Consider the following 144,179-nt stretch of genomic DNA (forward strand, 5'->3'; position numbering starts at 1 on the left):
TGAAGCATTTTGGGTAAGATGGATTGGGTAATTGGTTCAAAGGGAGGTATATCACCATATACCACCCCACTGTTCCAGAATAGTTTGATGCCTTTTTCACAACATAATAAATTTCTGAAAATGTGTTCCGATAAAGGAGTTAAACTCATTGAACAGGGTCAGTTAACGTCCTTTATTCAAATGAAGGATAAATATGGAATAACTAGAAGCATACTTTTTTGTTACTTTCAAATAAAGTGATTCTAAAGAGATAAATTTGAACCAAAAAGCTTGCTGCCCCATGTAGTGAAGTGGAAACTGTTGTTCGATGGGGAGCAGAACGGAAATTCACTTCTGCAGTGTATCTTTTATTACAGAGAGCAACCTATAAACTGGGACTTTATAAATCTAAATAGAAGTGGGACCAGGACTTGAGGATTACAATTGATGATTAAATATGGATAGATTTGTGTAGAGACTGTATGTCTAATACAATTAATGTGCAAAACAGATTGGTACAATATAATTTTTCACATCAATTATATATCACGGCATGTAAGTTGCATTAAAAAAATTGAACTTATCAAGTAAGTGTTTTATGTGTGGTATGGAAGAAAGTATCTCTGCATTCCTTGGGAATTGTTAAAACAAGTTACCAGTATCTCATATCCACAAAATCCCAATCTATTTTTATTCGGAAATGTTGAAGAAACCAATTCTAAATTGGAACTTTCACCAATTCAACAAAAGTATGTGAAAACAGTATTGGCAGTGGGGAAAAAAAATGCATTGCAGTCACCTGGAAATCGGATTCTTATCTGGGCGTAGATAAGCTGCCTGCAGAAATAAAAAGTCCATCCTGCTGGAAAAAATTACATATAAATTGAGAAATAGATACAACACATATTTGCAAATATGGAGCCCATATATACATAAGATGGGTATTGTGGATAAATTGTGTTTGTTTTTAATCGCTACTCTCTATGACCTTACCAGACGGAGCAGATAAATACTTGAATGATTAATGCCTCAGGTTTCCATGGCCCATCTTAGTACAATCCCAAAGTTTTCTTTTTCTTTTCTTTCTTTACAGTATGTTATTGCATAATATTAACATGTATAAGTAATGACTGATTTTATTTTGGATATTGGGGTTAGGGAGGGTTTTAGTTTTATGGGGAGGGCGTGCACATCTTCTTTATACTGGGTGTAAATCTTCTTTATACTGCATGTATGAAAACTTTAAAATAAAGTATTTGAAAATCAATAAATAAATAGATACAACAGATATTTTGGTGGTCTCAGTCTGATAGCTTTTGGATCACAGAAGAGAATTGCCCAAATGGCACCGCACAGAAAGATTTCACTCAGCTTTTTCATCCCACTGCCTGCTCCTTTGAAGAGTTTATCTGAGCCCCTTTCTCGCATCACAGCATCATTTTACTCTTCAAATACTTCCTCAAGCCCTTTGTAAATATTACGAATGAATCTGTTTTCCACTGTCCTGTTAATTGCATTAAAAGAGAACTGTCCAATTCTTTTCCAGTCACCTTAAATCTGGTTATCAACTTATTCCTACTTATTTGCCCTTTTTAACTTCAATATGTCAGCGTATAAGACGACCCCGCAGAATTTCCACTTAAAATATAGTTTTTGAGCTATACTCACTGTATAAGACTACCTCAAGCTCTGGCAATAACTGGGGTGGGGGGGAGGGGGGAGGGGGGGCATTGCCATGCAAAGGACTTAGATGCATTTTGATTGAGCTCTCCATGAAGAATATCAAAAAGACGGTTAAAATTTTTAAATTAATAATTTTTTTCACTAAAAATCGGACAAAATAATTACTAAGAAACCAAGGCAGCCGAGAACAAAAATTTAAGAAGTTTCTATTCAGCCAGTAACATCGAGCAAAAGCCCAAAAGGGAGCGGCACAAGAGGGGCCTCGGGACCGGTGGACCCCAGCAGAGCTGGGGAGTCGGGACAAGAACTAAATGGAGAAAATGGAAAACTTAAGCAACCAATTTGTTGGCATCAAAAATGTCATGAGAGGCATGACTGAAATTAAAGAGATAATTGAAGACTTAATGGAAAGAATGACCCAAGCAGAAGTAGATTTGGTGAAAACACAAGGTAAGCTAAAAAGCTTTGGAGAAAGGTGTGAAGCAACGGGAGTCAGACAGACAAGGTCTGCTTGACCACATGGAGAATTTTAGCAGTCAAAATAATTTCCAAATTATTGATCTGAAAGAAAGAATCGAGGGAAGAGATCCGGTGAAATTCTCCGAAACATGAGGGCTGGGAGAAGACAAATTCAGAGAACAATTGTATATTGAAAGGGGTCAACGGAACATCGGATCCAGGAGATCCAGCGATCAGTGACCATGACCGGTAAGACCTGGTGAGACTTTTGAGTAACTGGGAATTGGAGACAATTCTGGGAGCAGCATATGAATACTCTAAGCAAAATAATGGCCGACCCGAGGTTGACCATGAAAAAATGCTATTTTTCCAAGATTTTAGTCTTACTTTGATTAAGCAAAGGAGGGAGTTTGATGATGTAAAAAGACAATTGCATTCCAAAAACTAGAAATATTCAGTGATATACCCCATGACTCTGAGGGTCAAAGTAGCAGAAAGTAATCGGTGATTTTTCAAGACTAAGAACGAGGTGGAGACTTCCTGCGAGGTTTATGGAAAGGCTAAGGCTGCCAAAGAGGACGACTGTGAAGAACGTTTACAATGGGACTAAGTAAAAGTTGCATTTTCTTTTAACCGTCTTGTATTTATTGTTGAAAAGTAAATTTTATTGAATTGTTCACGGAGAGCTCAGAAAAGAGAGAAAGATGGAAAAAGTAGTAACAAGATGGAGACTCCATTCCGGGGGGGAATGGTACCCCAAGAGGAGTATCTATAAAAGATGGGGGTAAAGGGAGGGGTACATCTTCCTCGAGAGATTCCATGGGCTTTTCTCGCAGGCTTTTGGGGTTTCCTGTTTATGTCACTGCCAGGGCAGGAACATTGTATGTGTCTTTAAAGGGAAAAGATCACTGTATTATTCAAACAACTGAAAGGTTTTATTGTTAAACAATATTTGTTTAAAAAATCAATATTGATAGAGCATTAAAATGTATTAATGTTAATGAGATAAAGGGGCCGGTGAAAAGAAGGTGGGTCTTGGCACACCTAAAAAAATTAAAGGCACAGAAAATCTTTCCACAAGAAACACATATTACCAAATAGGAACATGTTAAATTAAAAAGAGGATGGGTGGGACAAGTAATATCGCCGTCATTTGGCTCAAGAGGACTTGCGATTCTAATTAACAAAAATAGACCAATAAATATAGAAGAGACACTGACTGACCAAGCCGGAAGATTTGCAATGGCACATTGTAAAATTTATGCACAATCATGGGCATTTATGCACCAAATTATGATGACAAAATCTTTATAAAGCATATCTTTTTAAAATCAGCAGTGGGAAGATAAAATATACTGGTTGGAGAAGATTTCAATTTCTGTCTAGATCTAATATTAGATAAATCAACCAGAACAGTAACAAGGGCAAAAGTCGCAAAAATGACACGATCATTTATGAAGGATTTAAATTTGATTGATATATGGAGGTGGCTTAACCCCGTAGAAAGAGACTATTCATTCTACTCAAGGGTAAATGATTCCCATACAAGAATTGATTTGTTTTTAATGTCTGCCCAGCTAAAAAGTAGAATGGTAGAAACAGAATATTTTGCAAGACTTTTATCAGACCTTTTGCCATTAACTTTAACTATTACAGTAATGGAAAAACGAGAAAAAGTGCATAGAGATGGTGTCTCAGTGCCACACTTTTGAAAAGGAAGGACTCTTGTGAATTTATAAAGAGACAAATAGAACTATTTTGTGAAACTAACCTTCCTTCTATTGATAATAGCTTTTTAATATCGGATACACTTAAACCTTATCTAAGAGGACAAATTATTTCTTATACAAAAAAATTATTGAGAGAATATGCTATAGAGCTGGATGGTCTAGAGAAAGATGTAACAAAATTTGAAAAAAAAATCAGAGAACAGGGTTACAAGAAAAATAGAGACAATTAAAGAATAAAATAATGAAATATAGACGTATAGAATGGAAAAAAACTATATTAAAAACAAAACAAAAATATGAATTTGGAGAACAGGCACGTAAAGTTTTATTTTGGCAGTTAAAGTCAGAGGAGTCATCTAGAATGTTAAATGCAATAAAAATAGAGGCCGATATTATAACTGATAATCAAAATAAAATAATTTGTGGTCAGTGCGCTGTGCAGCAAGCGAAAGAAAAACCACACAGAAGTTGTGAGTGAGTTGAACCAACCAACTGATTTTACTGGAACTCTCTGAGAGCTTATCAGCACCACTCCCACAACCCTTTTAGGCCACTCCCACTGTGACCATTGTGATGTCATCCCAGTGCAAGCCTGCACCTTTGTGACCTAGTTCATTTATGGATCAGTGCAGCTCGCTATGTGACCCCCCTCCCAACCCCCAACAGAACTAGTGTTTGGCGTGCCGAGTCCACATTTCATAAACTGTTTGTATGTTTGGGAAGCCGCCCTCTCCGCCACAGAGCTGGAACAGTTATTGGTTGGTCGAGGTCAAGGTCTTCCGGTTTGAGGCAGTTGACCATGAATATTTCCTGCCTACCCCAATGTCCAAAAGGCATGTAGTCCTGTTGTGTCATAACACCTTGTATGGACCCTTGTATGGGTGCTGAAGGGGCGTCCGGTGGGCGCCTTTCCTTATGAAGATGTATTAGGAGTCTTCGAGATCCTTCGGGATGTAGGATGGAGCTGGACTGTGGTATGAGGTTGGTACAGAGACCAAGGTCCCCACCTTCTCATGAAGTTGCAATAGCAGGGCCATAGGTGTTTCCTCCTGGCTGCAAGCCCCTGGCACAAACTCTCCCTGGACTGTCAGCAGGGCCCCATGGACAAGCTCAGCCGAAGAGGCAGCCAATCCTCCTTTGGTGCTGCGTGGATGATAGGCCAAGGAGCGCCCAAGGCAGCTCGACCACCCAATCCAGGCTTTGGAGCCATGCCGTAAGGGCTGCCTTAAAATCCCAATGAAACCTATCCACCAGGCCGTTAGACTTTGGGAGGTAGGCCATAGTGTGATGTAACTGGGTCCCTAGCAACAGTGCCAGTGCTGCCCATAGGCCGAACTTGAACTATGCCCTCTTGTCCAATGTGTTATTGGAATGAAGGCTGAATTGGGCTATCCAGTTGGCGATGAGGGCCCTGGCGTAGGATGTCGTGGGAGTGTCTGCCACATGAATATGTCTGCTACCAGGTGAGTTAACGCCCAAATGGATGGGTGGGCCAACCCATTTAAGGTGGCGGGAACGATGGGCCTAGGTCAGCCGATGGGCCTAGGTCAGCTGGTATCTCACCATCCTGCCACTGTGCCACTGAGAGCGCAGTATAGCCAATTCCATGGGACAGGGAATGTACAGACAAGATGGATGTATGGGACAGAGTGTCAGCCACGAGATTGTTCTTGCTGGAAATGTGCTTGAGGGCCATTGTGTACTCTGGGATATGAGAGAGTTGATGCTGCTGCCTTGCCAACTATGGGTCCGACTCCTGGGTGAAGGCAAAAGTGAGGGGCTTGTGATCAATGAAGTCTGTGAAATCCCGAACTTCGAGGAAATAGCAGAAATGGCGTATAGCAAGCTAGCAACTCCCTGTCGATCGCACTATACTTCTGCTGCAGGGGCCACAGATGTTTACTGAAGAAAGCAAGTGGTCTCCAATGTCCATCAATCAGCTGCTCCAGGACGCCTCCATTGGCTGTGTTGAATGTGTCAATTCTGAGGGCGGTGGGAACGTCAATGTGGGGATGCACTAGAAGGGTGCCGTTGGCCAGAGCGTCTTTGGCCTGGTCGAAAGCTGCCTAAGGCTCTGCATTCCAGCTGAGTTCTTTGGTCTGACCGGACAGCAGTCTGAAAAGAGGTCACATGATCCTGGCAGCTGATGGCAGGAACCAATGGTAGAAGTTGACCATTCCAACGAGCTCCTGCAAACCTTTGACCACAGTTGGCTTGGCGAACCTTTACTAGAAGAGGGTCCGCCTCGATGGCTGTCAGGCTGAACTGACATTTTGCACGGTTAATGGCTAGGCTGTAGTCACTCAGTTGCTGGCAGAGCAGCTGCAGGTGTGTTAGGTGCTCCTGTCATGAGGATGTTGTCTAGGTAGATAAAAACAAAATCCAGGCTGCACCCCACCGAGTCCATGAGTCTCTGAAAAGTCTGTGCTGCGTTTTGAGGTTGAATGGCATGCAGAGGAACTCAAAAAGGGTGATCGGAGTGATGAGGGCTGTCTTGGTGGACGTCGCTGGGGTGCACAGGGATCTGGTGGTACCCTTGGACTAGGTCAATTTTTGAGAAGATCCTTGCTCTGTGTAGATTGGCTGTAAATTCCTGGATGTGGGGAATTGGATACCGGTCAACTGTCATGGCATCATTAAGCCAGTGGTATTCCACACAAGGTCTCCATCCCCCAGAAGACTTCAGCACCATGTGTAGAGGAGAGGCCCATGGGCTGTCCAAGAGTTGAATGATTCCTGTCTCCTCCAACTTCCTGAATTCTTCTTTGGTGAGCCACAGCTTGTTGAGAGGAAGCCTGCATGCCCAAGGATGTAGCGCCGGTCTCTGCGTGGGGATATGGTGCTGGATGCCATGTTTCGGGACCGCAGTGGAGAACTGTGGTATTGTAATGGCCAGGAATCCTGCTAGGATCCTGGCAAACTTATTGCCCAATTAAGGTAACCAAGTCGAGGTGGGGGACCAGTAATTTGGTTTCTCGAAGGGTGAAGGTCTGGAAGGTCCTGTAATTGACTATATGGCACCCTTTTAGATCCACCAGGAGGCAGTGGGCTCAAAGGACGTCTGTGCCCAGAAGGGGCTGGGACACATCAGCCAAGGTGAAAGTCCAGGTAAAATGCCAGGAGCCGAACTCGAGCGGTATGGTCTGCACCCCATAAAAGCGTATGCTGCTATTGTTGGTGGCAGTGAGGGACAGACCCGACTTCCCAGCATGGGTGTCTCAGTTGAAGAGGGAAAGATGCTGACCTCCACCTGTATCCATGAGGAAACGCCACCCTGAGCACCGGTCCCATAGATAAAGAAGACTGTCTCGGCGGCCAACCATCGTAGCCATCAGCATGGCCAACCCTGGCATTTCTTGGATGGGAGCAAGGTGAACAGCAGTGGCAGACTCCAGAATCCCATTTCTGATCGTAGAAACACCACCACTCTGAATTTGAGTGTCTACCTTCTGAGGCTGTTACAGGCCTCCTCTGTGGAGCGGGAGAGAGATGAGTCGCTGGGCTTGACCCAGCAACAGAAGTCGTCGTCTGCAAGGAGTAGGCAGATATCTTCTGACATCTGTTCGAGAAATATCTGCTTGAACAGTAAGCAGGGCCTGTGATCATCCATTAACACCAGCATATCATTCATAAGGGTGGACGGCATGCAGTCATTGTGCCGCTCATTGGTGGTGTAAAAAGCCAAAGGTGCAAATAAGGAGCGCCTTGATTGCCTCATACCTGTAGGCAGCTGGCAGCTGATATAAGAAATTGATGATTTGTCTGGCAGCCTCCTGGTTGAGTGAACTGACTATGTAGTAATATCTTGTGGAATCTGCCTGACCTGAAACTGGACCTCAGCCTGTTCGAACTAGACTAGCAGCCATGAGGTCCAAAAGGTCAGCAGCTTCAGTGAGACTGCGTTCTGTGCACTTGTGTCATTCATCTCGAGGTCCAAAATGCCATTTTGGATCATTGGGGTCACCATTGTGGTCGGTGCGCTGTGCAGCGAATGAAAGAAAAAAACACACAGAAGCTGTGAGTGAGTTGAACCAACCAATTGCCTTTACTGGAACTCTCCAGGAGCTTATCAGCACCATTCCCATGATCCTTTGCAGCCCCTCCCACCAGGACCATTGAGATGTCAGCCCAGTGCAAGTCTGCACCTCCATGACCTGGTTCACTTGTGGATCAGTGCAGCTCGCTACAAAATAATATTTTTATACAATATTTTATGAAACTATATACATCAGAATTATTAGGAGATAACAATGAGATGGATGATTTTTTTTTAATTAGAAGATAAAGAACAAATTGATTCTTGTGAAATTGATTTCACAAGAGAAGAAATTGAAAAAACTTTAGGTACTTTACAAGCTAACAAATCTCTGAGTTCTACGGATAATTTAAATGTTTATTGATGCCTTTTATGATGGATGTATTGGACCGGGTGCTGGGAAGCCAGGCCCTCTGGAATCTTTCTCAACTGCTATAATTACAGAGCTACCAAAGAAAGGTAGAGACCCATTAAAACTTCATCGTATAGACCTATATCACTCTTAATGCTGATTATAAAATATTGGCAAAGACATTAGCTAATAGATTGGGACAATATCTACCAGAATTAATACATACAGATAAGGTGGGATTTGTCAAAGGAAGGCACTCTTCAAATAGTCTAAGTAGACTATTTAATATAATACATATGACGAAATAAAAGTTGAATCCAAGTATAATCATTTCCCTAGATGCAGAAAAAGCATACGATCGATTAGAATGGTCTTCCTTATTTAAACAAGGGAAAAATTTGGTGTAGGTAGAAAATGTATAAACTGGATAAGAACTCTATCATAAACCACAAGACAAAATTATAACTAATAATCAGATGTCAGCAATTTTTCCCTTGAGTAGATCAAGTAGTCAGGGGTGACCTCTGCCTCCAGCACTTTTTATCCTAGCTACTGAACCACTGGAGATTATAAGGAAAGATCTAGATAAAGATCTAGACCGGAAGAACATAAAATTAGCTTATTTGCTGATGATGTGCTGTTATACATGTCTGACCCAGCTGAATCCTTGATAATATTAGAAAACTATGGAAGAGTATCAGGTTATAAAATAAACATGGACAAGAGTGAGATAATGCCATTGAAAAATTTTGGTTATGAAAGGTATCAAAAAGGTAGTAGATTTAAATGGCAGATAGATGGAATCAAATATTTAGGAATAATGACAGATAATAATTTACAGAATTTATATAAATTTAATTACACTCCTCTTTTAGAAAAAAAAATAGAGAAAGATTTACAGAAATGGAAAAACTTGCAGATTACACAAATGGGAAGAGTAAATTGTATTAAAATGAAGGTGATGCCAAGATTACAGAATCTTTTTAAATCGTTGCCTATTGCACTACCTAAAAATATCTTTAAATTATTGAATAATTACATAAGGCAATTCCTACAGAATTTTTAAAAATGCCAAGAATTTCATTGGGAAAGTTATAAGCTGGGAGGACTTAGACTTCCGGGCTTTAAGGAATACTATTTATCAGCACAAGCAAGATTTTTATCACTTTTTTTGAAGAAGACAATCCCCCTTTTTGGATCCAAATCGGATTGAATTCAATAGAAGAAGAGACAGTGAACGACTTTATTTACAAGTGGAATGTTGTTAATAACAAAAAAGATGGATAACCCTATATACATAATCATGCATATGATTAGAATGTGGCAAGAAATAATGAGTGTATTGGAAAAAAAAGCAGGGATATTATTAAGAACGTGATTATGTAAAAATGTATTGCTGTTTATGAATCTGGGTAACAAAGTATTGAATTCATGGTATGATAAAGGAATAAGATATATTGATGATTGTTATATGGAGGGATCTCACATGTCCTTTGAACAATTAAATAAGTACAGAGTAACTAATGTGACTTTCTTTTGTTTTCTCCAGCCAAGATCATTCCGAAGAGAAAGATGGTGGGCAAATTTGCACCCACCTGAAATTAGTGAATGCAATAAACAATTTGCCTGGGGAATACAGGTGAATTTATAACTAAGATGTAGTATGCTCTCCAGAAAAGTGCAAAACCAGGTTTACAGAGATCGAGAGAGAGAGAGAGAGATAGGAGTCGGATCTAGGTGTAGCAATAATGGAAAGATGTTGGTCTGATCGGTATTTGGACAGCATGACATCAATTATAAACACAAGAGACAGGTTAGTGCAATATAATTTCCAAAATCAATTATTCATCACACCACAGAATTTGCATAAGTCAAAGTCTGAAATATCAGAAATATATTTTAGGTGTGGGACAGAAATAGGAATATTTTTACATGCTACGTAGTCATGTGTGAAGGTGAGATCTTTCTGGCAGGATATTACTGAAAGGATAACGGAGGTGGCCTTCACACGTGACCCTGAGCTTGATCTTTTGGGTGACTTAATTGAAATAAGCAATAAATTAACTAAATTCCAAATTGCATTCGTTAAAATATTATTGTCTAAGAAGAATATTGCAATTACTTGGAAATCCGACTCCCCTCTACATATAGCACGATGGATGGCTGAGATGAATAATTGCATACCTATGGAAAAAATTACATACAACTTAAAGAACAAATATGACATTTATTAAGGTATGGCAGCCAGATTTGGATCATATACTAATAAAAAGAACAGTAATAAATGCTCCTGATGTATAAATGCAAGTGACTTCCCCATATAGAATTTTTGATGAACAATATAAATGTGAGCCCTGATGGTGTGTGGATTTATACTGTCAAAGGGAGGGGGAGGGGTTGTTTTGTTTGTTTTTATAAGGAAAAAAATAAATTATACTTTTTTTACTGCTAAATGGTCCAATAGTCCTTTACCAGTCATCCGACTGACCAGTGGAGTGATGCTGTCTCCTCCTTTTTCTTTCCCCCACGTACCACTTCAAGTAATCCCTACGTCATCGGTGCTCTGTGATTAGTAAGGGATTGCTTAAGGTGGGACGTGAGTGGAAAGGGAAGGTTGAGAATCACTGCACGAGACCAAATTGTTACTGAGATATTTTGCTCGAGAAAAGTTGTCATTGGCCCATTTCCTTTGGAGTTAGGAAAACAGTGCACATAATGAGTCAATTAAGTATGATTGATCAGTGGTCTTCAAACTTTTTATTTCCACCCACATACCACCTTAAGCAATCCCTTACTAGTCACAGAGCACTGATGGCATAGGGAATACTTAGAGTGGTATGTGAGTGGAAAGAAAAAGGTGGAGAACCACTGGTAAGAAGACCCCTGGTTTTTGGTGACATTTTAAGGTTCAAATACCATCTTATAGACTGACATATATGATACTAATATCAAATCTACTCTTAATTTTCTATGCTTTTTAATTCCATTAATCCTACCACCTCAAACTAGTACCTTCTCAAAAGTCTTATGATCTGGTATTTCTGAGTATAACTGAGTATTTCCAACATATCCAACTGTATTTTCCACTTATTCTGCCTTCTTCGTTCTATGGAATAATTCAGGAAGTGCTGTCATCTGAAAATTTTAAAATTGTGATTAACCTCCCCTCCCACTCCCTACCAATGAATGTATCCTGATTTTTTTTGGAAATTCCACTGTCATTCATTATAATTCTCCAATTTATATTCCTAAACCAATGTTGCATTTGTTCTGTCACTGGGCACTTTTGATTAAACACCTTTTTGAAAATCCGCATCATCTGAAATGCTCCCAACCACTGTTCTTATTACCTCATTAACAAACTCAAGCAAGCTGGTCAAACTTGATTTACCCTCAATTTGCCTTATGCTGGATCCTCGTCAGTCCAAGTGGCTGTTCATTATATCTTAGATTTTTGTGTCCAAATACATCCCTGCCATCGATATTTAGCATTTAACTGACGGGACTGCACTTTGCAGGTTTATTAATCTTCCCATTTTTGTACAATATTGTACAATATTCTCATTCCTCATCTCCTTTGGCACCATACATGTGTCTACCGTATCATAGCAACAGAGGCAGAATCAATGTGATAAGAGTTCTGTGAACCTGTTTGCATTTCCTCTTACCCTATTTTTATCTTGTGTAGTGACCTGACCATTTCTTTCTTCATTATATCGTTGGTAATGTACTCATCCTTCAATACACCATCAATGCCTTAGATAGATTTCTATTTTTTTCCCTTGGCAGCTGCATATCATATTTAATCCCTATAGCGTTAATGTTCTTGTCAAAGTCATTTGGATTACATTCCATATTTGTTTTTCATTTACACTCAATCTGCCTTTTAAAGTTCTTCTCACTCATCCCTTCTTCATTTTCCATCCACTGGAGCAAAATAAAAACTGCAGATGCTGGAAACCCAAAAAAAAAGCAGAAAAATTTGGAAGCATTCAGCAGGTCAGGGGACATGGAACCTTTAGGTCAAGTGACGACCACAATCTTGCGCTCAACGTCAGCAAAGCCAAGGAGATGATTGTGGACTTCAAGAGGAAGTCAGGGGAGCATGACCCGGTCCTCATCGAGGGCTCTCAGTAGCAGAGAGGGATAACAACTTCAAATTCCTGGGTGTCAATATCTCCGAGCATTTGACCTGGAGCCTCCATGTTGATGCAATCACAAAGGCTTGCCAGCGGCTATATTTTGTGTGTGTCTCAGGAGATTTGGTATGTCATCAAAAACTCTCGATAACTTCTACAGGTGTATTGTGGAGAACATTCTGGCTGGTTGCATCACTGCCTGGCATGGAGGCACCAATCCTCAGGACAAGAATAAATTCCAGAGGGGTGTTAACTCTGCCTGCGACATCACAAGCACCAGACTTCACTCCATCGGAGACATCTACACGAGGTGGTGTCTTAAAAAAAGCAGCCTCTATCCTCAAAGACCCCCCACCACCCAAGCCATGCCCTCTTCACTCTGCTACCATCGGGGAAAAAGGTACAGGAGCCAAATGATGAGCACTCAATGGCACAAGGACAGCTTCTTCTCCGCTGCCATCAGATTCCTGAATAATCAATGAACCAAAGACACTGCCTTACTTTTTGTGCACTATTATTTTTATTGTTTTATCGTAATGTTATAAGATGGTTCTAATACGAATATTTGCACTATGACGCTGCCGCAAGACACCAAATTTCCTGACCTGTTCATGACAATAAATTTTGATTCTGATTCATCCAAGTTGGAAAACTGACCAAACAAATAAAGTAGGAGTATGGGAGAGAGCAGATTGAACATCTGTGATAGAGGCAGACTGAAATTATCATTAAAAATTAGTAGATGGAAACAGAAAAACAGAAGAGAAACTGAAACAGAAGGAAGAGAGGGTTAAAAAGAATGATTTGCTAAAATTGCTAAATCAATATTGAATCCCATGGGTTTCGATATCCTCAGGAGGAGGATAGGGTGCTGTTCCTCAAGCTTGATTTGTGCATCTTTCTAGAAATGTGGGTCCAGAACAGAGAGATTAATGTGACAGGTAACTAGAACCTTATGGTTCTTTATTATCAAACTACTTCTATATCTCCCCTCTCTGTTCTGCTGCGTAATTTCTTAATGCCTTAATGACTATCGACCAGTAGCACTTTACATCAACAGTGATGAAGTGTTTTGAAAGGTGGCTGATGAAGCCTATCAGTACCTGTCTGAGCGGTGACATGGATCCATTCCAGTTTACCTATTGTAGTAACAGGTCTACAGCAGATGCCATCTCACCGGCTCTACACAAACCCCTGGAACAGCTGAAGATGCAGACATCAGGATGCTCTTTATCAACTACAGTTTGGCATTTAACACCTCAAAACTGATCAGCGAACTCCAAAATCTGGGCCTCAATACCCCACTGTGCAATTGGATCATGGATTTCTTCACCTCCAGACCATAATCAGTGAAGCTTGGTAAGAACATGTCCTCCAGAATCTCCATCAGTACCAGAGCACCACAGGGCTGTGTTCTTAGCCCCCTGCTCTACTCACTTTACACCCAAGACTGTGGAGCTTGGTACAACAATAACACCATCTACAAATTTGCTGACGAAACCGTGGGAGTGGGTTGTATAAAGGAAGTTTGTATAATGTCAGCCTACAGGATGGAGATTGAAAACTTGGCTGAATGGTTTGATCACTCTCCCTTTCATCTTTAAAGGCCATCCATTATTGATCCAGGGGTTTGCGTACAACAACCACACTCAATGTCACCAAAACTAAGGAGCTGATTGTTGACATCAGGAAAGGAAAGCCAGAGGTGAACGATCCAGTGATCACTGGGGGATCAGAGGAGCAAATTTAAGTTCTTGGGAGTCACTATCTTGGAGAATCTTTCTGAGACCCAACGCACCAATGGAATCATGAAGAAAGCACGTCCGCGCCTCTACTTCCTCAGGAGTTTGCGGAGGTTTAGAATGTTTCCAGAAACCCTGGAAAATTTCGAATGAGGTGTGGTGCAAAATGTGCTGACTGGCTGCATCACGGTCTGGTATGGGAACACCAAAAGCCCTGAATATTAAGCCTTGCAAAAGGTAGTGAACACAGCCCAGGATATCACAGGCAAAACCCTCCCAACTATAGAGAATATCAACAGGGAATGCTGCCATCAAAGAGAGGCAGCAATGATCAAGGATCCTCACCACCCAGAATACGCTCTTCTTGCTGCTGCCATCAGGAAAGAGGTATAGATGCCACAAGACTCGCCCCACCAGATTCAAGAACAGCTGCTCCCCCTCCACCATCAGACTCCTCAACACCAAACTCAATCAGGGACTCGTTTAAGGACTCTTACTTGTCCACTTTATTGATTTTCTTTTTTATTCTCTCTGTGTTGCACAGTCTGTTTGTCTACATTTGTTGTCTGTTTGCAGTTTTTTGTTTGCTTAAGTTTATCCTATGTGCAGTTTCTTTTTTCAGTGCCAATTAGTCATAATTCTTGTGCTCCCACAGGAAAAAGAATCTGAAATCTGAAAATTATCCAGTAAATCCATTATCCAATAATGGCCATCCATTATTGATCCTGCCAACTTCAGAACTGTGCCTTGAGTAGCATGTGCGTGTGTGTATATGTATGTTTGTGTGTAACTTTTAGTGGACTGTTGAATGTGTGCTCTCAGGATGAAAATACCATTGATTAAGAACAATATATTGGAAGCAACATTGTGGCACAGCTGGAAAAGCCTCTGCCTCACAGTGCAGGACACCTTGGGTTCAATACTGTGGTGCATGTGTGGAGTCTGCACTTTCATTTTGGGTTACCTCTGGGTGCTCCCATTTCCTCCCAAATTCCAAAGATCCATGGGCTGGTGGGTTAATTGGCTGCTGCTTTTGTAAGTTGACCCATATGCTAAAATATGGAGGGAGTTGATGAGAATGAGGGGAGAATCGTAAAAAAAAATAGGACTAATGTTAATGGTGATTGTGGCTGGTGCAGACTCTGTTGTTCCCATTTTCCATCTCACTACGACATTATGTTTTTAATCTTTTGGAACAATTTATCCAAACCAGACGTCTTTTCAATCTATCCCTTATTAGTCTAGTAACCAGATAGCTTAATCAACAACCCATCACCACTGCAATCCTGGCTGCCCTGTCAGAGATGGTCTTTTTGTCAAAGCTCACCTAGTCCTAGAGTTCTGCTTAATCCTTCACCATATTCAGTGTGACATTAGAAGTCTATTTTCCTTCCTTTCTGACAGCAGGTACAATTTTCAACAGCTCTTGAATTCCAATGCTGCTCCAGAACTTTCTCCTTCTTCACTTTCCTCTGACCCCATGACCAGAGGGAAAATTAGGAGTTGGTCCTCCAATTTACGCATGGTTTTGATTTCCATGGCCTTCAGTAAGGTTTCACCGCACTCCCCTACCCTTTCAGCATTCCCTAGAGATGAATCCTTTCACTGGTCTTCTCTTCATAACAGGAATGCTGGAAGACCTCAGCTGGTCTTACAGCATCCATAGGAGGTAAAGATATATTACCGACATTTTAGGCCTGAGACCTTCCTCAAAGGCCTTCCTCACTCAAATCCTCATACCTTGAGGAAGGGTTTAGGCCAGAAACATCAGTAATATATCTTTATCTCCTGTGGATGCTGCGAGACCAGATGAGTTCCTAAAGCATTTCTTTGTTTTTAACTATAATCACAGCATCTGCATTCTTTCGTGTTCCACTGACTTCCATCTGCAACAGTCAGCCCCCTTCTTACGACATTGTCCCAAGAAAAGAAATATTTATTCTTATCACCATTCAGGGAAACAGAGCCCTTCAGATAAAGCATCAATTCACTTTGAGTTCTTGCAATACAGTGGGCTGTATTCAGTGTTCACAGTGTGGTCTTCTCAACAGTGGAGATTGAATGACTGCTTTGCAGAGCACCTTCATTCAGTCTTGAGGAAGAACATGAGCTTCCTAATGCTTGCCATTTCAAAATTCCATCCCACATTCACTTTGACCTATATGTTTATGCCCTCCTTCTCTGTTATAATGAGACCTAACTTGAATGCAAACTTGAGAAACAGCAAATCATCTTTCATCTCAACTTATTCAGCCTTCCAGATACAATACTGAATTCAACAACTTGAGGTCACTTGCTTTCTCTGTATAAAGAGTTTACCAGTTCTGCCGTGGGAAATCCATCTTTAATACAGTTAAATTAAAAAAACTCCAATGTCCAGCACCTATGAGGGTTGGTAGATGTTGGATAAATGAAGTTGCCAGTAGCTTGAGACTGCGTGTTGCGCGATTGGTTAACTAACTGCTGGGGTGGAGAGCCAATGTTAAACTATCGAATTTTTTTCACCTATTTATTTTCCACGATCTTTTAGTCAGTTGCTTGAGGCTGCCGGTTGCTTGAATTCTGGATAATGGGGACTTTACTTTAGCTAACGTGCTGCCTGATCCTCCAACTCTGACCTGCATTGCACAGTTTTAACATGTTCCTCAGCTTGTATTGTTTGTTTCTTTGAGTGCTCTCATAAATCCATCAACCAGCCCACTCCACCAGTAGGTTATCACCATGGCAACTGTGGTATCACTTTTTTTTAGAATTGTTAACTTTGTCCTTTTTATTCCCCTCACTTTAAAAGTAATCTTTTTTTTTATATATTTCCCTGTTCTGAGGGTGTCCAGCCTGGAGTATTAACAACATTTCTCTTTCCACAGTTGCTGCCTGAGAATGCTAATTCACCCTCTGCTTTTTAAGCCATGTTTTTATTTCAACTTTCCAGCATCTGCAATTTTTTTTTTAAATTTTCTCTTCTCAATTTTCTGAAATCAACCCTTCTTCAGTTAAATAATTTGATCCTGTCCTGATTAGTCTTCACTGTGACTAATTACAATTTTACTAATCCAGCATGCTCCTCCTCTGAGATCCACTTCAGTCCTCAGGCAGATTACCAGCAATGTTCCCTTCCCTACTGGGCAGTAAACATTCTAATTAAAAATGTAATAGAACTACTGAATGATAGAATTATTACAAAACAGGAAGAAGCCATTTGTTCCATCATGTTCACGCTAGCTTCCAATACAATGATAAAATCAGTTCTGATCTTGCACACTTATTTTCCATCAAGCACCTATCATTAAACGTACAACTGTTGTACTACGTATCAATTGATCCACAATCTTAACTGTTCATTCTGAGTGCAGGCGGTTCAGATTCCCGGACCAGAACTCTTATTTGCAGCAAAAATAATATTGTGCATAATTCATTCTTCAACTAAAAATACAACCATACAAAACTGAAGTGGACTGCAGAGAAAATGCTCCATCTGTTCCAGATGGCAAAATTTGAGCCCATTACGGCAATCATAATAGATGGAAATTTCACTCACTTTTACAGAGGTTCTCTTCCACAACTTTGGATGGGCATTCAATAATGTCACCACTATGTGACATTGTAAAGTAGTTAAATCAGGAACTAGAAATAAAGCAAAAGTAGAAAGAACAAAAGAACAGGTCTTGATTCATGGCCCAAAAGCACAGAACAAATTAAATGAATTGTAGGTGAATGTTCAAAGTAGAAGTTTGAACTTAAATAAGTGTTTGAGCTCTGTTGCTAAGCATGCTTAGGACAGTTGATATTTGATTTGTAGATTGCCCCAGATGAAGTAATGGGTGTCAACAGACACTGTACCTGAGAATGACTTGTGATCCCAAATTTGCTGTAAGAGTTTATCCTTGGCATTGTTTTTGAGAAGGACAATGGAGAATTTATAAGGTACTCAAGAAACAGGGTTGGGTTATGTATAGTCACTTGGAAGCAGCCATAAAATGTCACAAAAATTTGATATATGTAAAAAAAAATAGAAAAAATTGAAAAGAGGATTCTAACCTCCCTGAGATCGTAGGCATCCTCATGGTAGAAATGTAGCACTATTGTAGCGGTATGCTTGAAGGGAGTGGGCAGAACCAGCGCTAACAGTTCCCATCTTCTAACAGCTAGACACAATGGCCTCCTACCTATTGGCAACTAGCCACTACAGCCACGAGGCATAGTGACTCAGCAGCATCCGTAGGTCTACTGTAAAGCCCTGGTCTACTCAACGTAGCTACGTCATGAGGCCATTAGCACATCAGATGTCATGACGCCAGGTCACATGCTGTGTGTCTATATCAAGCCTGATAACACTGTAATAAACGCTCTTCTCTTCTCTGGCTGACAACTTCAGGTGTGGTCTCGTTATTTCAACATGATGCTGTAAGAGCACAAACATCATCCTCCACATTGGTGACCCCGATGGCTCTAGCCTGTAGCTAGACCCTACAATGAACACACTCAATGGCAACATGCCAATGAACCAGCCATAATTAACGGAAACACTCAACGACCAAGCTCAAATTAATTTGCTACAGCAACGAGCCAGCAATAAATAATGGATACGCTCAACTGACACTCTGCAAGCCCAAGCTCAAATCCCTTGCAACAACAAGCAGCTTACTTGCAGTAACCCTCCAAAGAGCCAGGAACAAATGACGGACTACCTGACCCAGCTGAACCTACTTCACACTGCTCCAGTCGACTATAGTTACGAATGACTGCAAATCAATCAGTGTCAGATCACAGGAGGCCAGTTGCCTTTCCCTTCACGGTCGACCAAATGAACAGCAAGGGGAGTCATAGAAGTTAACTGTTTGGACATTTGAAAGACTGCTTTACAACCTGCTCACTCACTTTGGTGACTTGGAGTAGGCCAAGCTGTTGTTTAGTGTGCCTCATGAACTGTGCAACAAGTATAGCCAACAAGTTGCAAGGTCAGAGGAAAGCTTATCAGCAACATTTTAAACTGTCTGCAGACATCAAAAGGCTGCATGTTTTTGCTCGACACAGCATAGCATTAGCGCCTCAGTTTTTCCAGAATGTTACCGCACCCCGCACTCCATTACACTGAGAAGTGGTCACTTATCAGCAATGTTGTCTGCAGCCAGCAGTACAGATATTTAAAACTTGCCTGTTCGAACTTTGGGAGGTTTGCATCTCAGCAGCTGTGACCCGAGAGAACATCCTCCATATTTCACCAGCCTCCTTCATAGACCACTCGACCTGGGAATGACCAGCAAACCTCTCCTCGAGAGAAGAAGCCCGCGATCTGGGGTACAACCACTTACTCCCCCATGGCAAGATCACATGAACTGATGGGGTAGCCAGCCACCCCCCGATGGAAGATTATTTGACCCAGGTATTAACTTGCGAACTAAAGCATAAAAAAATCCGCCTGTCGATGATGCCACTGAGATCTTTTCCTGTCGACAAGACAGATTGTAATAGGTCTTCAGTTATCTGCTCAGTACAACATTGCCTGTCGTTGATGTACTGTCTGCCTGCTGACCAGGCAGACAGTACAGGTTTTTCAGTCCCAGCACAGCACTGCTCAGCACAGTACAGCTTACCGCCTGACAGCCAGCCAGCAGACTTCCGGTAGCAATGGACAGTCGCTCAGCACAGCGCCACCTGTCAACTCCTGTATGACACTACAGACATTAAGCAGTAACGGACAGTCTCTCCGCAGAGCTCGACCTATCAGCTCCTGTGTGTCATTGCAGACTTTAGCTGCTACTTGACTTTCTACAGCTAAGACTTTCCCACCAGACTTTGAGATTAGTACTATAGACTCCTGCAATTACCAACAACCTGCTTATAGTATGGACTTGCAGTTTTGGTAATGTGTCTCAAATGTTTGATACTGTTCTGGATTTCTCATGTGCCGTAACTGTAATTATCTGTAATCATCTTTGACTTTTTGTAATTGTCTGTAATTACCTTTTGCATATGTTATGTATCTCATATGATTCCTACTATATTTATTTGTGTTGTCAACTACACTTTCTACGAGATTGCCACCTGTTAGGATGAGCGGTACATATCACTTTCTCCCCCGGCAGCCTTTATACAAGATGCTCTGGCATGGCGCCACAAATGGCAAGTCGGTTTCGCTCTCCCTGCTTGGTTCTATGGTGGAATGTCCGCACTAATTGGGAACCGCTGAGCCAGTTGGTCATTTACCACTCGTTCTGGGGGGACCCTTGTGGTGGTACGCTTGGAGGGAGTGGGCAGAATCAATGCTAAAAGCTCCCGTCTTGTGACAGCTAGACACAACAGCCTCCTATCTACTGGCAACTAGCCACTATAGCCATGAGGCATAGTGACTCAGTAGCACCCATAGGTCTACTGAGAAGCCCTGGCCTTCTCAACATAGCTATGTCATGAGGTCATTAGCTCTTCAGATGTCATGATGCCAGGTCACATGTTGTGTGTCTATATTAAACCTGATAACACCATAATAAACACTCTTCACTGGCTGACAACCAGGTATGGTCTCGTTATTTCAACATAATGGCATATGAGCACAAGCATCATCCGCCACAACATTTATTTTTTAAAATATTTTATTTTATGCATCAAAATTACATACAAAACTAAGAAATGTTAGTATATCAAAATCAATACATGTTTCCTTTATCATTTTCTCCCCCCCCCCCCACCCATACCCTCCCACACAGAAAAACCCTAAGAAAAATGAGAAAAGAAACAAAAAAGAAAAAGAATAATCAAAGGAAGAAAAAAAAGAAAAGAAATAGACTAGTTTTTATAATAATACTGGATATTATCTGATTAATAAATTTTATCTTAAATGTATCTCATAATTACAACTACTGATGTCTTTAAAATATATTAGACTAGTTTTATCACAATACTGAATATTATCTAATTAATAAATTGTAACTTAAGTATGTCTACTAACTACAACTATAGTTATATTTATAAAATATATAATACATAGTAAAACAAGGCACTACTATGTAATATATAACACTTATTTCAAAATTTGATGTATGTATATATCTTTCTTCTTTCTTTTTCTTTGGCTTGGCTTCGCGGACGAAGATTTATGGAGGGGTAATGTCCACGTCAGCTGCAGGCTCGTTTGTGGCTGACAAGTCTGATGCGGGACAGGCAGACACGGTTGCAGCGGTTGCAAGGGAAAATTGGTTGGTTGGGGTTGGATGTTGGGTTTTTCTTCCTTTGTCTTTTGTCAGTGAGGTGGGCTCTGCAGTCTTCTTCAAAGGAGGTTGCTGCCCGCCGAACTGTGAGGCGCCAAGATGCACGATTTGAGGCGATATCAGCCCACTGGCGGTGGTCAATGTGGCAGGCACCAAGAGATTTCTTTAGGCAGTCCTTGTACCTTTTCTTTGGTGCACCTCTGTCACGGTGGCCAGTGGAGAGCTCGCCATGTAACACGATCTTGGGAAGGCGATGGTCCTCTATTCTGGAGACGTGACCCACCCAGCGCAGCTGGATCTTCAGCAGCGTGGACTCGATGCTGTCGACCTCTGCCAACTCGAGTACTTCGACGTTAGGGATGAAAGCGCTCCAATGAATGTTGAGGATGGAGCGGAGACAACGCTGGTGGAAGTGTTCTAGGAGCCGTAGGTGATGCCGGTAGAGGACCCATGATTTGGAGCCGAACAGGAGTGTGGGTATGACAACGGCTCTGTATACGCTTGTCTTTGTGAGGTTTTTCAGTTGGTTGTTTTTCCAGACTCTTTTGTGTAGTCTTCCAAAGACGCTATTTGCCTTGGCGAGTCTGTTGTCTATCTCGTTGTCGATCCTTGCATCTGATGAAATGGTGCAGCCGAGATAGGTAAACTGGTTGACCGTTTTGAGTTTTGTGTGCCCGATGGAGATGTGGGGGGGCTGGTAGTCATGGTGGGGAGCTGGCTGATGGAGGACCTCAGTTTTCTTCAGGCTGACTTCCAGGCAAAACATTTTGGCAGTTTCCGCAAAACAGGACGTCAAGCACTGAAGAGCTGGCTCTGAATAGGCAACTAAAGCGGCATCATCTGCAAAGAATAGTTCACGGACAAGTTGCTCTTGTGTCTTGGTGTGAGCTTGCAGGTGCCTCAGATTGAAGAGATTGCCATCCGTGCGGTACCGGATGTAAACAACGTCTTCATTATTGAGGTCTTTCATGGCTTGATTCAGCATCATCCTGAAGAAGATTAAAAAGAGGGTTGGTGCGAGAACGCAGCCTTGCTTCACGCCATTGTTAATGGAGAAGGGTTTTGAGGGCTCATTGCTGTATCTGACCCGACCTTGTTGGTTTTCGTGCAGTTGGATAACCATGTTGAGGAACATTGGGGGGCATCCGAGGCACTCTCGTATTTGCCAAAGCCCTTTCCTGCTCACGGTGTCGAAGGCTTTGGTGAGGACAACAAAGGTGATGTAGAGTCCTTTGTTTTGTTCTCTGCACTTTTCTTGGAGCTGTCTGAGGGCAAAGACCATGTCAGTAGTTCCTCTGCGCGAAAGCCGCCTCATGTATATATATCTATATATATAGCTATATATATATATCTATATATATATATAGATATATATACACACAGGTACAAAGAACATCAAATAAATAATAATAAAGTACTTATCATATTTGAACCTATTGACATAAGTTATCTATAAAATTATAATACCAATTTTTTATATATATGAAAACCAAATTCTCAGAAATTTATCACATCTGTTCTTTAAATTACATGTTGTAGCAGCACGCTGCCACGGCAATCCGGCCGGCGCTCTGGGTGGCGAGCACAACCAGGGCCAAGCAGATCGCGCAGCGGCACTGGCCCCAGCAAGCAAACCAGCGGTCATATGGCTAAGGTAGCGTAGGGGCCAGCATCCCCAACGTGGCGCTTGGGGATAGTATGCGTGCAAGAAGGGGGAAACTTGCTATTGTTATGTGGGCGGTGACATCAGTTGATGGAGAAAACAGGCGGGAACGCCAACAGTATAAAAGCCGGGCCTCAACCCCAAGAAGGATGGGGACCCATTAAAAGTGGGATCTTATAGACCTATTTCTTTATTAAATATGGATTATAATATTGTTGCCAAGTTTCTAGCTAATAGATTAGTTAAATATTTACCAGATTTAATTCATGTAGATCAGGCAGGCTTTATTAAAAATAGGTATTCAGCAGCTAATATTGTGAAGTTGATTTCTTTAATTAATATTTCTCGAGGATAATCTGGCCAACCTATGGTAGTTGCTTTGGATGCCGAAAAGGCCTTTGATGGAGTGGAATGGGGTTTTCTTGTTTAAAGTGTTGGAAAATTTTAAATTTAGGCCTCTTTTTATTGGCTGGGTTAAGGCTTTATATAAAAATCCTTCAGCTAGAGTTATGATAAACGGACAGGTATCACCTTCGTTTCTATTTAGATTGACTAGTCAGGGCTGTCCTTTGAAACTAGCTCTATTTGTATTGGTTATTGAACCTTTGGCTCCGTTGATTAGAATAGATGGTAATATTAAGGGTATTAAAGTGAAAGCAGATGAGTATAAAATAAATTTATTTGCAGATGATGTTTTGATATATTTAACACAACCTATTCAATCTTTTGGGAGGTTTGCATGTAAAACTGGAACAATATGGTGAATTATCGGGTTATAAGGTTAATTGGGGTAAGGGTGAAATAATACCTTTGGCTGATGCGGACTATTCATTTTATAAACTTATTGCAAAATTTAAGTGTTCTGATTGAATTAAGTATTTAGGAATTATAAAAGATGATAATTATAATTTATATGAATTGAATTATTTACCTTTATTGTCTAAAATTAAATATGATTTAAATAGGTGGAAAAATTTACCAATAACATTGATAGGATGAGTTAATTGCGTGAAAATGAATGTCTTTCCCCATATTCAATACCTTTTTTCAGTCTATTCCATGCAGAGCTCCCCAAAATTTTTTTAAAGATTCGAATGCTTTGGTGAGGAAATTTTTATGGAAAGGAAAAATGGCAAGTGTGTCGTTGCAGAAATTGACCTAGAAATATGCAACTTCCTCATTTTCAGAATTATTATGATGAAATTTATTAATAGGATGTTTGAAGTGGATAAACCTTTGGTTGGGGCCAAGATTGAATTGTTTCAGATTTATGAGAAGAGGGTGGACTATTTTATTTATAAATGGAATTCTCAGCTTTTACAGAGTTCTAATTTACCAGAATTGAAGCATTTAATGGAGTTATGGACTAAGAAGAATGGAATCATACGGAAAGCAAAGTTAAAACTCCTTTATTTCAAAATAAGCTTTTCTTTTACATTAAATAATCAACTTTTGAAAATGTGGGAACAGAAACAGTTGGTAGAGGAATGTTACGAAGCTGGATATTTTATCTCGTTTCAAAGAATGAAGGAGAAATATGAAATTTCTTCAAATACCCTGTTCACTTATTATCAGGTTAGAGCCTTACTGCTGGATAACTTTGGGTGCACATTATGGTTGCCTAGGCAGTCTAAATTTGAAAGTTTACTTACTGAAGGGGGTAAGAGAGGATTTATATCTGAGATATATGCTTTATTACGGAATGTGATGCCTAAGCCGGAGATTTATAAATCTAAGTTAAAATGGGAAAAAGATTTATCTAGAACTATTTCTCTGGATGAATGGATGACTATACATGAGGATAGTATGACTAAAATTGTAAATGTAAGGTATAGATTGGTTCATTATAATTTTATACATCAGTTATACTTAACTCCTGAGAAGTTAAGGAAATAGAAGTTTATTTCTTCTGATTTATGTTTTAGGTGTCACAAGCAAGTTGGTTCTTTTTTGCATTCTACTTGGTTATGTGAAACAGTGAGACCTTTTTTGGAATAGAATTAAGGAACTTTTAGAAGTTTTATCTAAATTTAAAATTTTGCTTAATCCTATGGTATTTTTATTGGGTTATATTAAGAAATTGTTTTTGGAATTAAAATTAGATAAGTCTCAAATTGCTTTTTTGAGATTGGCACTAGCTGTGGCAAGAAAATGTTTGGCCAATGGACATGTGGGGGGGCAATGTTTGGCAATTACTTGGAAAAATGAGACTGATTTAAGTATTCAACGGTGGCATTTGGAAATGAGGTCTTGTATTTTCCATTGGAAAAGATAACGTATAATTTACATAATAATTATCCATTTTTTGATAAAGTTTGGAGCCCATATACGAGATATATGGGTTTGAATTTGTAATAGTTCTTTCTCCCACGGGTGTTGGGGTTGCACCAAACCATGGCAATAGTTGATGATTGTTATGTAAGTTGATCTTCTCTTCTATTTTCTATTCTTTCCTTTTTTTCTTTTAGGGTAGATTAAAGGGGGGGGGGGTTGAGAGGGGTGGGGGTTAGGGTTGGGGATGATAGGGGATAAATATTATGTATTTACTTGCATTTTGATTTTGATTGTATGACTTATTTTGATTAATAAATAAAAAAATTCAAAAAGTATACATTTACATAAATACTAATAATTTTAGATGGGAAAGATGCAAAATGGACTTTAATAAAGTTACCTGTCAAGTTATCCACTTTGGACCTAATCAAGAAAAGTGACAACATTTTCTTAATGGTGAAAGTTGCAGCAGTGGAAACCCAATTAGGTTTAGGGTCAATGTACATTGTTCAATAAAATGACATGGAAATGTACAGAAAATGCTAATGGCTTTTCTGTGAAGAGAATTGCAAGTCGGCAGATGGTTTGGTGTATCTATTCAAAGCCTTGATTAGATCACATCTGGAATACTCTGAGTGATTCTGGGAAGAATCACAGGAAATCCATTAGCATTTTCTGTACATTTCTTATGTGATTAGCTATGAAGAAGGTGCAGCATGGATTTATCAGTATTATCAACTCCAAGTTGTGAAATGTGATTACGTGAACTATGACTGTGTTCCACAGATGACTAGAATTGATGTTTTCAAGAGATAATGTTAAACCAAGAAGCTATCAATCAATATCTTAGCACTTGGGGCATTGTTTAAATATTAGTGCCAAACCTTAGTGTCAGAATAATGTCAACATATAATTAACTTTAGAAATTTGAACACTTTTCTAAAAATGGAAAGCAATCCAGTTATAGATGCTCATTTTAAATCTGACAGTCATAATTTTTCATTAACTAAAACGAGGAGAATATGGTGCAAAGTTAAGTACTATACACTAATTTAAAAAGTGACTATGCACTCATTGAAAACTGGCAGAAGTTGCCTAAGCTTGTCACAGGGTTATACATTTTAAACCAAATTAAACCAATGTTCTCAATTGAGAAGTTTTGTACCTGAACCTATACATCAAAAAGTATCTGTACTTTTTGTATCTGTATCTGTACATTTTTTCCCCCTAATGTTTCCATCCCGATTCTTGGACAAAAAAAGTCATAATTTGCAATGACTTTGATAGCTCACCAAGCACGTGAGGGAGCGCAATACACAGAAGTGCTGGAAAAACTCAGCAGGTCACGCAGCATCCTTAGGAAGTAAAGGGTAACCAACATTTCAGGCCTGGGCCCTTTGTCGGTTTAAGCAAAAACAGACAGGTTCCTGAATAAAAAGGTGGGAGGAGGAGGAGAGGGGAGGAGGGAGTGTAAAGATTAAAGCTTTGTGGTTTTTTTTATTCTTAGTTGATGTTGTGCCTGTCTCTTTAAGAGAACTATTGCTTGTAGTGTTACCACAGTGACTATGATGTAATATGTCATAATATCCACCCAGCCTCTAACGACTTCCTCATTATTCTACACGTCATGAAGGAAGCGTGAGCATGAGAAATTTTCCTTTGAACTTTTGTATCTCTTTAAATCCCATTGTGTATAGTTACAACCCCAGAGAACCCCAAAACCCAGCAGCAATAAATATTCACCAAGACAAATGGTTACTTAAACAAAAGTCACTTTTAATTATCTTTAAACATGAAAATAGAATCATACTTTAACTTCTCTCTATTGACTTACTTAACCTAACTTAACCCCCTTCTAATTCTAAGCGCATGTGTATGTAATGTGTGTGTAAGTTCAGAAAAGTACTTTGGTTCATAGTCCAATCTCACTTCTTACTCCTCCAAGTTCACTGGTTGCAGGCAATTCTTATACTGTGCCCAGAATTTAACATTTATAAAGATCACCAGGCTTTGGTGCTTGAAAGGTAAATGGTTACTGCTCAGGAAGGTTCTTGTCTAATTTCAGAGAGAGATTTGTTGATCCTTTTTAATCAGCCACTTCAGTGCCTTGCTGACGAAACTTGCCCCTTCAGGGTTCTCCAGAAGATAACCTCTTTCTTTCAGGTCACCACAGAGTTCCTTTTTGTTTCTCTTATTCCAAGTGAAACATTAGACAGCAGTCCTCTCTTCTTGCATGAACCACAAGGGCTTTGACCAGGTCGTCTTCCAAAATTGGGCTTTCCATAAGCTTGCCAGCTTGTCCTGTTCCAGGACTAGCTGCATCTGATGGCTGTAACACTGTACAAGTGATCTCTGTATGTCTCTCTCTCTGAGAGAAAGCTTTTTTCTCTTGCTCTGCTTGCAAAACCACATGACCCTCTTAGAACAACAAATTCTCTTCCAGACATTCTGCAACTCCAGCAAGCTATTTCACCTGCTGCCTTTTTGTAAACAACAATCCATTAGTGAAGTCTCTCGGGCACTCTCCGAAGCTCTTGCAAAAGCTGTGGAGCTGATATGTCTAGCATTAGCAGAGCTCCAGTATTTCAAATAAGATGTTTTAAAGTATTTGTATGTGACCTACTCTAACAAACCTTTCCCAATTTCTCTCCAAAATACATATCTATATACTCTATATATCCTGTCACAGTATCTCTTTAAAATCTTTTCATTATCTCTATTTATCTTTTATATCATCATTATACAGTAATTACATCGTTATTCATCATTATGAAAGTCTTAATATGAAACTGTGCAAAATGTTTATCAGTTTTATCCACATATTAAAACGACATAAAGTAACAGCCACAGAGTTTGATTTATTGGATTAAAGAGATGGAAATTTGGGATATCGCAGCTCACGCTTTGGAAGATGATACTTCGAAATTAGGATATATTAGAATAAGGAAAGTGTCATCCATAAGGAAGAGGTGGGAGGAGCAGCACAGGATGCAGGTGGGAGAGTAGAAGATAGGGGGAAGGGTCAGGGTAGCTCTCTGAGAAGGATTAGAAGGGGGTGGGAATATGTAAGAAAGGAGACAGGAGGATAGTGAATGAAATAGACACAGAGTAGGGTGGATAACAGAAATTGGAGAAGTCGCTTTCTCTTAAAAATACATTGTTGTATATTTGCAGCAAACATTTTGAGATGAGGTATTAACAGCAATCTCCAAAGTGCCTTTTAGTTGTGTTTCAAAGCCTCAGCACACCTAATTCAAAATCTACACCCAAATAGTGTAGCCTGAAGCTTAAGGAGTGATATCCCCAGTTATAAATTAGATTGTGTAGTACAGTCTGGAATGACACAAATCACATAAATGAAATACATTCGTGCAACTATCAAGGACCTTTTTATTATTTCGATTAAACTCGTGCTGGTAACTAATTTACAGCTCTTCATGAGTGATGTAAATACAGATTCTGCTATTGCTTGCAATAATTTTCAGCCTGATATCGTCGAGTTTCCTTGTCCTTCTGCAACACCGCTCTCGGCTCATTTCTGCACCAGGCCAAAGTCCGACGATCAATCTTCCAAAGCCTCTGTCCTTCGCGCTACTTGCTCAGGGGGCCCCCCTCCGCCAACTTCTTTCCCCCGTTATTTCGCTTCGGCTTTCCAGTTGAAACGTTGACTGACCACTTCTCCCCACGGATGCGGTCTGGCCTGCTGGGTTCCACCAAGCTATTCTTTCTTTGCTGTCCATCCTGCTCGTTTCCCGGTGGAAATAATTCATCTAAAACCACAGCACGTCCAAAGCCGTCAAAAAGTAGCCCAAAGAGGTTTTTGCCATACAAGTTAATCGTGCAAATGAACTTTTCCTAAATTCACGTCTGGGTGGCCGGTAAACGTCGTCTGTCTCTGTCACCATGTACTTTTTTTCCCCCCGCTCACATCCGTTCCTGCTCCTTCTAGTCACTGGCATCTTGCAGGTTTTGATCCTATTTTTCTTGATAATCACGTTCATTTTAAAAGCAAGGTTAAAATTGAAAATAATGATTATTATTCAATGGGCTGACAGGATAAGATTTTGGTGAACCGTGTAACTTTGGTTTGAACAAAATTGAACCTTGTTGCAATTCTCTTATATGGGGGTGGGGGGAATAAAGGGAATGGGAGGAAGTTTAGAATCGAGAGGTCTTACTTTACCAGGTTCCGAACTGATACCACAGACTCTGGAAACCCGATACTTTTTATGTTGAAACTCCTCTTTTACGGCCAGACACGAATTTCAGAATATTCCACCGGAGAAGGGATGAAGAGACTGTGTCAGAAACATTTCTGAGACGGGGCAAATCAACGTGAGACATTCAGGGAACGTGAACGTGTCAGAACTCGAGCGGTATAAATGTCCGGGACCATCGCCTGCCTGGCTCTCAAGCCCTCGTCCTGCATGCAAGTTGGTCGAACTGAGAAGGAACGGGTTGCCCCCCACCCCCCTACCCCGCCCGAGACGCATTTTGCTGCAGCTTTCTCGGGTTTGCCACCAGCCTTCGGTTCCTTCCCGATTCAAAGCGACTGAGTGGGTTTTGACCGGCGTGTGGGTCGGTCGCCCATTCATTACTGAAACCCCATGAGACCGATCTTCTTTTTATTAGACCCAGCGAAGGGTCTGGGTTGCCACTCTGTTGGATTGCCCATCTCTCTCCGACCGGATTGTGATCAGAGTGTGCTTGTTTTTCCACCCAGCAGCTTGCAAGTCATGAATGGGTCGGTGCTCTGATTGTGGTGAAGCTGAAGGCAAATAAATTGGTCTTTTGAAATGCTTCGCCAAGCCTGAGGCGATGGTTCGAAGAGAGGAAGGGTGAGAGCCACCGGCTCTCGGCGACGAAAGCTCAGGAGGAGCATCACGTTGCGGGGACCTCACTCCACCGCGAGGAAAAGTCTCGCAGCTGGAACAACAGGCTGCGCCCCGACGAAGCAGTCTGGAGCCGTGATTCTCCTTCCAAGGCGCTTCGCAGGTTACTCCTCGGTGTCAGGTGGGATTTTCCCGAGTGGAGCCCACGTGTCAAGACTGGGGAGAGCGGGGGGCGCAGAGCTCGCGGCTCTCCCCGCATCGCCCAGGAAATGGATGGAGTCTCGCCGCGAGTTCACTCGCAGATACGACGGCCACCCCATCCCTTGGCACCCGTGTGCGGGCTGATTCATTGGAAGTGACCGAGGGGGACGGTTCTCTCCAACTCGCCGTGCGAAGATCGTGAAGAACCTCTTGTGGTCCGAAGATCCAAGAATGCCTATGCATCCAGTGACCGCGACTTTAATGTATCGGGGCATCTACACCATCCCTGACATCCTCACCAACCAGGACCCCATAGACATACCTGAAGATGAGCTAGAAGGTGAGTGCCGTTCCTCTCTGGTCGTTTCGCATCTTCGCGGTGTTACCTGTGAGAGCAGTGACATGTTTGTTCTCTGCTCCATCGCCAAACTGCGGTAGCGGGGGCTGTCGCCACCCAAAAACTGTGCCCGGCATGAATGGGGTCTTTTTTCTGTAGTTAAAATAGGGGGGGGGGGGGGGGGCTCTGACTATAGTGGCGGGGTTTTTTTAGACAGGTGATAGCGGGGGTGGGGGGCATTCGATAGGAAAAAGATATGCAAAGCCTCCCCCCCCCCACACACACACACGGTAAACACGATCACAGACATGTATGGCTTAACGATGGAAGGAAGTGGACGGCGCAAGGAGCCGCGTATTTGACTTGAAACCTCAGCATTGTTATTCAGCGCGCGTCGGCCAGCACAGTTTCCATTTGCTATTTGTGGAAGGAAGACACTTATTTAAAAACAAAATCTCCCAGGTTGAATTAATTCCTGGGGACGATCTATTCAGAATGCACTTTGGGGCTGAATTGCCCACTTTTCACACACAAGGCTTGTCTTCAGTCCTGGTCATCATGTCCCTTCTCAATTCATGTTAGAACAACAACCTGGTCTGGGCCCACGAGCAGCTCTCGTACTCATGTTGGGTTTCTCTTTGCCGCCCTGTGCAGAACTTTGATCACTGATTGAAAGTGGTGGTGGACTTAAAGAGCAGTGTGGGATTTAAAGAGCAGTGTGGGTCGCTCGCCCGTTGCTAAATACCTGCAGCAGCGATTGCATTTATTCATGAAACCCGTCTTCTTTGAAAACGTTGTCGCGATTGCTTTCATGAATTAATTCCACCGATACATTTAATAATGCATCTTGCAAAGATTTTCCAAGTCCATCACGGGGTGGGGGGGTGGGGGTCGATTCAAAACGACGCGCGTTGTTGAACTTCAGTCTCTATTTCCCAGACATGGATATAACTTAGACATAACCAAAACATTATGTGTTAACTTATCACACATTGACTTCGGTATAACCTCGTTCCTTCCTACAGAGATCCGGGAGGCTTTTAAAGTCTTTGACCGTGACGGCAACGGGTTTATCTCGAAGCAGGAACTGGGTATGGCGATGCGGTCTCTGGGCTACATGCCGAATGAGGTGGAACTAGAGGTGATCATCCAGCGATTGGATATGGACGGTAGGGAGGCAGAGAGCACACTCTCACATTCAAATGATAACTTGCATAGAATATGTTGACCATGGCAAGGGTCTGAGCACAAGAATTTGCCCTTGGTCTACTTCGTACAGTTGCTTATCCAGTTTTAATTTAATTTGGACACACAGCACGGTAACAGCCCATTTCGGCCCACGGGTCCGTGCCACCCGATTTATACCCCTACGGGGAGGACGTAAACTCCTTACGGACAGCGCGGGATTCGAACCCGGGTCAGGTGTCCGGTCCCCATTGCCGCCCTGCTCCACTGCATCTCCAGCCCATCGAACCAGAAGCTAAGTGGATAATGGAGAGATTGCCATCCCCTATATTTAGGGGAAAAGCGCGAGATTAAAGCAACAGGTTTTACTTTAAAATGATCCAATTCTTAATTAATAACCATACCTAACTTTATTTACTTAAGTAAATGCACGTTTCAGACATGGGTCCTCCAATCAGTCTGAAGCACAGTCCACCTTTAGCAATCCCTATACCATAAGTGCTCTGTGATTAGTAAAGGATTGCTTACCGTGGTATGTGGGTGGAAAGGAAAAAGGTTGAAAACCACTGATTTTAATCATACTTAATTGACTAGTTATGTGTTTGGTTTCATAACTCCAAAGGAAATGGCCCAATGACGTTTTTTCCCAAGCAAAATATTTCAGTCACAATTGCATCTGGAGCAGTGATTCTCAACCTTCCCTTCCCACTCACATCCAACCTTAAGCAATCCCTGCAGCAGAGCATTTATGGCATGGGATTGTGCAATGCAGAATGTGAGTTTTTAAAAAAAAAGATTGTCCACCCCTGGAAGCCTTGGGGTCACTTTTGCACTCAAGAGCCCCCTTGTACAGAATACTACGGATTTGCAACGCTTCTGTCCTGACAAAGTGTTCATGATTCCATACTTTCCAACTCAAGGAAGGAGGTGGGTGTCAACTCAGGGCAGGATTGACATGAACTGCCTTTGAACAGGTGATCTAACACCACTTCCATAATAGCCTGCTTCAAGTTTGGTGTCAGATCAAGTCTAATCAGAAGGGGGGGGCATTGGGATTACCGTGGTGGGAAGCACAATCTGACATTCGAAAACTCGTTCAACAGGGGTTGTGGGGTGCCTACCTACCTACCATGAACCTCCTCCATGCACTGCCACCGTCACACTTCCCCCTCCCTCTGACATAACAGACAAATGCACTGCTTGCATCATGTGGAGACTAGTGACACTGCAATGCTAGTGCTGTGGGTCGGGGGGTGGTCACAATACCTCATTTCAGGGGGCCATTCCCGCAAATGCCTCCCCTTGGCAATTCCTCCCATGCCCCCGCTTGACCAGAATTCTAATGTCTCAAGAATACCGTTGCATAAAAGGGGGTCTTTGGACACCACAAACTCTCAGCCTAAGTGCATGGTTACAAGAGAAAGGAATGCTGGAGAGAAAGATTGTCACATAAATGTGAAGAAGCTTAACTGCTGATGTCATACATTATCCTCATTCTCCCTTATCAGAGGAACTGCAGGAACGATTGAATGCTCAAAGCATTTGTTCAGTTGGTTGTCCTTCCATTGTAGCTCGCCCACCAACCCCATTCGTAATCACAGACATAGAATTCTTGCCAGTACAGAAACAGGCCCTTTGGCCCCACTCATCCATGCCACTGGGATGCCCACCAGACTAATCCCATTTCCTACAATTGGCCCAAATCCCTTTATTCCTTGTCCACATATCAAGTATTTTTAAATGCCCTGATTGTATCTACCCCCATCATCTTCTATGGCAGCTTGATCAACATACTGACCACCCTCTGTGTGAAAAACTTCTCACCCTAATTTCCTTTAAATATTTCCCCTCTCTCCTTCAACCAACGAATTTGAGTTTTGGACTCCAAAACCCCTTGGAGAAAGATTCTGACAATCGATCCAATCAACGCAGTGAGAACAAACCCAATCCATCCAATCTCTCAGTATAACCAAGAGCATCCATTCCAAGAAACATTCTCCTTTCTGGCACACACAAATCCTTTCTATAGAAAGATGACCAGAACTGCAAACAGTATTCTAAATGCAACCAAACTGATATCATGTATAGAGGCAACACGATGCCTGGTCTTGTATACAATACACCTGCCTGTGAAAGTAAACTTTTTCACCTTTGTCACCATTTTCAGGGAGCTGTGAATTTACATTAATGTTATTTACTGTATTTGTCCAGCCTGTATTAGATGATTTACACACTTTTCTGAATTAAATTCCATTTTTAAAACTTTTAAATTTAGACGCATAGCACGGGTACAGGTCACTTCAGGCCACGAGCCAACGCTGCCCAATCACACCCATTTTACCTACATTCCCAGTACATTTTTTTGAACCATGTACCACTGCTCCATTCACCTTTCCAGCTGATCAATGTGGGTGCAACAAAAAAAAGATTCACAAGGATATTATCAGGACTGGATGGCTTGAATTAGATGGAGAGGTTGGATAGGCTTGGACATGTCTTTCCCTAAAGTGCAGAAGGTGAATTTATAGAGGTACACAATATCACAAGGGAGCATAGATAAGGTCAATAGTCTTTTCCCCAGGATAGGAGAGTCTAAAACTCAGAATCAGAATTTATTGTCATGAACAAGTCATGAAATTCAATGTTTTGCTGCAGCGTCATAGAGTAAATATTCATATTGTAACCATCTTACAACAATATATACAAAATAAAAATGTAGTGCATGAAAAGTAAGGCTATGTCTTTGGTTCATTGATTATTCAGGAATCTGATGGCAGCGGGGATGAAGCTGTCTTTGTGCCATTGAGTGCTTGTCTTAGTTTCCTGTACCTTTTTCCCCTATGGTAGCCATGTGAAAAGGGCATGGCCTAGGTGGAAGGGGTCTTTGAGGATAGAGGATGCTTTTTTTTTTAAAGACACCTCCTAATATAGATGCCCTTAGAGCAAAGTTTAAGGTTGGGGGGGAGATTTAAAAGGGACCCACGGGGCAATTTTTCACACAGAGGGTTCTGCAAGCTGCCCGAGGAAGTGGTAGAGGCAGAAACAACAATAACATATTAAAAAACTATGTACACCAGTGGTTTTCAAACTGCCCCCCTAAACTCACATTCCACCTTAAGAATTCCCTATGCCATATGTGCTCTGTGATTAGTAAGGGATTGCTTAAGGTGTTAAGTGAATGGGAAGAAAAAGTTAGAAAACACTGTTCAAATCGTACCTAATTGACTCGTTATGTGCATGGTTTCATAACTCCAAAGGAAATGGGCCAATGACCATTTTACTCAAGCAAAATATTTCAGTAACAATTCTCAACCTTCCCTTCCCACTCACATTCTACCTTAAGCAATCCCTTACTAATCACAGAGCACCTAAGACATGGGGATTGTTTAAGGTGGTATGTGAGTGGAAAGAAAAAGGTTGAAAACCACTGGGTTAGAGGAATAGGGGCAAAATGCAGATAAATGGGATTGGTTTAGAAGGTGGCATGATTGACATGGATGAGTTGGGTTGAAGGGCTTTTTTTTTAACTTGCAGTCTGACTCTACATATATCCAAATTCTTCGCTATCTACTGCTCCACCAATTTCTGTCTTCAAGAAACTTCTCTTTTGGAGCAGACAGACAAGTAACAGAGATCCCAATGCAGATCACCACTATTTAAGGATTTCCAGTCAGAAAAACAGCCATTCACCACTACCTCTTATTTCCAAGCTAGTTTTGGATCTAGTGTACAAAAACACCTTGGATCCCATGGTCTTAATTCTCTGGAGCAGCTTACCATGCAGCCTCTCAAAAGCCTTGCCAAGGCCATGTTCACCACATTTTCAACCTTTATCAATTTTCTGAGTAACCTCCTCAAAAAACCCTATCAGATTTGTGAGTCGGGATTTCCCATGCACAGAACCATGCTGAATCCCTCTCAGCATTCCCTGCTATCTTAAATCACGGGGTGGCCCGGTTAGCGTAGCAGCTTGCGCAACATGGTTACAGCGCCAGTGACTGGTACTTTGGTTCGAATCCCACACTGTCTGTAAGGAGACTTGTCTGTTCTCCCTGTGTCTCCGGGGGCTCCAGTTTTCTCCCACTGTTGAAAACGTACCTAGGGTTGTAGGTTAACTGGGTGTAATTGGGAGGCACGGGCTCGTGGGCTGAAACGGCCTGTTACCATGCTGTATGTCTAAATTTTTTTTTAACATTTAAATTTTAAAAATTTATAATTTAAAATAGGTTGCTTGCTATTTTTCCCCATAGTTTCCTTACTACTGACACAAGGCTCACCAGCCTTATCCCGACTGACCTTCACGATCATGCAAACAAAATTGACTGCCCTCTGGTACCTCACCCATGGCTGAAAATAATGCCAATAACACTGTCAAAGCTCGAGCAATCCCCTCCCTTGCTTCCACCGATAGATTTGGAATATTTTTTATCAGGCCCTGGAGAGTTTTGTGTGTCACTATCTCTAATATTTCCTCTTACAAGTCAAGTTTATTGTCATCTGATTGCACATAAACAACCCAACGAAACAGTGTTCTCTGATCCACGGTGCAAAACATGCAGACACACAACCAGACATAATGCACATAGAGACAAACAATGCACATTGCAGGACAAGTATTCATAGCCACAAAATAAATATTGTTTCATGAATAGAAGAGCGTGAACAGTTCCTTTGGTCATTCAGCATTCTCACTGCCCATGGGAAGAAGCTGTTCCCCAGCCTGATGGTGCTGGCTCTGACACTCCTGTATCCCTTCCCCAATTGGAGCAGCTGAAAGATGCTGTGTACGGGGTGGAAGGCATCCTCAATGAGTCACTGTTGTACCTTCCTGCCAAGTGAGGAGAAGTTGTGTGTCCACAATAAATCACCAATTAAGTGCTCTCCACTCTCTCCACTATGGAGTTGTCGATGTGTAATGGAGGGTGGTCATTCCTGGTCCTCTTGAAGCCCACCATCATCTCCCTCATCTTGTCCACGTTGAGACTCCGGTTGTTACTCTCGCACCACTTCACGAGATTTTCCAGATTATAGTGGATGCCTCCTTAAACTCTTCATCCTCCCCACCCTTCTCCTTAGTGAAAACTGATGCCAGGTCTTCATTCAGAACACCACACATATCCTCTGTCTCCACACACAGACTTCCCTTTTTGCCTCTGAGGGGCTCAACTATATCCAATAAATCTGTAATCTGGTGCTTTACAATTGTTACATTACAAATATTCCAGCCTCTAAATGACCGACAGATTGTACGTGATGTTAAAATGAATGATTAGATAACACCAGTCTAATGTGCATTGAGAGATGTGTTAGTCTGCCAGGCAATTGGTGACTGTGTAAATGACTGTGTAAAGCAGAACCTGAAAACATGAAAAATGGCAGTAACGTGGTAGAAAATATCCACCAAGCTCCTTAAAGTTCACAATGAACTTCAATAAATTAAAATCTCATCCAAGATGAAAGTTAGAATTGATATTGGTTAAACCACAGCAGTAAAATGATCATTCAATATAAACTTTAAAGTTAATTGGATTATAGATGCTGACAATGGGGTGGATTTGGGGATTCAATGGTGCCTCCAGTAGTAGAAGCATCAAGAAAGCAAACAAAACTCTGATGAGAAGAAAATTCAAAATAAGCTACATGACGGCACAACATGAGCCCCTTTGGCCCACATTGTTGTGCTGGCCTAAAAAAAATCTATTCCCCATCATTCTCATCCTTCCCAATCTCACAGCCCATAACCCTCTATTTTTCTTACATCCATGTGCCCATCTAAGAATCTTTTAAGTGTTCCTAATGGACCAGCCTACAGCACCATTTCATGGCGGTGCATTCCAGGCACCCACCACTCTATGTGGAAAAAACAAAATTACCTTTGACATCTCCCCTAAACATTCCTCCCCTTGCCTAAAACAAATGTCCTCTGGTATTTGCTATTGTTGCCCTGGGAAAAGGGTCCATCTGATCTATGCCTCTCATAATCTTCTGCACCTCCAATAAGTCACCTGTCCTCCTGATTTAGATGGTTTCTTCAGGAATTTTGAATTGTTAATAATGTAATGGAGTACTACAGCACTGAAACAGGTCCTTTAGCCTAACGTCCACCCACGCTGACTAAGCTAGTCCATTGGCCTGCCTTCAACCCATATCCCTCTAATCAGTTCCTATCCATGTCTAAATGTCTTATAAAGGTACAATTGTCCGCATCTTTACCATTTTCTCTAAAAGCTCATCCCATACACCCATTACCTTCTGCTTAACAAAGGTGCCTCCAGGCTTTGAAATCTTTCCTCTCTCACCTTAAATCTGTGCTCTACAATCCCCTTCACTGAGAAAAAGACAGTGCCTATTTACCTCATCTATGCTTTCATGATACTTTCAACTTTAATGACTTCCACCCCTAGCCTCTAATGTTCAATGGGGAAGAGTCTCAGTCAATCCAGCTTCTCCATGTAGTTCAAGCTCTACAGTCCCAGTAACTTTCTCAGAACAATGCCAACAGGGCAGAATAATAAAAGTACAAACACATTGCAGGTCAAACAACAGACCTTATACAGCACAACCAACGTTTCCAGCTTGAGCTCTACATCAAGGCATGACCAAAATGTAGACAGGTGCTTGAATAATATGGTGGGGTGGGAGGAGGGGGGGAGGATGAGCACAGGTCAACAGGCAGGAGGTAATAAGTGGATATGGGAGGGAGGGTGCACCAGCAAGTGGGGGGGGGGGGTGGTGGGTCTGTGAAAGGAGAAGGAAGGGGGGAGAGGTGGAGGAAAGTAGAAAGAGGGATAGGGAAGAAAGGGAGAACTGGGAGTGTTCTAGCAGAAACTGAAGTCGATGTTAATGCCATCTGGTCAGAGAGTATCCAGGCGGAATGTAATAGCAGGAAATGTTGTGCTTTGGCATATCTGCCCTCTAATTAGTAAGCTACAAAATCCTTAAAATAGCAAAAAGGATAAATGAACAGTTAAGATATTTTTCCTCATGTTGGTTTAGAAATGAATATCAATTTTTAACTTTGCTTTCTTTTAATAATTCCACTTTTACACACAAAATAGCAGAGAGCACCACTGATCTAATGATTTGTTCTAATGCACCACAGTGGACAACATACTGCGTGGAAGAGTATGTTCCAAATGCTGGCAAAGGCGAAGAGCTCTGGTGGACAACTTGGCTGGCATGGACAAGTTGGGCCGAAGGGTCTGTTTCCATGCTGTATGATTCTAAGTATGCTCAAGTCTTGCAGTGAGATCTGAATCTAAGCTATTCAGGAACAAGAATTCATGCTGTGTTGTCATTGTAACTCGTTGGGAAAACCTTATCTCCATGAATTCTGCTCATAGCATTTCTAAGTATTTGCAAAGAAAGGATATTAAACACAGATTTCAGCCCACAAAGATTCTATTATCAAATCACCTTTAACATTAGCTCATTCCCCTTCCAAGATTCTAAGACGCCGTACAGTACCATTGATTTCACCATTCAGGATTAGTACTTCAACCATCGCATCTAATGGTGATATCATGTAATTTATTGAGTGTCCAAAGTTAATTGCATGCATAACACCTGTCCTGAATAATTGCTTGAAAGACTAACTTCAGTGTAAAACTGACATTGGAATTTATTAAATGGCATTAACATCACTGAAATTGTGTTGAACATCTGGGCTGATATTTGCTCTAGGTTGTTAAGTTAATGAAAAAATTTACCACGCTACCCATTGCAACTAATCTCCTAGATTGTCTCACACTGAATGAATTAGACTCCTATTTATTTTAAGCATAATGTGAATGTAATGACAGTAATCTAAAAGTTAAATGACCTTTTAAAATATAAACTATACATTGATTTGTACTATCTGAATTTTCAGGTCAAGGCAATAAATACTGTTTGTGTCAGGAGTGCCCACATCCCATGAACATTTTAAAAAATAATTGATAAAGCAATTCAAAATTGTTGGGTCAGAGCATCCAATCAATTAACCAATTAGGCTTGAGTAATGAATGTTTACCTTCCCAGACCCCCAAAAATATAAAGATAGAATAGAAAAGTGGTAATGTTACAGGTTATATTTTATATCATATTATAAATAATTTGTCGATGAAAGAGATAGATGGTGGGGGTTCAATGTAAGTCACTTCACAAACAGATACTTACACTTCACATCTCATTTAAAATGCAAGAGCTTTGCTGAAGCTACACATTTGGGCTCTGTGACTTTACCAAGACAATGGAACTGCTTTGGAAAGAAAGCAGATGCAAATGAAAAATTTTTGCTCAAGTGCTGAGAATGATCTTTCAAGGAATGGGTTTGGAGTCTTGGAAGAAGGTTTGTTCTTTTTTAATAAGCAGAGAGAGAGGTCGGTTCTGGAGTAGCTTTTGAGGCTGCAACATGGCAAGCAGGAAGCTTGTTGAAACCCTCGTTTTGAAGATGGGTTGTAGGTTCTTGAGTTCAGCCTGTTGAAAACCCTTGTAGTCCTTACAAGAGGAAATGGCTGGTGAGAGTGTTTCTCCTGAAATAAGGGAAACAAGAGGAACTCTGGTGACCTGGAAGAAGAGGTTATCATTTGGAAAACCCATGATGGTGAAGTTTCTTTGGCAAGGTACAAAAGTGACTGATAGGAGGAAATCAGTTTGTGTGTGTCCAACGAGCAACGATTCTCTCTCTGAAACCAACAAGGACCTTCCTGAGTGGTTACCATTTACCTTTCAGCATCAGAGCCTGGTGAAAATTCTGTTCACAGTAGAAGAATTGCCTGATACCAGTGAACTTGGAGAAGTGAGAAGTGAATGATTGGACTATTAAAGCAAAGTACTTTCCTGAACGTATACACATTACATTCACGTGAGCTTAGAATTAAAAAGGGGTTAAGTTAATAGTAATAAGTTAAAGTTTGATCCTGTTTCATGTTTAAAGAAAATTAAAAGCAATTTTTGTTTAAGTAATCATTTGTCTTGGTGAATTTCTATTGCTGCTGGGTTTTGGGGTCCTCTAGGCCCATAACAGCACATATGATTTTTGTTCCATTCATATGTAAGCATGGACAAATTATAAATCTTTTGTTCTCACATTAACCCATTCTTGCATTATTGCTTCTTTGAAATTCAGGTGTAGGAAGTCATTTCTGGGATGGTATTACTGACTTGCATAGAAAAATAGACATGTACGTAGTTAAAAGGTGTTAAGGGAATGTTGTGTCTGCTTAATGCCAATTTGAGGATTTCTACTTCCTCAAAATTGAATTATGGAACATCAGCAAAATTGTTAAAGTTTTGTTGAGCCTCCACTTGTCAAAGGTAATTTGTTTGAAACCCATAAAATTGTCTCAGTTATTTAGCCAAATCAAAACAAAAGTATTTTTTAATCAGTCATACCAAGCATGAATAAGTTAGGAATGTTTTGAAGTATCTAACAACTTCTTGCAATTACATGGCTAGATGCAACATGATATTTCACAGATCCTTAATCAAACTAAGCCTCATCAGATGATATCAGGACATGTAAATAAACAATGAATTTTAAAAAATGAAGGCTTTAAGAAATGACTTAAGGAAGACTGGTGGCAAGATACGAAGGAGAAATTATTTTTACCAGTGAAGGAACAGGAATAATCACAAGGCCATAAATCACTAAAAAAAAATTCAATGGGTTGACAGACTCTTGGAGATTATAAAGACCAAGTGAGGTTTAAGAATGGGTATAAATTTTAACGTTGAGAGTTTGTTCATTTGGGAACCAAGATGTGTCAACAGGCATGAGGATGATCGATGAACAGAGCTTGATGTGAGATTGCACTGATTTGTGATCATCTCAACTATTAGAGAAATAAATTTACACAGAGATGAATTTTATCCGTGAACTCAGATATAGCACGTGACACAGAAGACTTTAGTGTTGAGTATGTGCAATACAGAAACTTCGAGGGCATCATAATGTAGCCCACTTAGCAGGAAGTGGACAGGATTGAGGCACCTGTCCATGTTTACACCAGGCTCAATTTCACCAAATATTATATTCATGCTCAGTAACTAAAATAGAAATACTCAGCAGGTCTGCAAGTATCTGTGGAGAGAAATTAGGAATTCTCATTGTTCTCTCCACCCTTCCCTTCTCTGCAACTTGTATCATGTATGATCATTAAGCATCTCAGCCTGGTGAAAGGTCATTGATCTGAAGCCTGTACTTCTCTCCAGCGGTGTTGTCTGTTAGTCAAGATATTTTCAGACTTGTAATATCTGCAGTATCTTGCTTATTGAAGACAGTAAAGTCAGGAGAAATGTAAAATGATCCTAATCCTGTTAGTTTTCTGGTGGGCAAATTAAATTAAAAATGTCCTCAAAGAATCCATCAACATGGAAATCTTAATGTGAGTAATATCCAAGTTATACTGGGAGAGCACAGTATTGCAGTGTATGGGGAGGTTCAGAGTTTGTAGAAAGAGTATGAGACAGTGTCTTCTTTTTTTTTAAATTTTTTATTTTTCACACCATAAATCACATTAGCCATGATGTACACTTTTTCTTTTTCACACATATACAGTGACTTTTTCTCCCCCCCCCACTCCCTCCTCCCAAGCCACCCCCCCACCCCCCCCCCCCTCATCCATTTTAGGTATACAATCTAGGTTGCATTAAACCCGTCAGACAATGTTGTCATTCAACAAAAATACACCAGAAATTCTACTGAGAGACAGAGTGTCTTCTGATGCATGAAGATCTGCAGAGGCAGTCAGCCATCTGCGATTCATTACCAATGACAATGAAGTCTACCACTGCCCTCAATTGTCATTCTGCAGGGATCCACTCAGAATCCATGGAAGACAGCTCAGCAGTTAGGATAATGTGAATTTTTATTTTTGTCTGACACAATAACCAGAGATCGAGTTTGCATCCTAAGTTATGCCAGGGATTGGCGTTATGAATATGAAGTATATTTCTGAAATAGCGTGGAATCTGGCCATTTATCCTGACCCAAATCCTGACGTCACTGATGCTTTCTTCCACATAATCAGTATGTCTAACTCTATGTGACCTCTTGTTCTTGAATCCCTTTATTGCTCTTTTCCTCAGTCATGTATCTTCTTGAATGCTGACCTCTGCTTGTTAAATGTTAACCATTTCTTCGATCATCATTTTGAATCTTGCATTCCTGAGCCCCACATAAAAGAATTTTCTTCTTTGTCTCAGTTCTCTCACATTTAAATTTGTTGGCCTCTCTTAGAAAACAAATTTAGTGAGCACAGTTCAATTAAAGTTTTCCCATTCCATACCCTAATAATTTTAACCATTCCTGTTGAATCATTCCCTTCATGTCTTCTCTTTTCACTGAAGCATTTCTAGTTGTTTTCTTATAGCTGGCTGCATCCAAGCGAATCTCTGCTGTGAGTTGTTCAATGCCACAGAATCCACTTTACAGAATGGAACTTAAGCAATATGCAGTGTTCCAACAGTGGGCATTATGATTTTATTTGGATTCATCATGTAAGCATTTACAATCCACACACCTGCCCTATAACCCAGTATTCTATTACCTAGTTTATGGCCTTATTTACTAGAAGTGAGCTTTTAACGACTAGGAAATTTAAACCACAAATCATTCTATCCAGCTTTCCCACCTCCAAGGTGTAATTGTGACTTTTATTCTTTTAACCAAACAGCATTTTCACTCAAGGTACATTTCATTTGCAGCCACCAAAATGATGGGTAAAAATACAGGAAGAATGTAGCCAAGGCATTTTCTGTAGAAAGTCGTTATGACCTGGAGCCCACTGGCCATAGGAGTGGTTGAGAAACAGTTTTCGAAGGGAATTGTACAGTGACTTGGGGGGGTGGGGGTGAAATAATTTTTAAAGCTATGGGGTTGCTCTAGAAAGCTGGTGTGGATTTAAAAACCAAATGGCCTCTATAACTCAGTATTCTACAATCTGATAAAAATCCCTTGGAGCTTTCATTTTGTCCTCAGAATTAGTAAATTTGGTCTCTAAATTTAGACATTGCTTGGCCCTTATGGGCTCATGAGAGATGACTTACAATTCCCACTGACTGTCTCCTTCATTGTGACTAGCTTTTAATCAAATTTAATTTCCAAGTTCTAAACCATTTAATCTTCTCTAAAGTCTCCTCAATGGTGTATTATTAAGGTTTTCTGAAAGTCAAAATGTTTTACATCCCTGTCTAACATACTTATATCCATGATGATTTATATGAACAGATATTTGTGAAGAGATACAATGTGGTGACTGTTGCAGGAGCATAGATCATGTGGAGGAATCACTTGCTCCCTTGTGCATGAAGGTAGCTAGGCAACCTTGAGTTAATTACACATAAACATGTGCAAAAGCAAATCAAATTGATTAAGTGCATCCAGTGTCTTCAGTGGTAACCTGACATTCATCCATCACCTGCCAAGTCAAGTCACTTTTATTTATCATTCATGCTTACATGGTAAAGACGAGATAGTGTTTCTCCAGGACCACGGAGCATATTTACATAAATATAAGTTAAACACATTGAAATATTAAAATCTTAAGACGTATGTAGTAGAAGTCCACGGTACACTATCCGCATATGTTCTTGGAATTCAGGAGCTTGATGGCTTGGGGGGAAAAACTGATTCCCAATCTGGACCTAAGAGCCCAAGTGCTACGGTACCTCCTACCAGTTGGAATAAGGGAAAAAGTGAAAGGTGTGAAGAGTCCTTCACAATGTTTATTGCCTTTTGCCTGCATGAAGTGTTGTAGATGTCCTTCATGGTGGGAAGAGAGCCCCCAGTGATCATTTCCGCTGACTTCACTATCCTCTGCAGGGTCTTGCGGTCCGAGGAGGTACAGCTTCCAAACCAGGCATTGATGCATTTGCACAGGATGGTCTCGATACATCCTCTGTAGAATGTAGTGAGGATGGAGGGTGGGAGATGAGCTTTCCTCAGCCTGTGCAGGAAATAGAGGTGTTGCTGAGGTTTCTTGGCTATGGAGCTGGTGTTAAGGGACCAAGTGAGATTCTCTGCCAAATACACTCTAAGGAATTTGATACTCTTGACGACCTCAATGATGGAGACGTCAATGGTCATCGGAGCATGGTCCCCCGGCCCTCCTGAAGTCTACAACAATCTCTTTTGTTTTATTAACATTCAGATGCAGGTGTTTTATAAACATTCAGATACAGATTGTTGTCTCTGCACCAGCCTATTAGCAACTGCACCTCATCTCTGTTTGCTGCCTCGTCTTTCTTACTGATCAGGGCCATCGTGGTCGCGTCATCAGCAAACTTGATGATGTGGTTCGAGCTGTGTTTAGCTGCACAGTCATGGGAGAGCAGAATGAACAGCAGTGGACTAAGCACGCAGCCCTGGGGGTGGGGGCAGTCCCTGTGCTCAGTTTGAAGGTCTTGGAGGTGCTGTTACCGATCTGAATTGCCTGAGCTCCTGTGCATTAACGCCATCTAATTCCAAGGTGTGTGTTAAATGCAGAGATGTTTAAATGCCTGTTGGAAAAGCTTTATTATTTGGAATCCATGTAACTGTCACAGCCAAATTTAACTTCTTTGTAAGCCAACACGTAAAAGGGATTCTTAGATCACACTTCCCCCAGTTGCCCCAAGCTCAGACAATGAAAGAAAGTCCTCGAGCAGATTTAGAGTCAGTGTGTGCAGTCAGGGTATGCTCATGTCAGCAACCCTTCTATACATACCGTCATGCAAGGCTTCAAAATTAATCATTGAATTTGCTTCTGGAAGCAGACTCAATTCCAGAGAGGTCGATCCTGGTACTGATGTCAGACCCACAAGGAGTAAACACAATGGCCAAACAGCTCTTGACTAATGAAATTATTTTCAAAACCAGCAAAAACATCATTTATAAAAATCAAATTCCTTCTGTTGCTAAATGATGCAGGTTTCCAATTAACCATCATTACCATTGCTTATCTGCCTGCTGGGTCACTCTGTATTTCCTCATGCTTAACAAGTATCTGATTCAAGTGTAACTAACTTCACTTATATTGAGGGTCCTCTGTGTGGTAAACCACTGTTTGTACATTTATCTGTTTGGACATGCCCATTGGCCAACTGTACCTGAATAAAGGTGATTGTTCCACAGCCCCTTCCCAGTTCAGGACAGTCGACCATGCTATTGTGAGTAAACGTCTATCAGTTTTACATAACTTCCAGTCTTATGGAGTTATTGAGGGTTCATCAATTTTATTCGCAGTAAATTTTGACAATGGAGCAGATCCTGAAGCCGGAGAAGTTGGAAATCAACCCTCAATCCCCTGAAACCTCCACCATCTTTGAACTCTGGCTGCGTTGCTTCGAAGTGTTCCTCCAGGCATCATCTGCCATTGTCCGATCAGAGAACAACAAGCTGCAGGTACTACACTGCTGGGTTGAGCCCCTGGTATACAGAATGGACATTCTATTGGACCAGTACCTGAAGAATGTAAGCGAGGCCTACGCGAGACACTTCCTGGCCACACCAAAACAGCAACCCAGGGAATCTAGCACTGAGTACCTCTGGGCCTTATGAACTCTCAGACAAGCCTGCGATTGCAAGGCCATGACGGCCGCAGAGAACTCGGAGGACCTGATTAGAGACACGTATGTCATAGGCATCCCGTCAAAGACTGTTGGAGCAAGGTGAGCTCAATTTGTGGAGGGCAGTCAAACTGGCAGGCATGCTAGAGGTGGCCCACCAGAAGATGGAAGCCTATTCGGCCAACAACGTGGCTACCTCGTGGCAGCCTAGTGACATCTTGGAATGTCACCCACTGCCACACAGCACCAGTGATCTGACCACAGCAGCTGTACTCTGCGATCATACAACACCGCCATCACCACATCCTACCAATCACCTCCTTGAGCACCCAAAGTGCTACTTCTGTGGCCTGAGAAAGAGCCTGAGGAATCGCTGCCCGGCAAAAGAAGCGGTTTACTACAGCTGCAAGAAGAAAGGGCACTACTCAAAATTGTGTAAGCCCATGTCACCTCAACCCAGCAGAGCCACGTGCGGACCAAGGGGGCTGCCATCTTGAATATTGCCTCTTGCAGCTGAATACATGAACTCTCTATCGCAGCAAAAGGCAGCAACCCGACACTAGACTCCATCATGCTGGATCAAGGTAGTCCTCACCAGATGGACATACAGGTAAATGGTCACATGACAAGCTGTTCAATAGTGGGAGCATGGAGAGCTTCATTCATCTGGACACAGTGCAGTGCTACTCCCTCATGGTTAAGCCAGTGAGTCACAAAGTCTCCTAGGCCTCGAAGTCCAGAACGGCTCATCTCCACGGCTACTGCGTAGTGACCCTGACTGTTCGGGGCACAGACTACAAAGAATTTAATGTCAGCCAGGTGCTGCCATGCTACTGGGACAGGACTTCCAATGCCACATTGAAAGTGTGACAATTGTGTATGATGGCACCCCCCCCCACCCCTTTCACTGTCTGTAACCAGCAGTTCTTAAATCACCCACTGTGCTCTACCAGCGAAAACCCCTCGACTTCTTACCCACCGTTCCCAACTAAGATGGCCCAAGGTGCTCGACCTGCGGACTCTCAACTCTCAAGATCACCCCTCCACCACTGTTTGCTAACCTCACTGCTGACTCTAAACCTATTGTCACCAAAGGTAGGCGGTACAGTGCCGAGGACATGGCCTTCTTTTTATTTAGTTGGAGGTGCAGTGGCTACTCAATGAGGGGATGATTGAAGCCAGCACTAGCCCCTGGAGAGCCCAAGTGGTGGTGGTGAGGAATGGGGAGAAAAATAGGATGGTCATTGAGTACAGTCAGACCCTTAACAGATTTATGCAACTGGATGCGTACCCTCTTCCCCGCAGATCCAATATGGTAACCATATCGCTCAATATTGGGTATTCTCCACCAGCTCCCCATCCACCTGGAGGACCGCCTGTATACTGGTTTTGAGACGGTTGGCTGCCTCTACCATTTCCTGAGGGTTCCCTTCAGCTTCACCAACAAGGTCTCGGACTTCCAGCTGGAGATGGACCGAATGGTAGACCAGTATGAGCTGCAGGCCACATTTCCGTATCTGGACAATGTCACCATTTGTGGCCATGACCTGCAGGATCATGACGCCAACCTCCAAAAATTCCTCCAGTCCACCAAAATCCTTAAACTCACAGACAATAAGGCTAAATGTGTATTTCACACATCCCATCTTGCCATCTTTGGCTGCATCATGGAGAACAGTCATTGGCCCCGATCCCAATCGCATGCATCCACTTTTGGAACTCCCCCTTCCCTATAGCCTCAAAGCCCTGAAAAGGTGTCTGGGCTTCTTTTCCTAATATGCCCAGTGGATCCCCAATTATGTGGACAAGTCCCAACCCCTCATTAAATCTACCGCCATTCCCCTGGCACCAGAGGCCCGTGCAGCTTTCAGCCACATCAAGGCAGACATTGCCAAAGGTATGATGCATGCCATGGATGAATCCACCCTGTTCCAGGTGGAGAGTGATGCATTTGACTTCGCTTCGGCTGCCACACTTAACCAGGCGGGCAGACCTGTCGCCTTCTTTTCTCCCACCCTCCTGGGCCCAGAAATTCAACACTCCTCCAATGAGGAAGAGGCCCAAGCCATTGTTGAGGCAGTATGGCACTGGAGACACTACCTGGCTGGCAAACGATTTACCTTGCTGACTGACCAACGGGCGGTGGGTTTCATGTTCAACACCAGCAGTGAGGTAAAATAATAAAACAACAAGATATTGAGGTGAAGAATCTAACTTTCCTCCAACAATTACGATATATTGTACCAGTCTGTGAAACTCAATTAACCGTCAGATGTTCCATCTCCCGCGGAACATGTGCCTGCACACAAATAGACTGATTGCAAACCCTCCACAATGACAGCTGCTCCCCGGGGTCACCAGGTTCTTCCATTCTATCAAAGCCTACAAACTGCTAACTCCAACAAGGAGATCAGGTCTGTGACCAGAAACTGAATGCCACACTTCTATTGACCAGACAGAGCACAGCTCATAAAGGCCACTTCCTCCTTTGAACACCTGATCATCGATTTTAAAGGATCCCTCTTCTCCTCTTACCACAACATGTACTTCCTCAACATCATCGACGAGTACTCACGTTTTCCATTCACTATCCAGCCTGGACATGACAGCTGCCACAGTCATCTATGCAGTCTCTTCACTATGTATGGATTACCTTGCTATATCCATAGTAACCGGGGGCCCTCCTTTATGAGTGATGAGCTGCGCCAGTACTTGCTGGCCAGAGGCATCGCCATGAGCAGAACCACAAGCTACAACCCCCGAGGGAACAAGCAGGTGAAAAAGCGAGAACGCTACTGTCTAGAAGACCATCCTCCTAGCCCTGTGGACTAGAGTCCTTCCAGTCTCCCACTGGCAAGATGTCCTCCCCTCAGGCACTCCACTCCATCAGACACTCTCATGTACCATCACCAGTGCCACTCTACATGAAAGAATATTTTCGTTCCCCAAGAAGTCTGCAACAGGGACCACACTGCCAGCCTGGCTGATGTCCCAGGGGCTGGTCCTACTCAGGAAGCATGTGAGGAGCCGTAAGTCCAACCCACTGGTCGAAAGTGTCCACCTTCTCCATGCCAACTCCAAATATGCCTATGTGGCAAAACCTAAAGGGCACGAGGACCCAGTCTCTGTTAGGGAATTGGCGCCCTCAAAGGTTCCAGAGACCATTACCACTTGCCCCGCACCCACCTCACCTATCATCACCCATGATGCACTATAGCCATGGCATCTTACCCCGCCCCAACAGATGACATGCCAGACACATCACCACACATCCATCCATTTAACGCTGACGACTGCATGCAGGCACCCCAGACTGTCCAGGACCCCATTGCTGCAACGTAGCCACAGCCGGCATTACAATAGTCACGGCGGCAGTTCAACCTGCCCAAAAGTCTTAATTTATAACACCAGATGCACTGCACCCTGGTGAACTCTTTTAAAAACCAAGGGTGAATAGGGTATATATATGTATATATATATATATATATTTAACTGTCTGGGTATGGCCATTGGCCGACTGTACCTGTGGCCCCTCCCACAGACTCCTGAAGAACGATGACTGTTCCACAGCCCCCTCCCCAGTTCAGAATAGTCAGCTAGAATGGACATGACTCCATGCTATTGCGAATAAAAGCCTGTCAGTTTTACACAACTTTCAGTCTTTTGAAGTTATTGATGGAGCATCACTTTGATTCCTTGCAAAGCCACATTGGCACTTTCTTCCTGTTCAGTGCTGCTACTGATGTGAGTTCAAACATAACAAAAAATGCAGTGATTACACAAGAAAACCAGACAATGTGTTTAAAAAAATCTATAATATGGACAGAAAACAAGTAATCTCAGCTGGTTTTTTTTGTTAATGTGTGTCCATCTGATTTGTCTAAAAAAGGTGAAATTATTGGCTAATAAGGTTTAATCTTTTTAGGTGTTGAATTCCTGGGGCTTTGTGTTCTGTCTGAATTGGAAAAGCTTTGAAAAACTTTGGAAAGTAACTGCAATATTTTCTATTCAAGAAGTAACATGGAAAATGAATCCAACCAGTGAGGTGTATGAAGACGGATATGTTGGCAAATTTCAAGAAAAACAGGGCATAAGACTGCAGATCTCCAGGAAAGTTATCACAGATCTGTGAGTGTGAACCTGACTTTCAACCCACTGGAACAGACACAATCATGTTGTCTGACACCTTGGTAAAGGCAGCAACAAGCCTCACTTATCTTGGTTTCCAAACTGCAACATGAAATATCATTTACATCACTCAGCTTGCAGCTCTCGTTTAAGGTTACATTAAGCCAAGGACTAATGCCATGTTTGCAGAAACAAATTATGTTACCATATTCCTTAAGGACAACTGGAAATAACAGGTAGGCCAACATTTCAGAAGTTTCAGTTGAGGAAAATAGCTGAAAGGCAAATAATAACTTTTTAAATTTATTTAGAGGATGCAATAATTTGCTGACAAGATCAGCAATTATTTCCCATTCCCCAGGAAAGACAGTGACTCCTTGAATCGCCGCTGTCTGAGACCCTTTGTCAGAACTGGTTATTTGCATCAAAGGGTCTCAGGCCTGAAACTAAACTTGCTTCTCTCTACACAGATGGTGTCTGACCTGCTGAATGTTTTTTATTTTAATTTCAGATTTCCAGTATCTGCAGATTTAAAAAAAAATAATTCAGTCCTATTAGTCGTGAGCTCATCCACATCTCCTGTAGTTATACCACCAAACGGGAGAGAAACAGTTCACTTCAGCCCAATTTGACAAAGTCAATTAGGATTGGCCCATGTCCCGCTAACCATTTCCCTATTTATGTAACCATCAAATGTCTTTGCACACAAAACTCAAAACGGTCAACCAGTTTACCTATCTCGGCTGCACCATTTCATCAGATGCAAGGATCGACAATGAGATAGACAACAGACTCGCCAAGGCAAATAGCGCCTTTGGAAGACTACACAAAAGAGTCTGGAAAAACAACCAACTGAAAAACCTCACAAAGATAAGCGTATACAGAGCCGTTGTCATACCCACACTCCTGTTCGGCTCCAAATCATGGGTCCTCTACCGGCACCACCTACGGCTCCTAGAACGCTTCCACCAGCGTTGTCTCCGCTCCATCCTCAACATCCATTGGAGCGCTCACACCCCTAACGTCGAGGTACTCGAGATGGCAGAGGTCGACAGCATCGAGTCCACGCTGCTGAAGATCCAGCTGCGCTGGATGGGTCACGTCTCCAGAATGGAGGACCATCGCCTTCCCAAGATCGTATTATATGGCGAGCTCTCCACTGGCCACCGTGACAGAGGTGCACCAAAGAAAAGGTACAAGGACTGCCTAAAGAAATCTCTTGGTGCCTGCCACATTGACCACCGCCAGTGGGCTGATAACGCCTCAAACCGTGCATCTTGGCGCCTCACAGTTTGGCGGGCAGCAGCCTCCTTTGAAGAAGACCGCAGAGCCCACCTCACTGACAAAAGGCAAAGGAGGAAAAACCCAACACCCAACCCCAACCAACCAATTTTCCCTTGCAACCGCTGCAATCGTGTCTGCCTGTCCCGCATCGGACTGGTCAGCCACAAACGAGCCTGCAGCTGACGTGGACTTTTTACCCCCTCCATAAATCTTCGTCCGCGAAGCCAAGCCAAAGAAATGTCTTTTAGATGTCATAATTGTATGTGCCTCCACAACTTCTTCTGGCAGTTTCATTCCAAATACACATCATATTCTGTAAGGAAAAAGTTGCAGATCACTCTCACTTAAACTTATGCTCTACAGTTTAAGATTCTCCTGCCCTGGGAAATTTGGTGTCAGTGCTGCGCAACTGCTCAGCTCAAGGATGTGTAAGACTCCCCTTTCATCCAATAGCCTTACCCGTGGGGAAGGTGTAGTTGTAGATAACACTTTCCAGGTTCTGGCAGTTCCTAATTTCAAAACATGTCATCTTCAAGGGAACGTGGGGACAATATTCTGAATTACTATATTATTAATCCAATAAACCAAACTTTGTAGATGGAGCTTTATGTAGCTATAATTCATTGATAAAACAGATAAATATTTAGCAAAACTTTGCATTAAACTTTTCATAATTATGAATAAACAAAGCATATACTGTACTTAAAGATATAATGATATTCAACTTTAAAGAGATATACAAGAAGAAATAAGAAGAAAATTATCTCAAGCTCACATTCCCTTCATAGTTCGTTGAAGTATGAAATGCAAGCTCCTAGTTTGCACAGATATTACAAAATATTATGTCATTGTTACGATGGTAACACTATAAACAATACTTTTTCTTAAAGAGTAAATATGGTAAGTATAAGATTGGAAATCAAAACTTTCTGCTCTTTAAAAGACAGATGTTAGTAATATGTCAATTTAAGTAACCAGTCTTGGTTTTAATCCACACTGGCCAAATGAAACCATTCTTGCCCAGAACCATAACCATGATTTTCCCCAGCAACCAAGAATTTCTTGGTGCAGAATCGTCCATGATAATTTTATTGTTTCCACATACAAAATTGCATTTCGCTTTAGACCATTTTTGTCTCTCGTAATAATGAAAGATCTTCTTTAATCCACCTTTTCCAAAATAAATCCGCAATAAACTGCACTTGTCTCCATCCATGTCTTTAGTAAATATCTTCTTTCTGAAATTGACCCAGAGGCATTAAAGGTTTCCCATTATAAATCCACTGTATTCGCTCTTGGTTATTTCGCAGTACTAAATAACTGACAGTACCATAACCACCTTCACTTGCATCAGCAAAATGGTGTAACTGAGCAAATGTGGCAATTCCAAAGTCTGTTGGTTTAAAACATCTGTTGATTTCAAAACTTTCTAACCTTTTAAGATGCTGGATCCAATTCATTCAACCTTGTGCGATGGAATCTGGTATAGTTTCTTCCCATCCAAATTTCCTTCTCCACAATTCTTGCAGAATTTCCTTGGCTATTAATACTACTGGTGCCAATATCCAAAGGATTGTATATTGAGCTTATGATAGAAAGAATTCCTCTTCTTGTCATTACAGTTTTGTACTTGAAAACATCAGATTAAATGTACCACGATACCCCTAGAATTATTTTGAAAGGTAGAACGTTACAACCCAAGTCCTTTGCTCTTTCTGCCTCGGGAATAACAGCCAATACATCTCGACTGTTGCTAATCCATTTAGTAAGGAAGAAACCTCCTCTCAGAAAGAGTGCGTATGAAATTTCTGCTATATTAGTGCAGCAACGAGGTTCAGATGGTTTACCTAAGAAGGAAACTCCAGTTTTTAATGGAGATCCATTACAATATCTGACGTTCATGAAATTGTTTGAACATCACATTGAAAGTAATACTAAAAATGCTAAAGATCATCTGTATTACCTGGAACAGTAAACTGGAGGACAGGTGAAGGAGTTAGTCAAAAGTTGCCAATATATGATTTTATGTTCATCACCATCATAATTATGTCATAATTCTTTAAAACCTTGTTATGGATTCATTTATTGGCAATGGTTGAGTATGATCAACTCGCATGGTTGAACTTTATTGAAATACTCTCCTTTCGGTAAGATTCATATAGCGTGTGCTCTGGAGAGATTGAACGTCACCAGGTCTTTCCACAGGGTTGGTCATTGTCATTGGAGCACTAGCAGTGACACCTGTGGCTCCTTGCTCGAGTCGACTCATTTCTTGTGTCTGCGGTACCCATTGCTCTGCTGGAATGTTAGATAGATCTTCCAGAAGCCTGAGCCAATGCTTTGACTTTGGCCATATTCATAGCATGTTGTTCCTCAAGCTCTAGTTTGTTTTTCTTTTTTTTCTTCAATAATCTATTTTGTTCTTCATTAGCCATTTTTAACTTTTAATCTTCTCTTCTTGCTCCAGTTGTTGTTTCTTGATTTCAGATTCCATATCCTCTAAAACACGTCTTTCTTCGATGACTGTTTTTGTGCACAGGCAGTAGCCAAGTCTGCTTGAAGCACACGAAGCTGTACTTGCTCTAGATGCCTTTAAGATCCTCCTGCACTCATAATCTTGGAAATACTATCATACATTCATCTGTTCCAGTTCCACTAACCTTTAAGTCTTCTTCTTGCTTGGTAGTTGAAGCCGCTTCTTCTGTGGTGACTGACTCCAACCTCCTGCCAAGCGTTGTTGGTCTGCCTTGCTGGCTCAACTCACAACCAAACAGTTCTTTGAGAGGAATTGTTTGCTTGAGGTTTTGAGCATGACGAGATTTCCTCTTAACCATTTTGGGTTCTTCACGCTGCAACCTGGCTTCTCCTGGTTACTGGGAACTGTAAACAAATTTGTATCATGTGGTCCCTTTAAAAGAATTTCTCTGAATTGTCTTGAATCTGTGAATATGCACACAAGCTTTCTTTATCTCTGGTTGTTTATAACTTTTAAGAACATATTCTTCTGGGCTTCTTGCCAGATTTTGCAAACCAGAGCTGTATCTTATCTTCCAATTCTTTCGCTCAATTTTAAACTGTGCAATTCATAGACATGTTCTATTTTTACTGGTTTGGAATAGTCTATTGTTACAGTGAAATGTCTCTTCTTTTAACAAGTTGAGTTATTTCAAACAAATTTTACAAGTCTTTCTTCCAAACAAAGCTCACGATTGAAATTTTCTTTGAATCAAAATATAGACAACACTTTCCAGGTTCTAGTATTTCCTAATTTCAAAGCGTTATCTTCAAGGAAACATGGGGATGATATTCTGAATTACTATCTTAATCCAATAAACCAAACTTTGTAGATGCAACTTTATGTAGCTTTAATTCATTGATTAAAATGGATAAACATTTTGCATAACTTTGCATAAAGATTTTCATAATGATGAATAAACAAAGCATATACTGTATTTAAAGATATAACAATATTCAATTTTAAAGAGATATACAAGAAGAAAAAAGACGAATTCAAAGAAAATTATATAGAGCTCACATTCCCTTCAGAGTTCAAAGAATGAGATGCAAGCTCCTAGTCTGCACAGATATTACAACATATTACATCATAGTCACTATGGTAACGCTATAAAACTATAGTCTTTCTTAAAGAGACAAGCACAAATGAACTAAGAATCAAAAACACAAGGTTTTAACCTTTACAATAGCACCTGTTTAACCTCCCAATCAGGCTCATGTGAAGCCATGGATTGCAGATGGTGGATGGTTTTTACAAATTGGAATTTATGGTTGTAAAACTAAAAATGCTGGGTAGATGAATCTGCGGATCAATAGCTAGGGTTATCCGCCTGGTATGGACACTGACTGGAGGCGGGAACAGGAAACCACTTCAGTATTTTTCCCTTGTATAATCGTGAACTCAACATCGACTACGGTCTCAGCTCAAAGATGGAACCTTTGCTGAAGTAGAACGGGGCAGGCAACAACTACAATTCAGAGGGTCAGAAATCGTGACAGATAGAGAGAGATGATTGCCCACGCTGAAGGAATGCCCTGAGGGAAAAAGACTCATTGTTCACCTTACCTCTGATGGCAGGATTTTATCAACCTCTACAAGGTCACCTCAATCTCCTGCACTCCAGTAAAAAGTACCAAGCCATTAAGCCCTACAGTCCCGGTTACATGTTTATGAGTCTTTTTATTTTTGCTCCCTTTCCATTTTAATAACTTTCTTCCCAGAGCTGAGTGTCCAGCCAGCACACAGTATTCCGAATGTGATCTTATCAATATAATCTCCATTGGTTACACGAGGTCACAACTCTTGTACGCAGTTTTCTGACCAATGGGTGCAAGCGTGCCAAGCACCTTCTTCACCATACTGTCTACCTGTCAGCGAACTAGGTATTTGTATCCCTGGTTCTCCCAGTTCTATCACACTCTACAGGCCCCTACTATTTTCTGTGTAAGTCCTAATCTGGTTTGACATACCAAAATGCAGGACCTCCAAATTAAACTCCATCTGCCACTCGTAAGCCCACTGACTCAGTTGATCAAGATCCCCCTGAAATATTAGGTCCACTATTCCAGCAATTTGGGCATCATTAGCACATGTACTAACCACGCCACCTACATTCTCAACCCATTCCCCTCATTCATTCAGGTGCCTTGCCGTTCGGCGTGGGCAATCATGTCTCTCCATCTGTCGCGATCTCTGACCCTTTGAATTGTAGTTGTCACCTCTTCTCCTTCGGTGAAGGCTCCATCTTTGAGCTGAGACCATAGTTGATGCCAAGTTCGTGATTATACAAGGGAAAAATATTGAAGTGGTTTCCCATTGCCTTTTTTGTTGAAGTGTCCATACTGGACAGGTAACCCTGGCCACTGATTAGCAGATTCATCTGCCCAGCATTTTAACTTTTACAACCATAAATTCCAATTTGTAGCAATCATCCACCATCTGCCATCCATGGCTTCACGTGACCCTGATTGAGAGGCGAAACAGGTACTTCACCTTTCCCAATGGTGACCTGTAGGTTACTGGATGGAAGGAGTGCCTTATATTTCCTTTTGCTGAGCAATTGTGCAGCATCGATACTAGCAATTTCCCTTACTTCCCAACAATCTCTCAGACATACCATTAATATAAATGGTGAACAAAAATGGACACACTACTGATCCCTCAGTGCACCATTGTCCAGTCTGAAAAACTATCCTCCAAGTCCTCCAACAACCATCCTCTGTCCTCTTCTTCCAAGTCTATTTTGGGATCCAATCGGCTAGCTTGCAGGAAAGCAAGAAGGAAAAGTACAAAGAACAAGCAGGAAACACTTTTAGAGTTTGGACCTCTAAAGTCATGAATATCTCTTCTACAAAAGAGACAGGCCCAGAGTTTGGTGCACACAATAAACCAAAGTAATTGTATTGATCGTGTTTGTGTGTAGATGCCTATATTTGTGCGGCTTTCCAGCTCAAATATGCTGCATGATGGTACTGCATAAAACAGACATTTCATGTGAATATGTCTGTACTGATAATATCATTAGTCAATGATATAATTTCAGATGCTTCCTACAATCTGCCAGTCATGGATGTTTTAATAACGCTGGAAAATAAATTCTTCAATATCCTCCCTTCTTTGATATAAATGTAGAATTTTATCCCAACACAACTCAGTTCAAGTTAAATTTCACTCATCGCTTTAATTTCAGCTGGTGAGTTGTTTCTTTCAACAACAAAGAAAAACAGGAGAAAAAGGTGTTTTTAGGATGAAAGTCACAGAGTTGTTACGTAGAGAAGTATCCAGTATTGGCCTTGTAAGTCTATGCCAGCATCTAATGGAGCAATCGAGCTTAGTTTATTCCCTGTCAATGTCGACTACAGTATACCAGGAATAATGTTCCAATAATATTCAGAAAATTATTGATTGAAATATTTACAGTACAACTCCAATAACCCAATACTTTGGGTGCCATACAGTCAGATTTTCCAGATGACTGGGCATTATTTGGATTAACACATCAACACACTTTTGATTCACCTTCTTTTACACGCGCAGTAGTATAATATAGCTTCTAGTGACCCAGGAGAGACTAAAGGAGAACAGGCTCTAATGTGTTAAAAGGATCAAAGCATGGGGTGTCCCATGAGTTCAAAGGGAGGGACAGAAATAAGTCCTGGTGTGTTTAAAGGGAAATGCAGGAAACTGAACCTGCTGATGCCAAACAATGAGATAGCAGATTAAAATGATTTCACCGTACTTCTGAATAACTCTTTACATCTTATTAGTTCATGCTTTGAGAAGTGTTAGCCCAGCTAATAAAAATGATGAATGCATTCAAATATTCCCTTTAATTATGCTGTTTGAACTTTACCAGCACTTTATGAGATAATATTCTATATAAATCAATTGAAGTTAATCTACTGAAAACATTGATTTTCTAGAGCTTTATGTTTAAGAAATTGGGTTCAATCTACAATACTATGGAGCAATTGTTAGGTGTTTTTCTGCTTAAATTGATATTTTCCCACCTCCATTCCTGGAAGCGTGAAACAATGTTTTATGGTACTTTGAACGACTGTAATGAGAGCTCTTGATAGAGTGGATAGGATTTTTATGTTTTTACTTGGCATAAAAATTTAGAACTATAAACTTAACGAAGTCAGGAAGGGAGTTGAGGAACAGAGGATAAGAGAGGCAGAGATAAGGTTTGTGGTCAGCAAATCACTGTTGTGACATAAGTAAGGATGTTCATGGGGCAGTATCTGATAATGAGTTTATTGTCATGCACATAGGCACTAAAATTCTTACTTGCTGTCGCCAAACAGGTGCTTATAAAGAAAAACTATTAGAGTATATTAAACAAATTTAATTAAAAGAGACAATAACTATTTAAGACAATAAAATTAAATTAGGAGACAATAAATATTCATACTAATCCTGATGCAATAGTCCTTTTTGAGCTCTCGCAGCAGCCTATGATTAGAATGATGAACAAGTGGCCAGAAGCGGCAAAGTTGTGGTATCCATCTGGGGCATCAGAGGACTAGGTGTTTTCAGGAGATTGAATGGTGGGGGGCTGGGGGGGGGGGGGAGAGATATTGCCTTGAAGATAAGGAGCTGATTCATCAGGAGCACCAACCCCCCCCCCCACCCCCCAAGAGATCAAAGATAAACAAGGGACCTGCTTTACTCAAGTCTCTGCCAAATTCTGGGTTACTAAAGCATGATGCCCGAGTGGAAATGGTTTTTTTCCTGGGACAAGTTCCCCCAGAATGCTCAAAGAGTGGTTTTGTGTGTGACTGGCATAAAGTTTGTATCAACTGTGCAAGGAAATACCTAGGGTGATATCAAGTGATGATAGTATTTTTCACTCCAGTAAATTAGATAGATTTTCAATTATACATCACAGGAAAAGTAGCATTATGCAATGAGTCTGATTTTTTTAAAATATATTTTATTTTTGAAGTTTTCATAAATATAGTACATACAGTCCATATACATCCATCATTTTAATACAGATTAATACTGACTACAAAATAAATATTAAATCCCCCTCCCCTTAAAACTAAAACCCTCCCTAACTCCAACCTCAAGAAAATCAATCATTATTATACATGTTCATAGCATACAGTAATATATTTAAAGGAAAAGAGAAAAATAAAAGTATTGGATTGTACTGTGGCAGGCCAGGGAACACTGAGGACATAACTATCAATATTATCTGCTCTATCTGGTGAGGTAGTGGGGAATAGTGATTAGAAAAGGATAAGACTAACCCACAATACCCATCTTATGATTGTATGGGCTCCATATTTGTAACTATGTGTTATATTTATTTCTAAAAGTATATGTGATTTTTTTCCCCAATGCAATCTGTCTATGCCCAGATACGAATCAGACTTCCAGGTGATTGCAATATATTTTCTGCCCACTGCCAATATTATTTTCACAAACTTTCATTTAGTTGGTGAAAGGACCACTTTAAGCTTGGTTGCCTCAACATTACCCAACAAAAATAAATTGGAATTTTGTGGATATGAAATATTAGTAATTTGCTCCAACAAATTCCCTACTTTTACCCAAAATAGTCTTACTTTTGGACAAGTCCATATTGAAAGCAGGAAGGTACCATCTTCGGTACCACACCTAAAACACTTATTTTATTTTATGCAATTTAAACAGTGTGATATATAATTGGTGTAAAAAAATTATACTGTACTAATCTGTATCATTAATGTATTAGTCATGCAGTCTCTACACAAATCCATCCATAATTGCACATCAATTGTACTGTTCAGATCCTGTTCCCATTTATGTTTACATATTGTTCTCTGTAATAAAAGGTGCATTGCAGAAGTAAATTTCCGTACTGGCCTGAGTTTGAATTCTTAAATAACATGCTGTGCATGTTTACCCTTCAAAATTGTTTTTATTCTAAACACTACTTTGCACTTATACTGGTATTCTCATCAGTTTTGTATTCAAATAGTACTCCAAATTGCTACTAAAAATCACCATCAATAACTCCTTCATGCTAACGATACCTTTGGAATGAAACCAAGGGGTGTCCTCGATCTATTGTGGCAGATGCTGTGTCATGAGGAGTTTGATTAATTAAAGAGGGGACGAGGCTACAAGGAGTGACGATTTCCATTTGACTGGAAGGGAGTTCGTGTTCAGGAAAATATACCTCTTCACCGAGGTCCATCAATAAGAAAGTGGATGAGGTTGCTCAAAACAAATACTATTGCTATATTTATCATATCCCCCCATTTGACTGCATTTGTGTCTTTCTCTGACACATGAAGTTAAGGTTCTCGATGCCATCCTAAAATGTGCCTTGTGAGTGGTCACAGGCCAGGAATACCCTGGAATTGATGGGAATTATGCAGTTATTCAAGGAGAGTAGTGTTCGAAGACCAAGAATCAAGTATAACACATAATTCACAGGCTTCCAAACAGATAGGCCTCCCATGGAGCTCTGAGATGTGGATTACTGACATTGGGCACAACGTGTCCTCTTTCCATATTGGAGGAAGACGCCCAGAGAGAAATCTTTGATACATGGGCTGACAGCTGCTGAATGCTGATGCCTGGGAGCAGGGAATGAGAACACACTAATCTGTCTGGGGCTCAATGCCAAATAGGATCTGGCTGCAGAAAAAAGGCAAGTTATTGCTGCTGAAGCTTTGCACTTCCAAGTGATAGATGGATCACTCAGTTAGATGCTGATTGAGAAGGTGTCAGAATCAGAATTTTATTGTCATGAACAAGTCATGAAATTCAGTGTTTTGCGGCAGCGTCATAGAGCAAACATACATATTATAACCATCTTATGACATTACTATAAAAAACAAAATAATATTAGTCCACAAAAAGTGAGGCAGTGTCCTTGGTTCATTGATTATTCAGGGATCTGATGGCAGTGGGGAAGAAGCTGTCCTTGTGCCGCTGGGTGCTCGTCTTTAGGCTCCTTAATCAGTAACGGCAAAAGGCTGAAGTGAACGAATTGATAGGCTTTTATTAGCTTTAGAACAAAATCACAGCCATGCTGCTCAACTGTTCTGCACTAGGCAGGGACCTGTGGAACATTCTGGAGCCTGTGGGAAGAGCCATATTTACAGTTAGCCATTGGGTGTGCCCAAATAGACAAACATATACATACAGTCGTTTACCACATTCTCCCCTTTTGTTTTTAAAAGAGTCCAGCGGGCTGAAGTGGTGAAGATACAGTTACAAATTAAGTCTATCAGGTGTTCTGGTTTTTCGATGTGAACATCATAATTAAGGTTGTGGTTGTGGCACACTGGCGGGGACCTGGGCAGTCTGGGGTGCCTGCCTTGGGCTGGGGTATGCGGCGACATGTCTGGCGTGTCCTCTGCTAGGGGCGAGGTAATATGCCATGGTGCATCGTGGGTGGCTAAGGGTGAGGGGGATGTGGGGTGATCAGTGAAGGTCTCCAGGGCCCCTGAAGGCGCTAAATCCCTAATGGAAACAGTGTCCTTGTGCCCATCAGGGTACACCATGTAGAAATATTGGGGGTTGGTGTGGAGGGGTAGACACTTTCAATCAGATTTATTGCTCCTCAGGTTTTCAGAGCAGGACTGGCTCTGGGTGTGATAGTACAGGATACGATCACCAATGTATCTATTTGTATGTCAGCCTGCAGCTGACGTGGACTTTTTACTCCCTCCATAAATCTTTGTCCGCGAAGCCAAGCCAAAGAAGAAGAAGACATATAGTAGTAGTGATTGGCTGAGAGCCGTAGCCACGCCTACTGACAGGTCATAAAAGGCTGCTCCTAACCAGACCCAGGTCAGTCTGGACGGGTCGACCTCGATGTAATACACTCCAGTCTTTTGCTAATAAAAGCCTTGGTTTGAGTCAACAAGTATTTGAGTCATTCGACGCACTGGGTGATCCCAGTCTCAGATTTCCTGGGAAAGAAAAACATACGTTCATGCGGTGTGGCATTTGGGGCAGTACATAGGAGAGACCTGTTGGAGTGGAGCAACTCTGGGAGGACCTCTTGCCAGTGAGAGAAGGAAGGCCCCTAGACCATTGGGCTAGGAGGATGGCCTTCCAGACTGCGGCATTCTCCCTTTCCACTTGCCCATTTCCCCAGGGGTCGTAGCTGGTGGTCCTGTTCTTGGTGATGCCCCTGAGCAGCAGGTACTGGCGCAGGTCATCGCTCATGAAAGAGGACTCCTAGTCGCTACGAATATAGCTGGGGAAACCGAATAGAGTGAAGAGTCTGTGTAGGGCATTGATGCCTGTGGCAGGTGTCATGTCAGAGCAGGGGATGGCAAACGGAAAACATGAATACTCCTCATTGTGGTCTGTGGAGGGCAGAGATCCTTTGAAGTCAACACTCATGTGTTCAAAGGGGTGGGTGGCCTTTATCAACTCTGCTCTGTCTGGCCGGTAGAAGTGTGGTTTGCACTCCATGGGGACCTGGCAGTTTTGGTCATTGACATCTTTTCGATGGAGTAAGGCAGGTTGCGGGCTTTGATGAAGTGGAAGAACCTGGTAACTCTGGGATGGCAGATATCATTATGAAGGGCTTGTAAGTGGTCAGTCTGTGCACCGGCACAGGTCCCATGTGATAGAGCATCAGAAGGCTCATTGAGTTTCCGATTATTGATCATGAACTCAACAGCCCGTTGATCAGTTAGCAGGGTGAATTGTTTACCAGCCAGGTAGTGTCTCCATTGCCGCACTGCCTCAACAATGGCTTGGGCTTCCTTCTCGGCAGAGGAGAGTCGAATTTCAGAGCTCTGGAGGGTATGGGAAAAGAAAGCAACAGGTCTGCCCACCTGGTTAAGGGTAGCAGTCTAAGTGAAGTCTGATGCATCACTTTCCACCTGAATCATGGAGAATGCATCCACCACATGCATTGTGGCCTTAGCAATATCTGCCTTGATGTGGCTGAAGTCTGCATGGGCCTCTGGCATTAGAGGGAAAGAGGTGGATTTAATGAGGGGTCGGGCCTTGTCTGCATAGTTAGGGACCCACTGGGTATAATAAGAGAAAAAGCCCAGGCACCTTTTCAGGGCCTTAAGGCTGTGGGGAGGGGAAGTTCCAGGAGAAGGTGCATGCAGTCAGGGTCTAGACCAATGACTTCTTTCTCAATGACACAGCCAAGGATGGCAAGGCGGGTTGTGTGAAATACTCACTTGGCCTTATTGTATGTGAGCTTGGTGGTTGAGGAATTTTTGAAGGTTGGCGTCATGGTCCTGCAGGTCATGGCCACACATGGTGATGCTGTGAAGATACAGCAATGTGTCCTGCAGCTCGTACTGATCTACCATGCAGTCCATCTCCTGCAGGAAGACTGAGACTCCAGTCTCCTAAGGGGATCTGCAAGAAGTGGTAGAGACGGCCATCCACCTTGAACCCGGTGTATTGGAGGTCTACTGGGCGGATAGGGAGCTGATGATGTGCGGATTTCAGATGATAGAAAAGACCTGATACTGTGCAATTTGGTTCACCACATCGGATATTTGGGGAAGGGGGGTACACGTCTAGTTGTGGGTACCTATTAATGGCCTGATTGTACTCAATGACCATCCTGTTCTTCTCCCCATTCCTCACTACCACTACTTGTGCTCTCCAAGGACTGGTGTTGGATTCAATGATCCCCTCATTAAGTAACCGCTGCAACTCTGCCTGAATAAAGGCCCCGCCTCCGGCACCGTATCTCCTACTTTTGGTAGTGACGGTTTTACAGTCTGGGTTGAGATTGGTGAACAACAGTGGAGGGGTGATCTTGAGCGAGGAGAGTCCACAGATCGTACACGATGAGTGACTGGGATGCTGGCTGTGTCCGATGGGGAGGGTGGGGGGGTATAGGGTAGGTGGAGCGCAGTGGGCGATTTGAGAACTGTTGGTTACAGACAGTAAGTGGTGAATGGGGTGCATTGAACTCCATTGTCACACTTTCAAAGTGAAATTGAATATAAAGTCTCAGTACCATGGCAGCGCAGAGCTGTGGTATCACCAAATGTTTAAGGTCTGTACCCTGCATGGTCATAGTCACTACACAGTAGCCATAGACATCCAAAAGGTCACCTTGAGACCAATGAGACCTTTAGTTTACTGGCCGTACCACGAGGGAGTAGCGCTGCACCATGTCATGATGAATGAAGCTCTCCGTCCTCACACTATCAAATAGGCAACTTGTCACGTGGCTGTTTACCCAAATGTCCATCACTGACCTAGCGAGCTGATGCGGGCTGTCCTGCTTGAGCGTGATGGAGGCCAGTGTCAGTGAGTTGCTTGTTGCTATGGCGGAGAGATCACGTGCTGATTCGGAAGATGGTGGTGTCCAGGATGGCGGCCCCCACGCACTGCTGCTGAATCCCAAGGATGGTGCCCAAGATGGCAGTCCCCGCGACTCGCACATGGCACTGCTAGTTCCCGGCGATGGCGGCATCCAGGATGGCGGCCCCCATGATCTGCAAGCAGAGCTGCTGGGAAGGGATCTAGATCTACACGCCTTAGCATAGTGTCCCTTCTTCCCTCAGCTGGAGTAGACCATAACGCTGGGCAGCGTTTCCTTGCTGCTCGCCCAGCCTGCAGAAATAGCACTTCGGCTGCTCCCGGAGTACAGCGGTGGTGGTTGGGTTGGTGACTGCACCTGGCAGTGGTGATCGAAGGTGTTTGCGAGGTACCGCTGCCGTGGTCAGATCGTTAGTGGGGCGAGGGGGTGGTGGCACATCCCAAGGTGGCAGTGTGCAGGGCAACCACATTGTCAGTTGAGTTGGCCTCCATATTCTGGAGGGATACCTACAGCATACCTACCACCTCAACTGCTCTCTGCAGACTGAGCTCCTCTTGCTCCAATAATCTTTGGCGGATGTACTTCTACCTGATCCTTGCAACATAGGCATCCTAGATCAGGTCCCCCATAGTTGTCATATTCACAGGCCCTTCCGAGGGTTCGTAGGGCCCGAAGGAACTTGCCGTTTGACTCCCCGGGTTTCTGCTCTCGGGTCACCGGGAGATTCCTGGCATAGACTTCATTAATTTTTATAGGTACTGGCACTTAAGAATGTCCATGGCCTCCTGATATGTTACAGTGTCCCTGATAATTGAGTACATCAGGGTGCCAACTCGGGAAAGCAGTGCCTGTAATTTGTCAGTCTTTGATCTCATGGGGGCTGAAGATGCCTGCAAGAATGCCTCGAAATAGTGTAGCCAGGAGAGTTCGAAGTTGGTAGATACCTCAGGTGATTGAGGGTCAATCCCCAGCTTCTCTGGCTTCAGGATCTGCTGCATTACAAAACTAAAAGTAATGCACCATCAATAACTCCAAAAGACTGAAGTTGAATGAATTGATAGGCTTTTATTAGCTTTAGAACAAAAGCACATCCATGCTGTTCTGCACTGGGCAGGGAGGTGTGGAATATTCTGGAGCCTTTGGGAGGAGCCATAGCCACAGTTGGCCAATGAGTGTGCCCAAACAGACAAACATATATATACACACACACAGTGGTTTACCACACTCTTGTTCCTTTCTCCCCCGATGGTGGAGGGGATGTTTGAGGATAGAGGCTGCTTTTTTTTTAAAGACACCACCTCATGTAGATGTCCTCGATGGAGTGGAGTCTGGTGCCCGTGATGTCGCAGGCTGAGTTAACCACCCTCTGGAGTTGATTCTTGTCCTGAGAGTTGGCGCCTCCATACCAGGCAGTGATGCAACCAGCCAGAATGCTCTCCACTATTACATGTTTATGGATGCCACACTGAAGTGAGTTACTACATGCTCATGACATCTGCTGTAAAAAGTACAAGGACTAAATTAATTTGCCAAATGGAAGATATGGGTGTTATTTGTTTTCACCATGTTGTCCAAACACATATTTGTCACATTCATCAAAAGAGCTCTGCCTTTACTTGTCTCAGCTACTTTAATGAGTCAAAAACAATTTACCTGGTGGGTTCTGACCAACTTCTATGTCATGTTGGTTTGAGTTTTCCTCGGTGTGATTTGCAATCATTTACTATGTCAAAGCAAAGACCAGAGTACCTGTACAGGTATCTGATGTCAATGTAGAGATGCCTCAGTATAATTAGAGCTTGAAATGTTAAGGATTTTGGCCTGGGAAAAGTCATGGATGTTGTTTCACTTACCCTGTGTCTGGATTATACAGCAATTATGCAGAAAAAGCATTGGTGGTTCTAATGCTTTGAGGTATCTGCTCCATGTGATTCATGGACAAGAAGCATAGAGGAGGGCCGGGATCTCTGCTGCCTGGTCTTCGTATTAAAACAGCATTTTCCTCCTTGGAAAAAGTGCATAATTTTAATTGATTCCTGGAAACTTTGACTCAAACTCTCAAAGTGGTGAAGGGGCATTTGGAATGGCACTGAGATGTTCAAATCCACATTGGTGATCATTCAGGATTTCACTACTAACTGGGAGCGCACTATCTCCCAAACTACAGTCAGCGCAACACTATTGCCACAGTGGGTACGAATCCAGTGCTGCCTTTTTATATATCATAATTTAGTTTCATTTTTAAATACATTTAACAATTATACAGAACACAACACACTTCCTTGCCCTTTCTATGTAAACCCAAGAAAAAATGAAAAAGAAAGAAGAAAAAAAAGTCCATGCATACAGTGAAACACATAGAGACTCCGTATTAATACTGTGTTATATCCTTTAAGGAGGTCTTCTGGCTAACCACATCCCTATGGTAGCGTCAGTGAAGTGCCTATATATTCTAGGTAAGGCTGCCAAATTTTTAGAAAGGTTTTGTATTCTTTTCTAAGATTATATGGGATCTTTTCAAGAGGAATACAGCTGCTCATTTCCAACTATCAATGAGGAGAGGGGGATCAGTTTCCCACGTCACTGTTATACATTTCCTGGCCACATATAAAACAATTTCTATCAATTTAATTTGGGAATTGGTTAAATATTTACTGACACTCGTGAAATTCCCCAATAAGTAGATCTAATGGGAAGGTGACTCCTGTGATCTTAGTCAAGGTGTCACAGAGATCATGCCAAAAGGGCCTCACCTTTGTACAAAGCCAGTTAGAGTGCAAGAAGGTGCCGACCTCTATAACACATCTGAAGCACATTCAGGGTTATATTTATGTAGTTTCTGTGGGGTGAGGTACAGTTGATGGAGAAAATTATAGTGAACCAATCTGTATCAATCGTTGCTAGCAGACTTCTTTGACAGAAATCTGACCAGAGCTGTTCAGCAATAATTATGTTCAAATCTGATTCCCATCTTGGCTTTGGGCCCTCATTTTAGCAATAAGGAATACATTTTGGAAATAAATTTGCATACATTTCTGGCGCTATCTTTAAGGAGTTTGTACATCCTCCTGTTGTCTGCATGGGTTTCCTCCAAGCGGTCTGGTTTCCTCCAAGCAGTCTGGTTTCCTCCAAAACATACAGGGGTTTGCAGGTTAATTGGGGTTTTTGGGTGGCACGGGCTTGTGCGCCAGAAGGGCCTGTTACCGTGCTGTATGTACATGTAAATCTACCCATGTCTGCCCTGTCAAATATCTCCTGGGTGCACCAGTCACCTCTTCTCTCAGAGCAGGTGCAAAAACAAGGGTGGCATGATTAGCATAGTGGTCAGTGCAGCATTGCTACAGCGCCGGCAACCCATGTTCGAATCTGGGACTGTCTGTAAGGTATTTGTACATTTTCCCCTTGTCTGCGTGGGTTTCCTTAGAGCGCTCTGGTTTCACAACTTCCAAAATGTACATGGTTTGTAGGTTAATCAGTGGGTTTGGGTGGCACAGGCTCATGGGCTAGAAGGGCCTGTTACCATGGTGGTTTTCTAAAGTGTAAAAATGTTTTAAAAAGGCTCCTTTAGTCTCAAGGGACTTAAAGAGGAAGCTGAGAGTTGGCCAGTGGTTCTTAACCTTCTTCTTTCCACTCACATACCATTTTATGTAATCCCTCGGTGCTGTGCGATTAGTAAGGAATTGCTCAAGGTGGTATGTGAGTGGAAAGAAAAGGTTTGAAAACCACTGTTTTAATCACACCTAATTGATTCGTTATGTGCACAGTTTCATAACTCCAAAGGAAATGGACCAATGACAATTTTTCTCAAGCAAAATATTTCAGTAACAATTGGGTCTAAAGCAGCGATTTTCAACCTTCCCTTCCCACTCGCATACCACCTTAAGCAATCTCTTACTTATCACAGAACATTTATGGCATAGGGATTACTTAAAGTGGTACGTGAGCAGAAAGAAAAATGTTGAGAACCACTGGTTTAGATAGTCTTCAACAAAAAAGAAACTCAATAATGCTGCCCAAATTTAACAGGCAGCTAAACATAAGCTTCTAATATGTCAGGGGTGGCCAAACTGCGGCTCACAAGCCACATGCAGCTCTTTGACATGTAATGTGCGGCTCATGGGGAGGGGAGGTATCCGCAGCAGGGAGGGTGGCTGTCACCCGGTCGCCAGCTGACTGTCAACAGCCTGCCCACTGCTAGGCACCTGGAAGCTGCCTTGCTGCTTTCAGGTGCCTAGGGAGAACATTTGGTGTGTAGACTTGATTAGAAAAAAAAATCTTTTGCAAAATTGCTCCCTTTGAAACCGTGCTTCTTCACGATCTGCAGTGTATCAGCATTTTGCAAATGGATGATTTACAAGGATTGGAAAGTACTTTTCCCAACAGGGGTGTACCAGGGGTGGGCAACCTCCCGTGCCGGTCGCCCCAGCCCTGATTGTCCCGTGCCGTGTGAGGTGTGAGGAGTTGGGTCGCCGGCTGCTAGCCCATTTCAGGCTTTCAGATGTCTAGGGGGAGCACTCGAAAGCAGAGAATATACTTCCCCGAGGAGGATTGAGTAAGTACGCCTTGGGGACGGGTTCTCCGCTTTCAGGTGGCCTCCTGACAGCCGCATTCGGGTATTTTTGGCAGCTTTACATTCGGGTATTATGGCCACCTGGAAGGGGCTAACGATAATGTTAGTGGGTGTGGCTTGTGATCGCGGGATTGCTACGGCTCTCAAACATCTGAAGTTTATGGTATGCGGCTCTTATGTTAAGCAAGTTTGGCCATCCCTGCAATACGTCAAACGGGAAATTCACACTTGTGAGCTGGATAGATGTAGAATTTATATTGGTCTAAGTTGGCAAAAATAATTGTTGGTCAATAGTCAAACCAGGCACAAGGTTACCTGCATCTTCCAGTAGAGGGCCTATAAAATTTGGTGTTCCTGAAAGCAGGCAGTACTTTCTAAAGGTAAGTGTGCAGGCAGAGGGTTTCCTAATGATTGAACCTTGAAATATATACATAGGCTGCTGCTAATCACCACTCTCATCTCTCCCATAATCCCTCTGCTCTACTCCCATCCCCCAATCACAAATGACAAGAACTTTATTTAAAAACAGTAAAAAGGAATGAATTCAAATGTATTAGCAAATTCGAAGTTTGCAAACATTCAAAGACATTAAAACCTCGACAAAGACATTTAAACACTTACCTGGATTGGAAAGGTTTAGCAGGATTAAGGACTAAACATGCATTGCCCTCCATAATATTTGGGAACAAGACATTTTTTTTTCCTTTATTTGCCCCTGTTCTCCAGTTTTAAATTTGAAATCAAACAATTCACAGGTGATTAAAGTGCACGACACAGATTTTATTCAAGATTATTTGTATACATTTTGATTTGACCATGTAGAAATTACAACATTTTCCATATACTGTTCCTCATACCACCGCACTATAATGTTTGGGACATTTGGCTTCTCAGGTGCTTGTGAGTACTCAGATGTACTTAATTGCTTCATTGGTGCAGGTATGAGAGAGCTAGGTTTGCTTCTAAGCTTTTGATCACCTTTACTAGTTGCCATTTTTCAACACGAGGACTAGAGCTATGCCAATTAAATTTAAAGAAGCTGATATGAGGCTGGCAAACAATAGAGACGTTGCCCAAACTTTAGGATGACCAAAATCAACTGTTTGGAACATTATTAAGAATGAGTGTACCGGTGAGCTCAGTTATCACAAAGCCACTGGTAGGCCAAGGAAGATGGTGATGACAGAAGAATTCTCATCATAATGAAAAAAAATTCCCAAATGCCTGTCAAACAGATCAGAAACACTTCTCAAGAGGCAGGTGTGGATGGGTCAATGACCACTGTCTGCAGAAGACTTTGTGACCAGAGATACAGAGGCGACACTGCAAAGGTGCAAACCACGAGTTAGCCACGGAAACAGGATGGGCAGATTACATTTTCCCAAAAAGTGTTGAAAAGAGCCTGCAAAATTCTGGAAAATGGTCTTGTGGACAAATGAGACCAAGATTAACCTGTATCGGAGTTATGGCAACAGTAAAGTGTGCAGGTGTGGAGAAACTGCCCAAGATCCAAAGCATACCACCTCATCTGTGAAACATGGTGTTATGCCCTGGGAATGTGTGGGTGCTCTTATCCTCAATGATGAGGTAATTGCTGATGACAAAGCAAAGTGAATTCTGAACATCTTATTTGTTCAAGTTCGAGCAAATGCCTCCAAACACATTGGGCAGCTCTTCATCCCACAGCAAGACAATGATCCCAAACAAACTGCTAAAGCAACAAAAGAGGTTTTCAAAACTTAAAAACTGGAAAATTCTTGAATGGCCAAGCCAGTTGCCCAATCTAAATCCAATTGAGCATGCCTTGCATGTTGAAGAGAAAACCTAAGGGGACAAGCCCCCGAAACAAGCTGGAGCTGAAGATGGCTGCAGAACAGGCCTGGCAGAGCATCACCAGGGAAGATACTCTGCATCTGGTGATGTCTATGCAGACTTCAAGCAGTCATTACATGCAAGGGATTTGCAACAAAGTATTAAACATGACTACTTTAATATAAATACCATTGCTATGTCCCAAATATTACGGTGCCTTGAAATCAGGGGACTGTATAAAAAGTGCTGCAATTTCCACATGGTCAGACCAAAATGTACATAAACACCTTTTAATAAAATCTGGGCCATGCACTTTAATCACATTAAATTTGATGACAAAGTTAAAACTGTGGAACGCTGGGCAAATAAAGGAAAAAAAATGTCTTGGTCCAAACATTATGGAGAACACTGTAGGCAAATGAGATTGGCATGCATATGTATCTTGGTTGGCATGGATGAGTTGCACTGAAGGGAGTTTCCATGTTGCATAACTATGAATAATGTATCAATTGGGATACAGAATTTAAAAGAATGATTTTACATCTATTCCCAGTAAGGTCTTTGTGAAATAAGCAAACTGTGATATATTGGTCATAAAGAGAGGGAGTAAATTAAGATTGCTGTTTGAATGGTTGATGTCCATGTGTTTATTGCTGAGCATTGTCATTTGGAACTTTATTCCTTTTCCTCATTTAGGCAGTTTTGATCACTTACAACATGTTCATGTTAAACTGCAAGTAATAGTTTGAAGGGACATTCTCCACAAATCAATGTCCTTTCACAATTAGCTGTAGGGAGCCTCTGTTTCATGGGATACGTGAATTATGCCTTTTTTTAAAAAAAACTAATTCCACTCAAGGTGGGAATGCCATTCTCTCTTAAACTTCCACCTTGCAACTCAATTGAGAAGGCACAGCTTGCTTTGCGTATTCAGCTTGTGTGCTATGGTGAAACAAGTAAATATCTTATCCTACTTGCTGGGTCATAAATTAAGTGGTTTACAGAGAATCCACATAATGGATTACATTTGAAAAATGAGTATAAATCGAGGACAAGATACAGCAACAGGATAAAAAGAGTCTTGAAAATACACTCATTGTATTTAACAAATGCTCAGAACTTAAACAAGAATTTGCTGGCAATGTGAACGCATATTTAAACCACACTGTATAAATCATCCAGGAGTCTTTCTTCTCTCCCCTCCTCCGCTCCCTCCTCCGCTCCCTCCTCCCCTCTCCCCCCTCCCCTCCCCCCTCCTCCCCTCTCCCCTCCTCCCCTCTCCCCTCCTCCGCTCCCCCCTCCTCCCCTCTCCTCTCCTCTGCTCCCTCCTCCCCTCTCCCCTCCTCTGCTCCCTCCTCCCCTCTCCCCTCCTCTGCTCCCTCCTCCCCTCTTCCCTGCTCCGCTCCCTCCTGCCCTCTCCCCGCTCCCCTCTCCCCTCCTCTCCTCTCCCCTCCTCCCCTCTCCCCTCCTCCGCTCCCCCCTCCTCCCCTCTCCCCTCCTCTGCTCCCTCCTCCCCTCTTCCCTCCTCTGCTCCCTCCTCCCCTCTCCCCTCCTCTGCTCCCTCCTCCCCTCTCCCCTCCTCCGCTCCCTCCTCTGCTCCCTCCTCCGCTCCCTCCTCCGCTCCCTCCTCCGCTCCCTCCTCCCCTCTTCCCTCCTCTGCTCCCTCCTCCCCTCTTCCCTCCTCTGCTCCCTCCTCCCCTTTCCCCTCCTCTGCTCCCTCCTCCCCTCTCCCCTCCTCTGCTCCCTCCTCCCCTCTTCCCTCCTCTGCTCCCTCCTCCCCTCTTCCCTCCTCTGCTCCCTCCTCCCCTCTTCCCTCCTCTGCTCCCTCCTCCCCTTTCCCCTCCTCTGCTCCCTCCTCCCCTCTCCCCTCCTCTGCTCCCTCCTCCCCTCTTCCCTCCTCTGCTCCCTCCTCCCCTCTCCCCTCCTCCGCTCCCTCCTCCGCTCCCTCCTCCACTCCCTCCTCCGCTCCCTCCTCCGCTCCCTCCTCCCCTCTTCCCTCCTCTGCTCCCTCCTCCCCTCTCCCCTCCTCTGCTCCCTCCCCTCTCCCCTCCTCTGCTCCCTCCTCTGCTCCCTCCTCCACTCCCTCCTCCCCTCTCCCCTCCTCTGCTCCCTCCTCCCCTCTCCCCTCCTCCCCTCTCCCCTCCTCTGCTCCCTCCTCCCCTCTGCTCCTTCTTCCCCTCTTTTCCCACCCCCTCCCCTGCTCCCTCCTCCCCTCTCCCCTACTCTGCTCCTTCTTTCCCTCTTTCCCCACCCCTCCCCTCTCCCCTTTTCTCCTCCCCTCTCTTTCTCTCCCTGTCTCCCCACTCTCTATCCTCCTCCCCTCTCCCCACCCTTCCCTCTTCACCACACCTCGCCCCTCACTTGAATTTCATGAAATGAAATGTACTTGCCCCATTAGTCACCAATTAATCTGAACACAGAATGTTAGCTCTGGTGCTTAACTTTAAATGATGAGAGTTGTATTTTTGCAAATGTCAATCAACCTTTCTGGTCCAGAAAAGGAAATAATTAAAGACCATGTAAATTCATTCCTGTGGGTAACAAGTTGTTCTTGGAGTTTGTTGGTACTTTGGCCTCAATAATCTGGTGAAACGTTTATGTGCATTACATAATACATACACTAAAATAAACCTTTTGCTGAAGAAAATCAGGACTTACCACGTGGATTGTGAAATCCACACTTCTAATCACTGCGTGCTTCTGATGTTGCAGTACACATCATGCACACACGTTGATGAGTTTCAATCGAGTATGCATTACCTTTCCTCTGAAACAGCTCTGTGAGACGGTGTTCTCCATGAAATTCTAAACCTTTTTTGTACTTACATTTTTAGTTTCATTCATTTTTCTGCTTGATAATCATTCATCTGCCACTGGTCGTGAAATCACTCAATTTTTATTCCACACCTCAATGGTATTAACAAAATGATTTCAAGATCAGAATCGGCAAGAGTCCTTGGTACTGCAAATAATCTAAACCGGTTCATACAATGTGATTAAAGTTGTTCAAATGCACAGTAACAGCAATCAAAATTTAAATTGTGAATTCTTGAGACAATTCTTTCCTTTTCAATATTTTTATTGAATTTTATGTAATAGTACATATATACGTAAAGGAATGACGCATAAGACTAAACTGTATTGCAGACAAGGGCATTCATATGCATGGATGTTCCCACCCGCTATTGTTATTCATCTATGGATGACAGTCAATCAACAAAAAACGGAGGAACTTGAACAATATAAAAGCAGCCTTTCCAAGGAGTGAGCTTAAACTGCCACACTATGTGTGTGTGTTTCTTTGTAGCGGTCGGCTACAATTGGTGACCCCGACGGTTTAGAAGGGATCTAAACCTAGCGATGGAGAATGAAGCAGCAGTCAGCGCAGTCGTCCTGAAGCTCCCGACCTTCTGGATCATTCGACCTGGCGTGTGGTTCGACCAGGCAGAGGCTCAGTTCCAGATTCGTGGCATCGCAGCAGAAACCACTTGGTACTACCATGTGGTCAGTGCCCTGGATTCACAGACTGCAGACAGAGTGGCCAACTTTATCCACAGGCCACCATAGGAAGGCGCTTACACTGCCTTCAAAGATCTATTAACCGAGACATTCGGGCTCGCGCTCCACCTGGATGGGCGTGGAGACAGATCCCGGTCAGCACTCATCCTGGGATATGAGCAGCCCGGCATCACGTTCGAGCAGACGTTCCTGGAACAGATGCCTGAAGACATCCACCTGCTCCTGGCAGATGCGGATTTCACTGACCCCCAGAAAGTCACAGCACGGACAGACATTCTGTGGAAACAGAAGTGCACAGCTACCGTGGGGCTCGTAAAGAAGTCCTGCAATTAGATCAGAGCAGTCCCAAGCAAAGAACAGCAGACGAGGGGCAGGAACAAGTCCAGCGACAGATGGTGCTTCTACCACCAGAGATGCCACCGGGGCCCGCCGATGTCAGTCCTCCAGCAAGTTCAAGGGAAATGACAAGGCCAGCCATCTCGGATGGCCACAATGGCTGGCCACCAAGAGGGCCTCCTAAACATCTGGGACCACCTGTCCGACAGAAGCTTCCTGGTGGATACAGGAGCAGAGGTCAGCATGATATCCCTGACAGGGTTGGACACTAGGCTCAGGCTAGCGGGACCCACGTTGAGGGCTGCCAACAACAGCAGTATACGGACCTATGCCACTCGTTAGACCGAGCTGCAGTTCGGGGACAGTAATTTCTTGTGGGCGTTCACGCTGGCCGCAGTGGAACAACCACTTGGAGCGGATTTCCTGTGAGCTCACAGCCTCCTATTGGACCTTAAGGGTAAGCAACTCGTCCACACCGAGACCTACCAGCCCATTGCACTGAGGGGTGTTAGGTTTCCAGCAATGCACCTGGACTCTGTCCACAGCTTGGAGAATGAGTTCTCCAAGGTGCTAGTGGGATTCCCGGCAATCCTTTCCCCTCAGTTTACAGTGGAGATGCTTCAACACGGCGTCAGACATCACATCCTGACCAAGGGCCATCTCTCCACATAAGGACGAGACTACTTCCCCCAGAGAAGCTCCAACTGGCCAAGAAGGAGTTCCACAAGCTCGAGGAGTTGGGTGTTGTTCGACGGTCAGACAGCCCATGGGCCTCACCCCTGCACATGGTGCCTAAAGTAACTGGGGGCTGGAGACCATGTGGCGACTATCGCCGGCTCAACGAAGCCACCACCCCAGACCTTTACCCCGTGCCACACATCCAGGATTTTGTAGCAAACCTGCACAGGGAAACAATATTCTCAAAAGTGGACCTCGTGCGAGGATATCACCAGATCGTGGTGCATCTTGATGACATCTCTAAGACAGCCATCATCACTCTATTTGGGCTGTTCAAGTTCCTGAGGATGCCATTTGGGCTCAAAAATGCAGCACAGACATTCCAACGACTGATAAACACTGTTGGCCGAGTCCTGGATGGCACTTTCGTCTACCTTGACGATATCCTCGTGGCAAGTAGGATCCGATAGGGATACCTTCAGCACCTCCGAAATCTCTGTAGTCGTCTGCCGGAGTTCGGGCTCACCATCAATCTGGCCAAATGCCAGTTTGGCCTAAACACCATCGACTTCTTGGGCCACAGGATTACAAAAGACGGGGCCACACCATTGCCCGACAAGGTAGAGGCCATCTATAGCTTCCCGAAGCCCAGTACAACCAGGTCTGTAGGAGTTCGTGGGGATGATAAACTTTTATCACAAGTCTATCCCAGCAGCTGCCCGAGTGATGCGCCCTCTGTTCATCCTGATGTCCGGCAAGGAGAAGGACCTGACCTGGGATGACAAATCTGCACATGGGTTTGTGGAAACCAAAGCAGCCCTGGCCAAAGCTGCAATCCTGACCCACCCCAGACCAGATGCACCCACAGCCCTCAGGAACAGCGATTGGTGGAGTCCTGGAGCAGCAGGTAGAAGGAAGTTGGTACCCACTAGCTTTCTTCCGCAAACATCTGCGGCCCCCTGAACTAAAGTACAGTGCTTTTGATAGAGAGCTGCTGGCACTCTACTTAGCCATCCACCACTTACGGTACTTTCTTGAGGGAAGGGCTTTCATGGACCACAAACCACGGACTTTCACCCTGGCTAAAATCTCTGATCCCTGGTCAGCCCACCAATAGAGACACTTGTCTTACATCTCGGAGTACACCACTGACATCAAGCACATCTCGGGCAAAGACAACATGGTCGCAGATGCCTTGTCAAGACACAGCATCCACTCCCTGGTCAACGGTCTGGACTTCACAGCACTGGCAGAGGCAGAGCAGCAGGACGATGAGATCCACAGTACAAGACCGCTGTCACAGGCTTTCAGCTTCAGGACGTTCCAGTCGGCACAGGCACTACCACCCTCCTGTGCGACGTGGCCACCGGGCAAGTTCAACCTATTGTCCCAACGGCATGGAGGCGACAAGTTTTTGACTCCATCCACAGGCTGGCACACCCATCCATCAGGACTACAGTCCGGCTGGTGGCCAGCAAGTACATGTGGCATGGATTACAGAAACAAGTCCGGGGATGGGACAAGGCGTGTACGCAGTGCCAAACAGCCAAAGTGCAGCAACACACCAAGGTCCCCCAAAGCCTTTCAAGCCAACCGAACGCAGGTTTGACCACATTCTTGTGGATATAGTGGGACCCTTGCCAGTCTCTCAGGGTTTCCGCTACCTGTTCACAGTGGTCGGCCGCTTCACCCGGTGGCCAGAAGCAATCGCCCTGGCCAACACATCTACCAGGTCCTGTGCCAAAGCACTCCTCTCATCCTGGATTGCAAGATTCAGACTGCCATAGCACATCACTTCTGTCTGAGGCACACAGCTCACCTCCAGTTTGTGGACCGACATTGCCAACCTGTGGGGTACTCAGCTACACCATACGACAACATACCACCCGCAAGCCAACAGCATGGTGGAGCGTTTCCACAGGCACCTCAAGACCGCCTTCATGACCAGACTCAAGGGCCCCAACTGGATGGATGAGCTACCATGGGCACTACTGGGCATCCGAACAATGCCAAAAGAAGACCTCCACGCATCCTCCGCTGAACTCATTCACGGAGCCCCACTCACGGTTCCCAGTAATTTCGTTCCACAGGCCAGAGGACAGCAGGAGGAGACAACCACTTTCCTGGACAGGCTGCACGAAAAGGTTGGTAACCTGGCTCCAAACCCACCCTCCAGACACAGACAAGCCAAGTCCAACATCCCCAAAGAACTCAAGGACTGTAAGTGTTTGTATGCAGAGGACCCCAATGTTCGCCACTGCAGAAGCCATTTGAAGGTCCCTTTCAAGTCATCCAGAACAAAGGAGCCACCCTCAAGCTGTACATCGGTAATAAACCAAAGGTCTTCACTACAGATAGACTCAACCCTGCCCACACAGACCTATCAGAACCCATGGAGACACCAACACCTCGACGCAGAGGCAGACCACAAAAGACTTTGGGGACTATAGACTATAGACTTTGGGGACACGGACACTATAGACTGTAACGCTGTTTTGTGGGGGGGGGGGGGTCATGTGATGGCCCGCAATTGCGGAGATTGGGCTGGCACATCTCACAGCAGCAAACGCGGACAGAGATCGCTAAAGCAACTCCCAGGACAACAAACCGGTGGGGGTAGAAGCTGGGGAGTGTCAGACCTTTTGGTCAAGCTGCCCAGCTAACTCAGCAGAAACAGGCTGGGTAAGAAGGGCATTCACATGCATGGACGTTCCTGTCCGCTATTGTTATTCACATGGATGACTCAGTCAATCAGCGAAAAAAAAACAGCGGGAACTTGAACAGTATAAAAGCAGCCTTCCCAGTCCCAATAAAGGAGTGATCTTAACCTGCCACAGTGTGTGGTGTGTTTCTTTGTAGCGGTCGGCTACAATAATTAACTAATCTAAACCCAAACTATTCCTAATTGTATGGCAATATAGAGAAAAAGCTGTCAGTAAAAATAAAAAGAAACACAAGAATCACAAAGAACCTGATTAAGATATCCATTAGAGGCTGTGAAAATAACTCAAAGAACCCCAAAGATTGGGAAAGTTTAAATTCGAGCCAGTTGTGGAACATCTTATTTTCTCCAAGATTAAATATCATATGACCATCTCAGAAAAGGTTAATAGCTATTGTATAATGATGTTCTGAAATCAAGGCAACCTTTAGTGGATATAATTAAAAAGGCCTGGGAGCAGGGCCTCCATAGTTCTATTTCCAATGATTCTTGGAACTCTTTTTTCAAAAAAGTTGTTTAATATATCTTCTCTTTGTGCCTGTCACTCACTGTTACAATTCAGAGTTGTGCATAGAGCTTATATGTCTAAAGTTAAATTAGCTAGTATTTATCCCAATTTTAGCTCTTTCTGTGACAGATGCAAGAATGAGGAATTAATTCATACATTTTACTCTTGTTCGACCCTTGCCAAGTACTGGGAAGAGGTTTTTCATACTTCATCAATAATTATTAATGTTAACCCAGCACCAAACCCGCTTGGGATGGTTGAACAGAAGGTAGTGAAATTGTTTTCATTTCAATGTCTTGTATTAGCCTTTGTCTCTATTATTACAAGGCGAGTTATTTTGATCAGATGCTGTTCCACCCATTCATAATCAATGGTTATATGATATGATGCCATAAGTACTTGAAATAATGGGCAGCTATTGAGGGGTAGCCAGTGTGCCTAATGTAGGAGTGGAGCTTTAAGGCCTTGGTGAGCAGAGGTTGAGGATGAATTTGCTTCCAGTGAGGTGATGCCAGGTGAGGTAGTTGTAATGTGCATCGAAAGAACCAAAGATTTGTTGATCCAAACCAAGGCTTTTATTAACTAAAAGACTGGAGCATATCACAAGTAGGTTGAACAGTCCAGAATGACCTGGTCTGGCTAGGAGCAATCCTTTAAGACCTGCCAGTAGGTGTGGCTATACTCTCAGCCAATCACAGTCATCCTACACTACCATCTGTACATATACACATTGGTGAGAGAATCTGTACTATCACAGTAGTTGAATTAGAAGTTAACAGATTCAGCTAGGGCAGAGGATTGCTCGGATTGTGGGAAATCTGAGACAGCATAATTGTCCCTGATGACTACACCTGCAAAAGGTGTATCCATCTGCAGGTTCTGACGAACTGAGTTAGGGAAATGGAGCTAGGTGAACTGTGGATCATTCGAGAGGCAGAGAGGGCAATTGAGAGAAGTTTCAAGGAGACAGTCACCCCCAAATTTCAGGAGGCAGGTAGCTGGGTGACTGTCAGGAGTGGGAAGGGGAATAGACAAAGAGCAGAGCATCCCTGTGGCTGTTTCCATTAATAATAAGTATATAGTTTCGGATACTTTTGGTGGGGATGATTTACCAGGGACGAGATGTAGTGGTCACATCTCTGGCCTCAGCTCAGAAAGGAAGGAGGGTAAGGAGGAGAGCAGTAGTGATAGGAGATTTGATAGTTAGGGGGACAGATAAGAGATTCTGTGGGAGAGATCAAGAATCCCGGATGGTCTGTTGCCTCCCTACTGCCAGGGTACACGATATCTCAGATCAAGTTCTCAGTAATCTTAAGAAAGAGGGTGAGCAGACAGATGTCGTGGCCCATAAAGGGACCAATGATGTGGGTAGGAAGGATGAGGTGGTCCTACAGAGAGTTTAGGGAGTTAGGTGGAAAATTGAAGGACAGGACCTCCGGGGTTGCAATCTCAGGAATGCTACACGTGCCACATGCTAGTGAGGTGAGAAAAAATAAATTAAAGCAGCTAAATATGTGGCTAATGAGATGGTGCAGGAAGGAGGGTTTCATGTTTCTGGACAATTGGGCCTGTTCCAAGGAAGGTGGAACCTGTTCCAACAGAACAGTTTACACCTGAACTGATTGGGCACTAACACCCTTGCAGGTAGGTTTGCTAGTGCTGCTCTGGTGGAGTGGGGTAGGGGTATAAACTAGATTGGCAGTGGGAGGGGAACCAGAGTGTTAGAACAGATAGTGAGGTGGAAGAGAATAAAGGTCATGCGAGGACTGCATGTATTGACAGAAATCAAAGGTTTGTGCGTGATATAAATGTTCTCAGGTGTATTTATTTCAATGCAAGGAGTATTATCGGGAAGACAGACGAGTTTAGGGCATGGATTAGCACGTGAGATTACAACATTATTACTATTAGTCAGACTTGGTTGAATGAGGGACAGGACTGGCAGCTCAATATTCCGAGATTCTGTTGTTTCAGATGTGATAGAGGGGGGTGGGATGAAAGAGCTAGTCAGGGAAAATATCACAGCTGTGCTTAGACAGGAAGAGGGCTCATCTACAGAGGCCATAGAGGTGGAGCTGAGGAACAGGAAAGGTGTGACCACACTGATAGGGTTGTATTATAGACCGCCCAATGGTCAGAGAGAATTAGAGGAACAAATCTGTAAAGAGATAGCAAACCGATGTAAGAAATAGATTTTAACTTTTCACATAGTGACTGGGACTCGCATGCTATAAAAGGGCTGAATGGCTTGGAGTTGGTTAAATGTGTTCAGAAAAGTTTTCTAAATCAATATATCGAGAGAGGATGCAATACTCGATCTCCTACTAGGGAGCCACACAGGTCAGGTGACAGAAGTATGTGTAGGCGAACATTTTGGATCCAGTGATCATTCTAAATTGGAGAAAGGCCAATTTTGTGGAAATGAGAAAGGATCTAGGAAGAGTGGATTGGAATAAGTTGTTTTCTGGCAAGGATGTGTTCAGTAAGTGGAAGGCCGTCAAAGGCAAATTTTTGAGAATGCAGGGTTTGCATGTTCCTGTCAGGATTAAAGTCAAAGCTAACAGGCACAGGAACCTTGGTTTTCAAAGGATATTAGCAATCTGGTTAAGAAAGAGGTCCAGATACCAAATTCAGTTCATGAAGGTCACCTTGTCAGTAGCCAGGGAGTGTATAGTGGTCACGTAGAAGTCCAACTCCCAGCTAAACACTACATGGTGGTGTACGGAGATACAGAGTTGTATTCCCTTGGAGAAAAATCAATTGAAGGAGAAAATATGACACATTCGTTAGGGTATGGCAGCCTTATCTGCAACATATAGGTACGCAGAGATAGTTACACCCCTTCTAAATAGAAGAAAAGTAAAAATCTGTAGTAATGGTGGAATGATTGAAATAAATGAAGTGGGTCGTGGCACAGATGACGAGCTGTTGTTTTGTATCTTTTCCATTTTACTTTGGGTTCCCTTAAGGGTTGATGATTCTCTAGATTTTTGGTTCTTTATATTTCTTTAATTTACATAATCTTTTCCTTCTAGTATTAGGGTATGGGAGGGAAGGGAGAGGGGTGGGGTGAACTGAACTCTGAATGTAATTCATCATTGTTGAGAAAATTTGCATTGTTGTTTTGGATTTGAGAGTCTTCAAAAATCAAAATTAAAATAAAATACTCAAGATGGAAGGTAAAAAGAAGTCATGAGGTGGCTTTGGCAGGTAAAGTGAAGGGTTTCTACAAGTATGTTAAGAGTAAAAGGATAGCAAAGGGCAAAATTAGTCCCCTAGATGATCAGAGTGGTCATCTATGTGTGGATCCTAATGAGATGGGGGAGATCTTAAACAGTTTTTTTCTGCATCAGTATTTACTCAGGAAACTGGCATGGTGCATAAGGAAACAAGCAGTAGTGGCATGGAACATATAGAGATTAAAGAGGAGGAGGTGCTTGCTGCCTTACAGTGAATAAAAGTGGATAAATCCCCTGGGCCTGACATGATATTCCCTCTGACCTTGAGGGAGATGAGTGTAGGAATTGCAGGACCTCTGGCAGAAATATTTAAAATATCTTTATCCACGGGTAAGGTGCTGGAGGATTGGAGGGCAGCTCAGGTCATTCCATTGTTTATAAAAAGGCTCCAAAGTAAACCAGGAAATTATAGGCCAGTGATCCTGATGTCAGTAGTAGGTAAATGATTAGAGGGTGTTCTGCGAGATCGAATATACAGGTATTTGGACAGACAAGAGCTGATCAAGGATAGTCAGCATGGCTTTGTGCATGGTAGATCAGGTTTAACAAATCTTGTAGAGTTTTTTCGAGGAGGTTACCAAGAAAGTAGATGAAGGAAAGACTATAGATGTTGTCTACATGGACTTTAGTAAAGCCTTTGACAAGGTTTCACGCAGAAGGCTAGTTCAGAAGGTTCAGACACTAGATATCCAAGGAGGTTGTAAACTGGATTCAAAATTGGCTGAATGGGAGAAGACAGAGAGTGGTTGTGAATTATTGCTTCTCAGACTAGAGGTCTGTGACTAGTGATGTGCCTCAGAGATTGGTGCTGAGACCTTTGTTGTTTGTTGTCTATATCAATGATCTGGATGATAATGTGGTGAATTGGATCAGCAGGTTTGCTGATGACACTAAGATTGGACGTGTTGTGGACAGCGAGGAAGGCTTTCAAAGCTTGCAGAGGGATCTGGACCAACTGGCCAAATGGGCCACAAAGTGGCAGATGGAACTTAATGCAGAAAAATGTGAAGTGTTGCATTTTGGAAGGACAAACCAAGGTAGGTAAATGTTAGGGCACTGAGGAGTACAGAGGAACAAAGGGATCTTGGAATAAACATTCATAATTCCCTGAAAGTGGCATCACAGGTAGACAAGGTTGTAAAGAAAGCTTTTGCATCTTGGCCTTCATAAATCAAAGTATTGAGTACAGGAGTTGGGATGTTATGATGAGATTGTACAAGACATTGGCGAGGCCAAATTTGGAGTATTATGTGCAGTTCTGGTTACCAAACTACAGGAAGGATATCAGTAAAATTGAAAGAATGCAGAGAAGATTTACTAGGATTTTGCCAGGTCTTCAGGAGCTGAGTTACTGGGAAAGATTAAACAGGTTAGGACTATTACTTGGAGCGTAGAAGAATGAGAAGAGATTTGATAGAGGTTCACAAAATTATGAGAGGTATAAACAGAGTAAATGAGAGTAGGCTCTTTTCACTTAGATTAGGAGAGATAAATACAAGAGGTCATGGCTTTAGGGTGAAAGGGAAAAGGTTTAGGGGGAAACTTTTTCACTCAGAGAGGTGGGAGTGTGAAACAAGTTGCCATCTGATGTGATAAATGCAGACTCACTCTGAAGTTTTAAAAATAAACAGGATTGGAGATGGCTGGAGGGTTATGGAATTGGTGCAGGTCAGTGGGACTTGCGGTATGATGTTTTTGGCACAAACTAAAAGGGCCAAATGGCCTGTTTTCTATGCTGTAGTGTTCTATGGTTCTATAGAATTTGATTGCACCCTTAAAATAAGGATTCCTCTGAAATGTATTGATATTTAATAAGTGAAAAAATCTGCTGATAAATGACTACAAAGTTATGAAAGGGATAGCATTGTTTAACTAATAGCTGTAAAAACACAGCAAAATGCTGGAGGAACTCAGCTGGTCTTTTCAGCGTCCATAAAGAGCAAAGATATATTGTCAACATTTCAAGCCTGAGCCCCTATTAAAGGAATAAGCAGAATGCTCGAAACATTGGCAATATATCTTTGCTTTTTATGGACGCTGAAAAGACCATCTGAGCTCCTCCAGCATTTTGTTGTGTTTTACTACAATCTCAGTTTCTGCAGACTTTTGCGCTTCACTCTAAGAGGACAATGGAAATCCAGTTGGAATCCAATTTGTTTCATGTTTGTTTTATGACATTCAGACTTCTTAAAACTCAAAATGGGTTTCTTTAAGCATTCTTGGGGAAACCTGAATGATCACATTTATCTAAGAGAGGGAGACAGAGTGGTTGAATTATTTACCAAGCTTTGGCAAAAAAACTGAGATTGACAAAGGACTTGTCGGAATATCGATCGAGATGAAAGAAAAGATAAGGAGATCCTAGAAAGGCTGGCAGTGTTCGAAAAAGATAAATCAAGTGGACTAAATGGAATGATGCTGCAACATTGAGCGGTGAAAATCATAGCAGTTCACCCCACAATCCTCATCAAACCTTGGTTCCAAAGTGTCAGTATCTTTACATTGCTGTATGCACAAAGCAGATGTTTTAGCTCAATAAATAGTTTTTTTTTTAAATCCTGAGCAGAGATTTAATTCCATTTTTTTTCCTCACATTGATGTTTTTTTCTTCACAATTTTACATTGAAAATCATTTGTTGCTTGCAGAAAAACATTACTACTAAATGCTGAGAATAAAATATGCACATATCTGAGTGCTGTTGGCAGCCAATCAACCTTGAATCATACAATGGACCCTTTGCTTGTTCTACCTTGTGTTCTTGTGAAAGAAACCGAATAAAATCCCCGTTATCTGGAATTCAAGCCACATGCAGTCTCAGGAAAATTCTTCCCCCCCACCCCCAGCATCTACCAGTCCCCAAAGGTGCCAGATACCAGGGGGTTTACCGTACTTCAAATAAAACTACAAGTGCAGCAGAACATGGCAAAATAAGACAGGAATTTATAAAGTCGTTATCTTGAAAAAAATTACTTTAAAATGGACTCCATTTATACTTCATACAATCCCTTGATTTCTTTGGTGCAGATTTTATTAATTAATAATAATAATCTAATGCAGCTGCATTAAACACTTTAAATTAACTTTAATTCCTTCATGAGTATAACCCAATAAATTGCAGCTTAAAGGTTATTTTAAAAGTATTTATTAATGTGCAGATTGTTTAAGTGTGATCTTTTTCTTCTTAAATTGCAAAAAATAATCTTCAAAGTGACGAAAATGGATCGATTAGAATCCTTAGATCCAAAAGAGCCATTAAAGGCTTGAAAATAGGCAGATTGAGCTGAAATTTGCCACGGTGATTAAGTTCATCAAAATTTTACAGGCAGAGCAAACTTTCAGTGCAAATTTTGGGCATAACACATCAAACAAAAATCGAAGCCCCCCCCCCACCTCCCCAGATGATAAAAGCTATCCATCCATCCAAGTATTTAGCAGAATTATTGAAAGTAAATCATAAAATGTTGGATACAGAGGAGGTTAAACGAAAATGGCCAGCAGTGAAGGAATGATGCCTGGTGCTGATATTGAAAGGAAATACCAGTCTGTGCAATGATGACCTTGCCTGATCAGTGAAGGGATTCCTGACACCCAAAAGCTATACCAACATAAAGGTATTTCCTATTTACTATACACAGGAGAGCAAAACTATAATCTTCCATTTTAAATAATACAATTAAAATACGAGCCAAGAAATAATAATTAAACCTTTAAAATATGTTTTAAATATAAACTTACATTTTGAAATATTTATTAGAAAGAATTCTAAAAACCCAATACTACATTTAGTTTAGTTTGGTGAACAGTAAATTATTATTTTTTTTATTTTAAGTACATCAATAAAAATACACTTGGGCTTGGTGCATTTCATGATATCTTATTGTATTCATTAGTTTGAATTAACATCACTTCAATTGAATCGAGTGCACTGGACAGCAAACGGCACAGCTTGTAGAGCAGTGCTGAATCACTGTCAGTAATTTTGGGACTAATATACTAAACAATGCATGCGTGGATATCCTTCAGTTGCAGAGAATATAATGGAGCAATGCAGTGAATGTTTACTCCTGCAAACATCTAAGCCATTGGCATAAGACTTTTTAAACTGGGAAAGGACAGTTAAGAACCCGATGGGTTCAGGAAGGGAGCTCCAGAAAGTGGGAAGCTGAAGGCTGAACTCAATGGTCATAAGATCTTAGAATATAGATGCAGTGGGCCATTCAGGCCTTTGAGTCTGCGCAACCATTCAACACAATCATGTCACCTCAGTAGTCTCTGTAGCTATAAGGATCAGATCCAGCTCCTTTTTGAATCTATCTGACGTAGAAAATGTGTAAACGAAGGACCAGCCAAATGAACAGAAGAAGCTGATAAGGTCAGAAATGGATGTGCAGATGAGAATTTTGAAATGCAATGGAAAGCCATTGCAGAGTTTTTTTGTTTTTTTTTAAAATAAGAAATGGTTTGGAATAATATTAGTTGCGTATTGGGCAATCTTAAGTTAATGAAGGCTTTACAATAAATCATGTGTATTAACCTGCATTTTACCTCATTCAGTTAATTTTACATTTCAAATAGTTATCGTTGATTATTTGCAAAGATTCTGGTGCTCAGTCTGAACTCTAAACCAGATAAGTTAGCCAGGTTTATCTCCCAAGATCAAGATGTGGTATTTTCTGTCCAAGGATAAGTTTTCTGTTTCTCAGAGCCCTTCAAGGCCACCATTTTGAGAAGAGGCAATAAATGCCAGTAATTTTTTTTTTAATGGCAAATTATGAAAATCTGAAATAAACACATGAATTATTGGTAATACTTGTTGAGTAGCAACTGTAGCTTTTTGATTTTGTAAAAGCTTAGATTGTTTGATGCTCATAGAACAAACTGCTGTATAGTCAGTAAGTAACACTACTATGTTATAATATTCCTTGGTTTAGTTTAATTCTGATCCTCATCTTTCCTAGTAAACCCTGTTTCCCAATGATTAATATAATTACTTTCATATTGTCCTTTCCATAATGTTTCGGGACAGAAATTACATTCTGCACTTGATACCTTCCACTAACCATTTATTTTGTTCCCTCATCAACTGGGCACATTTGCTTCTATCTACCTTAAATAAATACCTTTGAAGTGATAGTTAATAGTCAAACTAATTCTTCTCTAAGTGTCATCCATTGACATGGTAGCACTTTTCCCTACAATCTCCTTTGCAAATCTAGCTATAATTTGAACTTTCTTGAATCACTAAAATTAGATTTCCCCCACTTGAGCATTTTCACCTTTAATATTATTGAAGTTTTAATGATACAGCACAGCGAAGCCCATGTCACCAGTGGCGGATTAACCATTTGACTGTGAAGGTCTGTCATGGTGTTCATATCCTGTATATCCAGGATACTGGGGTTCCGGGGGATTCTTTCTGCTGGCGCATTCCAGTGGTCACGCTCTGTGACTTTGCATCCTCCATGTTTACAGTTGATAAACTAGGTTTGAAGTTAATCCACTTGGTTTCACATATCAAATTCGCCACATGGTGTCAGAAGTGGGATGCCCCTGACTTTTCAAGGTTAATGCTTCTCGCCCGGGATTTGTTTTTTTTACTAAGCCAGCCATGACAGCGCAGCCAAACGGTGAATATGGCGGATGGATTCCGGAGGCCCGACCCACTTGTCTTTGATAGTAACATCGCTGAAAACTGGCAGATCTTTGAACAAGAATATGATATTTTCATTGTGGTGGCCCTCTGACAAGCCAGCCCATACTCGAGTGCACATTCTCCTCAATCTAGCAGGACCAGAGGCCATTGAACGGTCTTTCGTGTACGCGGGAAAACTGAGATCTCAGCAAGAGAGGACCAATCCTTGTTCTCACAGAATCCAAAGAGGATCCTGAATGTCTCAAGAGAAAATTTAGAGATGTGCAGCTCTCAAACCAACATTACTATGGAAAGACACAAGTTCAACACATGAAATCAGAAAGCTGGTGAGACAATGGACTCGTATGTCAGTGATTTAAGAATCAAGGTGAAAAGCTGCAGTATTTGGAATTCTCTGTGAGGAGCTTATTAAAGATAGACTAGTCTGTGGTATTAATAATGATAATAAGAGAAAGGTGCCACTGTGTGATAGTGATTCGACATTAACTAAGGCTATCTCCATCTGTCCAATTCATGAGATGACCAAAGAGCTCAAAAAAAACCTGATGAGGAAGACAACTTTGACATGAGGAGCTGGAGGAGTTAAAGAAACACTCAGCGGACCCTGCAGACACACAGCACTATTATCAGACATGATTTGCCCAGCAAACAGCATAGTCTTCTACATGCTGTTCATCCTCATTTTCCTTTCAGAGATGATCTAACTATTGAAGATGGGATCATCATGAAAGGCCAGAAAGCCTGGTTCACTTCAAAAGGAGAACATCAGTATTATGCACCGAGGGCATCTTCGTAGAGAAGCTATTAAATGGAGAGAAAAAGGCATAGTTTACTGGCCTACAATGGACAGATGACATCAGCAGTCATTTTCGGACTGTAACAGCACAAAACCACACCAGCAAAAGGAATCACTTCTCCTTCATCCAGTTCCAGACCTGCCTTGGTCGACTGTGGCCACAGATATCTTTGAATGGCACTGTTAGCAGTATTTGGTGCTAGTGGACTCATATTCAGGTTGGTATGAAATTGACCTGCTTCATGATATTATCTCAGCAATGGTCATCACAAAACTCGAGGCACTTTTCAGTTCCTGGAGCACCACACGTCCTCATCTCAGACAAAGCAAGTGATTCGAGGACATTGCCATACAGGGGGATTTGACTTACGTCACCAGCAGCCCAAAGTAACCCCAATCTAATGGGTTGGCTGAAAGAGTTGTCTGCAGCACCAAGCAACTCACAAAGAAATCTCACAGAGATAGAACTGATGTTTTCCTCAACCTCCTAAATCTCAGAAACGTGCCACGAGACACAACGCTAGGGTCACCTGCACAAAGACTAATGTCAAGGCAAACATGCACTACTCTCCGCATTTCCAGGAAGCGACTTGAACCTCATATGAGCAAGCCACAAGATGCAAAATCCCAGCTTCTCAATAAGAGACTGTCAAAAAAGTTGCGCTATGACAGATCAAGCCAACCACTTCAACCTTTAATGGAAGGACAGGTTGTCAGGGTGCCGACCCCACAAGGTTACAACTGGACAGGCACAGTAGAGTTCCAAGAAGCCAAGATCTTATATTTTTCACTCTGAAGGAAAGCTATACAGAAGGAATCGCTGCCACATTCTACCTGTGCCAGCCCAGCCCAGTCTAAGTGACACTGACTATCAGGATCCTGGTCCCGGGTCAAAAGGCTACAACACTCCCACGAAAGTAGGATGGGAAAGGACAGACACCAAGCAGTTTCAGGTTGAGGTGCTTCCAGCTGAGCCACCCTCAAACACAACAGAAAATCTGTATAAAACATGCTTGGGCCATGTTAGTAGCCAAATCCCAAATTCAGAGATTGAATCATGTTTACAGCGTATATATTTGTTTGGCTATAGTCATCAATATTCGTATTGTTTACGTATAGCAGAGTGATTTCTTGTGTTTCTCACCTAATATTGTTGTCAGCTACTAAATGTATCTGCCAAATATTGGTCTTTCTGTGACACTTTGTAAGCACTGAAGTTTAACAAAGTAATTTTGTTCTGGTTGTGGAGCATGAGCTAAGGACAGGGGTTGTAGATCAGTAACTGTGTTCATATCCGGGTTTTTGGGGTTCCGGGGGACTCTTTATGCTGGTGCACTCCAGTGGCCACGCTCTGTTTCTTTGCATCGTCGATGTATATAGTTAATAAACTAGGGTTGAAGTTAATCCACTTGTTTTCATTTATCTAAACTTGTAACAGGCTGCATAGGCTGAAGCCTCATGGCCTGGAAGGTAAGGGGGCCCATCACAACCACTTGTCAATATGGGTTCACATTGGTCCTGGATTCATCAGTCACAGGCGTGCAGTCCTGCCAGTGCAGATTTCTTAATATGGGGCACAAGAGAGATGTCAGTGTTTTTACCCTCAATGCAAAGCGGTGCGATGCTAATATTTTAGGTGCCAGGCAAGGAGTGCTGGAACCGCCTAGAGCGATTCCATGAGGGGCCAGAGCTACCGCCTGAGGTCCCAGAGTAGCGCTTCAGTGAGCTCCCTAAGCACTGCAACCCTCATGCAGAAATCATTCCATCACGCCCACCTTAAAAAGAATACACGAACTGCAACTAAACTCGTGATCTCCTGTAATTACATCATCATGCACAACGCCCACCCATTCATTCCCCGCTCGCAATCTTCCACCAATACTCTACTTCGGAAACCTGCCACACTCTCGGACCCAACCCCAAGCCAATTGCCATCACATGTCCCATTCACTCCATTGATCCGGCAATGAAAACTATCAATCCTGCTTCCTCACACCTGCGCGCTGGGCACCCTGAGGGGATGGGTACTGCGCTTCTTTGGCAAAGTAAAATCACAGAAATGCTCAATGAACTCTGTCCACAGGAGGTAAAGACTCTTAACTATCATTATATTTCTGTGGAGCTGAGGTTCACTTTTTTTTTAAAAAGTCTCCCTTCTGTGTTATTTCGTATCGAGACTTTTTTTTAAAGAACTGATTTTATTTATCCTTTAGTAACTAACAGGCTTTACAAATTATTCGGGGCGAGCAGGCGGCTTCTGTAAGGTAAAGTTTTGTTTGATTTTAATGAAGTTTCCCCCCCCCCCCAACCAAACACCAGCTGGTGTATTCCCAGCACAAAATTGGCAGATAAATTTAGAATACGAGAATACGTGAGGGCATCACACCCAAAGGCTAATAAATGGAACAAATTTACTTTATTCTATTCAATGAAGGGGCAGAGAGGCAAGTTCAGGTGGGGGGGGGGGCTTTTACTGAAGCTCAGCCTAAAGCTCAGTAGTTAATCTGCTACTGCATGTCACCCAATTAGCCTAGCAATCTCTGTACATTTTAGAGGGTAGGAGAAATTGGAGAAAGTTCCACAGGACAGTGCCAGATTAGAACCCAGGTCACTGGCACTGTAACAGCGCTGCACTAACCATGCTGTCTGATCTCTGAGTACTTTAAAATGAATAATGTTTTGGCACTTTTAGATCAATGATCACTTATCGATCCCAATTAACCATTTAGTCAGATCATTTCATTGGAACTGAATTTCTCATTGTTTCAGGTTTTCCGTTTTGATTTTGAATTCACAGCATCTGCAGTTTTTTCATTATCAAAGCATCCTGTTAAAACGTAATCCAGTAACAAATGTGGAGCACTGCTTGATTTTTCTGGTTCATTATTTTTTTTTAGGAGTGCAAATATGACTACCTTTCATATTCAAATTCTCCTCACGTATATACCATAAGAACAGAGTCCATTCATTTGAAACCCAGCTCAAAAAAAAAGTCAGATTTACAGTTGGCAAAATTCAGATTCTCCAAAAAGAATTAATTTAGCATATCCCAAGAGCAAATTTCTCCTAAAAGTTTTCAGGTTTGGAAAATGGGCTGCTCCTTTCCAATGCAAAGTGACTAAAATATAGTAAATGTTCCATTGTGCACCACAGGTATCCCTCAATTTATTGACCAGAAATATTCACAAAAATATACCAACTGGAATGATATACCGTCTGCAAGAGAAGGACATTTTTTTGGCAAGTTTTTTTTTCTCCCCGTAAATCAAGGACTACAGAGCTGTGGTGGACGACAAAAAAACACCTGGAAACATGAATAACATTTGTGGTGTTCACATCAATTTCTTTTTCATGAGGTCATTGAGTTCCTCGAATCCAAGTTCAAGTACATTCAGGAACCTTGATCAGGAATTTTAATATCACACTCCAACTGTAAGCAGAGAGAGAATCGATGAGACCATTAGAGGTTCTCTCTCGAGACTGCCAAGGATTTTGATGTAAAATCACGTGCACTGTCAAAACACTGCCACTTTTAAAATGGTCCACACAAAAAGGGCCATTTAGTTCTTACACCATCCGTGCAGTTTTCTTTAAAAAGGAAAAAAAAGGGTGTGCAAAGCAAAGGCAAAATTCAGATTTTTCCCCCCCAAAGAGAACGACCAACTTGAATTACAATTTTTGATTTATTGTTCTCTTCTGATACATGCAGAAATGTCAACATTACTTTCTCCTATCGAAATGAATTTCCAGCTATTACTCGATTTATCAAGAATTCTTTAAAATAATAATGGATGTGGCAAACAGATTTGATTACATGCCTTCTATTCAACAACAACATGTGCTCTTGTGCTGTAATTCTAAAAGATACTAGCAATTTTGCCCACTTGCTTGCCCTGTCATTTCTGTAAAATTACATATTAGGCAATAAATCTATATCAACTGGCTAGCTGATTATATTTTGCAAATTAAATTTATAATGAAGTGAATAAAATCCTTTCATAATGGTCAACATATTTTGCACAGATTCTAGTAGACCTAATGAGCATTTAATAATCAATTCAGCAGGAGATAAGCAAATCAGATCTGGCCTCTTCTTCAAGGTTAATCATCCAGATAGTTGTTTCTTGAGTGTTTCACTCAAATATTGATGATTTAATAGTTTTAAATGTGAATTGGTATGTGCTGGTTGATACAATATCATGCAGTTAGAGGCTAATTATTAGAATATAATTTTCCCACAATTAAGTTAATATTTCCTCTTAAATTCCACTAGAATGGGAATTGATGTGTAACTCATTTACATAACCTTAACAGGCACTACAAAGTTTTCCTCTTTCATTGAATTACATTTTGAAGTGTGGTCCCTATTGCAAAGTAGGTAAATACTGCACAACATTTGTACAAAATAAGGTCCAATGAACAGCAAATAAGATGGTGGGCTGTTTTAAAGTTTGTGGATTAAAGAAAAGCTGTGTGCTGGAAGCACAGTTGTTTATTTAACATTTTGTTAACTGCAAGGAGTTTAATTTGGCATGTAATTATTCAGCCCGAACTACTATCACAGCATCTAATTCAGTAAAAGTCAGAATAAAACTAAATAGTTGGACTTCAAGCAACCACCAGTTTTCACTCAGGAATGAGTTTGATATCATCTAATCCAAGATGACACCATTGATACCGAGGAAGATTTCACTAAGTCAAATTTAGAAAAAAAAAATCACAATCTGATTGAAACTTATAACACAGAGGGAGACCATTCAGTCTGCCTTGATTCCATGAGAGAGATGTTATTTTTTTGCCCAACCATCCTGCCTTTCCCACTCCAGCCCCCTCCTGCCAACAAAGCCAAGTAAATGCTCCAATAGTAATGGAAAACAAAAAACTGCTGATCAAAATCTGAAACATTGGAAGAACCCAGCCAGTCGAGCAGTATCTGTGGAAGGAGAAATCCAGTTTAGGTTTCAGGTCAAAGACTCATCATCAGAACTGAGGGTCTTCTCATGCTCTAGAACAGGGATGGACAACCTTTTTTTTTAAATACAAACTTACATATCAGGAAGGATGTGGAAGCTCTAGAGACGTGGCAGAGGCGATTTATCAGGATATTAGCTAGATTGGAGCATGTGTATTATAAGGTTTGCAGAGCAAGGAGACTAATCTCTTTGGAATAAAGAAAGTTGAGAGTGATTTAATAGAAGACTACATGAGAAGGAAGAACTAAAATATTTGCGAGGCGACAATTTCAAATACCAGATAACAGTGGTGGCAGAATGGAATGATCTTCCAAATGAGATAGTTGCGTCAGGGTCCCTTCTGTCATTTAAGAGAAAGTTGGATGTGTACATGGAGGTGAGGGGGTTGGAGGGTTATTGGCAGAGAGCAGGAGGTTTGAGCTAGTGGAGTTGTTCTAGTGAAATGGTGCAGACTCGTAGGGGCGACATGGCCTGTTTCTGCTCCGTAAATGGTGATATGGTTAAGAATTCCCTATGCCACAAGTGCTCTGTGATTAGTAAGGGATTGCTGAAGGTGGATGTGGGTGGAAAGAAAAAGTTTGAAAACCACTATTTTAATTGTACCTAATTGACTCGTTATGTACAGTGTTTCTTAACACCAAAGGAAATGGGCCAATGACAATTTTTCTCAAGCAAAATATTTCAGTAACAATTGAGTCTAAAGCCATGGTTCTCGACCTTCCCTTCCCACTCACATACCACCTTCAGCAATCCCTTACTAATCATAAAGCACAGATGGCATAGGGAATACTGAAGGTGGAATGCAAGTTTAAAACAAAAGGTTGCCTACCCCTGCTTCAGAACCTTTTAAAATTATTTGTGGAATCAACCTCCAACACTTTTTCAGATTCTGTGATACAGAAATTGTAAAGCCTCAATGGAAAGAAATCAATCCCCTTAAGCCCCTGCTGGATCTTTATCAATAATGTTGAATCTGTCAGGTTTTATTAAATTTAGACATACAGCACTGTAACAGGGCAATTCAGCCTACGAGCCTGTGCCGCCCAATTTATACCCCATACCTACACCCCCGGTATGTTTTTAAAGGATGGGAGGAAACAGGAGCCCCTGGAGAAAACCCTCACAGACACAGGGAGAATGAACAAACTCCTTACAGACACCGTGGGATTTGTCATCAACCCTTCTGAGAAAATATTATTTCTCTATCTACTCTACGTATTGAAAATGTTTGTCAGACATCTTGCAGCCTGATCTGCTCTAACAAAAAACAGTCCTGATCCTACCTCATGACGGAAGCCCCTCATCCCTGGTAACTTCCTGGAAACCCTTCTCCATTCCCTTATAAAAGTCTTTGCATCTTGGTTGATGTTTAAAAATGATTTGAGTAAAGCAGCTGAAGCTTGACCTGTCATACATAATATTCTACATATGTGTCTTGAATAATGACAGGACATCAGAAACTCCCTGACCCACAGGATCCTTTCCTGATCTACATATTATAATTGCATCTAATCCTTTCAAGTAATCCTTCTCTGCCATTGATATTAATTTGGTCCCTTTACCTCCTTTCCATAATACTCCTGGATTGAAACTAATCTTTTCATCAGTTTAAAAATCGCCTAAGGGAAATACTAGGAATTATGGAATCCTGGATTAAAAAGGAATTTATTAATTTTCACACAGTAGATATTTTTATTAAACTCAATAAAGATATTTTTAAAAGGATACTTTAACTAGATGCAATTGCTCCCAGTCGTTCAAAAGCCGGGCAATTTCAAATCAATGGCAACTCAATGGAACTGGGTGGCACTATAGCCAGTATGTACAGAAAACATTTCTTAAATATTAATAAAACAAAGGCCAGATCATCTGCTTAAATTATTGTCCACCAATAATATTAATGTCTCAATGGCAGAAAGAACTCACTCACCTTTGGCTGAAACAGTGCCAAGGGATTTTCAAAATCCAATCAATAGAACACACGTCAAACTCTGGCCCGCGGGCCAAATTATTATATTTGGCCCGCAAGATCATTTCAAAAATGTATTAGAGGTGGCCCACCCTGCAGCGAGAGCCGATGCTGTTTTTTGGTAATGTCACCCTCACCATCCTCCCCCTTCATTGCACATCCTTCCCCATTGTAACACGAGAAATTGTAACACAAGAAGTCTGTCGATGTCATCAGCCGGCAAACCAGTTAGAAGGCTCCCCGGACATCCAGTCACTTCTCCCACCTGTCGAGCGGTGCGGCGGATGGGCGAGCACATGTGATTGCCTATCGGCGCGACGGACATGGCAGGCTGCGCACAGTCCCCGGGCAGCGCGAGCCCCGCGCGACTGGCACCGGACAGCCCTTCCACAGCGCGAGTGCACTTCTCCTGGTCACCACAGCCTTCAGCGCTTGCACCCGCGCGGACCCCAGGGATGGCTGGTTCGGCCCTGCACGTGAAGAGAGAGATGGTGGCTGTCTGCAAAGGCTGATTGGCAGCGCGCTGGGCCTGAGTGGGTGGGTAAGCAGGGGTGGGCAGAGGGTGTAGGTGAGGAATAATTGGCAGGGGAAGTTATGGTGGTGCGAGGGGCAGTTAGAGGGAGGGATGAGTAGAAGGAGGGGTGGATAGGGAAGAGGTAAAAGGGGAGGGGCAGGGTGAGTAGGGGAGGGGTGATTAGAGGGTGAGAGACGGGTAATGGGAGGAACAGGTTGAGCGGAGAGGCAGTAGAGGGGCGTGTATAGGATGGGGTAGGTAGAGGCAGAGCGAGTGGAGTGAGGGGTGAGTAGAGGTTGGGTAAAGGACTGGTCAGGTAGAGGGATGGTGGGTCGAGGGTGAATAGAGGCCTAGAGCCTGAGGAGTGAGCAGGAAATGCTGAGTCCTGATGCAGGCCAAAATGGACACAGCCTGTGAATGCTGACTACATCTCCACAGGGACCAAGTATGTTTCCCTCAGGTCAAGCAAAGGGTGAACTTGAGCTACCTACTCCTGACTTGTAACATTATCCTCCTAAAGTTATATCCTAAAGTTTAACATTACATATGTTGAAAGAAGAGAAAACATGCAGATGTTGTTGAAAATTTTCAATAAATATTTAGTTCGGCCCTCGACTTAGTCCAAGTTTTTAATTTTGGCCCTCCGTGAATTTGAGTTTGACACCCCTGCAATAGAGCAAAGCTCACAAGAGTGTCCATCTAGATTTTGTGTTCAGATGTCTGCAGTAGCAACCTTCTGAGTGTTATCTACTGAATCGTGGCTCAGTTTTCATTACACCATAATCCGTTAAAAGTATTAGTCTTAAAAGTACATTTTCTCAAGATGCTTCTGTCATTGGTTGAACTGTTCAAAGAACCACTTACAAATCTAGTGTATAATTCTATACCCTGTGATTCCCTCTGTCACCTGTGTGAAAGGAACTTTCTAGCCCAGCTAGGTCTAATAATGCACTCTCATACACATTGCAACACCAAAGACGGAATACCACGGTCATACTCGAGAACTAGAGATGAACATCAGCAAACACTTTACCCTGTGATATCATCTTCATTAAAGTACCTGTGATAAATAAGACCCTTTCTGTGTTAATGCAATTAATGCAATTTCTCCTTTGATATTTTTTCATCTCTTTCCGTATACAGTAGAAGCCCAAAAATACAGAAGCCAGAAATCCAGACCAGCCAAGAATCCGGGTTCTTCGAAAACTCAAACATTTTAAATATAGGGGGGCTTTTGTGCGTGAGTGTGAATTTTATAACTACGACCCAAGAATACACAAAAATCTGAAAATGTGGACCAACCCAATCACCGAGCAGTCTGGACTTTCAGACTACTACTGAACTTTAAGCTGAATGATAATTTGGCTGCAGTTAGATAAATTATCTCGTGCATCACGCTACCATTTGAGCAACAGTAGTTCCAAATATCAACAACACTTGAATTCTTGGTTGGCTGAAGAAATTGTCTCAGCACAAATTAAAACTTTTTTTTCTTCTTTGCTGTGCTACATATTTTCTAAGCTATATTAGGGCAAAAAAAACTTTCCTACGATTGTTACTCTTTTGTTTGCATTTGGAACATAGAACACTACAGCACAATACAGGCCATTTGGCCCTCAATGTTGTGGTGACCTACATATTCCCACCAAAAATATCACCCAACTACCTTCCTACCTTTTCTTTCATCCATGTGCCTGTTTAAGAGTCTCTTAAATCCTCCTGTTTCAGCCTCCATCACCATCCCTGGCAAGGCATTCCAGGCACCCACAACTCTGTGGGTTAAAAAAACCCCTGATGTTTCCTCTAAACTTTCCTCCTTTCATTGAAATCAAATATTCTATCTATCTCCTTTCTGCAGCTCCATTAGAAAATCTTCCAACAACAAAGTAGGTCTCCCTCAAGATGAATGATTCAGACCCAAATCCTCTCTTTAGAACAAGGAAATCATCCTTAATCAATATTGCCACCTTCTCCTTTTAATATTATTTACGAAGGTCCCTGGAGTATTAAGAAATTCATCTATCAAAAAAAAAGCATAAGATTGAATTCTGGAAATCCAAAATCAAAATGAAAATACAAGATGTACTTAGCAAGTCGGGTCCATCTGTGTACCTTGAGGCAAAGTTCAAGTGATCACTTAATTATAATTGGGAAAGTTGATTAAGTTTGAAGATGTAAGAAAGGGGCGAGTGAGGCAGATCTCATAGAAAGCAGAAGAGATTAATTTTAAATTTAGACATACAGCACAGTAACAGCCCTTCTGGCCACTGAGCCCATGCCACCCAAATATCCCATTAACCTACAAGCCCCGTGCGATTTTGAAAGGTGGGAGGACACTGCTGTGCCCGGAGGAAACCCACACAGACATGGGGAGAACCTACAGACAAAGCCAGATTCGAACCTCAGAAGCTGGCAGGGTCATAGCATTGTATTAACCGCTATGTTAACCACGCTGCCTGGGACATGGAATTTGCTTGTACCTATTACCATCACCTTGCAAAGTGAGATTGGATGGTAATAGGTACAAGAAAATTATCCCGAGGTTAGCCTGGAGGAATATCTGTAACTAGGAAGAGCAGAATCATTATCTTAAAATGTCAGAATCTTAATTGCTGAAATCTTACACACTAGTGCAGGAAACACTGACAATCTGAATTTTTTCTTTTGAACATTTTATTTAAGAATTTAAAAAAACCACATCCATTAACACATATTCAATAAAACTAAAGAAAAAATTGTGAGAGTGTGAGTGTGTGTATTAAAAAAAAAATAACCCCCCCATCCCCACCTCCCTTCCTTCCCACCCACCCACCCCTAAAATATCACAGAAAATAAAAAAGTTAGGAGAATGTCAAAAAGAAATACAAATCTCATTGATGGGCTTTCAGGGAGTCCTTCAAATTTTCAAATCAACGCACTGTAAATATAGGCTCCATATTTTTTTTAAAATTGATACTTATTACGTAAATAAGTTATTTTCTTAAGTGGAAAACAAGAATGCAATTCAGCACGCCACCTCTCTATCCCCAAGTCGGTATCTGATTTCCAAGTAATGGCTATGAACTGCCTAAAAACAGATAAAGCTAATCGTAAAAATTCAATTGATACATCGTTAACAATGTACAATCTGATATTGTTGAAATCAGCGTTGAGTGCAGAAGGCTGAATTGTGTACAGTACGGTGATTAAGTGGTGTTCATTGAACTTGCATTTTGTAAGAGGTTGAGAAACGGGAGCAAAGGGTGTGATGGAGAATTAAAATAACCAACAACTAGAAACCTGTTGAATTTGTGTTTGATCTCTCCCAATATAGATGGAACCACAGTGAGCAGTAAATACAATTTACCAAACCGAAGGAGTTAAAAAATATATTATTACCTCACTATTTCTTCAGGAAGGAATATTTGTTTTCCTTAAGGAAGGGAAGAGTTCAAAGGACAGGAAGTCCATCTTTGTACTTCTTGGAAGATGGTGAGGGAAGTGGGCTGTGATGGAGATGAAGCAGCAGGTCCTGAAGGGAATGATCTCTTTCAGAATTCTGAAAGAGGAGGATGGGAAAATACGGCAGGTTCATATTGAAAGTGTCAGGAACTGCAGAGAATATTCCACTGAATATGAAAAATGACGAAGTAGACAGCGAAAAGATACTGGGAGGGAAGGGAAGAGATGTGAACAGAAGTTCAGAAAATGGAACAGACAGGATTAAGGCCCAGAGGACAGCTGGCAGTAGAGAAAAGGGGAAAGCATGTCAAAAGCACTGGTGTGGAGAGCAGCTTCTCTGTTCCATTACTACAAACACAGCATCTGCAGACTTCCACATTTTGCTGGTGGAAAGTAATACTCTGGGAAGGTGGCTGCGGGAGACTGTTCACCAGGCTTTTCTCTTGAATTGGGATGAAGTGAAAGAAAGAATTAGAAATTGCCTAGGAGTAAATCAGTACCAGTGATGATGGTTAATTAACATTAGGAATCCAATCCTTTGAGCCATGTCTCAGCTGCAACCACATTATAATTCCTTGCAGCAATTTGTGGTTGCAGCTCACAAACCTGGTTTGTTCCACCACAGATTTTGGTGATCAGAAAATTTAATATGTTATCACTTTTGCTATTTGCCTCCATTGCGATGGTTTAATCGTCGGAATATTTCTAGTTTTATTTTTGCGAATTATTGCCTTTCTTTCTTGATATTCTCTTTTCTAATTACCCTTGTCCTCCACGTAAGGCACTACTTACTACATGCAATTTGCTGAAACATATTTTTCAGAAATGTGGGGAGATGCCTTTTTAAACCATCAAAACCTGATGTTTGCACGAGTTACCAATATTGTAACAGCAAAAATATAGCATTAACTCATAAGTTTTCAGTTTGTCAACAAAATACAATTTCAACCTCTCATTGTTGCATATTCAGTCAAGATGGAAATAGGTTTGGTGATTATTTCAATTGGAAATTAATTTTACAATTGATTAGGTTCCATTCCATTCCTTTTCCTATTTCCAAAGGTTTTCTAAGACAGGACTGTTTTATAATGATTGTTAATGAAGCAATAACAAACTCATTTTATTATTCTCCATTCAGATCCCTGACCTGACAAGAATTTTTTTTTCATTCAGAAATGTGATTACACTATGCCTATTTTCCAAACAAAAAAAAGTGCTGCAAGATCAATGTGCATGTGCCTCCCTGCCTTGCAGTGGAAGTGCGGTTCCTGCCATATGGGAGTGAGCTGCTCCATTGGTTGTTAGGAAACGTCCCACCGCTGCTGTCAAGTTCAATGTCACTGATGCTGGTTCCATCTGTGAAAGCGCCCAGTCTGCAGACCTCTCTCGCTTGGTGAGGTGCTAATCTTCATGCAAGAGCTAGCTTGTATCTACTTCTGTAAGGGGCTGAATATACTCAGTGTTCCAAGAGATGCTAGATCCCCTCCAATATCCTGCATTAAGCATGACCACCGCAGCAGGAGGAGAAAGTATTCAGCCATCCCCTAAAAGCCCATCTGACAGCTTTTTTTTGCATAACCCAGGGCAAGAAGAACACAACCAGAATACCCTTTTCTGTTGTGGCCTTCACATTATTTATTGATCATGTTCAGTGAAACTTAGTATCAACCTGTATCACTGGCCATTGCTTAACAGGGTAGTTGCTCACCCATTTCAGTCAACATTTTACTGTGGTTCTGGAGTCACATCCAAATCAGACTTCTCCCTCTTTTGAACCCAGGATTTGGTTTGTTGAGCTATTAGTTCAGTAGTTTAAATACTTCACCGTTACAGTTTTCTGAGTGGAATATGAACATGCTGCTTATTTCCATGCCCTGCCAATGGTTAATGCTAATGTTAACTTTGCAATGTGATCAGGATTGTAAGCTACTATTCTGACCAGAACCAACAAGGTGTATCATTCTTTCAGGTGACGGACAGGTGGACTTTGAAGAGTTTGTTACACTGCTGGGGCCCAAGCTGTCATCAGCTGCAATACCAGAAAAATTTCATGGAACTGAGTTTGACAATGTTTTTTGGAAGGTAAGACATTTGGGGCAGTCTTCAGCCTGTACTGTTTTACCGTTTCTAACTAAAATAGTTCCAACAAACGGCTTTAATGTCGATGTTGTTTCAAACTTCGATTAGACGCAGGGGTGCTCTTTCAAATTGTTCTCAAAAATTGCCACATACCAAATGTTACTTTCTTGAGGACATGGAAACACCCAAATGTTGGCGACATCATGCATCATGTAGGAATCTGTAGTTAATCTGACAATTTGCTGAGATCAAACAGTAAAGCCATTCCAAAATGGTCCAGAGAGTGTCATTCTTTTCTTAAGAAAGTAAATGTTTTTTTGTGTGTGTGCCATTTGTAGGACTTTTTATTTTTGTGTCACTTGTGTCAGGACCCGTTTCCCAGAAAACCAATATTGAATCCTGTAAATTCATCCACCACCACCCCACCCCCCCGCCCACCCCCCACACACACACACACTTCTCCTTTGCCCTCAAACCCCAGATTCTATCAAAACAAAATGGGCATCTAAGAATTCTAACATTCAGAATGCAATATTCTCCTCAGATGACAAAAATGGATGCTATTTCCCCACAGATGTGAATAACAATATTAGCTCAATCAATGCTCTCTTGTACTGAAGGAATATTCCTTCTACATTGAAATTTTGATTGCATGTCAGGGTGAAATCAATGAATGACAATATGTAGCATAGAAGACATCTGTTTACTCGGTAACTTTGCAGTGAATTATGCCCCACCTTATCTGAGTGATGACTTCTGTTAGTACTTCGAAATCTCAGCAGATTAAAAGCATGCTTAGACAGATCAGAAATCAATTCTTGTCAAGGTGCAGTCACCTTACAAATGTCCCTCACTCTACTTTGCTAAACATTGGGTGATACTGCAGAATTTTTTCTCATCCCAAGTCCTGAGATAGGTTTCATCTGACTTTCCACCTCCATAATATTCAGGAACTGAAGAGTTTACAAATTTCCCAAACTGCAATCCTCTGAATTTTATTTCCTTTGGGTAATATACTGTATATTTAAATAGAAAAATATGCATTGCATATATATTCAGGGAATTAAATCAATTATTATTAACTTTACATTCTCCACATTAATTGCTGCCGAACAAGTATAAACCCTTGGATTATGGATCAATATCATTAGAAATATGTGCTCCCAGGATTAATGTTGGATGTATAAGAACAGATTAGTTTCCCTTCCATTAAAATAAATTACAGAGAGTGACTACAACTTAACCAGTGGTTCACCTTTGCCAAGAGAATTTGAAACCCGAAGTGTTAAACTCAATCCTAAAGTATCCAGTTCAAAGTTACTGAATCATCAGATCTGGCCCAGAGGCTCACATCGCTCCATGCTTTTAAATAATGTTGCTCTCTGTGCATTGCCCCTGTAACATTGCTTACCGCACTTATTTATTTCAAGTTTCAGACAGGCAGCAAACAACAGGAGACCCTTCTACAAATATGCAAAATAGAAAAACATTTGATTGGTTTTAATTTAATGTGTGTTTGTGGTATAAAAATCAGCATCTATTTTCAAGCAATGGACACTTTCAATCTGATTAAATTACTGTACATGTACATGTACAAGCTTCTGTATATGATCAATGTTGACAATTAAACACATTTATCTAATGTCTCTAAAAGAAAAAGGAGGGGAAAAACACCCATATAATCAAACCCCTCCCTCTAAACAAGGTTAACTTCTATAAATAACGTACATATGAATTGAATGACGACATCCAGAAACCAGACAACCCATCTTCAAAGTACCCAAACACCTTAATTCTTTAAATTATGACAGCAATCCGTGAATGGGCCCCACATCTCATGAAAATTAAACTTTAGATTTTTATTATATCTGATGTTTTTCCTAAACTTAAGACATATCGTGTAACCATTGAGTACGAGTAGGTGGAGAACTGTCTTTCCATTTCATCAGAAATGTCTTGCTCTCAAAGAGGTACAAGCTAAAATTCAGTAAAAGTTATTATATGAGAAGTATAAATTCCCTTTCTTTTTATAACTTACTTTAAAAGAAGGAATATTTTTGTCTCAGGTTATTAAATTGTTTTATTTTACTCTCCCCTTTACTGGGGAATTATCTTCTTTTCTTTCCAATTTCAGTATTATCTTCGATATATTACAAAAAATGTGTCAAATGTTCATTCAATCCAATCCTAGATTTAATGTTTTTCGACAAGATTAAGTAAGAAATGAATTATGGCTATGTTTTCAATTTAAAATTTATGCACATTATGTATATGATGTACTAGATTATTATGTGTATTGTTATTTTTTTTATTGAACTCAATAAAAATATTTTTAAAAGGATACTTTAACTAGATGCAATTGCTCCCAGTCGTTCAAAAGCCAGGCAATTTCAAATCAATGGCAACTGAATGGAACTGGGTGGCACAATAGCAGGTATGTACAGAAAACATTTCTTAAATATTAATAAAACAAAGGCCAGATCATTGCTCAAATTATTGTTCCACCAATAATATTAATGTCTCAGTGGCAGAAAGAACTCACTCACCTTTGGCTGAAACAGTGCCATGGGATTTTCAAAATCCAATCAATAGAGCAAAGCTCACAAGAGTGTCCATCTAGATTGCGTGTTCAGATGTCTGCAGTAGCAACTTTCTGAGTGTTATCTACTGAATCGAGGCTCAGTTTTCATTACACCATAATCAGTTAAAAGTATTAGTCTTAAAAGTACATTTTCTCAAGATGCTTCTGTCATTGGTTGAACTGTTCAAAGAACCACTTACAAATCTAGTGTATAATTCTATACCCAAGGTTGTTACATGGTACAAATAATATTCCTCACTGATATTCCAAGACACAGTACACCTCTTAATAGAATTAATCTCTTCTCATAACATTAATCAAGTGACTCAAAAACTAAATTATGACATTATATTTACATAGGAACAGAATATCACTCAAGCCATCTTGAATAAGGTACTTTTTAAAAATTAATTTGTATCTGATAAGAGTGTTGCTGGTTCATCCCTAAATGCCCCAGATAGTGCATCATTTTCTTGAACTGCTGCATTTCTACTGATAAAGTTACTTTTACAATACTGGAAATGAATTCCTGGACTTTGATCCAAGATGGAGCAGCAAAATATTTCTGTGAGGGCCTCCAACAAACACCCATCTCCCTTTGTGCAAGGTACAAGTCCAACCATTGGAATGTTTTCCCATGATTTCTATTGACTACAATTTTTACTGGGGCACATTGAGAACATGTTGATCAAATGTTGCCTTGATATCAAGAACAGTCAGTCTCAGTGCACCTCTGCAACTAATTTATTTGGTCCCTGTTTGGACCGAAGCTGTGATGAGGTTCAGACCTGAAAGATCCTTATGAAACCCAAACTGCGCAACAGTGAGCAGGTTATCAGAAGGTAAGCTCCACTTGCTACCAATGACAATTAGACTTTTCATCACTTAATAATAGACTGATTGGATGGTAATTAGCCAGGTTGGGCATGTTGTGCTTCATGTGAACAGGACAAAACCGGACAATCTGCCAAGTTGTCATGTTGATGCTGGTATTGCATTGCAATGTTCTGAAGCATAGACCAGGTCCCATACACTTGGCTGTGTCTGTCCTCTCAGTCATTTCTTTATATTGTACAGGGTGAATTGAGTTGGGTGCAGGCTGGCTTCTCTGATGGTAAGGATATTAGCAGGAACCTGTATAAAGGAAGGGGATGAGTCAGGATGGAGATTGAAAACTTGGCTGAATAGTGCACCAACAACAACCTTGCACTCAGTGTCACCAAAACTAAGGAACTGATTGTTGACTTCAGGAAAGGAAAGCCAAAGGTTTACGATCCAGTGATAATTGGGGGAATCAGAGGTGGAGAGGATGAGCAAATTTAAGTTCTTGGGAGTCACCATTTCGGCGGATCTTTCCTGGACCTAACACACCAATGGCATCATGAAGAGAGCACGTCAGTGCCTCTACTTCCTCAGAGGTTTGCAGAAGTTTGATATAACATCAGACTCTGGCAACTTTCTACAGAGGAGTGGTGGAGAGTGTATTGACCAGCTGCATCACAGTCTGGTATGGAACCACCAATATCCCTGAGCGTAAAACCCTCCAAAAGGTAGTGGACACGGCCCAGGACTTCAAAGGCAAAACCCTCCCCACTTTTGCTGCCATTGGAGCGCAGCAGCAATCATCAAGGACTCACACTGCCCAGCACATGCTCTGTTCTCACTGCTGCCATCAGGAAAGAGGTACAGGTGCCACAAGACTCGCACCACCTGGTTCAGGAACAGCTGCTACCCCTCAGACTCCTCAATAGCAAACTCAGAGGTTCATTTGAGGACTCTTGTTGATTTTCTTTTTGTTCTCTCTGTATTGTTTACATTCATTATCTGTTTCCAGTGCTTTGTTTGTTTACATTTACACTATTTTTTTTTGCACAACCAATTAGTGGTAATTCTGCCACACTGGCAGGATAAAGGAATCTCAGGGTTGTATGTAACATCACGTATGTAAACTGATAATAAATCTGAAGTCACAATGAATCATCCACTCAGCAATTCTGCCTGAACATGGTCACTACTGAATTAACCTTAAATATGCCTCTGCCTTCACCGAGGATGGAAATGTGCTTGGAGCTTTCACACTCTGTTTATTAACCAACCCCCATTCTCCTCTGGATCCAGCATGGCTGCTGAACTTCGATCTGTTTACTGGACATCAGCTGCTACATTGTGATTAGGCCAACAAGCATATTGATGGAGTTGGTCACCACTCACAAACCGGAAAAAGGTGGGCTTCAAATTCTATGTAAAATCTTGACCCAAGGTTTTTTGTTAAATCTGGGCTTCTCCCTGCTCCTTGAATCTAGCTTTTGTGGCAACTTCGGGTGCCAAGCACTTCGTTGCACACATTTTACATCTTCTCATAGCTTGCCCAAAGTTTTCTTCCAATTCCCCGTCAGCAGAATTTATGTTAATTTCAAATTTCAGGGAATTTGCACCTTGCTTGGCTTCAAATTCCTGAAGTCCATTATCTCACCATTTGTAGGTCCCATATCCATTGCATGCTGGTGGCATACTGGAGCTGGTGACTGTAGGTATTACACAGAATGAGAGTGTTTGCTTTCGTCTTCCTCTTCTCCTTGTTATTCCCAATGTAGCTTTGATTATTGCTGGCAATTGCCCAAGTGTTACTTGCCATTCACAACATTGGCTCCCTGTGAAAGTGACTTGGTTGGCATTGGCAGCACGGAGCAATCATATAAATCAGTGCATATCTGCCACAGAAATAATAGGCACAGACTAATCTCTTATCACTCCTTTTACAGAGCTGTAGAATTTAGCCTCCAGAGTCCATTACAAGAAACCAAACTGATAATGAAAGCATACATAATCACCAGTAGAACAACCGAAAGATATAAGCACCCAAAGGTAATTGCAATGCTTAACAAAGGCAAAGCATGAACAAACAAGAGTGTACGACTTGAGACTGAATATGGTTGATGATCCAAGTGGTAAAGAGATTCAGGATTCATTACAACAAATGGAAGTAGATACGCTTGGAAAGCTAGTTCTTCACTGTCTGAATGCAAATCACAAAATCATCATGTTGATCGATATTCATCAGAACTCACAAAAGGGATGTGGTGAAATATACACATTATGTAACAATGAGATAATGACGACAGATCCTAGCTTAAAAAGGGAGGACCAGAAGTATTATTGACTATCTGTTTTCCCGTTAAAAGTTGATCAGAAAATACTTTCCAAACCCTGAATGCCTGAAAGTAGCATACTTACATCACTTTACTATAATTAACATATAGGCTAGTCTTAATTTGGCCAGCCTCCTCCAGACGACTGACATGTTTGTGGGAATTCCAACCACCTATAGTCGTCAAAGAGAAATTCAATGATCAAAGTAGAGATTTTGTCAAAAACACTAAGGAGCTGATAGTGACTGTGTTTTTAAGTGGTCACTTTGTCTCCCTGTTCTTCTTCCTGTTAAATATTGCTGGGGATATTTTTGAGGCATTGCCATTTACTCACTATCCAGGTTTCTGTTCAAATGCGCAATCCATTTAAGAGCGTGGTTTATTCTGGCTGCATGTCGTAACCTTGTAAATCAGTTGGCATTCACCCCAGGCAGTACCAGCTTTGTCTGGAAAAGAGCATTTACTGTCTGGAAGGTCATGTGATCTTTGCAGGCAAAGAGGATTAAAAAAAACAGTCTTGGTTAGTCCTTCATTGCCATCACTAGAACTGTGCAATTTGGCCTTCAGAGTCATTGGGTTAAATTTACAAGCATTCTCCCAACTCCAACTGCACAATTTCTCTTCTCTCCCAGGCCCTACTGAGAGAAACAATAAATTAGTAGATAGCAATTTCTGGTTGGTCCAAACAGTGGAGACCATGCTGCAATGGGAGCTATCAATGCAATATTTCTTATGGGTTGATATTCAGAACTTTGATTTCCATATTTGCATTTATATTAATCAAAACCCAGTTCTTGATTTGGACCCCAATGATGGCAAAAACTGAGCAGTGAGTGCTAAAGAACATGTTAAGACTGTTACAATGCAGATCCACAAGATTCCCATCAGGAAGGAGATACAGGAGCATCAGAGACTTCCCACGGGTAGTGAGAATGCTGAACGACCAAAGGAACTGCTCGCATTAACCAACCATGACTAATGTGACAGAGTATATAGAGGTGTTTGAGAGATAAATTTGGAAAGTTTTGTTAAGAGCAGGTCACACACGAACACTTTAAAAACACAGGAGTTTTTGCAGGATGCTCAGACTCATGATGGACTGTCATTTGGAAAAGGCAACAAATGTAACAACAGGCAGTACCAGCTTTGTCTGGAAAAGAGCATTTACTGTCTGGAAGGTCATGTGATCTTTGCAGGCAAAGAGGATTAAAAAAAACAGGCTTTGCTCTCAGAGAGGATGGTGTGTGTGTATGTGTGTGAGAGAGAAAGAGAGAGAGAGACAGAGACAGAGAGAGAGAGAGGGAGAGGAGGGACACAGACATCAGTTCCAGAGGGACAAGCTGGTGAGCTTTGGAAGACGGCCTGGTCAAAGGAGAGGACTGGCTGCCCGGTGTTTCCCTTGGAATAGGAGAAACAGAACAGAATTCTGGTGACATAAAACAAGAAAAACTCTCTGAAAACAACAAGAACCCTTCTGAGTGGTAACCATTTACTTGTTAAGCTCCAAAGCCTGGTGAACTTTAATGTTAACTTCTGTGCACAGTACAAGAATTGCCTGCAACCAGTGAGATTGGACTGTGAACCAAAGAACTTTCCTGACCTTACACACACATGCGCTTAGCATTAGAAGGGGCTTAAGTAGGTTAATAATACCTAGTGTCGCCGAGAATGTTCTCCCAGAATCACAGTGCAAACAGAGGAACTACTGATATGGTCTTTGCCCTCAGACAGCTCCAAGAAAAGTGCAGAGAACAAAACAAAGGAGTCTACATCACCTTTGTTGACCTCACCAAAGCCTTCGACACCGTGAGTAGGAAAGGGCTTTGGCAAATACTAGAGCGCCTCGGATGCCCCCCAAAGTTCCTCAACATGGTTATCCAACTGCACGAAAACCAACAAGGTCGGGTCAGATACAGCAATGAGCTCTCTGAACCCTTCTCCATTAACAATGGCATGAAGCAAGGCTGCGTTCTCGCACCAACCCTCTTTTCAATATTCTTCAGCATGATGCTGAACCAAGCCATGAAAGACCTCAACAATGAAGATGCTGTTTACATCCGGTACCGCACGGATGGCAGACTCTTCAATCTAAGGCGCCTGCAAGCTCACACCAAGACACAAGAGCAACTTGTCCGTAAACTACTCTTTGCAGACGATGCCGCTTTAGTTGCCCATTCAGAGCCAGCTCTTCAGCGCTTGACGTCCTGTTTTGCGGAAACTGCCAAAATGTTTGGCCTGAAAGTCAGCCTGAAGAAAACGGAGGTCCTCCATCAGCCAGCTCCCCACCATGACTACCAGCCCCCCCCACATCTCCGTCGGGCACACAAAACTCAAAACAGTCAACCAGTTTACCTATCTCGGCTGCACCATTTCATCGGATGCAAGGATCGACAACGAGATAGACAACAGACTCGCCAAGGCAAATAGCGCCTTTGGAAGACTACACAAAAGAGTCTGGAAAAACAACCAACTGAAAAACCTCACAAAGATTAGCGTATAAAGAGCCGTTGTCATACCCACACTCCTGTTCGGCTCCGAATCATGGATCCTCTACCGGCACCACCTACGGCTCCTAGAACGCTTCCACCAGCGTTATCTCCGCTCCATCATCAACATTCATTGGAGCGACTTCATTCCTAACATCGAAGTACTCGAGATGGCAGAGGCCGACACCATCGAATCCACGCTGCTGAAGATCCAACTGCGCTGGGTAGGTCACGTCTCCAGAATGGAGGACCATCGCCTTCCCAAGATCGTGTTATATGGCGAGCTCTCCACTGGCCACCGTGACAGAGGTGCACCAAAGAAGAGGTACAAGGACTGCCTAAAGAAATCTCTTGGTGCCTGCCACATTGACCACCACCAGTGGGCTGATATCGCCTCAAACTGTGCATCTTGGCGCCTCACAGTTCGGCAGGCAGCAACCTCCTTTGAAGAAGACCGCAGAGCCCACCTCACTGACAAAAGACAAAGGAGGAAAAACCCAACACCCAACCCCAACCAACCAATTTTCCCCTGCAACCGCTGCAACCGTGTCTGCCTGTCCCGCATCGGACTTGTCAGCCGCAAACGAGCCTGCAGCTGATGTGGACATTTACCCCTCCATAAATCTTCGTCTGCGAAGCCAAGCCAAAGAAAGAGAGAGAAGTTAAAGTTTGATTCTATTTTCATGTTCAAAGATAATTAAAAGCAACTTTTGTTTAAGTAACCTTTTGTCGTGGTGCATATCTATGGCTGCTGGGTTTTGGAGTCCTCTGAATTTGAAACACTAATGTGAGAAGTGCCTTCACGTTCACAAAATATGTTCGAGACAAAAGTTGAGAACAAAGAACATTTATTTACATTTACAACATTGCAAGGTTTCCCTACCTCGGGAAAGTACACCGAGGGCGGGAAGCTTCTTTGTTTTTATACATTTTTCAATTCACCTCCTCTTACATTTTTCTTACATTTATCCTTCTTGGATTGGTTTGGCACTTTTCCCTATTCGCCTGACTCTTGACTGACTCCGACTTTCTCCTATCCCGTACTCACACCTCCTTTCCCCACCCCCTATTAAACAAGCTCTTTGTGTGTGTACGTGCATATTTCTTAAATTCCTGTTATCTTGTTTACTCTGTTCTGCTGCTTTTCATGCTCCATTTTACACAAAGAACATTTTAGCTTTTTTCTTGCTTTTTCTTTCTACCTTCTGTAACTGTTTCAGAACTCCTAACATTAAAATAATAACTGTTTCTAAACTCCTACACTAATATTTGCAAAACAATGTTTATTTGTATATATGTCCTATGAATTGTCTGTCGGTATGTGTGTTACATTTGGTTCTGTGTCTTGTTTTTCACTGAGGACCAGAGAACACGGTTTTGTCGGGTTGTGCAATCAGATGGTAATAAATTTGACCTTAACTTAATGGTTCTCAATTGTGTTATCTTATGAGTGCTGTTCACCAAATCAATATTTCTCCCCCACAAACTTGACCCTGTGCTCTGCCAGTAAGTCTCTAAAATGCACAGCTCCAGAACAAATCCAATTTTTAGTTTGTCACTCTGGAAAAAAATACTTTGGCTTTCAGTCAATGTTTTCTGACTGACATAAACACCTCAATCAAGGCAGTACAAGGAGTTAACCAACGAAGTCACACTCAAGTATTTCATATCACCATTCTTTGATTAATGATTGGATTGAGATAATAATATTGTTCCTTAAGTAAGCAATGCAATCCTCAACCTTGAAATTCAATTGCAAGTTGCATTTCCATTTTTTTTAGAAAAAAGAATACTATGGTGCAAATTGTTGAATAAAATATTGTGATTCATCATCAGTACATGGTGATACACCTCATGCATAATGAATTCAGGCTTTCAAGGAGGTCAGACAATGCCCCCAGCATCCTGATGTGCAGGTGAATCAGCCTTCATCTGAAGCAGAACTTAATTGAGATCTTGCCTGCCTTTCAGGGAGTTGGCATACATACTGGCCTGGTGACTCACCAAGTTCAGAGCTTGTCGTTTAAGAGATCTCTACTTTTCCCAAAATGCCAGGAACCTAGGCATTCATCAGGCAAAGAGAGACTCCATGCCTCCAACTGGTAACCCTTGCCACTCACCAGCTGACACCAGTCCAGTACTATTCTTCACATCTCTTGAGATGAGAAAGGCACAAGGGTACAGATTTGCAAGTTATGGCCATTAGTGTCCAGGGGCTGGGAGGTGAGGATTAGTTATGACTGTAACTAATCTCTGAAACCCTGCTAGACACAGGAACAAACCAAAGCACAGTCATAAATGTGTTGAAAAAAATTGCTTTCAGCAATTCTATGTCATTTTCTCTCTGTTGAGGAAAAAGGGTTGGTGTGGCATGACAGTTTGAATGGAATAGCAAGAAAAGCAAGATGCGAGGAATGTGCATGTGTGTTTCATCAGTATGGTGGTAATTGTTGAGTGTGCATGGAGAGATATCAGTGATAATGATGAAGTTGGATGGCAAAAAACACAGTAAATGACATAGATGTGGTACGAGGAGCATCATGTAATTGCGCTTGCATGTCCTTTGGTAGGTGGGCCTCAATTATACCGACAGTCCTCGATCCAGTAGGTTGTGTGTCCAAGTGTACCTTTTAGAAATGAGTGTATTGTGCATGACGAACACCAAAGAAACCCACAGATTGGCATCAGGTTTGGGATGTCGCTACTGCAAGCAATGGGAGACTGATGCATTGTGGTAAAACTGAAGGATCCAGGCCTTTGAGTACGAGCAAATGCAGCGAGTGTGGCAGCAAATGGTCACACGAGAAAGCTTGAAAAGTATCAGTAGGCACGGTCATTTTCCTTGCATGTGGATGAGGTCTAAGGACTGGATAGACACATAAACTAGGAAACGATACAGCAGAGGAGCAGGTCCTGTGGCCCACAATGACTGCACCAAACATGATACCAGATGAAACTCAATAAAGTCACTCGGAAATTTGTACGTTCCATTTAGGAAGTGGCAGACAGGTGTGAGAGAGTATAATTCGGTGATCAAGATTCCTGAAAATATTCAGGGTTTACTTTATTTTTAAAAAAAACTATGATAAACACGACTTGCACATCACAGGAAGTGTAGGCGTGAAAATCTTGTGTGAACACACTCCAACCGTTTGGGTGGGTCATCTCAGACTCAACGCAGATTTTCATGCCAGAAACATATTTCTAGCCCACGTTTTCTCCGAACACTGATCAAAAACTGAATTGTGGAAACTCTGTCATAGTGATATTAGGTGCAATGGAGCTCTTTCTGCAATTCAATTCTAAATATAGTCAAAATATTTATTATTAGTGGCTAAAATGTCCAGATAAGCATAAAAAAAGCGAGAATCAAGAAAGGTTCCAGCTTGTTACAATTAAGTAACTCTGATCAGCAAAACCAGATCTCCTCTGCAAGAAACTACTATTACTGTTGATATAATGGCAACGTGCTCTTCATCAACACCTGGAGCAAGGTGACAGAGTGATCTTGAGTCAGTTTGACGAGCGGAGAGCTCAGCGGGCAATAATTCAACAATGCCCTATATTTGACGTGCCAGGGTCAGCCTCCATAGCCACAGTTGACGCTGCTAAACCAACCAGTTACCATCTGAGGCACAATACCCATGGTCGATCGCGACCAATGGAGGCAGAAGAGAGAGAGAGAGAGAGAGAGAGAGAGAGAGTATAAAGGGTAGAGTTGTGTTATGGTTTCTCTACTCTGGAATTTCAGGCTTTGATGGTTTCTCTTTCAGTGCGATATGCAGAGAATGACAGTGGAAGAGCTGAAGAGACTCCTTTATGAGGCATTCTGTGAACATTTGTCAATGAAAGACATAGAAAATATAATCATGACAGAAGAAGCGAGTCATGTGGAGAACCCGGACGAATGTCCTGTTGACATTGACAGTAAGTTCAATACAGCCTCTGCAAAATCTGTTCCAGTAAATATCAAAAGCAGTGACATTATGCTTGTAGAAACTCATTTTTGACCCACGCAACAGGTTTGCTCCATCAGACCTGGCATCATTGGGGACATTTAGTCCCAAATTTAGGGCTTTCCAGGTGAATCACCTAACTTTCTGATCCACTCCTCAAACTAAATTTCTCGAGTACCCATTTCAAATCTTTTCTATCTTTGCTGAAGTACAGTGCTTGGAATTATTCTTAATACTCCTCAGTAGAAAGTGGTTAATAAATGTTCTAGAACTATCTTTTGCTCATTCAAATTATTGACCCTTCGATAAAATCAGGCAACCTTCTTGTGGCTTCCTAATGATTGTCCCAGATAATAGATACTAAAAATGTTGACACCTGATGTTAGGTTGTCTAGCTATATTGCCCTAATTTATCAAACTCTCCTTTCCTGAATAATCCATGAGCTCCAGACCTTGGCCACACTCCAAAGACTGAAGCGATGCTTACCAAGGCCTTTACTGATGTTATCTACTTCCAACAAAAAAGGATGCATTCTGTCCTGAAAAGGTATTAGAATTACAGAATTAGACAGCAGCAGAACAGGTCATTTGGCACCACTATCCTCACTGACCCAGTGGGCATCCTTCCAGCACTTGGTCCATGGACTTCTGTCCCTCATCAATTCAAGTGCTCACAAGTCTCTTTTTAAAACAACCCAGTTTCAAATTCTCTCAGACCATGCACTCCAGGAACTTAACCTTCTCTGGGTAAAGAAGCTTCCACTAATATCCTCTTTAAATCTTTTCTCCCTTACCCTAAACCTGTGTCCTCTAGTTTTATCCACCTCTGATATGGAGAGATGTTTCCTGTGGTCCACCCTACCCATAACCATCATCATTTTATACATCTCAGGCATGCTTCCTCCATTCCTCTTCGACTCCAGGGAGGACAAACCGAGCTTCTCCAATCTCTTCTCATGCATGAATTGCTCCATGAGTTCATTGACTTTTCTTATCATTATCTGTCACAAAACCTCCCTCTTTCATGCAACATTTACATCATCCACTTATCTTATGAAGGTAGGTACAAACTCTTTATTTAATATTTCTTCCGTGCCTTCTACCTCTTCTTTAATGAGCTAAATTATTTCCATAGTTAATTGCTACACTTTAATTTTACAAATCATTTCATTGTTGAATTTAAAGTTGCCTACTAATCTCTTCTCATAACATATCCATGTCCTGGCTTTCCTACACATTTTGTTTGGTCATTAGATGAATTTTGATTTTACCATAGTAAAAACAAGATGCTGGAGCAGCTCAAATAGTGTCCTTTATGTAGCAAAGATACAGAACTGACGTTCCAACCTTCAAAGTATGTAGCTTTGCTTTTGCTACATAAAGGACACTGACCTTCTGAGCTGCTCCAGCATCTTGTGTTTTTACTCCAACCACAGTGCCTGCAGAACCTTGTGATTTACTCTTGATTTTGTCATATATTTCTTTTCTGCAGTTGGTGTTGACAGTTATTTCCAACTTCATACGCTTTGACTGCTCTACCTTTGCCATTCATAGTTCTATCCTTGCTCTCTAATGCTATGTTGCCTTTGCCAGTCTACCTGTGTTTGATCCCTTCCAAGTCACTGAAATTACCCTTTCTCAGCAGGACCTTTTCTTAAAAATCTCCTTCCATAATTATTTTAAATGGCATATGCTGCGATCACTGTGGATGAATGATGTGCCCCTTCTGCTCACTTTACTTGCCCTATTTCCCAGAAACAAATCCAAATCTTCCCATTATATGCAACTGAGCGTAAAAACGTACTCTAGCCTTATTTTCAATTGGCCATCGATTGAATTCACTTCACCTGGCAAGCTTTTTATTTAGTTCTCAGCTGGGCCCATGGCAGAAAAATATAGTGCAGCTTGTGTGAATTCTGAGAATAAACTTCTTTTGCTTCCATCTGCAGCATGCTCTACACAGCAAATCAAACAGACCTGCGTAAGGAAGAGTCTCATCTGTGCATTTGCTATAGCTTTCATTATCAGTGTGATGCTTATTGCGGCAAATCAGGTGCTGAGAAGTGGGATGAAATGAGAGTTGATCCTCTTTGTCAGCCTGCACCTGGACAATTCAGATAAACTGACAGGCGGCAACTTGATCGCATGATAGCCCTATTGACTTTGAAGTCCCCGAAGGAACTTCCAGCCTATACAGGAATACAGGAAAATAAAAGCATGATAATGCATGGATTTTAAAAACAGTGATGTGACAACTTTAATTTTTAAAAACCCTTATAAAGGTAATGAACACTACCCGTAAGGGTATCACTACGTACAGATGAAATCCACAGTATGCAAGACAGTTTTAAACAGAAATAGACCTTTGGAGAACACTGGAGGAGCTGCCAAGTTGCAGAGTGAATTCAAACATGTCCACGCTAAAGAATGAAAAAAAAAACAAGGCTGGTGAGCGAAGGAGTTCTATACATTGCATTCTCACTTTCACAAAAGAATAGTGATCGCACCAGCTTGTTTTATTGTACACGGCATCGCAAAGGAATCTGGAATTTCCCAGACCTGTCTGTTTTCAACAAAAAAATCAACAGTCAGTAATTATTCGTTGAAAAGTAAATTTCAGCATTCTAATTTTGCATTACACAGCTTTGAATTTAAATTTTACTTTTTTTATTTACGGCACGGTAGAAACCAATTCCGGCCATTTAAACCTTTGTCGCACAATTACACCCAAATTAACCCACAGCCCCCTATGCTTTGGAAGGTGGGAGAAAAACTGGAACACCCAGGGAAAACCGACAGACACGGGGAGAACATACAAACTCCCTACAGTCAGCGCTGGATTCAAACCCAGGTCACTGACACTGTAATAATCTTGCGCTGCCCAATATGCTAACCATGCTGCCCAGTGCATCACAATGAATATTTTGCAATTTTAACATTCAATTCCTATTGGCCTGCTGTTATCGACACAGTGACGCCACTTGCCTCCAACCTTGGAGGAAAAAGTTACCAGAAAAAACTTTCCATTCTCTGTGGACTTCACTTTTCTCCAATGTCAGAACCCTGGTTCCTGGCAACCATGATGCCATTAAACAAAAAGAATTTTTAAAGTGGGCAGACCAAGAGAGAACTTTTAGCTAATAATTTTACAGAAATAAAAATTGGAGTGCACACATGTAAATTAAGGTGAAGCTGAAGTCTTTTAAAAGCAACTTGTTTGTTTTTTTTTAATTTTTAAATAATTGAGAATATAATGACCCTTACAAAAATTAAGAAAATGTCATCAAAGCGTGTAGCTTCGTGTGAAGTTTAAGAGTGTAATTAGCAAATGTCCGAAATTTTCATCAATTCACAAATGTTTCTTGCTGTTGTATATTACAAAACAATTGCAAAGGAAAAGCACTAAAACATTGACATAAACTTTAGGATTTTGTCCTAAACACTTCATATACATAAAATTGGCAACAGCTTCTCATTGGAATTATGTCAATTGCTGATATTTTTGCAATTATTGGAAACTGGACACGGGGTGGTGACAGGATAACTGGGGAGAGAATAGATCCCCATAAAGATCAATCTGGGTGTCCATGTACGGATGGGTGAGGTCTTGTGTTACCATAATGAAGATGATGGAGGCTTGGGAATTCAGGGAATTCACATTGTAAGAGTGCTGCTGGTTACAAAATGTATAAAAGGTGCATAAATCCCTGAAGCCTGTCCAAGTGCATCCAAGTATTTTGTGGAGGCTAGCGAAGAAATTGCTGGGACCCTGGGGGAGATATTTCTATCATTAGCTAATGACTGAAGGAAGAATAGTAAGCTTTTAGTTAAGAAAAGCGAGGGAATTACAGGCAGTAAACTGTGGGAAAGTTACTGGACAGGATTCTGAGAGAAAGAAACTAATTACATTTGGAAGTGCTAGGTGTTGTCAGCATGGCTTTATACATGAGAAATTGTTTCTCACAAATTTAATTTTTTGTAGAGGCAGTGAGAGCAGGGTGGTAGACATTATCTTCATGAACTTTGGCAAGACCTTTGTCAAGTTTCTGCAAGGTTGGCTTGTCTTGAAGGTCAAATCACATGGGATTCATGACGAGCTAGCCAATTAGGTACAAAAGTGGCTTGATATAGGAGAAAGAATGGCAGTGAAGGGTTTTTATTCAAATTGGAGGCCTGTGCTCCGGGGATCTGTGCTGAATCCACTGAAGTTCCTCGGTTCCATTACCAATGTGGGCGACAATGCAGTTGGCATGGTTAGCAAGTCTGCGAGTGACACCAAAACCGGTGGTAAAGTGAAGAGGAGAGAGGTTTATCTGATATTACTACAAAATCTAGATTATCTGGGATAACGTGCCATGGAAAGGCAGATGAAATGTCACTGACAAATGTGAAGTGTTACATGTACTGCGCAGTACATGGCAAGGCCCTGGAGAGGTTCGTAGAACAGAAGTATGTGGTTTCCTCCAAGTGGTCACAATAGAGGGTGGTGAAGTTGTTTGGAACACTTGCCTTCATTAGTCAGAACACAGAGCACAAGAATAGAGTCATCACGTTACAACTATACAAGTCAGTGTTGTGATAATATGCGGGTTCTGGCCATGAGGATGTCATGAAGCGGAAAAGGATTCAGAAAAACTTGCATTATAAAGAGATTGGATAGGTTAGGGCTTTTTCCCTGGTGTGTAGGAGGCAGAGGGGAAGTGGGAAAGGATTTAAAAAAGGGGCAACATATTCACACAGAGGATGGTGGGCATGTGAAACAAGTTGCCAGAGGAAATAGTAGAGGGAGATAGATTTACAATATCTAAAAGACATTTAGACTGGTACATGGATGAGAGATGTTCAGAGGGATGCGAGCCAAACATAAGCAAATACTAGGAGCTCAAGTAGGTCATCTGGCTGGCAAGGACGAGTTAAACAAAGGCATGCTTCTGTGTTAAATAACTCTTAACTAATAATTTGATGTAATAAAGGTAGAAACTATCTAAAACACATCAAAACCTGTATGGACAGATTTAAATACAATTTCATTGTAATCATTTGTGATTACCTTAACCTCATACAAAATTAAATATCAATAAGTGTAAAACAAAATCTTGCATCATTCATTGGATATCAGCATTATTAAATGCAAAACTTCTCCGTAGTCATAATTGCTAGAATTGCCAGCAGCACGGATTTAGAGTTTTCAAAAATGTTCTTTGATAGAAAAAAGTTTGAGCTTTCTTGTAATAGTAAATAAGAAAAACTCAATGGAATAAAGAAAGAAAAACTTGTTCGGATAAATCAAGTTTAAGGAGGAAATTAACATGAATGCAAGATGTTTGGATTCATTCTTGTTTTGGCAGAGTGCCATATCTATGTCCATGTCCACAAGACAGAGGCACTTTTTTTTTTAATAATTGATAAGGAGGGCTAACTTAACATTTAATTAAAAGTGCACATATATTTTTATAGATTTTGCTACATTAGCTTTTATTCATTTATGAAAGAAAGAAAGACACGTTCTTGAGATACAGGGCATTGATATTTCCAGCAATGGATTTTACTGGCCACTGTCAAAGGTGTTCACTGTGTGAACATAAGGAAAGGTTAGAAGAAATCAAACCAAATTATTGGAGGTTTCAAATCCCAATGTCTTCATCGAATAAAGGGGATTCTTTCTTGTAGTGAATATAATTAACATGAAAGAAGATCGTTTGCACTGGAAAATGGTTAACATTTTAATCTTTTAGAATTTAGACATATAGCACTGTAACAGGCCAATTTGGCCCTATGAATCCACGCTGCCCAAATTACACCCAATTAACCTACACCCCAGTAAGTTTTTGAAGTGGTGGGGGGAGGAAACTGGAGGCCCTGTAGAAAACTTATGCAGACACGGGGAGAACGTTCAAACTCCTTACAGACAGCACAGGATTCCAACCCCAGTCCGAATCACTGACGCTGTAAAGGGTTGCCAACCAGTAAATACACTAGATTTGCTGGGTATTTACTGTGCTTGCATGATAAAGAATTCTCCAGGGCTAAGTGTGAGATATTAATCATTTGCTTCAATGAATCATGGACAATCAATTAACACACAACTATGTGGTGATGACAGAGATAACCTAGGTAGGAAAGGGTTTGAGAACAGAACTAATAGGCTACTTCCTTTTTTTATTCTATATCTCACAAGGACACCAAATATTTATTTGATAAATGCGAAAGCAATATATAACCATTTTAATTCTGTTATAAATAATTCACCATATTTACTTATTTCTGCAAACATAAAATCTGGAGATAAACACAAGCCAACAAAATAGCACATTGAACTGTAGCAAATGACATGTCCAGGTTATTCTCACAGTTAATGTTGTCGCTTAGATTAGGTTATTCTCACAGTTAATGTTGTAGCTTAGATTTAAGTACAAGAATGTAGCATAATGAATGACAGCGAGCAATCACTAGTGTGAATTATATTCTTTAGTTCAATAAGAGAACATTGACATTTTTGCTTCAGGATTTATTGATGACCATTTTCACCAAAAACAGTCATGGAGTAAAAAGTACAAGTATAAAGTCTGAGTTATCTTTGAACAAGTGAAAATGTATCATAAATAGATTTAAATTTTTCTTCTAAGTCCTAATTTAATGAAATTCTTTAAAAGATATTGACATGTCAAATTTTCTTCAAGCTAATAATTTGATATTTTGTGAAAACAAAATTCAAAGTAATTTTTAAAAAAAATTAAACAATACAATTATATATTGAAATACAAATTACAAAAAAGAAAAAAACCCTGTTAATTCAAAACCATGATCACTAGACAAGGTTGAGAAAAAGAAAACTAACATGTGGGTATCAAATGGCGACAACTTGGAAATAGAGAGCACAGCATCGAAGCTTTTAACAACCCTAAAACTTTAGGTTGTGGTAATAGTCCATAAATGGGTCCCATGTCTTTAGGAAATTGGTAGTTGAATCATTAATAGCATATCTATTTTATTTCTAAACTTAAACAAGGAATAATATCATTTCATCATTTAAGCAAGACATATTTCACCATTGTGTATGGGTAGGTGGAGTATTATCCTTCAATTTGATCAGTATTACACGTCTGGCGTGTAATAATGAAGTAAAAGATAAAATTCATTGTTAAATTTTGTAATTTTGAAAACATCTTAAATGTTACCTTTATTTTTGATTGATCCAATTCTCAATTAGCTGTTCTATGGCATCGAGTTAAATCACAGCCATGACCATCTTTATTTGCTTAATATTTGATACATCCAATAGAACAGTTTGAGTTAGGCAAAATCCTCGTTCAGAAGGTATATTTTTGATCAAAACTATTCAACCCCAAGGTCCTGTGTCACATGGTAGATGTGATCTATCCTTATGTTGTTTTAGACAATCTAATTTTTTTTTTACAAATTAATATTTTCACTAAAATCATTACACATCAGTCACCTGTGGCATATCAAGTTTCCTGGGATTCTGAAACACTGATATTATTTGGCTGGAATAAATTGATCCAAAGATTCTTTGCATGACAATACTACAAAAAAAGCTAATGTTCAAATTTGGAAATATTCATATGACAAAATGTCCCATCACAGCCCAGCAAATCAGATTGTGCCATATTGAAAGAATGGTGCAGTAGAACTTTCTCCAAGAGTGCATTAGAGGTGGCCAATCAATGGTGTGTGCAGGACGACAGCCTGACCTTTCAAGTGTGCAGCCAATTTCGTTTTGGGGACCAGGCCGAGTTAGACAAGACCTAATGGGCACCAGACCAAAAGATGAAGCAACGCAAGCAGTCTTCAATGTTGAGTGCCCACATTCTGAGGCAAGGGAAGATTCATAGACATTGTCCCTGATTTCTGAGGTACCATATTCAGTGGTGAGTGACTGTGGAGTGTCAGTGAACCAAACTGGTTTAATGCAACCCACTGGAGCACCCCAGCTCAGCTCCTGCTGCCGCAGAATTGTAAAGGGAAGATTACCTGTTGATTTTTCTTCAGAACCCCTGCCAACTAAGACAAGGTGGAGTACATAGTACATACACTGTTCTCAAATACCTTAAGGGATGATCAGCAAAGGTTGTATGAATGGAAAAATCATTACCTAAATCATCTGCTCTCTGCAGGATACTTATTCAAAAAAAAATCCCAGTTAAATGGTAATGTCCACAACAGTGGTGGGAAATGCCACATCATTATAAAGGTGATATCATTGCTTTGTGCTGAACAATAGCTCTCAAAATTCAATCAATGCATTGATATAACAGGTGTGGTTACTAAGGACACATTAGTCTCAAAGTTAATTGTTAGATTGGTAACTTAAAGATATTTAATTTATTGCAGCAATAGTACCTGCACTTATAGTAAACTGAAGCAATGCAATATTGTCTCCTAAAGTCATCTGTAGTTATAATACTTAAGTGTTTATCATATGTTACCAATTTGTTAGAATATGTAGGAAGTGATAATAAAGTGTATATAGTTTGTAATAAAAATAAAGAAAATTCGGTTTTAGGGATAACTCCCTAAAGTTTGTTCATTCTTCCTGTGCATTAACTGGAAGATTCAGTGACATCCATCACAAAGGATGTGTTCCGTAACTCCAATGGCATCTACAGTAGGCTTACTTACTCTGTTAAACCACTAAATTTGAGTAGAGAGTTCACATGGCAAATAACCACAGGGAAAGTCTTACATACAGTACAAATCACAACCCAAAGTTTTCTCTGTACCATACAATATACATGTCTATCTCTGCATGAAGGAATGTAAAGTACATTAGAGAAATGTATATTTTATTCGATAAAAATATTAAGTTTACATTTGTACGGAAAATATTATAATAGTAGCATCAATATTTCTTTATTTCGGTGAACTGTATGGACAGTAAAGAATGCATTTAATTTTGTACATTGTGTTTCATGTCAATGCATAATGTGTAGGAGCAACCATAAAGATAATTTACTACAGTAAAACCCTTGTTATCCGGAATTCAAGCAACTGGCAGCCTCAGGCAACCGGCAACATAGGTTAAAAAAAAGTTTAAAATTGGCGCACCTCGCTGTTAGTTTCCCCAATCGCACAACATGCCGTCTCAAGCAACTCGAAAATACAGTTACTGGCACCTACCCCATTAAGTGCCGGATACCAGGGGTTTTATTAAATTCTGAAGATGTTCACAAGGGTGATATATGCCTTTCAATGCCAGTAAATAATTGAATCCAATAGCTAAGAACTGGATACCCCTGACAGAATATTTGTGAGTTAATGCATTTCACTGTTCGTCGAGTCATGAAGTGTGAATTCAAATTTACATTTAAAGAGTTGTTAAAAATATAAAATGAACAATTATCCTCTTTTTGTAATTCATATCTAATATTATAACCTACTTATTATCTATGTTGCTTATACACATCCAAAGTTCTATTTAATAGAAGTGTTATGTTGTAACAGTATATACAGTTTGCTTTGTTGTATCTATAGTGAACTGTATCTGGTCAAATTAGTGCTGAATTAGAATTCAGAACATTTCTCAGCCCAGAATATTAAGGCTGGATTTAATCAAAAGGATGGCAAGAGCAACAGGCAGGGTGGCATGCACAACATATGGACTGTAATTAAATATCACGATACAGTAAATACATCAGATAATCATGTTTATATCATACCCAGGCCACAAACTGTTTAAGGGCTTGGAAAAAAAATCTAAATATTCAGTGGAAAGATTTTGAATTTCATTCATTGTGTTTAACATTATTACCGACATTATTTAATAATATTTTCCAATTGATTCTAGGATTTTCCACAAATAATTTTGTTAAATTAGCAGTCCATTCTTAAATTCAAAGCCAGCACAATAAAACCCATGGGTTAGAAAAGTAACCGTCATCATCGACATTGCTGAGATTTCCTGAGTGATTATTCTGATTTTTGAAGTCCATAAGAAGAGGCATTTCCTTCCACTGCATGCCTGAATCCCAGCGGAGACTCCAACAAAGACTTTGATGGTCTCATCCGTGCTAGCTGCATATTAAATAGATAACAGCTTCAGGCATAGGTTAGCAAACACTACAAAAACGGTGATCCACTAATGTAGTGAAAATAGCCATTTGCCAATAAATAATGGATTCCAAGCTGTCAACGAAATAGGTCTCAAAATTGTATGGGATTTTACTATGCAAGTTGCTGCTATAGATGGTATGTCCTCACATGGACAATACTTCTTTCAAATAAACAAAGGGGCATGTGCTTTAGAAGTTTTTTTTTTAAATAAATAAAACATTGCTAACTAATGGTGGTATAATGCTTAAACAGAGTAATTTTCAAGTATGTGATGTTATATTTTTTAAAAAGAAATTGTAATTTTTTTGTTGGTCTTTATGTGATGGGCTGGACTGTGGAACTAAACTGAACAAAAATGTTCCTTTTATAAATCTTTGTCAAATCTCCATTTAAGATTTTGGTCAAAGCAGATTGAAAATACGTATATTCATTTCTTCCATCTTTGTTGGAAGTGATGTCGACACACACGCAAAATAACTGCGACAGGTTTCCTGGTCAGTGTTTCACTGATTTGACATGCACTTTAATAGAAATGGGTTGGAAGGTCATTCTTCAATAAAGAATGTGAACTTGGATTTCCCAACTTATTCTAATTTGGTAAGATGGCATTAAAAAAAACATAATTGGGAGCCTGAACAGCTAAATTGTCCCTCAAGCCTTGGGTAAGGTCACCACAGAGTAAGATGTGATCTTATCCTCAATGGCTGCTTTGTATGCTTTCCTTAAAATGGTAAAAAATAAATCCAATAAAACCATGTCATTCCTCTCAACTCAAGAACTAACCCAACCACTTTATTTCAGTAATCAATCTCATGAACCCTTTCTGAACTGTCTCTAGTGCAAATATGCTCCTTCTTAAACGAGGATAAAATTACATTTCTAGATTGACCAGCTCTACAACAAACTCATGAAGTCAATAGCTTCATCCTGGCAAGCTCAGATTCCTCCAGGGTTTTGGTATTGTCTCACCAATACCCTGTACAGTTGTGGCAAGATTTGTCTACCTTCCCTTGGTATTAAAGGCCAATATTTCACTTCCCTTCTCAAGTACATTCGGATTCCACATGCCAATTTTGTAGGTGGTTGTCATTTCTAATGATCACCTGTATTTTCCCTCAAACAAAATAGCAAATATTTTTAAAGGAATCTTCTGCAAATTTCACAATTTTTTTTTTTAAGATTAGCAATTGACCTACTCTTCATGATATTTTTCCTCAAATTGGAAGGTCTGTGAGCAGATTTAAAAGAAGATGGCTCTGTGGAGTCAGTGTGACTGACACCAATATGTAGAATGATTTTACTGCCATTGGTGTTAAATGTACAGAACTTCGGTCTTCAACACAATGAAGAACTCATTGTTCCTCATGCTGTTAGTACCATATACTGGGAGCCGACTGCATGGACCTTACAGTTATTTTACCATACAAATCCACCTCAATATTTAACACATATATCTGCAATTCTTCTCTCTGCTATTTCAATGGTCGAGTGAGACAGTTTGCAAAAATGTTTCAATACTTTTGCTAGTTTAGTGAGGAGTGTCAGACTAATACTTTAATAAAATAATTATTACACATTGTAATGGCAAGGCCAGTATATTTTCATTAAAGCAAGAGAAATGTATAATTATGATCTGGTATGTTATTAACAGCCATCAAAGTGGGTGAATGTTGAAACTGAAACAAAAATATTGGGTAGATTTGATTTGTGAATGTGTTAAATGAAATTTGAAGACCAAAAACAAACTCACCTGTTTTGCATTTGTGTATTTCAAAAAGTCTGGATTTTACTATATATGCAGTTGCTTTTAGGTTGCATGATCATATTTATAATAAATTATTTGCAATATTGAACAAATCAATGTTTATTTTTTTTATTAAAATGTTATACATTTCAAAATTTGGCATAATAAATTGTTTTTTTTAAATAAAAAGGCAGTTATTTCCTGAAAAGTTGCATTTTTTCCATATTTCTTTCAACTGATGCTAAATAAGTTGTCAAAAGGATTTAATAGAGCACATTATAAATCTACAGGACAATGGTTACAAGTAAACAGACCATACAAATACTTCTTTACTTCCCTTTGCTCTGTGAACCATGTATGGGAGGAATCTAAATTGTGACTGCAAAGGCTTATAAGTATGTGGAGCAGGCCAAACAACCACATTGGCCTTCTCCACTCAGCAATTCTCTCTGTATGTTCAAATTAACATCAATCAAAAGAAATGTTCACACTAACTATCCAAGACTGTTATATTCACAAAACAGTGTGTGCACGTATAAATACTTGACCTGCATTTGTGCTGTTTGTCTGCATTTGTGTTATGTCTGGTTGTGTGTCGACGAGTTTTGCACTGAGGACCATAGAACTCTGTTTTGTCAGGTTGTACTTGTGAAATCAAATGATAGTCGATTTGACTTTACTTGGTGAAACACACGATAGAACCATAGAACAATACAGCACAGAAATAGGCCTTTTCGCCCTTCTAATCCATGCTGAACTATTATTGTCCCTCATTACAATGACCTGTACCATGACCGTAGCCCTCCCAACCCCTCCAACCCTTCAACCTATCCAAATTCTTAAAAATTAAAATTGAGCCCACATTCACCACTTCAGCTGGCAACTTATTCCACACTCCCACCATTTTCTGTGTGAAGAAATTCCCCCAAATATTCCTTCTAAACCTTTCCTCTTTCACTCTTAACCCATGTCCTCTGGTTTGTATCTCACCTACCCTCTGTGGGGAAAACCCTACCTATATTTAGTGTCTAGACCCCTCATAATTTTAAATACCTCTATCAAATCACCCCTCATTCTTCGACACTCCAGAGAATAGTGTCCTAATCTGTTTAACCGATCCCTGTGACTTGGTTCCTGAAGTCCAGGCAACATCCTAGTAAATCTTTTTTGCAATCTTCAATCTTACCGATATCTTTCCTGTAGTTTGGTGACCAAAACTACACCAATGTCTTGTACAATTTTACCATGACATTCCAACTCATATACTCAATACTTTGATTTATGAAGACCAATATGCCAAAAGCTCTCTTCACAACCCTATACACCTGTGATGCCACTTTCAGGGAATTATGTATTCCCAGATCCCTCTGTTCTACCACACTCTTCAGTACCCAACTGTTTACTGTGTATGCCCTTTCTTGGTTTGTCCTTCCAAAAATGCAACTCCTCACCCTTGTCTGCATTAAATTCTATCATTTTTCAGCCCATTTTGCGAACTGGCCAAATCCTTCTGCAATCTAACCTCCCATGTGGATCTTGTCAAAGGCCTTACTAAAGTCCATGTAGACAACATCCACAGCCTTTTTTCCATCAACTTTTCTGGTAACCTCAAACAAAACTCTAAGATTGGTGAAACACAAACTACCACACACAAAGCCATGTTGACCATTCCTAATCAGTCCCTGGCTACCAAAATACTTATATACTTGATCACTAAGAACACCTTCCAATAACTTGCCTCACATGTCTACAATTTCCAGAGTAACTTTTATAGCTCTTTTTTTAAAAAAAAGAGAACAATATGAGCTACCCTCTGTGAGAGATAATAGAATATAGGAAGTAAAGCTAGTATGAATGAAATAAGGAATACTGGACTGGACTAGAGGAAGTTAAGTAAGTGATGAGTAGGGATGAATTCCAATAAGAGTGTGAGGAAGGGTTACGCAAGTATAATAGAATAAGGGTCTTATAATGATAGAAAGAATTAGCAAGTTCTGCATATAGAATTTAGTAAGTCCTGGGGGTTGAGATGTGTGAATAAGGACAAAGGCAGATTCATGAATAAGGACAATGACATGATGGGACCCAGACAGGATACCCCATGGTCTTTCAAGTTTACAGAAACTGCACGTAGGCAGACAGAATTACCAAATGCCAAACCAATCCAGGAGGCAGAAGAATGTTAAGGGGGGCAGGGTACCTCTACACAGAAATGAACTGTATAAAAGTTGGATGAGCCCCAGTATGTGTGTGCATTCCCAGGGTAAGGGGAAGCACCCAACTTTGCACTGTTGTACAATAAATGTTCTTTGTTCTCAATTTTTGTCTCGAGCGAAATCTGTGAAGGTACTTCTGTTTCTCACACCTCTGGCACCACAGCCTTGGCTAAGGACATTTTAAATATTTCTAACAGAACCCAGGCGATTTCAAAACTCGTCTCCCTTAAGGTCCGAAGGACTATCTTGTTAGGCCCTGGAGATTTATCCACCCTTATTTGCTTTACAACAGCAAACACTTTCTCCTCTTTAATTTGTATAGGTCCCATGACATCACTGCTTGTTTACCTCGCTTTCCTGGACTCTGTGCCAGTTTCCTGAGTAAATAAAGATGCAAAAAGAAAAAAAGAGCCCAGTTAAGATCTCCTCCATCTGACTGACTCCACACACAGCCGACCATTGGATCTTCAAGAGGAACAATTTTGTCCTTTACCACCTTTTTGCTCTTAATATACCTGTAGAAACACTTTGGATTTTCCTTCACATTGTCTGCCAAAGCAACCTCATGTCTTCTTTTAGCCTTTCTGATTCCTTTCTCTTGCAATTTTTTTAAAAATATACTCCTAGAGCACCTCACTTGCTCCATGTTGCCTATATCTGCTGTACATCTCTCTCTTCTTCCAAACCAGATCCCCAATATACTTTAAAAACAAAGATTACCTATTATGCCTATTAACTTCACTTTTAATCCTGACAGGAACAAACAAACTCTGTACTCTCACAATTTCACCTTTGAAGGTCTTAAACTTACCTGGCACATCCTTTCCAGAAAACAATTTTTCCAAAACTACACATTCTAGATCCTTTCCCATTTCGTCGTAATTGGCCTTCCTCCAATTTAGAATCTCAACCCAAGGCCCAGACCTATCCATCTCCATAATTAACTTGAAACTAATGGCATTATGATCACTGGACCCAAAATATTCCCCTATACATACTTCTGTCATCTGTCCTGTCTTGTACCTTATTAGGAGATTCAGTATCAGAATCAGAATTTATTGTCATGAACCAGTCACGAAAGTCAATGTTTTGTGGCAGCTTCATAGTGCAAACATTCATATTAGGAACCACCTTACAATATATACAAAATAACAATGTAGTGCATGAAAAGTAAGGCAGTGTCTTTGGATCACTGAACATTCAGGAATCTGATGACAGCAGGGAAGAAGCTGTCCTTCTACCGCTGAGTGCTCATCCTTTGGCTCCTGTGCCTCCTTCTTGATGGTAGCAGAGTGAAGAGGGCATGGCCTGAGAACAGAGGCTGCTTTTTTAAGACACAACCTTGTGGAGATGTCCTCGATGGAGTGAAGTCTGGTGTCTGTGATGTTGCAGGTTGAGTTAACAACCCTTTGGAGTTTATTCTTCTCCTGAGGATTGGTGCCAGCACACCAGACAATGATGCAACCAGCCAGAATGCTCTCCGTGGTATACCTGTAGAAATTTTTGAGAGTCTTCAGTGGCATACTGAATCTCCTTCTTCGTGATTACATCCAGGACTGATCCTCAGAGATGTTGCCACCCAAGAATTTGAAGTTCTTGACCCTCTCCACTACTGAGGACTGGGTCATATTGTATTCTCTGGAGTATTGCATTCTCTCTAGTTGGTTCCTCTATATATTGATTGAGAAGACTTTCCTGAACACATATGACAAACTCCAAGCCATCCAGCCCTTTTACAGTATGGGAGTCCCAGTCAATATGTGGAAAGTTAAAATCTTCAACTATCACAAATTTATGTTTCAAGCAGCTCTCTGCTATCTCTCTACAGATGTGCCCTTTAGAGAAATATCTCAAATATCTTTAGGAGGAAATTTACCCAGTCAACTGTGCTTCAGTGAGATGATCATGGCTCCTGGAGAATGGATGCAAAAGTCATGTCAAATATTTTATTACCCGGCATCATTCAAATAAACATAAACAAGTTTCAATAATAATCAAACTTTTTGTAATGTGTCAGGAAATTGTTATATTCTGAATGGTGCTGGTAATCTCTATGTTGTTCAGTCAAATTTGTTCTGGGCGAGATTAGGGTAGAGAGCACATTTCTTTAGAAGGAGTAGTGAAGCATGAACATAGGAACAAGGACTCTTCCCTCAGGAAGAATCTGGTTAGCAGGTGAATTTTAACAAAATTGCGGCTGCATATAACCAGTTTCCACCTTAATTTAATTACATAGTGTGAGTGAGCAGATATATTATTGCTGGGTCTGTTTCTGTTTCTGTTTCCAGCTGGTCTTGAAGATAATTTTCATTGCCAAACCCAATTACTGCACTGCAGTGAGAAGACTTGTTTATTATTTCACATTCATATTTTGTGACATAAACCCTATCATCTTTGGAGAGCAAGAATAATTGGAACAGATGAAAAAGAGATGATAGATGAGGTGTTCCTTAATCAAAAAGTGTTTTGATGATCATATTTTTCTTCACTTCAATATTTATCCTTTATCCTCTTCTCTACAAGATTAAAGGAAAAGCAGGTCTGAATATTACAGTTACAAATGTTGCCATCTAAATGTGTTAATCATTCATTCCTGAGGAAATTTTAACATTATTTTTAATTGTCTCTTCTGTATCCTCTTTTTTTCCTTTCCTTCCCATTCCTTATCTTAACATCTACAGATACCATTTGTCATTGCATTTTGGCTCCCTTTCACTGTCAAGTTAAACAATCCTGGACATCCATTTCTGGTGTTGCTGCTTTTCTGACATTCAAGCTCCACTTATTTCATATATTCTGATTCCTCACCATTCTTCTGTTGTTTGAATGACAAACTTTGATATCTGGGTAAGCTCTTTGATGGCCTATTAGCTGAAAGTCACCATACAAATCTGACAATATGCTAACTATCATCTTGCTCTCGTGGAAAAATATGTTTGGCTTCACTACAAATTATTTCTTAATGATATGGTTGAGCCAGAAATTTATAAGGGGGATTTGGATTGTGTAAATTCACTACTGATATGATGTTCTAAGGACAGGCTCCTCACCTGACTCTGCCCCCGCATACCCCGATATAAACCCCAGTTCAGTCCAAAGACTTATTCTTACTGAATAAAAGCGGCTTGTGCTCTCTCTGGTCTTGTTGCTCTCAGTCGCACTACAGATTGAGGTTGAAAGCAGACGAGATGGAAATACAGGCAGAAATTAAGCGGCCAGGCCCAGTCAGGGGATTTCACTTTGGCTGAAGAGCTGCCATCAATTTACACAGCTTTAGACTGAGTAAATGCTTGGAGAAAGAGAAAGATTGGTAATGAAGCACGAGGATGTCGAGACTGTGATGAGATCAGGACAGCAAAGTTCTGGAAAATTTTGAGAGAAACAAGAATTGCAGATGCTGAAACTATGAGCAGATATCAAGAAACTGGAGGAACTCAGCAGGTCAGGAAGCCATCTATGGAGAGAAGTAGACAGCTAAGGTTTCAGGTCGAGACCCTTTCTCAAAACTCAAAAAAGGGTCACAACCTGAACTGTCTATTTATCTCCATAGATGGATGTCTGACCTGCTGAGTTCCTTCAGTTTCTCATAATTCATTTTGGAAATTTCTAACTTTTTATTTTGCCTATTAATGACCGTTTAAACCCCCAGTTGCGAGCAAAACTGATAGCAATTCCAGGATCTTTACACTGGACCAGTTCATCATGATTTATCATGTACCTAATTAGTCAGGGTATCAAGGGATATGGAGACAAGGCTGGAACTTGGAACTAGATGCGAGAACAGTTTAGCTCAGGGAGATTTCACGGAGCAGATGCGATGGGCCAAATGGGCTGCTTCTGTTCCTTTTTCTTTTGAAATATGTTGACACTGATCCAGCACACTTTGACAGACTCTATTATCTTAATCTGCTTGAAGTGCCAGTTGATGAAGTAGACAAAGATGATGTGGTCAAAAAATAATCATGGCTTTTATTAGCAGAAACTCATGGTACAATAATGAAAGACAATAGGTGCATACACATTTATACCCGAGGGGAGTGTTCTTAACAGTAGAGGTATTGCACAGCCAATTTTAATACAGCAAGGCTCGCCAGAGGGGGAGACAGGCAGCTTGGCAGACATTCACCACACTGCTCTGCAGAAAACTTTGAGCAGGGAATGTTCGTGTATTTACAAAGTAGTCCTGATATCCTGGAATTACCCAAGTTACACACAATATAAATAAGTTTTGATAGCAATTAAAAGAGCAGTTAATAAAAGGTCTAAATAGAGTTTTAATATCTGCTTATGCATAATAATTGGCTTCAAGTACATTTAATATGTCTGCAATATCCTTAAATTATTAATTATTTGTTGTGAAAAATCTTAAAATTTGAACACAATATGTTTCAGTTTTTATTTTCGTCACAAGCACATGTTGCTATTATTATTCAGCGCTACCAGTGAGAGTTCTTTAATGCAAGTGGTAATTCATCTTGCTTGATACCTTAGATGATGACCACTAGCCAACTCTTTGATCTAACCCCCAACAGCCACAGCAGTTGGAAAATGTCACCATCAAATCTTTCCGGGGAGTTTTGAAAATCAACGGAAGTGGGAAATAGCACTGGCTGAATCTTGACAAGACGAAACCTCAATTTTTCCTTCTATCAGACTCTTGAGATTGGCTTGGTATCTCTATAGATAATGCCATTGAAATGTCAGTTAATGAAGAAGACGAAGGTTGTGTAATTAACCAGGAATCATGGCTTTTATTAGCAGAAACTAGTGGTATAATAATGAATGATAATGGGTGCATATACAGTTATACCAAGGGGAGTGTCTTTAGTGGTAGAGATAATACACATCCAATGTCAGAAAAGCAGACTAAGCACAGTGAGAGACTGACAACATGAAGGCACACAAGTTTTATCAAACAGCACTTTGTTGGAATAATCATTTCTGCATCACAAAGACATGAAACAAAACCCAAGAGAAGGAACAGAATTTAAACATTAAGAGCAGCCATTCTCAGAGGAGTCACGTGATGGAGTAGTGGCCAGTAGGAGAATACCAGCCCTCTCCAGAAAAGAAGGAAAAAAGTAAAAAAAAACCAAAGCCCCAGACACACAAATCACAACAAATAAAAAATAAAAGTGTGGAGGAAATAGCACCAAAGAAAGGAAAGCCAAAAACGGGAAGAAAAGAAAAAGAAAAGACACCAGAAGAGAAAGGTGAAGGCCTTACCTGCACGAAGAAGCAGGGACCCGCCGTGGAAAGAGGAGCCCCCTCCCTGAGGTCAGTGGAAAACCCACAGGGTTGCGGCCCACTGAACGCAGGACTACAAAGATGGCTCACGGAGTCAAACAGAGGTGCGCAACCGCGCATGACAAAGACAACACTGACGGAAGGGAAGACCAGCTGTGGAGTGGAACTCCACAACTTGAACAGCTGAGAAAGACCCGACAGCAGGACTCCCAGCAAGAAGATACAGAAAATAATGGGAACGGGAGAGAGGAGAATGAAAAAAGGAAATCAGAGACACAACAGATAACCATCCCAGAAGAAGAGGACCAACATCAAGACATCATAATTTAAAAAAATACCCAACAAACTGAGGCAAACAGCCCAACAAGAAAGTCAGAAGAGACACAGATACAAGGAAGAGAAGATGACACAAACCCTAGAGCAGACACAGAAGAAGAAGAAGGAGAACATCAAGCTCTGCACTGAGAAATAGAAGATAAAGGGAATGGACTGTACATAGATTTTAAAAAATCAAGAATATATGGAAGCAGTAAAAGAATGGCAGACATGAGAATTTAATGAAATAAAAATAAAAGGTACAGAAGAAAAAGTGAGTAGATTAGAGATGGTCATGTCAGAAATAGGGAAAAGAGTAGACAAGGTGGAAGAACGAGAAACAGCCGTAGAAATGGAGGTGGATGACTGAAAAACAAAATTGGAAGAAACTGATAAAAAAGTTAAAGAAACACAGGAGTTGTTAGCTCAGAAGATGGATATAATGGAAAACTATAATAGGAGAAACTATATAAAGACAGTGGGCCTTAAGGAAGATGAAGAAGGCAAAGATATGAAAGAATTTATAAAAGAATGGATCCCCAAGGTCCTAGGAATGCCAGAAATACAGGAAGGAATGGAAATAGAAAGGGCACACAGAACATTAGCCCCAAAACCACAGCCACAACAAAAATCAAGATCCATTATAGTAAAATTCCTGAGATATATGGCAAGAGAAAATATATTGGAGAAGGCAATGAAAAAAATGAGAGAAGACAAAAAGCCACTGGAATACAAAGGTCAAAAAAAAATTTTCTACCCAGACAAAGTTTTGACCTCCTGAAGAAGAGGAAGGAGTTTAATGCAGCAAAATTGATCCTATGGAAGAAAGGCTATAAATTTATGTTAAGATATTCAGTGGTGCTTAAAATAGCTCTCCCGGGGCAGCAGACTGTTCTCGGATCCGGAGAAAGCACGAGAATTTGCAGAACGCCTGCAAAACAGACAGAGATGAAGAGATGTAACAAGAACAAGAATGACAACAAATTTCATATAAAGAAGAAAAATTATGTATAAGTAAGAACTAAGAAAGGGAAGAAAGGAAGTAAGGGGGGAATTAAGTGGGTCAGCTTTGTTATATGTGAAGATAAAAGTCTTCTGGAGGGGGCTGGGTGGGAGAGAATAACAGTCACTGTGAAATCAGTTGACCCTTGCTGAGTTGTGGTTGCCCGGCAAGGGACAAGGGGCAACTCAGAGGGGGGGGGGACATTTGGGGTAAAGGGAATTTTAGATGTGGGAATAGTGGAAATATTTTGATTTAGAAGTGTTGTCTTACAGTGTGTTCAAAGAAAAAACAGAAATGGATAAGGAGGAAAGTTGGTGATGAAGAAGCAGAAATGAAAGGTAAACAAAGTATGAAATGGCCGTGTTGAACTATATGGCTATAAATATTAACGGAATACATAACCAAATCAAAAGGAAGAGACTGTTAAATTTACTGAAGAAAAAAAATTGATACAGCATTCATGCAGAAAACACATCTAACTGAAGTGGAACACAATAAATTAAGGAGAGACTGGGTAGGGCACGTAACGGCAGCATCATATAATTCAAAAGCCAGAGGAGTAACTATATTAATCAATAAAAATGTACCAATCAAAATAGAGGAGGAAATAATAGATCCAGTAGGGAGGTATGTAATGATAAAGTGTCAGATATATTCAGAATTTTGGAATGTGCTCAATGTATATGCACCTAATGAAGAGGATCAAAAATTTATGCAAGATATCTTTTTGAAGATTGTAGATACGCAGGGGAATATACTAATAGGAGGGGACTTTAACCTTAATTTGGACTCAAAGATGGACAAAACTGGACAAAAGACTATCAGAAAGAACAAAGTAACCAAATTTATGGTTAAATTAATGCATAAAATGCAACTTTTGGATATATGGAGGAGACAACACCCAAAGGAGAAGGAATACTCATATTATTCGGGTAGACACAAAACATACTCAAGGATAGACCTGTTCCTGTTGTCAGCCCACATCCAAGGGAGAGTTAGGAAAACGAAATATAAACCTAGATTGTTATCGGATCACTCACCCCTGTTATTAGCAATAGAGCTGGACGACATCTCACCGAGAACGTATAGATGGAGATTAAACTCCATGCTACTTAAAAGACAGGATTTTAGAGAATTCATTGAGCAACAAATTAAAATGTACTTTGAAATAAATATGGAATCAGTGAAAGATTAATTTAAACTATGGGATGCAAATGAAAGCATTCATCAGAGGGCAGATAAGTTATGTAACTAAGATGAAGAAGGACTACAATCGGGAAATAGAACAGCTGGAAAGGGAAATAGCAAGTACAGAAAAAGAATTAGCAACAAGGGAAGATACAACAAAGAGAATTGGTGGACAAAAAAATAAAATATGAAACACTACAAACATACAAGTTGGAGAAGAACATAATAAAGACAAAACAGAAATATTATGAGCTTGGAGAAAAAATGCACAAAATACTAGCGTGGCAGCTTAAGACGGAACAAACTAAAAGAACGGTATTGGCATCAATGAAAAAGGACAAACAAATTACATATAACCCAATGGCGATCAATGAAAACTTCAAGGAATTCTACGAGCATCTATATCAAACTGAGAACGAAGGGAAAGAAGACAAAATAGATGAGTTTCTAGCTAAAATTGAACTACTGAATTTGCAAGAAGAGGAGCATAATAAATTAATAAAATCATTTGAAATAGAGGAAATACAGGATATATTTAAAAAACTACCGAACAATAAAACGCCGAGAGAGGACGGACACCCAATTGAATTCTATAAAACATTTAAAGACTTATTAATTCCTCCCCTCCTGGAAGTAATGAACCAGATTGAAGAAACACAAAACATGCTAGATTCATGCAAAACAGCAATAATTACAGTAATACCAAAGATGGGGAAAGATCCACTAACACCAGCATTGTATAGACCAATATCTCTACTTAACACAGATTATAAGATAATAGCTAAACTATTAACAAACAGATTGGCCGACTATGTACCAAAAATAGTAAAACTAGATCAAATTGGATTTATTAAGAAAAGATGAACAACGGACAATATCTGTAAGTTCATTAACTTAATCCATGCAGTACAAGGAAACAAGACGCCAACAGTGGCAGTTGCCTTAGATGCAGAGAAAGCCTTTGACAGAGTAGAATAGAATTATTTATTCAAAGTACTACAGAGGTTCAACCTACCAGAGAAATATATAAATTGGATTAAAGCATTATATAAGGGGCCATTGGCGAAGGTGACAGTAAATGGATATAAATCAAACCAATTTAAATTAAGCAGGTCAACTAGGCAGAGATGTCCACTATCTCCCTCACTGTTCGCGTTTGCTATAGAACCACTGGCAGAACTGATAAGAACAGAAAATAAAATAAGAGGGATAAAAATAAAAGAGAAGGAATATAAAATCAGTCTATTTGCAGATGACGTCATAGTATACTTAACAGAACCAGAAATATCAATGAAAGAATTACATAAGAAATTGAAGGAATATGGAGAAGTCTCGGGGTACAAGATCAATGCAAATAAAAGTGAAGCGATGCCAATGAATAATGCAGATTTCACAAAGTTTAAGAAAGAATCACCATTTAGATGGCAAACACAAGCAATCCGATACCTAGGTATACAACTAGATAATAATCTAGACCATCTATACAAACTAAATTATCACCCATTAATGAAGAAATTACAAGACGACTTAGAACATTGGAAAGATTTACCACTAACACTGATCGGAAGGGTAAATTGCATTAAAATGAATATCTTCCCAAGGATACAATACCTATTCCAATCGTTACCAATTCACCTAACAGAGAAATTCTTCAAGGAGCTAAAGAAAATAATAAGGAAATTCTTATGGAAAGAGGGGAAACCGAGGATAGCGCAAGATAAATTAACAGAATGGTACAAACAAGGGGGCTTACAGCTACCAAACTTTAAGAATTATAATAGAGCAGCACAATTAAGATAGCTATCAGATTTTTATCAAACAAGGGAAAAACCAGATTGGACCAGATTAGAGCTAGATAAAATAGGGGAGAAGGTACCAGAACATATACTATATAAGTGGGATAAAAATCTGGTCCAACATAGGAATTCACCAGTACTGCACCATCTGCTCAACATTTGGAAGAAGATTCACGTTGAAAGGAATAAAACAAATTATCAACTACCAAAATTGTTCTTTTGAACAAACGAATAGATAATCTTTCCTTTAGAGAATGGGAGAGAAAAGGGATCAAAAGAATAGAAAATTGTTTTTTGGGAAATAAATTATTATTTTTTGAACAAATGAAGTACAAATATGGTATAACTCACGGTACAATGTTTGCATACCACCAACTGAAAACCTACTTGAAGGACAAATTGGGAAGTAGGCTGAGGTTACCAGAAGGAAGCAATTTTGAATATGTGATTACAGACACAATGATAATTAAAAGATTTATAGCAAACATGTACATCAAACTGCAAGAGAAAGAAAATGAGGAAACAAGCTGTAAACCCAAACAAAAATGAGAACAAGATGTAAACATAAAGATAAAGAATGAAACATGGGAAAAGCTATGCTCCGGAACAATGAGAAATACAATAAACACAAGGTTACGCATGATGCAATATAATTGGTTACACCATGCCCCAAAAGTTAAATAAATGGGATCCAACAGTATCAGACTGTTGGAGGGAGGGAAGGGAGGGGGGGTGAAGGAGGAAGGGAAGGGAGGGGGGGTGAAGGAGGGAGGGAAGGGGGGGGTGAAGGAGGGAGGGAAGGGAGGGGGGGTGAAGGAGGGAGGGAAGGGGGGTGGAGGGAGGGAAGGGGGGTGAAGGAGGGAGGGAAGGGGGTTGAAGGAGGGAGGGAAGGGAGGGGGGTGAAGGAGGGAGGGAAGGGAGGGGGGTGAAGGAGGGAGAGGAGGGAGGGGGTGAAGGAGGGAGAGAAGGGAGGGGGTGAAGGAGGGAGAGAAGGGAGTGAAGGAGGGAGGGAAGGGAGGGGGTGAAGGAGGGAGGGAAGGGAGGGGGTGAAGGAGGGAGGGAAGGGAGGGGGTGAAGGAGGGAGGGAAGGAGGGAGGGAAGGGAGGGGGGAAAAGGGAGAAAATGACACTGAATATTCAAGAGGGAAATGTTTGTGTGTATTTTGGTCAGTATGGTTCATAGTGTGAAAAATAAAAAAATTTAAAAATAAAAGAGCAGCCATTCTCAATGTATTTTTGGCTTCAGCCCCTTAGGTGCTTTGCTCAAAGTTGATGGGCCCCGTTCCCTGTGAAGCAGTCACAGTTTTGGTTTCTTCCATACTTCTCTCCTACTGGCTACATAAAATACATTTTAAAATATTTATGTTCCCTGTGGTTAAAAGAAATCAATGTGCTGTGTACCACCCCATCCCCAGGGGCGAGGGTTGGGCTGGACGGCCCAGTTTAGATGGCTGATTTAGAGCACAAATATATGTGACCAAACATCAAAAGCTCTTCAATGGTTGCATAATACTTCAAGAAATTCTGGATCATAAAAGGTACCATTGCTTAGAAATTGGAGTGGAAGAAAATTACAGTAAGACCCCTGGTATCTGGCACCTATGGGGATTGGTAAGTGAATTTTCTGGTTGCTTGAGATTGTGTGTTGTGTGATTGATGAACTAACAGCAAGACGTGCCAAATTTAAACTTCTGTACTTTTTACCTATTTATTTTCCGCAGTTTTTTTTTTGCAGGTTGCTTGAGGCTGCCGGCTGATTGAAATTGGAGTGGATGTTTCACTCTACGGCCATTTCTTGGTTGTGTTACATTACTTTGGAAATTTGACTAGCCACAGCTTGTCAAGATTCACACTGTTCCATCTTGAACGGAATCCTGCAAACAGGACAATGGTTTCTACCGTTTTCAGAGTTGGTGCCAGAGCGAGTGTTAATGAGGGGCATAGGGTAACTGCAGGGGGTGATGGCACATTCTTCTGCTCCAAAACTCGCTCAGCAGTGGGGGGGGGGGTGCCTTCCTTCTTTCATGCGCTGCCGCGGTCACACTCCCCCACTCCCACCGGTATTTCATAGAACAGCCCGTGGTTTTGGGAACCATATCATTCTTTCAGTGACATCCCTATGATGACGTCACCTGCAACCCCGAGTGCTACTGCTGGGGCACTTTGATCTGCAGCCGATGAAGGAATCTTTCTTTCTTTTCCAATCTTTTTATTATTATTATAATTTATAAACACATAGTTCAAAGAGATATGAAAAATACATAGTAAATAATGAATTAATACAGAGATATTAAACAATAATATTGCAGAATAAAAATATATCCAAAAAAAATTTTAGATCAGTTTAGAGTATGAACTATCTCTAAAAAAAATGATATAATTAATAAAAATATTTAAAAAAAGAGAGAAAAAAAAACCCAAAAAGGAAGAAAAAACAAATCTGAATTGAAAACTTAAAAAAAAACCTACCGATATAGCTAAACCATGCCGATCACTCCGATCTCATCTAACAGCCCAATTATCATACATAATCATAAAAAGAAAACAGAGCCAGATCAACTCACCACAAATGAAAATATTGAATAAATGGTCGCCAGGTTAACTCAAACTTAGAAGGGGATTCATGGACAGAGTTTCTAATTTTCTCTAAATTTAAACATAGTATAGTTTGGGTAAACCATTGGAAAACAATGGGAGGATTTACCTCTTTCCAATTCAATAGTATAGATCTTCTAGCCATTAGTGTAAGAAAAGCAATCATACGATCCGCAGGAAGAGATAAATAAGTCAAATCTATCATAAGTAATCCAAAAATTGCAGTAATGGGATGTGGTTGTAAGTCAATATTCAAAACGGTAGATATAATGGAAAAAATTTCCTTCCAATAATTCTGTAAAGAGGGACAGGACCAAAATATATGTGTAAGGGAAGCTATTTCCAATTGACATTTATCACATATAGGATCGATATGAAAATAAAAGCGATGGAGTTTATCTTTAGACATATGAGCTCTATGAACAACTTTAAACTGTATCAGTGAATGTTTTGCATATAGAGAAGAGGAGTTTACCAGTCGCAGAATTTTATTCCAATTTTCATTGGAAATATGAAGGTTGAGTTCTCTTTCCCAATCATTTTTAAACTTTCCAAAAGTCTCCCGATTGGGAAAAGAGGGTAAAGTCGAAACTAAGAAACTCCTAATCTGCAAATATCGAAAGAAATGAGATCTAGGTAAATCATATTTCATGGATAATTGTTCAAATGACATGAAAGAGTTATCCAAGAATAAATCCGAAAAGCATGTTATACCTTTAACTTTCCAGAGTAAATAAGCTTGATCAATTAGAGAGGGATGAAAAAAGAAATTTAGTACAATAGGGGTTTCCAAGATAAAATGACTTAGGCCAAAAAATCTCTGGAATTGAAACCATATACGTAGTGTATGTTTAGCCATTGGATTATCAATTAGTTTATATAGTTTAGTAAGAGTAAAAGGGAGAGCAGCTCCCAAAATAGAACTAATTGAGAAATTTTGTACCAGTTTAATTTCTAAATTTACCCAATGGGGATTTAGAGATAATTCTGAATAATTCAACCAATACCTTAAGTAACTAATGTTAATTGCCCAATAATAAACTCTAAAGTTGAGTAATGCCAATCCTCCCTCCAGTTTAGATTTCTGTAAATATTTTTTTCCCAATCTAGGATTCTTGTTTTGCCAGATATATGAAGACAATTTAGAATCGACCTTATCAAAAAAAGATTTAGGAACAAAAATAGGTATAGCTTGGAATATATATAAAAATTTAGGTAAGATCATCATCTTAATAGCATTAATTCGGCCTATCATGGATAGGGATAATGGTGACCAATTGGTAAGTAAACTACAGATCAGGTCCAATAGAGGGAAAAAAATTAGTCCTAAACAAATCTTTATGTTTTTTAGTAATCTTAATCCCTAAATATATAAAATAGTCTCTAGCTATTTTAAAAGGCAAACTATCATAAATAGGAACCCATCCATTAAAAGGGAATAATTCACTTTTATTTAAATTCAGTTTATATCCCGAAAAATTACTAAATTGGGCTAATAAAGATAAAACTGCAGGAATAGAATTTTCAGGATTGGAACTATATAGCAATAAATCATCTGCATATAGTGATACTTTATGAATATCCCTGCAACGAATAATACCAGTAATATTGGGTGCTTCTCTGATAGCAATTGCCAAAGGTTCTAAAGCTAAGTTAAATAATAAAGGGCTAAGGGGGCACCCTTGCCTGGTGCCCCGAAATAATCGAAAATATGGCGATCTTTGGGTATTAGTAAAAACCGAGGCAACTGGGGAATTATAAAGTTTAATCTAAGATATAAATATTGGACTAAAATTAAATTTTTCAAGAACTGTAAATAAATAAGGCCATTCTACTCTATCGAAGGCCTTCTCAGCATCTAATGAAATAACACATTCTGAGGACTTATGTGAAGGGGTGTAAATAATATTCATCAATCTTCTAATATTAAAGGAGGAATAACGATTTTTAATGAATCCAGTCTGGTCTTCAGAGATAATATATGGTAATATCTTCTCTAGCCTTGTCGCTAGAATTTTAGAGAAGATCTTAGAATCAACATTCAACAAAGAAATTGGTCTATAAGAAGAACATTCGGTCGGATCTTTATTTTTTTTCAAGATTAGAGAAATCGTAGCTCTGTAAAATGATTGTGGTAGTTTACCCAATGTGATAGATTCATCAAACATCTTAATAAACCAGGGAGAGAGAGTAGAAGAAAAAGCTTTATAAAATTCCACAGAATATCCATCGGGACCTGGTGCTTTCCCCGAGTTCAGTGAGGAAATAGTATTATTGATCTCAGAATCTGTAATGGGTTTACTTAATTCTAAGTTATCTTGAGGTAATACTTTTGGGAGTTTCAAATGTTCTAAAAAATTAAACATATTACTAAGGTCTTGAGGGGATTCTGAACTATATAAGGATGTATAAAAATTTTGGAAAAATTGATTTAACTCTTCCTGGTTAACAGTCAGTTCTCCATTCTGTTTGCGAATCTCCACAATTTGGCGTCTAACTGAAATATTCTTCAGTTGATTAGCCAACAGTTTACCCGATTTCTCACTATGCACATAAAAATCAGATTTAGATCTAATTAACTGGTTTTCAATCGAAGATGTAAGTAACAAATTATATTCCATCTGCAGTTCAATTCTTTGTTTGTAAAGTTCTTCAGTAGGATCAGTCACATATTTCTTGTCAATGTCTTTAATCTTCTCAACCAATAGATGAATCTTGTTTTTGATGCATTTCTTCAAAGCTACTGAGTAAGAAATAATTTGACCACGAATATAAGCCTTGACTGTATCCCACAATATTCCATAAGAAATTTCCGTAGTGTAATTTATTGAAAAAAAAGTTAATTTGTTCTTTCATAAATTTAACAAAGTCTAAATCTTGCAATAATGTAACATCAAAACACCAGTGCTTAATAGTAGAAACAGAGTCTTTGAATTTAAGAGAGAGTTGTAATGGAGAGTGATCCGAAATGGCTATAATGTCATACTTACAAGCAGTTACAAGTGAAATAAAACGTGAATCAATAACAAAGTGATCAATTCTCGAGTATGAGTGGTATACATGAGAAAAAAAGGAAATCTGTCGGGTGAAGAAATCTCCAAATATCAACAGCTCCGGAGTTAGTAAGGAAAGAGTTAATATATGTAGCCGATTTATTCGGTAGGAACTGTGAAGGTTTTGACCTATCTAGCAGGGGATTCAAACAACAGTTAAAATCCCCACCCATTATTAAATGATATTCATTTAGATTGGGCAAAATAGTAAACAAAGATCTAAAAAACTCAGGGTGATCTACATTCGGGGCATAAACATTAACCATGACAACCTTAATATTGAATAATAACCCAGTAACCAATAAAAATCTGCCGTTAGGGTCTACAGTGATGTCATGTTGAACAAATGTAATAGAGGGATCAATAAAAATAGATACACTTCGAGTCTTAGAGCATGAGTTGGCAAGAAATTGTGGGCCTTTCCAAGATTTTAAAAAATGCAGATTAACCTCCTTCCTCACATGAGTCTCCTGTAAAAAAATAATCTGTGCTTTCAGTCTCTGGAATACTTTAAAGACCTTCCTCCTTTTAAACAGGTGGTTTAAACCATTAGCATTCCAAGAGACAAAATTAATGTTTTGATCCATTACTTAGGTCAACCCTCCAGTATACAAAGGGTTAACCAAAGCAGGGACCCATGCGCCCGGAAGAAGAATTAAGATATAAGGAAGGACAGGAAATGACGACGTGTCAGCCATATCTGTAGTTCTAAAAAAAAATCAAGAAAAAACGAAAGAAAATGAAACATAAAAACCCCTGAAAGAAAAACAAAACCCACCCCCCACCCACAAAGCCCCCCATCTGACCAGAGAGCGATCAGAGAAAAAAGAAGAAATAACACTAAACCTACCCCCATGTCTTCAGACGGCAGCTCCTAATATTAAGGTAAGATCCACCACCTAAGCTTATAAGGATAACTTAAGCTAAAATCAAATGCTAAATATTGAAAAAAAAATATTTAAAAAGAAATAAAAGAAAAATCGTAATTGTGTAGTACCTGCTGATAAAACAAAGTCATAAAGAGTTAAATCATTTTAAAATTACTTTATGGAGAAAGACAAAGAGAAAATGGCGAATGTAAAAAAAAACCGCGAAAAGTTTTAATAAACAAAAAATAAAAAATCGCCATTTTCAGTAACTCAAAAATAAAATAGTAAAGAATATAATCATATTATTAGTATAGATTCTTTTTCTTTGGCTTGGCTTCGCGGACGAAGATTTATGGAGGGGGTAAAAAGTCCACGTCAGCTGCAGGCTCGTTTGTGGCTGACCAGTCCGATGCGGGACAGGCAGACACGATTGCAGCGGTTGCAAGGGAAAATTGGTTGGTTGGGGTTGGGTGTTGGGTTTTTCCTCCTTTGCCTTTTGTCAGTGAAGTGGGCTCTGCGGTCTTCTTCAAAGGAGGCTGCTGCCCGCCAAACTGTGAGGCGCCA

The 144,179-nt window shown here is 41.0% G+C and overlaps 1 protein-coding gene across 1 annotated transcript; it reads left to right on the forward strand.

Moving 5' to 3' along the window:
• The first annotated feature begins 30,263 nt into the window (after window positions 1–30,263).
• On the forward strand, window positions 30,264–115,762 carry LOC138761300 (calcium-binding protein 7). The gene is made up of 5 exons (XM_069933198.1): window positions 30,264–30,635; window positions 31,658–31,801; window positions 101,238–101,350; window positions 113,337–113,490; window positions 115,469–115,762. The coding sequence occupies exons 1-5, from the start codon at window positions 30,527–30,529 to the stop codon at window positions 115,594–115,596; spliced, it is 648 nt and encodes a 215-aa protein (XP_069789299.1). The 5' UTR covers window positions 30,264–30,526; the 3' UTR covers window positions 115,597–115,762.
• The last annotated feature ends 28,417 nt before the right edge of the window (window positions 115,763–144,179 follow it).

Source organism: Narcine bancroftii, chromosome 4 (genome assembly GCF_036971445.1).
Source record: "Narcine bancroftii isolate sNarBan1 chromosome 4, sNarBan1.hap1, whole genome shotgun sequence".
Taxonomy (NCBI): Eukaryota; Metazoa; Chordata; class Chondrichthyes; order Torpediniformes; family Narcinidae; genus Narcine; species Narcine bancroftii.

What these genes read in the sequence shown, in the direction of transcription:
- LOC138761300 (XM_069933198.1), top strand. Translation starts at nt 30,527, where the DNA reads ATGCCTATGCATCCAGTGACCGCGACTTTAATGTATCGGGGCATCTAC. An exon ending in CCAGCGATTGGATATGGACG is followed by an intron (nt 31,802 to 101,237) that starts GTAGGGAGGCAG and finishes TCATTCTTTCAG; the next exon opens with GTGACGGACAGGTGGACTTT. An exon ending in ATGTCCTGTTGACATTGACA is followed by an intron (nt 113,491 to 115,468) that starts GTAAGTTCAATA and finishes TTCCATCTGCAG; the next exon opens with CATGCTCTACACAGCAAATC.